Below are 109,469 nucleotides of genomic sequence, written 5' to 3' on the forward strand. Positions count from 1 at the left end.
AAAAATAAGGCACGCTGCGAGACAGTAAGTTTCGCCATCAATTTTAAATCTTTTAATCCATGTTATCATGTTGTTTTACTCCTCCTTGATTAACTCTCTCGCAAGCTAGAGAAACGCCCCCTAGAAAACAAACTCGGTGGGACCCTCCTCACTGGAAAAAACGCCAAAAAATGGTCCCGGTGATAAAAATACCCTGAAATTTCATCCCCATTGAAAAGCTACAGCTCTCTTGCCGCTGGGAAAAAACGTTGAACTGAGGCCATCCTCACTGGATTTTGAGCTGTAAACATTAGAAATTGAAATCCCAACTCATTTAAAAACAAGCTCCCATTGGCATAAATCATTTTTTTCACTGGCTAAATAACTTTAACATGGGCACTGAGACAGGGGGTGTCAGAAATGGATCTGAAAAAATATATATGTTATATGTCATTGAATATGCTATTTTCATGTTAAAAATTACAGTTCATGTTATGTTTCAAAATTAAATGATGTCAAAAAGATAAGACTTTTTCAGGAGTTCTGTCTTTTGGAGAGCACGACCGGTGCACGAGTTTAAAAAAAATCTAATACAGCTTTTTGTGCACAATGCAGGGCGGGTCGGGAAATCATTTAAAATTTTGAGATTTTAGTGACCCAGCCGCCCTCACGATTAATAACGAAACTTTTTTTTTTCTGAACCAGATAAATTTTCGATAATTTTTTTATCGGACAAAAAGTGAATATTTGTCTAACAACAAATACTTTAAATATTCGAAAAACTTGGAAAAGCGAGCGCGTAGCAGCCATTTTAGAAGCTCTACGCGCAAGATAACAGAATTATGTTAGCTTTTAGTTGCAAGTAGCGCATGATCCTGAAGTCGGATGAATTTTTCCGCAAATTATGAACAAAAGTTTTTGATGTTATTATTATCACATATCATATAGTATTTCACAATAATGGCGCAACTTTTTTTCTGATTCTAATCATAAGTTTTTTGTCTGACAAAAAAAATGAAAATCTAGGGTCTAATTTTCTGTCTTACTTGTAAAAACGAGACTAGCACAGTATTTCCATGGATTTGTAAGTTGAGTTAGTTCACAATAATAAGGACAGAAATCTTGTTTTTATCACAAAGAAAATATCGTTCTTGATGTTTCATTAAATATTTCCTTTCCAGAAGGAAATATTTGTTAAAACGGTAATTTTTCTTCTCCTTCTTCTTCTCCTCCAAGTCTAACGCTCGGTTTTGGTCAATTTCGTGAGTTTGTACATGAGTCTCTTTTTAAATCAAGCTCCGGCCGGGTAAAAACAGTAGGATGTTCTTTTTTCGAGGCGGAAGACGTCATTTTTCCAAGACACGTCGTAGGAAATATGCGTACGGTGGTCTATTCTCCTTGCCGATCGGAAAACGTCGCCCGGTCCAAAAGCGTATTGTTGATCGGACCATACTGCTTTTTAACAGTCATAACAAAGATGGAGGCAAAAAAGAGACAAAAATGTTTGCTCTTTCGCTATTTTCTTTGGTTTTTATGCTTTCATGAGTTGAATTGGATCATGTTTTTGTACCATTGTCTGGATTGATGTTTCGTTTTACATACTCTTGGTGTGAGAGATACAATCTCTATCTTGAATGGTCTTGGAAAAACAGGACATTTTGTCAACTTTCACAACAAGCTAACTTCAATTTTGCCTGTATATTACCCTCCTAAAGTGATTGTGGATAAATCTGACCATGTTATACCTGGAAAAAAAGTTTGAACTCACTTTTATGGTATGCACCACCCAATGCGCAATGGTCAGATGGCGATGGTTGGTGATGAACTATGATTTAGCTAGCTTTGAGCTAAAAATTTTAAACATGGAGCAAAATTGACTGGTTAATGATTGAATTTCCCTTGGTGTTTTTATCTAAAACAATGAATTAACTGGTTTGTGACAGTTAGTGAAAACTCTCTTAGTGGGAAAATTCTGTTGCGGTTCACAGAACTGTAATTTCAAACTTTTTAAGCTGATATATATACGATCGTATATATATAACCGGAACACCTTGGTCAATATGAAGAATGTTAACTCTTAAAATTTTGATTGTATTGAATATGGAATTAAACAATTGGAATCATTGTCTTGAACTTGGTACTTGGAGATTTTCTTCCCCATGCATTTATAATGTGGAAAACTTTGGTTCTTGGAGATTTTTTTCCACATGCGTTTTAAACGTGGAAACTTTTGTTGTGAATTTGGAGATTTTCTCCCCCGTGCATTTAAACGTGGAAAACTTTGGTTGTGAATTTGTAGATTGTTTTCCACATGCGTTTAAAGGCAAAAGGTTGAAAGTTTTGCTATAAATTTGGAGATTTCTTACATGTGCAATTAAACGATGGAAAACTTTTGTTATGAATTTACTGTATTTTCTTCAATGCCCGTTGAAAACATGGAAAACTTTATAAATTTGGAGATTTCTTACACGTGCATTTAAAAGATGGAAAACATTTGTTATGAATATATATTTTCTTCAATGTGCCCTAAAACTTGACATTTTCTTCCACATATGCATTTAAAAAATGAAGAAAACTTTAGTGTCAATTGACAATTTTTTCAAGTGATTTCCTGGCCTGGCATGACAACTTTTTTCCTTTTTGTCATTCTTTCATTTCAGATATTTCCCTCCCCTTTTTGGCTACCTTAAAGGAAGAAATTTTGGCGGGAAACTTAATTTTGTGGATTTGGCGGATTTGGTCGAAAATCCGCCAAAATTAAGTTCCCGCCAAATTTAATTTATTCCGTTCCGCCAAAATAAATCCCGCCAAATTTAAATTGTTCTATTTATTCCCCCAAATGTGTGTTATTTCAGGCTTTAAAACAGGTTTTTCCTTTTTTAATAGCGTTTTTCGGACAAAAATGTCCTTCATCCGCAAAATTAATTCCCGCCAAATAATTTTTCAAGTTAACCCCCAAATTTAAATTCCATCTGAAAAAAACTTTTCGGCCTATCCCAAGGCCTTTTGATGTGTTCAATAACACAACACTCTACTCAGCGGGTGCGATGCCGGGTGACGGCTTATAAATACTATACCAACTAAGTCCACCTACTCTCGGGTACCTAATAGCCGGGGGGATTGGAATAAGCGGGGGGGGTTGGAAAAAATATCAAAACATTTTGAAATAAAAATGTCCTGGGTGGCAAATTTTTTAAAAGGAGGCTAATACAGCAGAATTGGGACAAAAAAGGGAACTTTCAAAAACATTTTCCCAAAAATTAATAAGCGGGGGGGGGGGCGGCTATTAGGTAAATTGAAAATTAAAGGTTGTCTAGCCAATTTGGTTACTGTATTGTTATTCTCAGTCGAGTTCAGCTTGGATATACTCCGTAATCCGTAGGTTTGAACCTTCGTCATCTTAGGAAAATCCTGCAAATACTAGCAATTACATAAACGAATTTTGAAATTCTTGGGGACTTGTGTTGCTTAATGTTATCTGAGATAAAGCACTTTGAAATCTTTTGAGGACATCAATAATTATTTTATCATTTGTAAAGGAAATATTTATCCGCATCTTTGCGGCTCTTGTTTATTCTTCAATGCAGAAGAAACTTAACCAAAATTGTAAAAATTTGTGACAATTTTTTTACGTTCAAAATTCTTAGATACGTTTATAATACATTTATTTTTTTCGAATAATTTGGGTAAATTGCTCTGCTCCATTGATAATTGTAGCAAATTAGTTAGCTAAATTGTTTTGTGTATTGGCGGTTTAGTTTGATTAAATTACGAGCAATTAGAACACAAAAGATTTGAGAAAATTGATGTTTAAAAGTTTTATTTTAACAAGCCAAGTTGTCAGTTGTGTCAGTCACATGTCCGTCAGGCCATGAGCTATGTTAGGAAGAGTCTCTTCTTGGCTTAAATTTAACACACCCAATGTTATTTCCAAAATTTATCTATTAATATTTAGTTTCTTTCTAACTTTCAGGTAAAACCATAATATAACCGACGGACTACTGACACACAATTGAAGGATGATTAAAATCACGATATACCAAACAAAAGACGAAGACCGCATCTTATTTTTCAATTTTTTAATTTTTAATCTTTTATTATAATTTTCGTTGTAAATTTTTAACTTTACTCTGTTTACTCTACTAATAAAAATTCCATTTGCAACACAACGATTAGACTTGTTATCCTGTATCAAAACGCAGTTAATCTGAGTGAATATTAGCCAATAACCCATCGAATACAGCTCAACAATGTATACCCCTTACAAGCATTGATAAACCTTGGAAAATAATCAGAAAATGCCCCGATAAAATCCGTATAAGGACCCGAATACTGGTAGTGGTATTCTTACAAAGAAAAGAAAAATAATGCATTACAAATTCTCAATTCTTTTGAAAAATCTTTCCTATAAGAAATATTTCGGATATTGAAAAGGCATTTTAAATTTTGATTTTCAATTCATTTGAAATTTTGTCCGCTATTTAAAGTGCATTTTAATTTTGACGCCGTTCATTAGAAATGTATTTATAATTTTCCACAATTCTCTTTTTCATGTTAAAAATGTATTTGTAATTGTGAATAACAAATTAAAATTGTTCAAAAAGGAATGCATTTGCCTAAATCCTATGAAGTGTTATTTTTTTTTTCCAATGCAATTAAAGTGAATACTGTATGCTTATCCATGATGCATTTTATTTACAAAGTTTTTACTCTAGCAATGCGATTTAAATTCGTTTAACATTTTTGTCCAGGTCCAGGTTTCACTACATTTAAATTGCAATTAAACTCAAATTTCAATGAGAAATTCGATGCATTTAAAACGCGTGGAAGTTCCGTAAGGGTGATTAAAAAAGTTTTTTGTTATATATCTATCCTGGTTGATCCGAAATATGGGATCTATTAATAGAAGAATAGGTACTGTAAAGCTGTTTTTTTTCTCGAGTGCAGTCAGTTGCTGAAGTTCTGCTGTGCTGCTAGTGTTAGACAAAAATATTACAGCTGGCATGAATGAATAAAATCGCCCAGCTTTTTATATCACAAATGGAATGAAACTTTTCTCCGTTTGAAGAATTTCTATGGGCCCTATTCCTAGGGAATAAAACACTCAATTTGTGTGCCATAATAGGTTATTTTCTTTTCTGAAGTTAAGAAAAACTACCAGAGAGTTTGTTTTGCGATAGTTGTTTCAATTTGACTCGGTGAAGCGTGACGCTGCAGATCAAATCTGTGTTTTGACTGAACTCACCAACCTTTTAAAGGTACAGTCTGTTTATCGCAACAACTCGTGCTAAATTTAAAATCCAATGAGTGTGCTCCATCTTGCTTCATAATAAAATTGTTTCTTTAAACTTTTATGCTGTTCATTTAAAAAAATGAAAAATAGGGACGGTTCACTCTTCATCCTTGAAAGATAATCTGGAGATATTTTTATGAAGAGAAGGAGTATAAAACGATAAAAAGGTTTTCTCGTTTGTGGTTTAAAAGAGCCTGGTATCTCGGGGTCTTTTGTCTTTATCATAAAGTATGAAAATGACTGGGACTGAAAATTGCCCTCACTGATCTGACCCGTACGTCAGTTAAGTACAGTTGCAAGGAAAATCTAGTTGAGTTAGCAAGCTATCGCAAAGTTCCCTACTGACATAATCGTTCCGCCTTTCATTTCTCACAATTTTTCTGAAAAAGCAAATCAGACATGATCCGCAACCTCCTCTAAGCCAAACGAATCCAAAATGTGAAAAATATCTACTTTGCGAGCGTTTTTCTACAAGATCTTGTATTAAAAAAAAACTTTGTCTTCACAGCTCGAATTTATTCGCGCTGTGATACTCACGGTAAATGATGATTGGTTCCGGCGTCTTTTTCGGTTCTCGTTTCGGTAATCGGCGCTAGAAAGCGGTCACCTTTTCCAAATATGGTTCGAAACGTCAAGATATGGGTTGTTTTGTTGAAAATAAATTTTCTCGTATCATCCTTTCACCGCCTAGGCTGCTGGCATCCACTAACGGGCCTATACTCTACTACCTTCGGTTTTGTAGAGCAGAGGTCTGCGATTCCAACACATTATCACACATAATTCTACAGAATACGTAGATGGTGTAAATTTAAAATTTCTACAGATGTCTGTAGATTTACGGGTGGAATTATTATTCTACAAAATATGTAGATTTATATTTCTACAGACGTCTGTAGAATTACGGCAAATTAGTAGATTGCTACACAACAGAGTCTATATTGTATAGAAGGGTATATAGGGTAGAATTATTATTCTACAAAATATGTAGATTTCATATTTCTACAGACATCTGTAGAATTACGGCAAATTAGTAGATTGCTACACAACAGAGTCTATATTGTATACACCACAATGAGTAATTTAGCGCTGACAAGTAAGGGGGTGGACTCACTTAACGGTCGGGGTTGTGGATGGCCTAATACCGGATAAATAGCGAACTAGACAGTTAGCCTAACTCGTCAGTTAGACTGTTTACTCGTCACTACAAAAGTTCCTGGGTCAGGGGTTTGGAGCTCGAGTCTCGAGCGCGCACAAAGTGAAATCGTTCTTTAATATCTACAAAATCAGTTGAATTCTGCATTCTACATTATATGTCGATATTAAAGAGTGCCGTAATTCTACAGACGTCCGTAGAATTAAGAAAATTTATACATCTACTTATTTTGTAGATTTTTTTGTGAGACTGGCCTGGCGATTCAGACTATTCATTGCCCTCTATTATATTCCAAAGACCGTTCAAACTCGAACCCATTCCCTTAGCTCGATTTTAGATATGCGGCCGTGGAAGCTAGCCTTCAATCATCAAAACTTTCCGATAATGAAGATATTGCAGTGTCAAAACATTCGAAAAAGAATCAAGAAGGAAAAATCTACACTTTTGATGCTTCACAATTTTTTAACATTGTTCACTGCGAACAGAAAAATGTACATTTGTAAAAGAAAACTTTTGATGATTCTTGCATATCAATTACTTGTTTTGACATTTGTAAGTAATATTTTGTCCAGTTTTGTCACAAAGGGCAGAATAAAAGAGCCCACGAAAAAGGGAGAGTGATATTTCTAGAGTGTACTGGAATGTGTTTTCAAGCTCCCCTTTTTCCTTTTTTACTTTAAGATTATCCGACAGTTTCCAGAATGGAAGGAGGAGAAAGAAATTTTTGAAAATGTGAATGTGAAAACTTCTCTTCATTAAATAGAAAGTAATAAGATTTTCCAAAAGTTGTTTACTTTTACAGCCTTAGTTTACTTTCTCTCCTGACGACCCTTGTAGCTGCTTGCATGCATTTTGGGAAACCTGAAAGTCTTAGAAAGATAAAATTTTTGCGTAAAATATTACTTAGAAACAAAAACAGCGGGAAAAGTGACCGGAAATATTTCAGACCGTAACGGACCGTAGATTTGTGTACCTTTACTCCTCTAATCGGAACCTGTAGAAACTTTATACTATAGTATAGGGCTCACTCGACGGAGGAAGCGTAATTATAATATTTGGAATCCTTTAAGAAAAATCATAGGCTTCTGCTCATCCTCTAGCGAAAAAAGTTTCTTATAGAGGAGATATATCTATAGGGGTTTGCGAATCAAACTAGAAAAATCAGGGTACTTTTTGATTTTGAAATGAAAGACCATGTCGCCATTAAAATAGTATATTTAGGTCAATTAGTATATGTAATCACATGATAACGAGTGCAATTCGAATATAATTGCACGAGTGATTTGTTTGTTATTAATTTTCCGAGTCCGAAAGGACGAGGAAAATTCGAAACAAAAAAATCACGACTGCAATTTTCGTATTGTACGAGTTATTATGTGATTACGAGCTAATCGCACAATGGCTTTCACTACTTTTTCCCAGTTAGGAAAGTAAATTACAGAAATTACACTGAGAGTTTTATATTTTTCTCTTCTCTTTATGTCTTTCTTTTATTGTTGTTTATTGATTTTCTTTCTCACAAAATAAATTTCGAATGCAATTAAAACGTTCGATGCAAAAAAAAATGTAAGAATAAACATTAAAATCAATTTTGTTAACATTGGCGCGGCATTGGAGAGTGTGATTAACGATTAATTGCTCTCTACAGGATGCAATTAACGATTAATTGCTCTCTTTGAGGGCGTGCCAAATAAGAAAAAATAACCCATCGTGCGATTATGATAAAAAATGCACCAATTTTCAGAAATCACTTCTAATATGATAATTTTATGACATTTGATAATAAAATTGAAAAATGATTTGGGGGTTTAAACCGGAGAAAATTACGAAGAAAAAAGAATTTTATTCGGTTTTTAGCATTTTTGAGCTTATTTCCTGAATTAACTATCAAGAAAAACGATTCACTGGGTGAAATAAGAGATTTCCAATCCTGAAAATATCTTGAAAATATGATAATATTTCCATATACATTTGTAAATATGGAAATATGACTTTTCTATATTTCCAAAGTTGTGGAAATATTATATTTCATGATATTTCCAATTCTGAAATTCATTAAAACATCATATTTTCAAGATATTTCCAATTTTTGGAAATATCATACTTCCAAAAATTGGAAATATTTTGAAAATATGATATTTCAGATTTGGAAATATGTAATAGTTATCGGACGGTTGCGAGTACAATATGAGAAATATTTTACGAGTTCCGTGATTTTTCCGTACAATATTTTCCGAGCCTTTAGGCGAAGAAAATATACGGAAAATCCGGAACGAGTGAAATATTTCCATATTGTACGAGCTAATATCTGATAACTGGTTTATCGGTGATCCAAAAAATGCACTTTTTCCTTCACAACAACAGAACAGAGGTGTCAGTGGTACACAACTTATTTGTATCTTACATTTCACCATCTTGTTTTCAGGTCGTTGTTAATGGGGATTTGAGCGAGGACATCGCGCGCTTCCGTGATACGTTCACGTACGAACATTACGTCAACAATCGAGATGCAGAGGAGATGGCGCTGGTCTTCCTGCAACTTGATGAACAACAACTTGAAGATTTTGAAGAAGAAGAAAAATTAAAGCGTCAATTGGAAAATCTACCTATTGAAATGAGAAAGCAGATGAAGATGATTAGAGAGTAAGTTGTTTGATATTGCGTCTGGTATTTTTCCATATTTCAGCCCTCTGTCTTCTTTATTGATCGTTGGATAAGAAACAAACAAACAAAATGTGATCGACCAAATATTCTTCATCTAACTTAAAACAATGCGAGGGATGGCGTACGTTACCTTGTTATTGAGAGAAAGTCTGAATTCGTTTTAAACGACAGCATGGAATTTAAGTCTTTGTTCAAATATTTGTTTCAGGCAAATCATGAGGGAAGTGGTTGAGCTAATTCTTCCTGAGCATGTCGAGGAAGCAGATAAGGAAGATAGCCGAGACGAACAAATCCAAGAATTGTTTAATCTTGACCCAAGCACTCAGTATGAAGTTGCTTTGCAAAGTAATGTTTTACGTAATACGGCTGATGAGGAGCCTAAGAATCCAATTCGAATTGAACCTTATTGAACTGAAGAACAACGCCTATTTATCAGAGTTGGTTTTGGTTAGCACCTTACTACTGTGGTTGACCTTTCAGGAACAGGTTACTGGGAATCAAATAATTTTATCCGGTCTTCAAAGAATATTCAATAGCTTTTTTTCTCAGTTATTATAATTAAGTATTTTATTTTATCAGTGACAAGGAAGAGCTTTTACAATTTGTTGGGAATAATAATATTATACATTAAAGTGTCTCTTTTAAACAGTTTAGCATTTGTTACATGACTTTTTGCAATACAAATCTCCAAAATTAGCACACAAATCTTGCGTGCATGGGAAATTTGGTGTGTCTTGACAATTATTGTTTATGGCTGATTGTTTCTTCAAATGAACGTTGTCTCGAAGTTGTGTTCCCAAAGCGTTGACTGCTTTATCGTACCGACAAACGACGATTGATACATTATTGTCATCAGATGCCATACCGCATCCAACTTTGGTTGCGAGAGCCCAAACTTCCTGAAAAATAAATTTAAATTCCTATAATATCCTTTAATTTCATAACCCTCCACTAGAATAAGAATATTTTTGAAACTTCGTGAACAGAATTTTGTCTTTTTGAAGAAAGTTCTACCTTTTTTTGAGAAGAAAGTGGAAAGTTTTGGGAAAATTTTGGAATAAAGTCCTATTCAGTGTCAATTTTTTTGCAAATCTTTGTAAAATTTTCGAAAAATCGAGTGACATGTGAGGTCCATTTTTCGAACCTCAGCGGAGCACCCCGTCGGTCGGCAAGGGTAGCCCCCCCCCCAGTTGGCGAGCAAATTTTTACTGAACAAAACAAATATGACCTCTTTCCGTGAAAATTTCTACCAGGTTCTTACCACTATTCTTGTATACAAGTCTTTTTCATGAAAGAAAACCGTTATGGCGAAAGTTCTACTTGTTAAATTTCTTGTAATATAAGGTAACTTCTTTTGACTAAACCTGTCGTAATTTTCCAAATCACCTACTCCTCCATTTTTGTTTAAAACGCACAATCCCCCCTCTTGAGGCCCGGAATCATCGAGCTAGAAAACTTTGAGTTACGACTTTTTGAGCTAGCTAAATTATGGGGACAAGCTGGAGTTTTTAGAAGCTTTTTCTTTATTTGGTTGGTCGTTAGCCTGTAATAAAACACGTCATCTCTATTACTTTAAATGACCAATCAGTGAAGTATCTTATAAAAACTCCAGAACATCTCAAATTATGACGACATAAAAGTGCAAGTTATTACGTCACTCGAGTCTTAACTCGATTTTTTTATTTTCACAAAACTTTTTTTGAGTTAGTCAACTCGATTTTTTTTTCGTACACAAGTTTTCGAGTTAATTTACCCAAATTTCTTTTTGTGTACCTATATAAAAATCCAAGTTTGAAAAGTTGAAAATGCCTTTGCACTTCTTTTGAAAATATCAGTCTCCCAATTTGGAAAGATAATTTTTAGATAAATTTGCACTTACTTCCACGAGAAAAAGGCCGAAAAGATAATTTTCTCGATGATTCTGGCCCCCCCCCCTTCGAAATCATAGAAACTAGTTTATTTGCATTCAACTCTGCTGACTTTTCATTCGAAAGCATTTCAAAGTAAATACAGGGAAATAAGTGACTCCTTACCTGAATGAAATGTCCGACAGGCTTGTTTCTATTATTGAAATTGACCATCAAGTACCAAAGACTGTCGCTTCTGTCTGGGAGATCTTTTTCTTCATCATGCCTAAAATTGAGAAGAAGGGATATTTAATTAGTGGACTCTTGCTTATTCGAATTTATCATTTGAGCCAAATCTCAGTTTCCGCCAAGGGGAAATCCCTGTAAAATACTTTCTTTAATTCGAACAAGATAGATGTCCAGTTCGAATTCGAATTGGCGAGAATTAGCTGCAAATACAAATTCTCGTAGCAGTGAATAATTGATGTTTGGCAAATCAGAAATAAATTTACCAAAATAAAGCCTTAAATCAATTTTGCAGACCACAGCAACAATCAAAAATTTTCTATTTACCAAATTTCAGTGGCTCTTTGGAAGATTTCATTGTCGGCACTGACGGCGAAAAGTTTGTAGATGTTTTCTCCGAAATGTCCAGGGTTGCATGGATGAGTAAGAATATCAAGTGAAGGGTTGTCTAATAAGTATTGTGCACAATTTTGAGCATCTGCGGAGAGTCTGTAATCTGCTTTCAAGGGAGGTGTGTCCACGTATTGCTCTCTGATCTTGTTGTGTAAATCTCCGATTAAAGTGGGTGAAACTAAACATTGTCAGAAAGTTAATGATCATTACAAATCACGTAACTGTAGACAGAACTCCCAAATATAATGTTTTTTCAAAAGCAATCGATTTCTACCGTATGAAAACAGACATCATGGAATAGGTAGCTTCCCACGGCACGCATAAACACGGTAAATGGAAGAAAGAACCTATAAAGTAGGGACAAGTAGTGATAAGAAAGGTTTGGGCTTACCTATCCATTTACGACTTGACGCTCCAATGAAAAGTGCTAAAATAAAAGTAACAAATATTCTGTCAGTCGTGGATAATGAACAGAACAACATCCTGCCCCAAATTTCCCCTTGAATGAACTGAAACCCATGCTTTGATAAGATAACACAAGTTGTAAGGTACGTAAAGGGCTTATAAGTGCATATTATTACGTTTCAGAACTATTTCTCCGATTTTCGATGTTTACAATCGATCCATTCCATGAGATTAAGAACTTACCACAAAATGAGAACAATCTTAAGAACTCCATTTTATAAATGTATTTTCCTGAAAAAATGAAAGAGTACGTTAGAATAACAGTTTATAAAATCAAATTTAATTTAATAGCAAATGCATGGCTTGAAATTTAAGAATTTGAAAAATTGTGAAGTGTAATGAGTACCTGTTGCTATCGATGGTGATTCAGATTTGAAAATTTGATATTGTGTTAATTATTCCTCCATATCGTTATATATAGTGAACTGAAGATGCCAAAAATAACACTCTAGCTCAAAATAATTTTTCCGAAATAAGATTTTTGACGATAAAGCGTTAAAAAGGTGAACTCCTTTGCGTCGATTAGCAACATCTTACCGGGATCTTACCCAACGAAAAGGTGAAGAAATCATTTTTCGTAAAAAGTGAACAAAGAAAGAGAATTAGCCAATTATTGCTTCATTCTAAATTGGAAACATTACCCTTCACTGGTTTCTTTCACAAGGCCCAGACCTTTTGTCTCGATTTATGGTTAACAGATAATCGCCAAAAAATTGCTACAAACCGGATAACATCTATGTTCCTTTGAAGTAAATTAGTTCATTTATTTTACATAAAGAAATTATCAAATCGTATCTATAAATTGTTTAAAAATCAAACTCAAACGTACGAATAAGGACAAATAATTTTCTTTACAAAAACCAAAATAAAATAGATGCGTATTATTGGAATATGTACATGAAAGTAAATAACCCTAAAAAATGACAAAAAACAAAACAGTTAAAAAATAAACAAATAAACAAAACAACACTTATCTTCAAATATTTATAGAATTTTAATATTTTGACTAAAAATGTAAATTAAAAAAAACGCTAGAAAATATCATCTTTCTTCTTTAGAAGAAAGAGCTTTAAACATGAACAAAAGTTCTTGAAAGTTCGAAATGAAGCCATCCAACCAGACATGAGTTTAATACCCTGAAAGCGGAGAGTCATCGTCCTCCATGTAAGGGTCCTGGTAAAGAGGGTTTGCCATTGAAGTTGCTCCTCCTTTCGTATCCATGGTTACTTGGAAATTGTCGTCAGGGAACATATCTGTATCTACGTCTCCCATGGAAAATTCCGCCATATTGTCTTCGTCATAGACTGGGTTGGAGACTCCTTCTGACGATTTTTTCACGCTTAATTTCTCTTTTTTCTTCTTTTGCTTTCCTTTTGATGAAGATGCGCTTTCGTCCATTGAAGAGTCCTTCACAGTGCTGGACGGTTTCCTAAATTTGTCAGAAAAGACAAAGGTTAAACTCTTCTGAGAGTAAGATTGGCCTCTTGGTGTCGTACACATCTCTTTTTTGAAAAGGACAACCATATATCGGAATTTTAAAGTAAAAAAATATCCTGGCTGGATAAAAAAATAATTGTAATAAAATATTACAAAAGCATTAAGCACTTACGCATTATTAGGATTGGCGGGATCATAAAATACAGAGAAGAGTTGCAAATTTTTCTCATTTCTTCGTTTCCGGATAAGGTAGACGACCATGACCAGCACCAACAACAAAATACATCCACCCACCACACTGGCTGCTATGATGGTTAAATTCGTTGATTTGTTTGACGGGCCACCTCCAAATGGAGCCGGTGTTATGGATCCACAACCCAATTCGTCGGAGCCATCCTTGCAGTCTTTGGAACCATCACATTTGGAAGAGTTAGAGATACATTGGCCACTGGCGCGACATGTGAATTGGTTCTTTTGACATGGTATGGTGGTGGGGAAGACTCTGGAGGAGTTGGTCAAACAATCTGGACTGAGAACCACATCATCTATGGCGATGTCACTTCTGTATGTCACACCAACAACGCCTAAAAATATGGTTCGATGAAAAGAGGATGTTTTATTTCAGCTATCTCTCTAATGACCACACGCTTGAAGAATAAAATGAAAATATTATTTTTGTAAGTACCTAAAAAACGACCTGTGTCTAGAAATAAGTAGTACCTTCAAATATGATTCGGAATTTATCAGTATCGTTTGAGAGATCAATGAAAGCAGGTTTCCACATATCCCCATAATTCTTTGTTTCTTTAAACCTCCGATCTAAGATTCCGTCTTTCTGCTTCAAAACGTAAACGCGTAAACCTTCGTCGTAATCTCCGTTCATGTGGTAAAAGAAACGTAAGGTGCAGCGGCCGTTGGGACGTGCGGCAACGGGAAGTGAGATCAAACGTGCACGGTCACCCTGTTTACGTGGCGAAGATGCTTCAATGTACCAGTAATGACCTATAAAGAAAATTCATCATAATTTTTATTTCCAAATATAAATAAAAACCGTCCCCCAACAGATTTACCTTAACCTTTTGTAAATGGTGCTTTTTTACAGTTAATATTTTTGGAGTATATTTTTCTTAAATCCTAATTTTCATAGTGCCTCATTTTGGTACAATTGGAAAATTATTCTTATACTCGTTCTAAACACACTTGGTTTATGCGTCTGTTCATTCAAGTGGTCAAAAGTCAGAATGTGGGTAATTTTGAACCATTTCGAACGTATATACGTGTCTCTCGTGGTGCAAGGAAATAAATTACTTTGCATAAATTATTTTTTTTTAAAGTAAGTAAGTTTGCGACCGCAGACAGAGGAAAATATTACCTTTATCGTATTAAATTAGAAGACTATCAGAAATAGGTTAAAAAGTGCCCGCACTAATATTTAGTGGAAATATTGGTCCAAATTTGTCAAAACAATGTATCCGCATGAATTAGAGGACGCACTAAATTAGAAAAATGACTAGTCCGTCTCAATAGAATTAGAAAGATCAATTTTCTTTGGATAGAGCTATGTTTTGAGGGCGTCCTGTAAATTATTTTAAATATCGAGTATGAGTAATTTTAAGTACGATTACGACAGTTGATTATTCTCGTGAAATAAGGAAGAAAATCTAACCCATTCATTAAGAAAACTTTTTAACAAGCAATCGTGAAAATTTTCATCTTTATTCATTCCATTGCATCTATCAAACAATGCAAATTTTCTTTTGAAAAGATTTTATCAGATCTTCGACAACGAACTTAGCACCAAAGTGAAGATTTCGCATCATGCAGTCAACAAAGTATCACCAAAGGAATTTAAAGAAATCAAAGAGAGGTTTTGGCACCAGACTTCGAAAGTTTCCGGTTGCGAAAAAAGGGTTTTGATCATCTATGGCCTCGGTCCTATCATCAGATATCATTCGAAAATACATCTGATTAAAGTCTCCCGACTAAAGTTACTTCCATAACAATATAAAAACTAAAGCCGTCCTCTAAACTAACCCTTATTTTATCATGTTCTAAGTCAGAATTACAAAAATCAAGTGAGCAAATTTCACAAGGATTCTCTCAAAATCAAAATAGGCTAACCTTCACTTGTTCCAAGGGTATGATCTCTGGTAGGTCCTGTGTTATATGAAGGTGTGAAACTCGATCCTAAATACCAATCAAAATCATCTGATTCATCTTGCGTCATATTACAAGGATCACGATCGTAACTTTCGAAGTTGCATCCAAGGTAGCCTTTGCATTCACCAGCGATGTGTTCGTCAGATGAGTCTCCACAATCGTCCGTCAAATCGCACACTTTGTTCATGTCAACACAACGTGCATTGCCACAACTGGAAATATAAAGATAAAGTAAAAAGTCAATTTAGGAAAAATTTAACAGGCGTTTAGAGTTCAGGGCGATGTAATGGTGAAATTATGTGAATTAGTACTTGGGATGAGAACAAAACACTACAACCTCCATGGTGTATGGATTACTTTTAGAATTTTGAAATCCCCACTCGGCTCGAAACTAAATCTTTCAAATTAGAATATGTAGGCTGTAATACTAAGCCACGGCAGTCAATTTTTGAAATGATGATTTTTTTAACTTAAAGTGACATATTGTAGATACAGATCTCGTAAGTTAGGCTTGTATGGCAAAATCTTATAAGGACCGCGCCAAACTTACACAAATTTCCCTGTTAAATTTCCCGAGCAGACAGGCTGATGTCCACAGTTTTTGAAATTGACTTCATCGAAGGAAATATCCCCTTGATGTTTGTTTCCAAGACCTTGAGGGTTTCCTCCAACATGCGCAGTGAAGATCAAATAAAAAGGTTCTTTGCGTCGTCCAATGTACACTTGCGTTTTCTGCCATGCGTCCACACCAGTATCATCTGAAAACAATAACAATCATCATGCTCAAACAATTATTGCCTTTTCTGTTGAAATACAGAAACGATGGAAGTCCAAACACTTTGGACCAATAAAGTCAGGGGCAAGCAGGGGTACTATCAAAGAAGCAACAGGATACCTAAAGAAGGGGTCTCAATGCACATTGAGAAATATCTACCGTGACCTGATTTTCACTTTTACTCGTTAAATATTCTATTCTCAATATCAAAAGAGTGACAAACCTTTCCATTCGAACATTTTGGTTGGGTAGGTATCAAAACCACTTGCATTGTTGTATAGATCGATCTCGAACAGACCGATGTTTCGTCCATACATGTGATAAGAGAACTCCATAACACACTCAGAGAAAGCGGCTCCATAGACAGGTGTTTTAATGCTAGCTGCGTGGTCCTTAATTCGTTGGGAAGAGTCCAAGTACAGATAGTATCCTGAAATGAAAAAGTGTAGGCAATGTAGGCTTGTCTACGCTAACAAGAGGGGTGTAAAATTTGCGTAGGAGAGCAGATTTTTATGACACAGTAATTATCTTTTTATACCGTGAATATATAATTACTTTGTCACAAAAATCTCCTCTCCTACACAAATTTTGCATTCCTCCGGTCTACGCTACTGGTAGGATAGAGCTATGTTTTAAATATGTCGTTGAATTTTAGTCATGCCATTACTTTGTGGATTACTCTAGAAAGTGAATATACCTTTAGGATCGTTTCGTCCATCTACTTTAGGTGCACCGATATCACTGGGTTTGCTTCCATTACCAGCTTGGTTGCGTGCGAAATGATATGTTTGTGTGTAATCGTCCATCCATGGTTGGATGCTCTTCTCAAAGCCCTGAGGATAGCCACACGTTTCGAAGTCTTCGTCCGTCCCACCAGGACAGTCGACCACGAAATCACACTTGTGATTGGCTGGTATACATTGTCCACTCAATCGACATTGGAATTTGGGTAAACATGGGTCCACTGGTGGTGGTTTGGGCGCACCTAAGAAATGGTAAAGTGGTTTGGATTGGTTTTCAAGAGGTTTAAATGCACATAGATATTTTACGAAAATATGCTCTTTAATATAATTTTCCCTTTTTTGCCTCTATTGATTTCGGATAAGAGGCGTAAAACTAATTATGAAAATAAAAAGAACGTTACTAAATTGCAAAGTCTAAAAAAAAATTATTACCAGGCAATAGTTTTCCGTTGAAAACACAATCAGGGCTGAAAATAACGTCATCAATTGCTACGTCACCACGATTGGATATTCCGATTTCTGCATTTAAGATAATCTGGAAGTCTTTATCACTTGTAAGTTTCAGTTTGGCTTTGTTCCAACCAGCACCTTGATCATCCGTTTTAGCCCAAATCTTGTTCTCAAGGATGCCATATTTGGTTGCCATATAAACAGAGAGTGTGCCGATCCCTTTACCTCGCATGTTATACCAGAAAGTCACTTGGCAATCTTTAGTTGAGGAGAGTGGAGCGAGAGTTGGGGAGGCGAGAGATGCATTGTCGCCTTTTGTGTGAGAGGAAGCATCCACGTAGAAGTAACGACCTGGAAGATGGATTGTTTAAGAAAATGTGCTATTACAATGTTCTCTCTTTAAAACTTTATAACCTTTTTAGGAAGGGAGGGTTTTTAGCCTCCACTGTCATTTGCAAAGTGAAAGCTTTCTGCAACAATAACTGGTTTAGTCTAACGAACATACCATGTTCTTCTTGCGTAGTATGATCAACACGCGGTCCGAACATTCCCGAAGAATCGACCGTACGTCCGCTGTAAATGGTCCAATCAATACTGTCGTTTTGTAATTGTACCCAGCCGTTTAAGCCTTGCTCGAAATCGTACCTGAAGAAAGTGGAATGGAAGGTGAAAGTTGGGTAGATAATATTGACTGGAAAATTCATAATCATCTTGAAGATAGCATCGTGAACTCCTGGTAATGGTGAATTTTTAGGCGGCTTTATCGAATCACTTGGTTTAAGTTTTGCATATTTGGTGTAGCCTTTGCATAGTACTAATGCTTAATGAACTTAACCAAAGAGTGAGAATGACACACCTTTCAGATATTCAAAATTAAAAGCATACTTGGTGTATCCTTTGCAGAGTGTTTGGACATCTTCATCAGAACCATCACAACAATTAGGTTCATTATCACATAAATCGTTCTTCGAAACACATTGTTGAGTTTTGCTACACGTGAATTGATCACTGGCGCACGTGGTCGGTTTCTTCTCAGCACAGTCGAAAGAGAAATCGTCCAAAGCAGCATCCGTTTGGAAACCATCGAAGCCAGTACCTTCGATAACCAGCTATGAATGAAAAACTAACGATTATTTATGGTTACAGAAAGGTAACTTGTCTCATGTTTGTATTATAAACCCAAATAAAAATGCAGGCTAATTAAAAAAACCCTATTTTTTGGCCCAAATTTGCCCAAATAAATTTTTTCTCAAAAATCGGGCTCCGTCACATTTTGGGCATTGCCATTTTGCATCATTGTGCCAAAAATCAAAAAAAACTAATGAGCCAATCCTGAGAAAAGCTGGTAACAGACGAACGAACGAACGAACGAACGAACGAACGGACATGGGTTAATTTATAGGACCTCCACCGGGGTACCCGGAGGTAGGTCCAACAATAAAATGTGTATTTCCTCAAATCTTTAAATTCTAATATCACAGTTTAGGCTTGGTGGATTTTTATTCAGTTTTAGGGCGGTACTAAATAGAAAAACACTGCTCCTTTCAACTATGAACTTACACTGAAATCGTTTGGACAATGCGGTAATGTCACTTTCTGTTCTTTCCATTGTGAACCTGTCAGCTGTCTGGTTCTGGTCAATAAAGTGTCTTTGCCATACTTTCGATAGTAAACATTTAAGCGAACGTCACTATTCAATGCCATGTTTTGATTCCACATGTTGTACCAGAAAGTGAAAGTACAATCGTAAGCTCCGTGGTAAAACCATGGGCTGACGATTTGAGCTGTCGGATAAATCTTGTTTTTACCCTTGTCTGACTCCATTAAAAGGTAAGTGCCTTGAAGGAAAATAAAGTAAATGAAAATAGTAAATCAAACATCGTTAAGCGACAGTTGTCTCGGACAGCGAATACAAAACTGATCACTGGAATTCTTAAGGTCTAAAATTTGAATAAACTAATACCTTTGTCAGTTCCTTTAGTATGATCAGTGGTGGGTCCACTTCCACCCAAAGCGGCACCACGATGGAGTTTCCACCTCATATTGTTATGCTGGGAATAGGAATTATACCAAGAACACATGGTGTTGTCATCAAAATCACATTTGGAGTTGCAATACACTTCATCATATCCATCATCGCAATCTTTCACGAAATTACAAACTTTTGTGTAATCGATACATTTGCCGTCTCCACAGCTGTAGAAAAAACAGAGAAAGAATTTGCAGGGAAAACTTATCCAAGGGAATATAAGTCCCAAGCAGATATAGATTTAGCATATGTATACGACGGAAAGCTCCAATCTTGAGAGAATACGTTGATTTTCGTATTAGAAAACAAGAGCATCCAAATTCTTCATGCAATTAGAATAAATTGAACATAAATGTAAATGTAAATTACAACTATCACACGTTCTGTGGGTGCATTCTTGCGTAACGAGACTTATTCCCTTGAGAGTGGTTTCCACACACATGGTAGCAAAAAAGTGAACACTAAAAGCGAAAAGGCTTTCTCAACATACCTAAATTCTCCAGATTTGCATCCAGGGGGAGGAGTTGGTGTAAACGGTAGAGGATTCAATGTGGCCGTAAAATCCACTCTGCAACTCTTGGAGAATGAAATGTCATCAATGGAGATGAACCCATCATTCAATCCAAACAACCCAGGGTTGAACATAGTGGCTTCAATAGCGATTTGGAAAGTGGAGTGTGATTGAATGTAGGCGTAATCTTTATGCCAGAATTTGCCTTGGTCACCTGTTGTAGAAAAATCAATTTAATGTATTAAAACTCACAAGGAAAATTGATTTGAAAATGAGAAAAGAATAAGATAAGAAGCACGTTTTGGAGAAAATCGACTGTTGACTGTACCAAAGCTGATATTTCATTGCCGTGCTACGATAAAGATGATTCAATCTTGTATATAATCACTAACAAAGTTACGAGAACACAATTTACCTGTTTTGGTCCACAACGTTTGCATTGGAGCATTAGGATCAGCAGACGTTCTCAACTTGATGGAAAGGATATCTTTGTCATCACCGAACATATGGTAGTGAAAACGCATCTCACAGTACTGGTAATTGGTTGGCTTGAATACTGGGGAGAGCAATCGAGCAGTTTCATTGGATTTGAACACCAACCACGTGGCCATGTACATGAACCAACCTTTCGCGTTCCCTGACATGTCGAAAAGTAAAAATGTCTAATGATTAAATCTAAACTATTAACAATAACATTCGTTACTTTAGGCCATATCTTTGCAACATCTTCGTGAATAGTTTTAACCCCCAGGAAATCGGTCTCAAAACGATCAGATGTGTAACCAAAGAACTGGGTCTCAAATTTCTGCTTGCTATAGAATATGCAACCTAAAAGATAATTAACAAACCGTGAGTGTGATCGACACCAGGAGCAGTGTTATAGAAAGTAGTGTCTCCATTCCCTCTCATCCAATCAGATTCGTCGTTTTGATCTTGGTACCAATTACACGTGTCCATTTCGAAGTTGCATCGTTCAACATAATTGTTGGCACAGATCTCCGGTTTTTCATCACTGAAGTCACCGCAATCGTTCGCAAAATCACAAATCTATGAAAAACGTAATTTCGATGAAAAGTAATCATCAGACATACTTTCCTGTACGATTCTATAACCTTGAATGCATTGGTAAGAGTGTCTTTCTAGAGTTTACAATATGGTTTTGGAGAGCAGAAGTAAATTATGTTGAAAACTAAGATTATCCCGTATCGCAGTCATCGCATTATCCTATAAGATTTACATTACTATAAACAAGTCAGTCTTTTTTCTCACAGTACGTACCTGATCTCCATAAACACATGCCCCATTATCACATGTCACGTGACCCATACCGCAATAACTCTGTATTTGAGGGAAAGCACAATCCACAAGTTTGATGTCATCAATTGCCAGGTATTTATCGTTCGTTTCAAATTGTAATTTCCAACCTGTAGAGGAATAGTATTCTTTTGTCAGATTTCTGTCTCACCAAGAAACATTGAACAAAATTTAAAAATAGTCTCTCGACCAGTAGTAGGTCGAGTAAGACCTTAAATCTGATTCACAGACATTTACTTCATTTGGTATGTATTTGTGAAAAGCAATCATTGTCAAGAAGACTGAAATGGTAGAAGGTATACAACGTGCAATATACCTGGAGGTCTGGCACCTACTCCAACCGTCATTTGTTGCCATTTATCCACACTTTCTGTTGCACCAGCATATATCATGGAATTGACAACTGTTGTCGTGTTGTAGCCCCAGTCCTCTTCTGTTCTGACCATCATACCCAGGCCTTGTGACGTGTTCTGATAGTATGAGAACTGAACTTTGCATTCAGGTGCTGTGGGCAGAAGGTGGGTGCTTTCCAACGTAGCGACTGGTCCAAAATAACCGCTACCATCTACTGACATTGCGAAATATCCTATGAAAAAGAAAAGGTTGGATCAAACTTTTAGAAAAATGACTTTAAAAACATTTACTGCTTATCAAAGTTTTATAGCGTCATAAGAATGGACATCTAACGTTGTATGGACGTGAAAAAAAACGTAGTGTCAAAACTCGAGTTGACGTGTTATAAGATGTTTGTCCAACCAAATGAAGTGATCCTTAAAAAAATTACAATTTCAGCGAAAATCCTTACATGACCTACGATACCTATCTTAGCAGAATAAGTACTTTGAAAATGGATAAGCAAACGTTACCTTGAGTGCTATTCTTGGTCTTGTCTCTGCTCGGACCATTCTTTGTACCGTCATTGAGTGGTTTAGATCGTTTGAAAGAGTGGATACCATAACTATTGTCGGTGTACAAACACATGTCCTTCTCAAAGTCACAATTTCCTTTAATACAAAAATAAAAAGGTCAAACTTCACCCGTTTAGTCAACCATTTCTAGTACTATTTCTATTTCTACACTATTGATTACAATTTCAAGTTAAGAAACGTGTAAAAAGTAAGACTAGAGGTATCTACGACTTATGCCCAGTTTTCCGAAGCCAAGAGTTGTCAACAGGCCACTATTATTTCCGTCGAATTCATCCATTTTACAACTTGATTTCTGTATGAAACTCGTCTACCAAATAGAAATCCATTGGGAATTCTGCTAGAAACTTCACCGGTTGCGAATCAATTAAAACATACCACAATTAATCTCATCTTCGCCATCAGAACAATCATTTCTATGGTCACACTTCAACCGTCCATCAATGCATTTCGAATCAGCGGAACAGAAGATTTGATGATTGGGACACGGAGTGGTGGTCGTTGTCGTTGGAGGAGAAGTGGGAAGTGGACCGAAATATTGTGAACACCCTTCGAAGGATAAATCATCGAATGCAATGTCTCCAGCATATCCGTCGCCAAGCTCAACTTCGATGATCACCTAAATTAGGGTGGGGGAATATTTTGTGTGTTAGACTTGTGTTGATAGACTTTTTTTATAAAATTTGATCAGCCTTGCAGAGGTACAAACCCGATTCTAATCCTTCACCGCTTCCACTTTAAAGAAAGCACTTTGAAAAAAAATACATAAAGTAGAAACTGCGAAATTTATCGAAAATTTTGAATACGAAACAAATACCTCGAATGGTTTCAATGAGTACAAAGGAACCCTCATGCGAATCCAGTTATCAACAGAAGCAGTGTCCGTACTCCACCACACATGTTCCACACAACCCACGCAATCTCTGGTTTTGATCCTCAACGTTCCAATGTGGTAACCAATCATATGAAAGTAGAATCTGAACATGCAATCACTGAATATACCAGTGCTCATCAAAGTACCTGACACTAAACGTGCTGTATCTCCTTTCTTGCGTGGCCAAGACGCTTCAGCATAAATGTAATAACCTGTAATAGAATAAAGGGAAGTTTTACGAAAAAATCTTCTACCTGTTTAAGATCGAAGGATCAAATCAGTCAGCTGTTTTAAAAGATCCAAGCAAAAATCGGGCATAATTCTCTGACTTTGCTGAAATGATTGGAAACGGTTTATTTAAACTATCTCATATCTTTTTCTTTTCATTTACCTGAAGCTGTTAATGTAGTGTGGTCGTAAGTGGGTCCAGTACCGAAGGAATCAGTGTGTCCTTTTGTTCGCTTGAAGTCGAAATCGTCATCATTCATATTGTACCATTGACATAAACCCCATTCGAAATCACATCTATAATAAAAAAAGGACTGGTATAAAACTTTACGCTACCAAAGAGGCTAATTAACAAGTATGTTGATTGTATCACAAAGTAACATAACAAAATAAAAGAACGCAAATGGGTTCTAGAAATAAAAACATAAGCTTTCGAAGTTGAAACATCTTGACAAAGTTATCAATCTCAAAGAAGGTCTTTGGGTAAGCTTGTCTCGACCTGTTTTATGAATACTTGCAAAAGGTTACAAACTTTAGACACGATGGCAACAATCAAGCTTACCGATAAGGATAATGTCGGTAATTGCAATTCAATTCATCGGAGCCATCACCGCAGTCGTCGGTGTAATCGCAAAGGTCGTACAAACTAACACATGCACGTGTCTGCATGCAACGGAAGGAATATTGGGTGTTACAATACTTGGCAGGTGCCGGAAGGGCGCAATTGTTTAATGTGATATCATCGATAGCAATGTCCCCTTGGAACGTTCGACCGCGTTGTGCGATGAATTTCAGTGAGAAAGGTTTGGAGCGGCGATTCAAATACACCGTTGCTTGTTTCCATTTGTTACCTTAAAAGTAAATCGAATGGAATAAGTGGACAGGAACAATATCTTTGCATCTGACAGACAGATTTCCTAGCTCGTATTCTGCCAAAAATGTTTGTAACAGTCTATAGTCGTGAAGAAAAGTTTGCTGATTCTAAAATGAAACTTCTCTACATCCAAAGGTCGCTTCCAGCGTCTTAGAGGCTGTTCAACGTTCTCTTAGGACGTCAATCAATAAAATGAATAAAGCCTAATATACACGGAGACGAAGTTGTTCTTTATCTATTCAAGGGAAGAAATCGAACCTTGGTCTCCGAAGATATTCCATAGATTTGTCATTCGATATCCTTGTTGGACGTACACTGTCAATTCACCGATGCTTGAGCCATACATGTGGTACCAAAAAGTCATTGTGCAGGTTGATGCAACTTGCTTGATTGTTGGACTGTTTAACGTGGCTAGATCGTAATTGTTTCCGACAGACGCTTCAACGTACACGTAATAGCCATAGGAATTTCCTTTGGTATGATCACTACTTGGTCCTGTTAAGAAGGAGCCTGTTCGCCCGTTTTTACGACTCCATTTGAAAACTCCTTTACTTGTGTCTTGGTAGAAACAGGTTCCTGGAATTTTGAAAGTATTGTATGGATTAAACGTCTTTTTCCGGATCAAAGGGGTATGATCACAGGAGAAATAATTTGTACGAATTGTAAAGCCACTTAAAAGAGACCTCAGTAAGATTCTTTTTCAAAAATAGCGAATAATCATCCTAATATTAAACTGGAGAATCCAAGTACCCTTTCCGCACCAAAATTGAACTTATGCTGTTCAAATTTCTTTCAACTTCAATAAGCGTTTTACACCAATGGTTTTAAAAATCAGCAAGTTGTAAATCTTCGTTTATTATCTTTTGAAAAAGATCTTTACCAGTTTCAAGCTAAATTTCAGTCAGTGCCGTAGGAAGCTTTTCCATTTTCCGAGGGGGGGAATTTTGAAAATTTGAGCTCTAGATTGCTTGAAAATGCACCCAATTGTGACAATTATGACAAATTAAAAAAGAAAAACTTTACATTTTGCAAAATAACCATTTTTGAAAAAATTATTTGTCAGTGCTTGATTTTACTGTCTTTTTGAAGGACCAAAATGACCAACCTACGGTATTGGTCAAATGGCACGAAAAGGGTTAACAGTATTTCATACCATTCTCAAAATCGCACCCATCACATCCATGTTCGTCAGTGTCATCTGTAGGATCGCTACCTTGAGCACAATCCGGATAAAAATCGCACACTTTCTCACTCGAAATGCATCGACCATCTTTACACTTTCGTAAACATGGGTTTGGCGTGGGTGGCGGTTTGGGCATTGGACAAACGCCTTCAGTGACTACAATGTCGTCTAAAGCGATATCTGATGTGTGAGTAATGCCAGAGCCGATCTCACCTTGGAAAATAAGCTAGAAAGATGAAAGAAGATTTTGATGAAAACGGAATACCTTGAAAAATATGTTTCTCGTCCCTCTTCTAGCTCTAGTTCTAAGTGAAAAGAGCTCACTTGGAAGCTTGACCTTTCATCTAAGGAGAACGAATACCATATAGTGCACTGGTTAATCATTTGCAAAGACTCCGCTGTGAAACTAAATAAGTCGGATAATATGCAAATTAGCTACTTTCTTTCTTCACTTTTTTACTGATATCGTTAAAGACCAGAACTATCGCATTTTCACAGTCTAAATAGCTCAGCTTTTCTTGCGTTCGGAGGAAATCTTTTGATAGACTCTTTACTTCGTCATTAACAAGGCTGAACCACTCCCCCTGCCCTGATGGAATAGCCACTGGTACCTGACGGTAGCCTGCAACTAGGAGGACGAAGGTATTCAATTTAATGCCCCGAGGGAGCCAGAGAAGAATATTCAACCTTTCTCAAGCAAGAATACGTGAAGCCTTAGGATTAACGCCGCTTATAGAACGAAGGATTGATTCGAACCATTTCCTTGTTTTTAAGCGGGATATTTTTCGAAATATAGCGATGGATTTTATTTTTAATCCGGCGTTTGTGTGAAGGCTACGCGGGTCGCGGTTTTAGGTACAAAAATTCATTTCCCATCCAAGTTTCAAATATTTAGCCCCTTTGGACAAAGGGTTTTTCTTAAAAGATTTTCCCCGTAGAAAAGATCTACATTTTCATTTTTTCCCAACAACTTGTGTTAACAACAAGTCACATCGCAAACTAATTAACCCCTAGCCTAGTCCTAATTTGGACACCTAAATACAGGGATATTTCCCTAGAATAAAACCTTTGTTTTACATTTTTTATTATCGGCAGATTTATGTAGTTTTTTGTACAAGACTTTTTGTTTTTATTTTCTTTCCCCTCTAGAACCACTGTTTGTAAATATTTTTTGTTTCAAAATTTTTTTGTTTTGTTTTGCATGATAGAAATAAATAAAGAACACTAAACACAGGGGGTCACCTAAATTTTGAGCATACCAAATTTTGAATATCTCAGATGCTCCTATACAGAAAATTAATGTCGCTGTCAAGGTTCTTGATATAAAAGATACAAGGAGAATTTTTTAGTATGTTCTACCGGGTTTCAAATATATTTTTCAAATGGGCTGGAAAATGTCTTTATTTCATTCTTATTAAATCGCAGTAAAGATGCTGGCAAATTTCAGTCAGATTTAACAAGTTATTGTGGTCCTGTAATTCACTATTCCCATAGATTGCGGAATACTGTTTCACATTGTCAATACTTATGAGAAGGAGACCGAAAAAATGAATCATCTTTGATAATTAGAGCAATATTTGGCCGAACCATCATATTTTCTCATTTATCATTTTTTGATTTGCAAGATAAATTGTGTAAAAAAAAAATTTTCAATCATCAAGCCTTCTATTACACACTGGTGTAAACGTACCAGAGATTTGAAGGGTTAGCAGTCTGTTGAAAAATAAGCCCGGGGGGGGGCACTGGGTTTGCGGACTGACGGTATGTGCGGGCCAAAAATTGGCTTTTAAAATTGCACCCTTACAGTGCAGCAAAAATCAGTGAAAATCATACCCTTAGAGTGCATTTTCCCCCAAACTTTCGATCCCTTTCGTGCAAAAAATGGTCAAAATTCTAGCATTTTTGGTCAAAATATCTAGATTTTTAAAGAATTTTCTGAAATTTCTACCCTTACAGTGCATCTCTAGTTTTTCCGACCCTTACAGTGCATTTTGAACATATTGGAAAAGGTACCCTTAGGACCCGCACATACCCGTCGGTCCTTTTGCCCAGCTGCCCCCCCCCTGGAAAATAAGCTGTAATAACCAAAGCTGTTGCCCACTCTCTCCAGCTCAGAAATATCGAGGTATTAGAATTTTGCTTTTACATTACGAACATAGTCTATATTTCTTGAACACACGGGCAGATTTGATCCGTATTCCCATTTTTAAGGCTGGGGGGAGAGTAGACGATGCTATCGTCCGTATAATGTATTATTATGATACTAGCCGGTACCCGGCGTCGAAAGCCGGATAAGCTGTAGCTGAACGCACTAAAAGTCCTTTGGATGTTGAAGCTGGCTTAAAAAAGTGATCAAATAAAAAAAAGAAATCTCTACAAAGTTTAACTCTAACCTTCCCCGGGTGTCTTATCTTTTAACCATATTTGGATCGTGTACTGTCCCCCTGTGACATAATTTTTTGTTTAAGTCAAAAGTTATCAGAAAGAGCATCGTTTACTGTACCAGTGTCGTTGAAACGATTCTGCAGGTAGCCCGGGGTCCACTTAAAGCTTTTTAATAGACTGGATGGCGCGATTAAGTGGCCCGGTAGTATATGGTAATATGTTTTTGCCTAGGTGGACTGTAAAGCAATGTTTTTATTTGAGAATAAGGGATTCAAAATCTGTTATTGATGTTTGTTTCTCATTCTTAATTATATTTTTCAACTTCGAGTAACTTTTTTGTTATTTGGATTTTAAATATTTTTTTTCCAAAATGGCGACCTCGTCAAATACTCCTAGTCTACTTCACTGAACTCAGCGTCATTAAAAATTATCAAAAAGCTAAGTTCAGCCAGAAGTAGACTCTAGTCTACTCTGCAGGTAGTTATTTTTCTCGCTTCGCTCGCGTTGAATATGCCGTCCAGTTTAAATGACAATTTTTCAGGAAAAAGTGAGAAGGTCACAAAGAATAGTGCAACTCTTTGTTTTTATCAGATCGAGAAAAAAAGACAATTCTAAGTTGCTTTTTCAAACCCTTGTCATAACTTTTCGAATTTAAACATAAAAAATGACGTACAGACTTTTTAACGGTAACGACGACTTAAATATTTTTATAAGAAGAAAAAAGTGAACTATTTTTTTCTTATGCTTTATATCGCCCTTTGAATGCTGTTGTTGTCCACAAACTTTTTGATTTTAATGTTTGATTTACTTTTGAAATATTCTTTTATATGAAATGAAATTGTTTTGTGTTGAAAAGAATTCGAATGTCATTAATAAATACGATCGTTAAATACATTCGAAAATATTTTAAAAACAAAAGAGAGAAAAAGCAAGTCTGGGCAAAAATTAAAATTACTAAATGTAGATGGGCCTTAAATTTCAAAACAAAGGCTGAATAAAGTCTAAACCAAGCTCTATCCGATCTTTTGCAAATGGCGCGAATCCAATAGAACAAATTTGTGGAGCAAGAGAGTAAAAGTCATAATTTTAAAACACAAACAAAGCGAAAACGAAAGTGGTGACACACAGACACACAAAGCACCGCTATTAATATATAGATAACATAGTTTGTATATTATCTAAAACGTAATATGTTTCGCGGCGGATAGAGTCTGTGTTTACGACAACAGCTACCCCCGAAAAAAATTCCCGTCTTCACGTTTGTTCCTCTTAGATGAAACTCGTCTTAGACTATAGCATAGTCTAGGGGGAGAGCATACGAAGTTTCCAGCTTGTGACATTATTTTGGCCAGAACACAGAAACATTAGGGAACACTACAGTACAAGTACGACAAATAATAAACAACAACACGTAATAAACAACTGACACAAAATTCAATAAGAGTAATTCATCAAAATTCTTTACAATTCAAAATCATTAAAAAATATTCCACCGAAATTTTCTTCATATTTAAAAAAAATATACCTAAAATTTATTGAATTCATATTATATTATGTAAGCATTATATTCATGTTCTTTATTCATTTCTATCGTGTAAAACAAAGCAAAACTAACAAAACAAAAAAATTTTGAAACAAAAATATTTACAAACAGTGGTTCCACAGGGTAAGAAAATAAAAACAAAAGTCTTGTACAAAAAACTACATCTGACAATAATAAAAAATGTAAAACAAAGGTTTTATTCTAGGGAAATATACAGACATGGCTTACATCTTTCAAACACAAACAAACACAAAATATCACAAACACGAAAACAAAACATAATAACGAAAAATACCTAGAAGTTCGTGCTAAATGGTAGAGACCATAGTTTTTTGTCAAATATAAATTGTAAAAAAAGAAAATTATATTTAAAAATGAATGGTATTCTAGTTAACTTCTAATGTTAAAAATTCGACAGCGGAGAGTCGTCGTCTTCCATGTAAGGGTCCTGGTAAAGAGGGTTTGCCATTGAAGTTGCTCCTCCTTTCGTATCCATGGTTACTTGGAAATTGTCGTCAGGGAACATATCTGTATCTACGTCTCCCATGGAGAATTCCGCCATATTGTCTTCGTCATAGACTGGATTGGAGACTCCTTCTGTCGATTTTTTCACGCTTAATTTTTCTTTACCACTTGATGATGGTCTGGAAGGGGAAAGAATACTTATTCGTTAAATAGGGTGGATAGCATACAGTACTACTAAGGAATTCTGAATGCATCGAAAGAGACCTGTCGACGTGCCTTTAAACTCCTTCTATCAATGAGTGTAGCAAATGAAAAGAAGGCAAACAATCTTCTTACTTTTCTTTAGCTTCTTGTTCTCCTTGTTTGGTGGGATCATAGAAAACTGAGAAGAGGTGAAGTTTCTTCTCCTTTCTTCGTTTGACGATGATGTAGAGCACGATGACGATGACCAGCAAGACGACGATACCACCAACAACACTGGCAGCCATCACGCTTGTCTGGTGTCCGTTCAGACCACCTGTTGATCTACCGGACGTTCCCCCACAGCTTTCTTCGTCCGAACCATCCTTACAGTCTCTGGTACCATCACATTTCTTGGTACTATTGATACATTGATGCAGCGTGCGACATGTGAATTCTTTGTCACCACAAGCGATGGGTGTGGGATAGACACGTGTAGAGTTGGTCAGACAATCAGGACTAAGAATGATGTCGTCAATAGCAATGTCGCTCAGGAATGATTGACCAACGATGCCTGTAAAAGAAGTGTACGTGTGTAAGTGTATCTGGTTTCGACATTTGTCAGTACGGATGTTCACAGTAAAACATTTCAAATAACCAATCCAAATAATCGAAGGGATTAACGTTCCGAAACGAAGCCAAAAAGATTGTGGAAAAGAATAGAATGGCGAGCTTGAACTAAAAGAAAGGAAAACATAAAAGGAGATACTCACCTTCGAAGACCAGTTGGAACTTCTCATTTTTGGTTGACAAATCGACTTTAGCGAATTTCCATTCATAGCCGAAGTTGCCAGACACACTGAAGACACTATCCAAGTTGCCAGCAGTTAAAGTGTACACGTTGAGGTCCTTGACGTGTTTTCCAAACATGTGATAGTAGAATCGAAGGTTACATTTGCCACCTTTCTTGGCTTCGATAGGTAATGAGAGCATACGTGCTTTGGATCCTGCTTTCTTTCCGCTTGATTCAATGTAATAGTAGTGACCTAAAATAGATAAAACAACAAAGTAAGATATGACAACATTTTGCATTTAAAAAAGTTGGCGAATTAAGGGCGTGTGCTGCCAGTATCTATGATTGGGTATTTAAAAAATTATAGCGATGAGCGATGAACTTTCATTGATTTAAAACGGTAAGTATGGGAAGACTAACCTCTCCACGTTCCCAGGGTGTGATCAGTGGTTGGTCCAGTGTTGTATGAAGGTGAGTAATGGTAATTGTAAGTCCAATCAAAATCATCAGATGATGTATCTTGCGTCATGTTACAGGGGTCATAATCATGCGTCTCAAAAGTACATCCGATGTAATCGAGACAAATTCCGTTAACACTTTCGTCCGTAGAATCGCCACAATCGTCCGTCAAATCACAGATCTTATCTTCGCTTACACAGCGCGCGTTCCCACAACTAGAGAAATTAAAACAAAATTGTTAATTTCATTTGTCTACCTTATTTTGTTGATTTGTAAAAAATGTCAAAGTTTAATGCTATGAACGTTTCAAACATATTGATAAACTTACACATAATCTCCAGTGTCATTTCCTGTGGTTCCACAGACAGGTGGAGGTCCACAGTTCTTGAAGTTGATCTCGTCAATAGCAATGTCACCACGAGCACCGCCTCCTGCAAGGGCGGTGAAGTTCAAATAGAAGGGCGTCTTTCTTCGTCCAACATACATTGAAGTTTTGATCCAATCTTTGCCTTGTTCACCTTTCAGTTCGAATAATCGCCCGTAGTCAGCTGAAATGAATGAATAGAAAATCGGAATGAAAATTGTTGTTCTGTCTAAAATATTCGATTTGAAAACAAACAAAGCGCAAAAATATTTTGAAGATTTTCCAACATAAACCGCCTAGTGCAAAATGATCATGAAAATGAAACATTAATCAACCTTTACCTTGTGAGTCACCAGCAGGTTGCAGTTGAACGTAAAGAAGACCAACATGAGATCCAAACATGTGATAGTAGAATTCAACGGTACAATCAGAGTATGATGCAGCAATGGTGGGTGTCATCAACGTTCCTCCTTGATCCTTCTGACGGTTCGATGTTTCCAAGTATGCGTATCCACCTGTTGGTCAAGAATGAGAATCGAATCAGAAGAAGTCAAATTGCCTTGAAAACATGTGTGCAAATGAAACTTTTATAATTTTACTACTAAAATACTCCCAATTCATTAAAATGAAAGGGTTTCAGTCAACGATAAAATTCTAAAGTTCAAGTGTTATGAAGTTTACATTAGCTTATCAATAAACACACTTTATACCTTTAGCATCGCCTCTAGCGTCTGTTCTAGGTCCAGTACCACCCGACTGCGTGTTTCCTTTCCATAATTGCCATTCATAAGAATCATCTTTCGAATGTTTCCATGGTTCGATGCTCTTCTCGAATCCTTGAGGGTATCCACATACAGCTTGTTCTTCGTCTGTACCTCCTGGACAATCTTTCACAAAGTCACAAACTTGACTTCTTGAGATACACTGTCCACTCAATCGACATTGGAATTTCGGTAAACATGGGTCCACTGGTGGTGGTTTGGGTGCACCTGGTGGAAAGCAATTTAAAGGATATTCATGAAAAATGCTTTACTATACAATGCACATGGGACTTTTAAATTTATAGAATTGTCCTGAATCGGCTATCTCTTATTGAGAAGATTTTGACAGAAATAATACACATAGGTTTCAACTCACCTGGCAACTGGTTTCCGTTGAAAACACATTCAGGACTGAAGATGACGTCATCGATCGCAATATCTCCTCGGAAAGAGACACCCATCTTGGCTTGAATAATGATTTGGAAGTCCTTATCGCTGGTCAGTGAAACCGCTCCTTTGACCCATGCAGTACCTTGATCTCCGGTCTTGGCCCAAACCAAGTTGTCCATACTACCGTAATTGTTAGCTTGGTAGACGTTGAGAGAACCGATATGGGAGCCTCGCATGTGATACCAGAAAGACATCATGCATGGTTTCGAAGCATATCCCAAAGTAGACGTTGGTCCGATGGTCGCTGAAGCCAATGCTGCACTATCGTTCTTGCTCTTGCCGGATGATTCAGCATATAGATAGCGTCCTTAAATATAGAAAATGTATGATTAGAGAAGCTAAATTCACTAACCTTTAAGATTGTATTAGCTAATATTTCCTTTTTTTGTTTATCAGATAATCGGTGAGGAGCATCCATAATGGATGTGACCAGTATTGGCTCAAACTATTTACTCTATTAGCATGGGTGATGGTAACAATAACAACACTAAAATACCAAAATGCCAAGACTGGACGGCAATAAAAAATATAGAAACCATACCATGTTCTTCTTGGTAAGTGTGATCAGCCTTTGGTCCAGTGAAGTAAGAAGCCGTTCGTCCACTGTATGTCGTGAAATCGAAAGTGTCGTTCTTTTGTAGCTGTGTCCATCCGCCAAGACCGTACTGCCAATCGAATCTAAAGAAGAAAAATAAATGACTTTAGAGGGTAATTCTTTAAAAAAATTCTTTAGGGAAATGGCTACAAAAATTCTGCTCAGAAATCAGGAGCCTATACTGGAATTGTGGAAAGCAATAAGTGGAGTTGGAATAAGGGATGAGAGGTACTGCATTTAATCTACACGATGTGAGTCTTTCCGTTATGATGGTTTAATTGTTCATTTGTTGTGGTTATTAAACTAAACCAAGAGTGAGAATTATACACTTTTCAGATATTCAAAATTAAAAGCATACTTGGTGTATCCTTTGCAGAGTGTTTGGACATCTTCATCAGAACCATCACAACAATTCGGTTCATTATCACACAAATCGTTCTTCGAAACACATTGTTGAGTTTTGCTACACGTGAATTGATCACTGGCGCACGCGGTCGGTTTCTTCTCAGCGCAGTCGAAAGACCAATCATCAATAGCGGCATCAGTCTTCGAGTAAAAGTAGTGGAAGCCTTCGAAAACCATCTAGAAAATAGATTGAGGAATTAATAAATTACCATTTCTTCGCCAGCACCACAACGGGACAAAAGCCATAGGGACGCGGAAAGATAGGGAATATGAAAAAGGGTTTATTCGACTTTCTGCACTTTTAAGTGACTCGTATTGAAACTTACATGTTTCAGAAAACTCTAAAGTGAATCAACTCTTCTCTACTAACGAAAGCTTGCTTACTCTGAAGTCAGTTGGGCAGGGTGGTAATTTCACCGTCGCTTTCTTCCACTTGTCGCCTGTGGTCGTTGAGCGAGACCAGAGCAGCGAATCACGGCCATCTCGTCGGTACATTACATTCAACTTGACATCGGAAGTCTTACGATCGAAATGATACATGTTGTACCAGAAATTGAACGTGCATTCGTATGCACCTTTGTAGTACATGGGACTAACGAAATGAGCATTCGGATATTGACCTTGCTTTCGTTGGCCGGCTTCCATGTATAAGTAGTGACCTGAAAGAAAAAAACACGTGGTCTTGTTAATTATGATGTTGAGACGTGGAATGACTTTACTATGCTTGAATAGCTAGTCATATCACCGCTTGATTTCCGAAAGTTTAAAGCGGACTATTTAATAAAGACAAAAAAGTATTTCTTTACCGTCAGCTGTGCCTTTAGTATGATCATATGGAGGTCCCGTATTATTGGAAGGAGTCTTTCCTTGGTGAACCACCCAATCCATTTGATCGTACCACCAGGAATTATACCATTTGCATCCTTTACCGTCTTCAAAGTCACACGAGGAAGGACATCTTGCTTCGTCAGCTTTGTTGGCGCAATCTGCTACAAAGTTACAATACTTGTCGTATGGAATACACTGTCCATCACCACAGCTCCATTCGCCAGATTTGCAACCAGGGGCGGGCGAGGGTGTTATTGGGCGTGGATCTAAAGTGGCGGTGAGAGATGGTTTACATTCTTTGGAGAATGAGATGTCATCGATGGCGACTTTGTTATGTCTGTTGTATGTTCGTTTGACTTCAATGACCATTTGATAGTTCTTGGTGGATGGGATGTGAACCACAGCTTTCGTCCACATATCTCCCTGGTCACCTGTTTGTGTCCACAGAGTCTTCATGGGTGAGATAGCGGCTAACGATGTCTTCATTTTGATGTTGAGGGTGGCAGGTGGTGAGTCTTTAGAACCTAACATGTGATACCAGAAGCGCATGGTGCATCCAGTGCTTGGTAAGAAGACAGCCGATAACAAGCGAGCTGTGTCGTTTGGTCTGTTGGCATTGGTGAAGATGGTGAGGAAGTAGCCAGATGTTAAACCTGAAAGATCAGCAATAATAATGATTTTCAAAGACTATTATAAAATACTTAACAGAGGACCATTCCAGGTATTCTGCCTTAAGAGTAGGATATGTAAAGTCTACATAAAAGGAAATTTCTAGAGTATAAACAAAATGATTTCTTTCAGTTCCGAATATTAGATATAACACCCTAGTTAAAAGCACACTGTTAAAGGTGTAGAATGAAATTTGTACCTGAAGTGTGATCGAATTGAGGGCCAAGACCGGTTGGATGGCTGACAGATCTTGTTCGTTGGAAGTTGAAGTCATCATCATTGTCATCGTACCAATTACATTTATCCGTTTCAAAGTCGCATCTCTCTTTGTAGTTAGCGCAGATAGCCTCCTTCTCATCCGTTCCGTCACCACAATCCTGCGAGAAATCACATTCTTGATCTGGTGAGAAACATCCACCGCTCGTGCATCCAATTTGTGCGTAGTTACAGGCCGCTGTACGGATGGGGAAAGCGCAGTCTACCAATTCGATATTATCGATTGCGACATTCTCATCGTCACCGATAAATTGTAGCTGCCATCCTTTGAGAGAAAAACATTAATTCGAATTAGAATAAGCTTTACGAATATTATACACACCTTCTATTGTAATTAGACATTCAATTTTTTTCAAATCTTGAAAATTAGACATCGAAAATCGATGAAAATAAGAATATCTGCTAGACAAAATGAGAACATTATGAAATACCTTGAGGTTTGGAACCAATACCAATCACTGCTTCTTGCCATGTTGATTTTTTTCCAAAGTTCTTCCAAAACAATTGATTATAAGTGCTCTTGCCTTTCACGTCTTGGTAAAAACCAGCGCGCGCGGCCGACATTGAACCATTGTAGTAATAAGAGAACAACAATTTACATTGGGGCGCCGTGGCGGAGAGTTTGGCGCTCAACATGGTGGCTTTACCATAATTGTTGCCGGTTCCTTGTTGAGCGATCATGAAGTAACCTGTTTTGCTCTGCAGAGTGGCGTCAGCCTTGGGGACGTCTGGTGCAGCTGTCATGTCGGCTGGTCGTAAGCGTTGGAACTCAATTTTGCCAGTACTAACATCGTTGTAGTTGCAAGTATCCCTCTCGAACGTACATGAGCCTAAGATGAATAAGTAATTACACAAGCCTTTATATTAATCTAAATTTCATATATGATAAACAAGCTGTTCTCGTATAATCAACTCAAACCAGCAACAACTGGTCGACAAATTGAAGCAGTCAACATCAAAGTACTTCATTACGGTTGTGAATGGGTAGAAAGGTGTGTTGATAAAGAAAACTTACCACAACCCCATTCATCTTCACCATCAGAACAATCTCCTCTATGATCACATCTCAATGCTGCTGATATACACTTCCCGTCCTTCGAACAATACATTTCACCTTGAGCGCAGGGCGTGGTGGTGGTAGTGCCAGGGGTGGTTGGGAGGGCGGTAGGGAGTGTACCACGTGCTTGGGTACATCCTTCAAAAGAAATGTCATCAAGAGAGATGTCACCAGCAAATCCGTCGCCTATCTCTGCTTCAATTATCACCTAAAATGTATAAAATGTATATAATAAATATGAGAGGCTAATCATTACGCTCTTTTGTAATAATCTGCTGTATAGTAGGGGACCAATCCTTAGGATCCGTGACATCTTTTATGCGACGCAACCGCATGTGGCTAGTTCGAAAGTAGGAAGGTTTTTAAGACTTTTTTGAGAGGGGGCCCGTGAATTAGGCCCGGCAAAAGTTTTTATGACTAAAAGACTGACCTTTACAGACAAAACTGTAAGAACAAAAAATGGGTAAAAAATTGACGTTTTGTAAAAGTCGAAATCCGAAAGAAATGAATGAGTATATCGGAAAGAGCATGAAATTCTGAGCAAAAAAAAGTATACTACAACAAGTCTCTTACTCGAACACATAAAGAAATACGGCCATCCAAAGTTTGAAATTCTGTCAGATAGAGTACGAATAGCGTCAAATTTTGTCTAAACCGTACGGAGTCTGACAGAATTTTGAATTTTAAGTGGCCGTATTTCTTTATGTGTTCGAGTAAGAGACTTGTTGTAGTATACTTTTTTGCTCAGAATTTCATGCTCTTTCTGATGGTCCCATTCATTTCTTTCGGATTTGGCTTTTGAAAAACGTCGATTTTTTAATCATTATTTCCCCTTATAGTTTTGCCTGTAAACATCAGTTTTTTAGTCATAAAAACTTTTGCCGGGCCTAATTCGTGGGCCCCCTCTCAAAAAAGTCTTAAAAACCTTCCTACTTTCGAACAAGCCACATGCGGTGGGAAAGTAAAATCTAAATTCTGGATGAATTTTGATAAGTAGAAAGCTTATGGAAGAAGCTGGCAAAGGTGAACTTTCACATCAAATTTATATTCACTGACCTGGAAGGCGACATCACTTCGAACGATCAACGTTCTTCGCACCCAGTTATCGATGGTAGCCAAACTGTTTTGCCAGACGATCTTCTCTTCGCACCTTTGACACTTTCTGGTCTTGACACGCAACACGCCGACATGTTGACCCAACATATGATAATAAATTCGCAAGTAACATTGTTGGTAATTGGTTGGGTTCATGGTAGTGGACACCAAACGTGCTTTGTCTCCTTTCCTTCGTGGCCATGATGCTTCAGCGTACAAGTAGTAACCTGACACGAGAATGTCAATGAAAAATATAATTAGAAAATGATTTCTCGTTAAATTGTTGTAGAAAATGACCGTACCATGGATGAGAAAAAGAACAAAAAAAAACACCATTTAAGAGACAAATGTCACTCATCTGGTAAAGAATATTAATAATTTAGAAAGAAAATTCAAACGAGCAAGAAGAATACTGGATACCATTCAGGAAATACGGTTAGACAATAAACGGTACAGAGAGAGTATTTACCTGATGAAGTACCACGAGTGTGATCATACTTGGGCCCAGTTCCCGAGGAATCGGTGAATCCCTTGTGACGTATGAAATCGAACTGGTCGTCCTTCAAATTGCGCCATGTGCACAAACCGTACTCAAAGTTACATCTAAAACGCAAAAGATCAATATTTAAATAAACTGACCATGGAAATCACGAAGCTCAAATCACAGAGCTAGTAATTCGCTTTCTTTAGATAGACCCAACAACTTTCAATTTTCGACCAACAAAATATGATCCACTAAAAATCGGCAACAATTTTACTTTTCAATTTTTAGAGGGTATTATGGGCATTAATTGGACTTACTAAAAAGCATAACCGAGGCCAACAGATAAAAAACAACACCATACCTGAACGGATATCTTCGGTAATTACAATTCAATTCATCTGACCCGTCACCGCAATCATCAGTGAAATCACAGACTAAATGAGGACTGATGCAAGCTCTGGTCTGTTGACAACGGAAGAAGTACCTAGTGTTACAGTACTTCGATGGTGAAGGGAGCGAACATCCTTGGAAGGAGATGTCATCAAGTGCTATGTCTCCTTGGAAGGAGTTCGATCGAGAGGCTGTGAACTGGATGCTGTATGGTCCAGCACGACGGTTAATGTATGCCACACCCTGTTTCCATTCGTTACCTATAAGAAATAAACATTTGGATTATTCATAGAATCAAATAGATATCTTTTGTAAATGAGGTATATAAACAATATATTGCCAGCGAAGATTTGTAGGAATTAGCCAACTACTAGAACAACGGACATCTTTATTTATTGATTGATTGCCATTGAGAAAACTATCAGCAGTAATTCCACAGGCTACCGGATAACGATGCAGATTCAACTGAAAGAACATACCTTGGTCGCCTCTCAAATTCCACACATTGGTCAACCTGTATCCTTGCACCACATAGATGGCTAATTCTCCAATGCTAGTACCGTACATGTGGTACCAAAAGGTCATTCTACAGGTCGATGAAGCTTGCTTGATGGTCGGGCTGTTGAAAGTGGCTAGATCGTAGTTCTTTCCAACGGAGGCTTCAACGTATACATAATAACCACTGGAAGTTCCTTTGGTGTGATCAGTACTTGGTCCAGTGAGATAGGAGCTAGTTCGACCGTTCTTGCGGAACCATTTGAAGGAACCTTTACTGCTGTCCTTATAATAACACGTATCTAAGATTAAAAGAACATTATTTATAATTAATTTATCCGGAAAAACTATACCCAGCATTGTTTCGTAATTTAGATTACTAAAGTGAAATCACTGTTATCTGACTTTGAAGAATGTTAGAAGCCAAGGGCGAGATCCTACAAAAACAAGGTGTAACAGTAACATTGAGTAACAGTCTGAAGTACTCACTGCTTTCAAAATCGCACCCATCACATCCATGTTCGTCAGAGTCATCTGTAGGATCGCTTCCTTGAGCACAATCCGGATAAAAATCGCACACTTTCTCACTAGAAATGCATCGACCATCTTTACACTTTCGTAAACATGGGTTGGGCGTGGGTGGTGGTTTGGGCATGGCGCATACGCCTTCAGTGACAACAATATCATCGAGGGCAATATCTGATTGGTGAGATTTTCCAGTACCAACTTCTCCTTGGAACACAAGCTAGTGAAAAATAAGGTGAAAATTAGAGACTATTTCGTTCGAGATGCTCGAGCACCAAGAAACAATAATACATAAGAGAAAAACCTAAATATACACAATGCAGAGAAGAACGCAACAACGAAAAACGAAGCGCACAGTCTACATCGAAGAGTAGAAGATACAACTTAAAACCTTCAATCCACGAGAAACATCAGTAAAAAACATAGAGTAACAAAACAATAACAAAACGATACAAAAACAACAACACACAATACAATACAATACAGTAGTAAAGGTTTGAGACAGCATACTTACATGAGCAGCAGACGTTCTCACACCAAAAACCATCATCATAAAAAACACGTCATTCTTTCATCTTTGGTACATGCATGTAATGTAATGAATTTCCAGAATAAAAACGATATGTCTATGCATTCTTGTCTTGAGTTGTAAGATGTCATGCAGCAAAAAAACTGTCATGCTAAAGTTACTCATCTTGTACTTGCTTGTTAATTATAACTTTTGTTATTTTTCAGAACTTTAAAGTTTATAGGGACATGCAATAAAAGTTTAAAACCGAAGCTTTATGATATACGAACATCTATATCATGATAGTTGCACTACACTTTAATAACCTTATAAGCTTCTAAGACATTCTGACTTTTCTTTGAAGCTGACTGACGTACTGTAAAGTGTGTCAAGCATTTACGTCCATTACTAGGCGAGAAGGTACAATTACTAGGAGAGAACGTGCATTACTAGATGATAGCGTGCATTAACAAATTAGTGTACGTGTGTGTCATTGTGATTTTTGAAAAGTTGTATAGGATTAGTGTAGAAACGTGCATGTGCAAAGTATCGTACAAAAATGTGTCAAAAGTGTGACCTACGTGCATCAAAATGTCAACAATAGAGTGAGTGCGTGGTTTAAATACCTGGAAGTCATAACTGCTAGTGATGTTGACTTGGGCGTGTCTCCACTCATTTCCTTGGTTACCTTCCATAGTCCATTTGGTGGAAGTGATCAAACGACTGTTAGACCACGCGGACCGATATCTGGTCTGCATTCTCAAAGCACCGGCCCCATCACCAAACATGTGGTACCAGAAGTCCACACACCATTTGAAGTTGGGGTTGACTTTGAATTTCTCACTGACAAAGTTGCCAGTGTCTCCACGTCGTGCTGGGCTCGATGCTTCCATGTACAAGTACATACCTAAAAACATTTGCAGTGAAATAATTGAAAGTAAAACACTTGACACCTTAGATTTAAGGTCTGGGTGACAACATCAATTTATCCCAGCAATATTTGGGCACCTCACCCTAAAATCGAGGCCCCTAATGTTAGATTTTCAAGTCTGTTCGAATATATTGAGAATTGACGTATATATTTACCAGTAGTTGTTCCTGTGGTGTGATCGACGGTAGGTCCTGTGTTATAACTTGGTGTGCTACCACTGTAAACCAGCCAATCGACCTTGTTGGTCTTATCATTCTCATAACCACAAGCATTCTTGTCTTCAAAGTCACAATCACCTTTGGGTGTGCATGCTCCATCAGTGAACATCAACTCATCGATGGCAATGTCCGAGTTGAAGTTACCACCACGAATACCTTCGATGATTAACTGGCGAGAGAGAGAAGAAAAGAAAAGATGGTTAAATGGAGTGGTTTTGACATCCTTGGAACACAGAGCGAGTGCCGAAGGATTGTATGTTCATAATAGTTTCGTTGGCGCGAAATTGTCCAAGCAAAACTGGGTGATTTACTGAAAATCGATTGCAAAATTCCTGGTTTAATTATAATTCTCTTGGGAAAAAGATAGAGCTTAGTTACCTTCCAGTTGGTAGAGTCTTCTTCAACGGTCACCAGACCTCTCAACCATTCACGTCCTTGTTCACCAGTTAGCGACCAAAGAGGTTTGGGATCCACTGTCTTTCCACGTCGAATGTAAATGTTCATTGTTCCGATACCATTTCCGTACATGTTGTAATAAAATTGGAAACATTTGCCTTTGGTTGGAGCGTGTTCGAATGATTCGATGCGCGCAATGTCTCCTGGTTGTCTTGGATACGAACCCTCGATGTACAAATAATGACCTGTTAAAACAATTCAAAACAATATGCCATAATGGAAATAACTAAATAAAAATATCTCGGGCCGTTAGCGAAGTTACATAAATCAAAGCAAAGCACTTTTTCTTGACAACTACATTAGAAACGCTAATGTCTCGTTTTAGTTTAGCAATGTTCGGTCGGAGTTAAAACGTTTTACTTACCAAATCCAGTTTCATAAGTTTTGTCCCACTTAGGACCAGTCTGGACACTGGTGGTGTTGCCAGTTCCTTTGGACCAATCAAATTGATCGGAAGCATCTTGTGTCCATCCACACATACCACTGTTCTCAAAACCACAAGTCACTTCATAAAGAAAGAGGTAAATAGTTTACGAAAGCGTAGATCTTTCATTTTCTAAACTGAGTGGACAATAATTAAGTCAGGCCACCTATTTCTAATCGACAATTACCCTAAATATTTTTCTGACTTTATCTACAACGAAAAACTCTTTTCTATAACAAAACACATACTTGTTGGTGGGCATGGTCCATTCACAAAGCTAACGTCATCGATAGCGACATCACCTTGGTAACCAGGTCCTCTGACTGCTTGGAAAACCATCTGCAAAGCGAGAGAAAAAAAATCAAAATCAAAACCTCTTTGAATAAAATGAAAATTAGAGGTCTCAAAAGTTCTTTGAATGATAATCGAGATAAGATTCAAAGAAAGCGAAATTAGGTGAGCTGAGATCCAATTCCATGAAATGTGACCAGAGACAAAGGAAGCAGGTAAAATTTATGAATAAGAAGTCTGAAAACTCAAATGTCTGCCGCTTAACTTACGTAGAATGCTGGAGATCTGGGTACAGTCACGTGACCATAGACCCAATCATCTACAAGAGCTCCTTTGCGTTGCCAGATCATTTTGCCAAGTTTTGTGGAAGATTGTGTTTGGTAGATGTTGAATGCGCCAACGTGTTGACCAAACATGTGATACCAGAAGCGCACGCAAACGGAATCACCTCCGGACGTGAAAGCGATCCTTGGTGAGCGTAGGTTAGCCGTTGCGTTTTGTTTGGAGAATGAGGTTTCCACATAAGCATAGTATCCTTGTTCGTTGCCTTGAGTGTGGTCGACTTTAGGTCCTGTACCCCAACTGCCTGTTTCACCTTTGTGGCGTTGCCAGTTCAAATTATCACCAGCCATGTTGGTGAAAGAGCAGAAGTTCTTTTCAAAGTTACAATCGTAGATGGAAGGTTTAGGTGTGGTGGGTGGAGCCATGGTGGTTGGGAAATCAGTTGGTTTGCTGAGTGGGTTGTAACACTTCGGTCCATTGGCAGAAGCGTCATAACAACACCCTCGTTTACCGCAATAGTAGCTTGAGATCCCGACATACCCACATTGTGTTCTTGCGACAACCGGCACCGCAGCACAAGTTCCTGGATGTTGGAAACAGCTCGGTAATCCTTGGTCTTTCATCGTGTCGTCATAGCAACAACCATAATTGATGACGCATGTGCTTGCTGTAACGGTGCTTGGTCCACATGATACGCGAGCAGTGGCAGGGACAGAAGAACACAATCCGACACAGTTTCCTTCTTTTACATTGATGTCGTCAAGTGAGATGTCACCTGTTGAAAAAAGAGGGATGTGTGTGAGATAATAATAGATTAAACTGGTGAAATTATATTTTTGAAACAGTAAAGGTAGGTAGGTTGACGATGTTCAACACAAAATAGAGTTCGTATTCTCTCGAAGATTATTTACGATTCTCTAAAAGGAATATTGCATCCACGTACCTCTGTAAGAAGTACCATGTTCAGCTTCAATAATGACATTGAAATCGTTCTTGGAATGCAATCCAACTTCTCCTGCATTCCACGTGCTTCCTTGGTTACCAGAGATTGTTTTCACCAATTGGCGGCCATTTTGATCTTGGATGTAGAAATTGAGGTTACCAATACCGGTTCCTAACATGTGATACCAGAAGGAGAGACAACGTCCCTTGGTGGCTGTCATCTTTTCACTAATCAATTGGGCTTTCTTGCCAGGTTTGATGGTCGACACTTCAATGTAAGCGTATGTTCCTGAAAATCACAAAAAAGAGAAACCGATCCAATCAATACGAATGTCTTATATCTTTAACTAATAAATCTATTTCGAATGAAAATTCAAATACTTAGCTTCAACCAAAAGAAACATAATTTTAAACTCTATTTAGTTGAGCATAAGATAACTTTTAAAATTTTACTTAGCTTCTAGCGATTTATTTCGACACCGCAACGACAAATTGCTCATTTCCCATTGAGTGGTTCTGAATTTTATCACTTACCAAGAGGCGTTCCTTTGGTGTGATCAACTTTCGGACCAGTACCGATGGATGGTGTGCTTCCACTTTGTAGTTCCCAATCGAAGTCATCGTAACCTGTCCTGTTGCTGTTCAAGTTGGGAACTTGTGACCAAGTACAGAATGATTGTGATTCGAAGTCACAAGCACCAGCAGCTGGGCATGGATATTCATCCACCCAAACGTCATCGATGGCGATGTCTCCTTGGTAATTCACGCCACGGATACCTTCGATGTAAAGCTATGTAGAAACAAAAAACGAAAAAAGTTTACATAAAAACTATATGACAACAAAAGTTGAACAGCTCAACTCGACCCCTCCCCCTCCAAAAAATTTATATCTGAGACACTTCACATGGTCCCTGTTTCCCCGATTGTAAGCGTTGAGTTCTTGGCCATTTCCGGACTCAACACTAATAGTGGGGTGCGGGGACGGATCTTTATCTCTGAAAAATATTTAGAACTCTTCTGCCTCAAGATATTTTTTGGGGGATTGTAGATATGCAAGATGTGGTTCTATTGTTAAAAAGAGACACCGATGAAGTAGCAAGGTTGGGTTACTAAAGAAGCATACCCTGTAATTGTATTTCATTCCTTCACCAATGGTGACGCGACCATGGATCCACTTGTTGCCTTGGTCACCAGATTTCGTCCAAATTGGTTTCGTTCTCCTACTGTATTGGAAGATGTTCATAGTTCCAATACCGGATCCTTGCATGTGATACCAGAAGTTGAAACAGCGCGCTCCCTTCTTGGCAGAAAAGTAGACGTTCGAGTAAAGGATGGCGTTGTCTCCCTTTCGTCGTGGATAAGACGTCTCAATGAAGAAGTACGTTCCTTGAAGAAGAAAGCAAGATAAACGTTAGTGTGAACAATGGGCCATATGTTTCATGTGTCGCAAAACAGAGCAAGCCAATTTTCAATATAATTATGAAATTTATAAAATCCCAGTAATTGGCATTGCTGTTCAAATGGTTGGAAAAGAAGAAAACAATTTCAGATGAGAGAAGAGGTATCCGATCGTTCACATCACCATCTAGGTTTGTAAAAAAAGCTTTAATGTTAATCTTATCATACCGAGACTGGTTCCAGTGGTATGATCAGTTCGTGGTCCAGTGCCAAGACTTGGAGTGCCTGCATTCGAACGTTTCCAATCAAACTTGTCACCGGATCGGGTGTTACTGAAGAAACATTGGTCTCGTTCGAAATCACAATGTGCTGGTTTTCTGCACCATCCATCAGATACGATGAAGTCATCTATGGAGATATCACCAGCGTAACTGACACCTCGGACACCTTCTACTTCGATGTAGAAGATTTGACGGACACCTCGAATATTAACTTGTCCTGTTCGCCAGGCGTTTCCTTGAGTTCCAACACGTGTGAAAATCCTAAGGTGAAAACGAAATTTAATCATCAACCAAGGCATGGTTTTTTTCCAACTATCCCGGTCATGTGAAGCATGCATTTCACGAGATCAGAAGATTTTAATCTTGCTATTTAATAATATGAATAAATGTCTGGCCGGCTATAATATCATCTCTAAAAAGAAGTTATCGTACTTGACACGGGATTTCCCGATGACACGGTAGACATTCAATGTTCCAACGTGTGGTCCATGCATGTGATAGTTGAATCTGAAACAAACACCGCCTGTGATGGGTCGAATCTTTGGACTCCTCAACACTGCAGTATCGTTCTCTTTTCGTGGATAACTGGCCTCGATGTAAGCGTATTGTCCTGCAAGGTGAATAGTTGAAAAGAAATTCAGTTTTAAATAGAAGGTTTTGCAAATTTATCTTGAGTTGATAGCGTATATTTAGCTTAAAATAATTCTGGTTAGCTTCCGGTACCGCTTGAAGAACAGCGGTTAACTCACATGTAAGCCCAGTAAAGGATAAATACAAAGGCGTCATTTATTAACGAACCAATCATAAAGCTTTTATCTAATATGAAGCAGCACAGTGAAAATCTTAAATTATGGAGCCTTACCATTTCCAGAGGTGTGATCACCGAGCGGTCCAGTACCAGTCGATCCTGTCTTTCCCTTTTTCAATGTCCAATCAAATTTATCGTCAGTTCTTTGTGTCCATTTACACAAGCCTTGATCGAAAGTACAGTTGGCGTCAGCGGGCGTGATGGTGGTAGGAATAACAGTGGGTGGTTTAGAATCCGATGGAATGTATGAGCATGGGTAGAAGTTATTGGAGAAGTTGATGTCATCAAGAGCAATGTCACCTTGGTAGGAAGTTCCACGGACTGCTTCGAATACAAGCTGAGATGAGATGAGAAAGTAAAAGTAAAATACCGATATTGATATCGAGTCCTCAGGATTGTTAAAAGGATATGTAAGATGAAAGCGATAAAAATCAAAGGACATTGCACAAGAGAGGTACTTACTCTGAAAGGCTGGTCACTGAAGACTGGTACTTGAGATTGAATCCATGAGTTGCCTTGGTTACCAGAGTCTGTCCAAATCTTCGTGTCTTGGTTGTCTCCGATACGCCGGTAAACATTCAAAGTTCCGATATGCGGACCATACATGTGACGGTAAAACTGCAAGCAACGTCCGTTCGTTCGACTGGTCGGTTGGAATTGTTCTGAGATCAACACGGCACGATCTCCAGTTTTTCGTGGAGCAGATGTTTCGATGAATATGTAATGACCGGTAGCATCACCCTTCGTGTTGTCTTTGGATGGTCCAGTTCTCCAGGAAGACGTACCTCCGTGTGCTCTGATCCAATCAAATTCGTCCACCTTTCCTTGCATGTACGTACACATACCGAAATTTTCAAAGTCACAATCACCTAAATTCAAAAGAAAAATGCTATGAAGTACTATGTAGTGATCGAGGAAAATGAATCGAAAATAAAAATCGTACGTGAACATTAGATTAGAACAATTTAGATCACTCCAAGGGAACAAAATCGATAGAAATAAACAGCTGACCTGGTCTAGGGCATTCACCATCCAGAATAATGATATCATCGATCGCAATATCGCCATCGTAGCTACGTCCTACCGTACCACGGAACATCAGCTGTCAAAAAGAAAAAAGAAGGTTGAATTAGTTAGGTGGTAGTACCATTAGTAGCGCAATAAACATAGTATCGTTTAAAGTTATAGAAGTTATAACTTTGATTTATAAACATAGAAGAATTGTTTTTGATTACAACCAAGCAGCCATATCTTACCTGGAACTGTGCGTTTCCTTTGATGGTAGCCATAGCTGGTCGCCAGGCATTTCCTTGGTTCGATGAACGTTGCCAGATTGGTGTGTCTGCACCATTAGCTCTTTGGAAGAGGGTGAGGTTACCAACAGTTCGTCCGTACATATGGTACCAGAAAGTGAAGCATTGTCCTTTGGTCGGTTGGACCTGCTTGGAAATGATATCGGCCTTTTGACCGTATCTTCGTGGCCATGATGCTTCAATGTACAAGTAGTGACCTGGGGAAAACATGTGAATAGTTGTAAGAATATTTTAGTAAAAATTACACCAGTGATAATGAAATGTAAAAGAAATATATAGGTTTGTTATGTGCGCAGATACAAATTTAATCTGATCTTTCACGATAAGAACTTTTTATAAGAGCAAATGTGACGAAAAAGATATGATGAAGATTTGATTAAAAAAAAAACGTTCATACCAGCAGAGGTGTTCAACGTGTGATCAGCACGTGGTCCTGTCTTCACTGAAGGCGTGTTGGCTGAACCGATGGTCCAATCGAAATCATCCGCGTTGCTTTGAGTCCATCCACACATGTTGTTTGATCCGCTAGCATCATTCCAGCTGTCCGATTCGAATGTACACTCACCTGAACAATTGAAAAAGAATATATTTAAAGAGTCAAACGAGCTATGATGTTGTTGTCGGATATTTTTGACATCAGCGTTCCTTTGCACTTCCATGATTAAGGATTTTATTAAACGACACAAGTCCGATAAATCAATACTGTTAACCGGTTTGTTTTGACACGGTCTATGCAAGGTTTTACGCAAGCTCAGACATTACTTCACCTCAGACAGTATTTCTCAGTACAGCCCTTACTAACCGGTCATTATTGTATTAATAGAGATCGTTTTTAAATCCTTCGATATCAATGTTGATACATATCTATGTATAGAATTAATTTGCATAATCAAACACATAGCAGTCAATGAAAATGAAAATAAACCCTTACGTGGTATTGGGCAAGAGTTCTTTGCGAAAGCCACGTCATCGAGCGCGATATCACCAGCAAAAGAAGCACCACGAACACCTTCGAAGATGACGGTCAACGGTTGGTTTCTTGTACTTCTCTTGACGAAGATTTGACCATGTCGCCATCTGTCACCTTGTGTTCCCGAACGTTGCCAGACCAATGACCTGTTGCCAGCATACTATGAAAAGAAATTAATCCTTTTTGAATGTTATATTGAACTTCTTTGGTGTTACGAGAAATAATAAGAATAACACACACAACATTGCTTAACGTTCATATTTAACGTTTATGTCGTCCATTTAACGTTAGATGAGCATTATGTGCCAGCTTGATGTCTGCTGGTATCCTCTAACCAAATTGTGATTTAGACTGATCCAGGAAATAGAAATGGCTAAAGGTGAACAAACATACCGACAAGTAGACTTTCAACGAGCCAACATGTGGTCCATACATGTGATACCAGAAACTCATGCAATGATCCATAGAATCGTCCACTTTATCATTGTATAGCCAAGCTGTATCGTTGATTCGTGCTGGGCTTGATGTCTCAATGTACACATAGTAACCTTTGTCTGTGCCTTTAGTGTGGTCTTGCTTAGGGCCAGTACCAGCAGACGCAGTGGAGCCTTGATGACGTTTCCATAAGAAGTTTCCGCGAGAGGAGTTGGTTTTCCATACAGGACAGATATTGACGTCAAAATTACAATCGTTTCCAGTGTTACCTAAGGCGAATAAATATTGCCCGTTAAAATATTTTGCCGATATCTTAAATTTTAGACTTTAGGAAGAGTCCAACCCGAATTCACCTATGTATGAAATAAACATTTTGGGATCATAGGCGTAGGGTGAATATTGAAAATAGACATTAATGAAGTGGTACTGCTATATTTGATACAATTCAATAATAATGATATACCAGTGGTTGGGCCGACAGTGGTGGTGGTGGTTGGAGGGATTGGTGTCGACTTGCCAGGTGGCCATGCGGTCATTGGCATGAAGTTGCAATAACTGTTGGTGAATTCAATGTCATCCACAGCAATGTCACCAGTGAAACTCGATCCTCGCACTGCTTCGATCACAATCTGAAAAAGAGAGCGGGTTTTACTTCGGTTGTAATGGAATACGAGAAAGCCTTCACGCAAGAAGCATCAATTGAACCAGCGTGAAGCATTTTACCGATAAAAATTTTACGACATTGATTCAATCCTACTCAAATATTATTAAGACCATTAGCTAAAACCTCGAGTCGAGGAGCAAACAAATCTCATCAGAGTAATGTCTACAACACTATAATGAACAGTATTAAGAGCATAAAGAGTAGATTCAACACACTTCAGCGAAGAATTATTTTACCAACCTGGTATTCAACGTTCATTCGGATGCCCATACGTCCTTGCATCCATTGGTTGCCTTGGTTACCACTCAATTTCCACATCAAATCAGTTTTCAAAGTGTTGACACCATTAAATGTTCTTAAGTAAACACGCAAGTCACCGATAGTGTTTCCGTACATGTGGTACCAGAATGTCATACATTTTCCGGTAGCCGAAGTAGCATCGAACTTGATACTCTTTATGATGGCTTTGTCGCCTGGTTGGCGTGGTGCTGAAGTTTCCACAAACGCATAATAACCTGGGAAAAACAAGTAAAAGGTTGGAAAAAATATCAAAAAGGACTGCAGTGCAGATTTTAAGACGCCATAAAGAAGACTCTGTGTAAATGCAATCTGTAAACAACCGACAAATATCCAGAGAATCCTTCTCTGAATGGAATTAGAATTCCTTACCTCCTGAGCTTTGAGTGGTGTGGTCAATCTTTGGTCCAGTGAACCAACTTCCCGTTTTGCCGGAACCGATAATCCAATCAAATTTATCGTTTTTGGTTTCTTGTTGCCAATCACAGAGATCTGCATGTTCAAAGTCACAGTCACCTTCTGCTGGGCATGCGCCATCACGGATACGGAAATCGTCAACGGCAATATCACCTTTGTAACCATTCCCTTTGGTTGCTCGCACCAACATCTACAAAATAACAAGTGACAATATTAAAAATAGAAAACTTTCTGTTGGCCAGTAGTACCAGAATGAAATCTTCGAAAAGAGAAATGGTTGTATTTAAAGTTTTTTTATTCAAATTGCTATTCCCAAATTCTAGGAAATATTTAGGTTGCTGATGAAAAAACTAAAAGTCATACCCTGAACCATCCTTTACGATTGATGGTGACTCGTCCCATATTCCATGTATCGTTTTGATTACCAGACTTTCTGAACTTGATGTATCTCAAAGAACTTCCACTGTAAGACACCAACACTGTCAATGTTCCGATATTATCACCATACATGTGGTAGAAGAACTGAGCGCAATGTTGACCACTCGAATAGTACCACGAACTCCACATTTCAGCTTTGGAATTGACAGCTCCAGTTGAAGTTTCGATGTACATGTAATGCCCTAAGAGTGAAAACTTGAGATACAAAATACACAAATATACTGATTCCAGACAGAATATACTGATACCAGACAGAATCCAGGATCTACCAAATCAGATTTTCTCAATAAATTAAATGCTTTAAATGAAAAGATAACTATACGTACCACGTGGGGTTCCATAAGTGTGATCATTCTTTGGTCCAGTGGCCGTTGAAAGTGTGGATCCGCTAGCACGTGTCCATTTCAATGGCAACCTTGGGTTCACCCACCATCCACAAATATTTGCTCCTTCGAAAGTACAAACACCCGAAGAAACACAGTCACCATAGTAGAAGTCCAAATCATCAATAGCAATGTCTCCTTTGTAAGATACACCACGTTTGGCTTCAATGACCACTTGTGTGTTTTGTAAGACCGTGATCTGCGCTTCACCGTGTCGCCAGTTGGGTCCTTGTGAGCCTTTACGTTGCCAGATAGAGGGTTTGTTCTGTCCTTGGGATGAGGTGTACACGCGCAGGGTGTCGACGTGTGGTCCATACATGTGATAAGCGAACCAGAGACAGTAGTTGACCTTGGTTCCGTTCCCGATGAAAGTTGATGAGACAAGAGCAGCAGTATCGTTCTCTTTGCGAGGATAAGATGCCTCAATATACATGTAGTAACCCTTGGCTGGAAAAAGTCGAAGAAGAGGATTGTTTAGTTCAGAGCAGTAAGTTGTTATCTATTTGCTACCACTTGTTACTTTGACAATAGATCAGAAAAAGGAAATTCACAGAGTTTTATTGGGGCATTTTCTCTCTCTTTTCACTGAAAAAAATCAAAAAGACTAACTTGTGTTGGTGGTGTGGTCGATACTAGGTCCAGTCCCTGTTGAGGTGGTGTGACCTTTACTCCTGGTCCATTGGAATTGATCGGTGGTCGATTGTCTCCATCGATCCAATCCACGTTCAAAGTTGGTGCTTCTTGGCAGAGCAGAGGATGGTCGAACACCACACCCAGCACCGTACGGAACCACAGTGATGTCATCAATCGCAATGTCTCCTTTGTAACCTGAACCACGGATACCCATGAAACGGATCTAAATGGAATAACGAATCATGTTACAAAAATGTACATTTAGGGAGATTTTATCCGATGAGAAACGGTTCTGACATCATATCTTTCATTTTATTACTTTTATCACGCATTCTTCTACAACGTGAAGAATAAATGACAACACATTGTTCAAAGATTACCTGGATGTTTTGTCCTCTACTGAGCATTGGTGCTTGTCCTTGGTACCATCTATCTCCTTGGTTACCGTTTAGTTCCCAAACAACCGTTTCGGAGATAGCAAAACCGACTCTCATGAGCACTCTCAAGACACCGATGTCTGTTCCATACATGTGGTACCAAAACTGTACACATTTGCCGTCCCCTTTGACAGGGATGGTCTCAGAGAGCACGATGGCTTTCTCGTTACTCAGTCGTGGGTAAGATGATTCGACGAATAGATAACGGCCTATAAAGAGAGAAGATAAAAACGACTTGGTTATGAGCTATGGACTGTCTGAAAATTTCAACTAAATGGATATTTTCTCATTTAGTTAGTTTTACATTGTCTGCTACTTGTCATCGCCAATAATTAAGTAGTGAGAGTTTAATTCCCAACCCGAGGGACGATATTTGCAGATTGTAGACATGTTGGGGGGAAGCAAGGAAAACAATGATCTTACCATTAGCATTTCCAAGAGTGTGATCAGTCTTTGGTCCAGTGTACACCGAAGATGTTTTACCACTTCCCAACATCCAATCGAAGTTATCGATGTTTTGTCTGTTTGTGTACCCACACAAGTCGCGTTCGAAATCACAATTTCCAGGGTCTGGGCACGGGCCATCACTGATCATGACGTCATCGATTGCAATGTCACCACGGTACGAGACACCTGTTCGTCCTTCAAAGATGACCTGAAGGTTAGAGAGGGTCGAATTAGAATAAGAACTTATCATAGAAGGCTCCATAAAATTAATACTCAGCGAGTTCTTTGGTACATAAACAAATTATCTATTATAAAATCTCCTAGAAACCTTTGTCTCACACTTTTTCAGTGGCTATGAAAGAACTTTCTCCGCGGAAATAAAAGTCAAAGAAATTCTCAAATTTGAACTCACGCTATGGGGAACGGCGCTTCTGATGGTAACACGTGCAGGTCTCCAGTAGCCTCCTTGGTTGCCAGACAACGTCCAGATGGGAGCAGATCGTGAACCATTGGTGTAGATGAGGACGTTCAAGTCACCGATGTGTACGCCGTACATGTGATACCAGAAGGAGAGACAACGTCCCAATGATGGAGTATATTCTTTGGATTTCAACCAAGCTTTGTGGCCTTTTGATCGTGGGTTTGATGATTCGATGTACATGTAGTAACCTGCAAATTGTTGTGGAGTTTATGAGTTAAGTATAAGAAGATTACTTTTGACGTGGAACACCGGGTAGTCAATAACATTTTGACTTGCCGTTACAAAATTATACCTAGAAAAGTTATGGGTTTTATAAAAGCAAGTAAATCAAGCTTTTAAAATTTCATAGGAAGAAAATAGCTCCTTTTCTCTAGTGCAATGACCTACTTAAATGAATTGTAAGGGACTAACCTGCAGCAGTTCCGTAGGTGTGATCGTTTCTCGGTCCAGTGTAAGAAGAAGAAGTTCCTGCATTATCTCTAGTCCAATCAAAGTTGTCTCCTACCATGTTGGTCCATCCACAAAGGTTGGGGTCTTCGAAAGTACATTCGGCTAAGACAGAAAACAGAGAATGATAATCAAATAAATTCTGCTTGCTCTGAAGAAGCATCTTCTAACTGAAACCAAGCTGTTCTTTTTTAACGTCGATTTCTACTCAGACAAACTTGAATCTCAACCGCTTCATAAAATTAGAATTCATATTTTTCCAAACTAAATTTTACACACCTTGTGGTGGGCATGCTCCAGGATCTAACGTGATGTCATCTAAAGCAATATCACCCTTGTACCCAGATCCTTTCACTCCTTCAAGTACCAATTGGAACTTGGAGGCTGAGGAAACATCAACTGTTGCATGACGCCATCTTGGGCCCTGGGTACCAGCTTTCTGCCACAATATTGTCATTTGATTGGACGCTTTGCGATAAACAGTGAGGTTGGCGATGTGATCTCCGTACATGTGGTACCAGAACTGCAAACACATTTGATTGGTGGATGGAATCATATCAGAGATGAGACGAGCTGTGTCGTTGATCTTACGTGGGTATGACGTCTCAATGAAAACATACCATCCGTCTAAAGTTGATTTAAGAAATTATAAATTTTGTTTTGGCTTCGACTAAGCAGACGCAGTGACGGTTTTTTAGTAAGACTACTTTCTTCCAATCTTCCAACCTTAAAAAATCTTTGAAAAAATACATCGAAAGCCTTGTTCCACGTAATCAAAAAAAGGAATCGTAGTAGAAAATAGCAATCTAGCAACATACTTGCACCAGAAGTGTGATCGACTTGAGGTCCTGTACCAACAGAAGTTGTTTTTCCTTGAGCACGTGTCCAATTGAAGTGAGCTGTGGTGTCATCCTTCCAGTTACATTTGTCGTAAGTGAAGTTACATGTGTAGTGGTTTGGTGCTATAAGAATTCCATTCAAAATAGATTAGTTTTTAGCACACCCCTTATACGGCCTTTAATGCTGGGCCGGGAATTTCTTATCAGGAAGAGTGAAGACAGCTTGTTGAAATTATGTGCCGAACATTTCCCCCTGATTTGCTTTGCTTTATTGCATTCATAGTACTTCTTATAGATTTAAAAACCTTCAATTCGTATTAAAGACTAAATACTATAAAAGAGCTTATTGATGTGTACTTGACAAAAATAATGTGTGTACGTACGTAATGTAGGAGCAAGGGTGGTGGTGGTCGTGGTAGGTTTGGGTGTGGTGGCGACAGAACCTTGTGGGTGGTTCACACATCGGAAGTTGGTGAACACGATGTCGTCAACAGCAATATCTCCAGTGTAGGAGTTTCCACGGGTTCCTTCGATCACAATCTAGTGAGAAAAAAATTACAGAAAAATGTTAGTAATATCTTCCAAGATTTTCCTTCTAACCAGGTGAAAAGCCAAACTTACTTTAATATTCAACTATTACTTTCCTCGAAATGATTAAAAATAAAGTTTTTTTGTTCAAAAGTCAGTTAACAAATGCATTTAGTTTCACTGAGTATAGAATAGAGATTCATACCTGGTAATCAGAAGCGGATGCAACGGGAGCTTGACAACTGAACCAATCACCACTTCCTTGTTGACCTGACATGGTCCAAATCTTGGTCATGGAGTTTGCAGTAGCGTTCTGTCCTCTGACGTACACACTCAATTCTCCGATACCTGCTCCCTTCATGTGAGCCCAGAATTGGATGCATCGTCCGTATGTTGGGTAGAAGTCTTCCGAGATCAATTGTGCTTTCTCGTTCTGGTTTTGATTGGAGGCTTCAATGTAAACGTATTTACCTGGGAAAAAGAAAGCATAAGAAAGTTTTTCACCTGGAAACCATAGAAAAGTCTTGAAACTTAGCAAATAATTACTCCCTTCTACTGTCCTTCTACTCCCCATACAATAAGCATAATGTAAATCGTCTCCTCAATCAAAATTATAAATCAAAATTATTGATGTCACGATAAAAGTTTTTCTCGTACTATCCAAAATTCACTTAAAGGAAAAGTGGGAAAGGGTAGAGACTGCACAGTGCACTTTGACCTTACCGCTTCCAGTGGTGTGATCCTTAGTGGGTCCGGTGAAAATGGACGCAGTGCTTCCGCTGTTCAAGATCCAATCAAAATCGTCGTCGTTCGTTTTCACATTTCTCCATGAACACAATCCACCATCGAATGAACAATCACCTTGAAAGCAAGCATGAAACAATTCAATAAGATGTAATCCGAAACAATGAAAAGGGAGAACTTGGAGCTAGTGATTCAGCCTTCGTTTTTTGAAGATTGAATGAATGCATTGGCAAGACTGGAAATACCCAAATCACAAACAGTGTCCAAGATCACTGTTAAGTTAATTGATCAAATGACACTCAGGCCCTTTAAGTGGTTCTGAAACGAAAATTTTCTTTTCCCTCTTTTTTAAGACCTCTCTGGTACAGTCTAAAAAAACACCGACAGAGTTATATGTTCAATTAAAAGGTCTCACGCATCAATCAACACTTTTAAAAGATTATTTAATAAACGAAATATTATTCTTGTAAACATTCTTTTAAGAAATAAATAAGAGAGAGAGTTAATTGGTTTATGCTCAAAAGAACGAAAGAATTTACTGGCTTATTGCGTAAGAATCTACTTGTCAATCAACCATTTTTAACAAACAGGTTTACCCATTGGCCTGTACCATCCATTTCTTGAGTATTTTCTTGGAGAAAATATATTTTTCCTACATTCCGCGCGATACAAAATTGAAAATTCGTGATTTTCTTTTTCCAATGCAGTAGGGAGGAGAGCCAGCATATTGAAAGTACCTCTGTAGTGGAGGGTTTCATTGTGCAATATAGTTAAAATACGGCTTGAACTTTGAACTCAAGTGAAAATACTGAAGTTTTGGTAATTCTTTCGTGCATAGAGAAAAGACTACAAATATATCTTTCACTATTGAGGTAGTTTTGAACAGCCACCTGCTTGAACTACTCGTGTACAAAAATTGAGATGATAAGCTCAACGCTGTACACGCTTTTTTTTTTATAAGAATACACTTTATAAGAATGTCCATGATGAAAATGGCCAAAAAATTAAGAATATGCTAAGAATATCACCATCATGGAATTTAACAACTAAACTTAAGAATGCCATTTTTAATGCATTTTAACCTGTAGATTGCCAATTTCGATCTTAAACTAAGAATACTGTAAGAATATTTTTGGATGATTTTCGCCAAAAAGTTAAGAATATCCATGATGAAATGAAAAAACACCATTCTTATAAAAAAAAAAGCGTGTATCCCGCGGAGGCGCCATTTTATGTATTTTTTAGCGATTTTCTCCACATTAATGAAATTCTATGTAAATTTTTCACCGACTTGATGGGTATCATTGTAACCATATTAAAATTCTATCTTTTTCCGTCATGAAGTCGAAAAAATTCCTAAAAAATGAATTTTTTTGAAAGAGTAATGATGTTTCAAAAATGGTTAGTAGAATCAACTTTTTTCCGAAAAGAAATCCACTTAAAGGGCCTGAGCAAGTAATACTTTAATGGACCTACCTATTTATAAAACGAATAATTAGAATTTAATGGAAGTAATGTATAATTTTAAATTTCGATTTATATATCTATTGGAACGGAGAAAGCAATTAAGAAACGCATCGATGTTTAACGGTGAAAGAAAAATAATATCGACACTTTAATCAATCATTCAGAGAAAATTAAAACTGAGAAAATCTCAAAAAACCGCTTTTTTCGGGACATTTCCGGTTCTAGCGGCCGAAAAAATTTCTTTTTCGAAAATTGGGCTCTGTCACATTTTGGGCATTGCCATTTTACATCATTGTGCAAAAAATCATGAAAATCTGTCGAGTATAAGTTGAAAAAATGAAGGAAAACCGTTTTACGCCGGTTTTCGGCTGTTCCGGCGATTTTTAAGGAGTTCCGGATTCAAAGGATGATTTTTTTGGAAATCAAACGATGCTAAGTTTTGGGCATCATCATAAAGAACATTTTTCTGTAAAGAAACAATTAAATAAGTTGAAAAAATGTGACGGAAATGTGAAAAAACGACGATTTCCGGCACATTTCCGGTTCTACAGACCGGAAAAAAATTTTTTTCGCCAAACGGTTTTCAACACCTTTTCGGCAGTACTAATGTGCATCTATGTGCAAAAAATCGCAAAAAACTAATGATAAAATCTCGAGAAAATCTCAAAAAACCGCTTTTTTCGGGACATTTCCGGTTCTACCGGCCGGAAAAATTTTTTTTTCGAAAATCGGGCTCCGTCACATTCGAGGGTTTATAGTAATGCACCTTTGTGCAAAAAATCAGAAAAATTGAATGAGCCAATCTCGAGAAAAGTTGGTAACTAACTAACTAACTAACTAACTAACTAACTAACGAACACGGGTTAATTTATAGGACCTCCACCCCACCGGGGTAGGTCCAAAAAGAATAACAAGCGACATTCACCTGGAGGAGGACAATATCCTGGCATCAGTTTCAAATCATCCAAAGCTATGTCACCGAGGAAAGATCTTCCACGAACGCCTTCGATGATGATTTGACGACCTTGTCGTGGACGAATATTGACGCGCGCAATCTTCCATAAATCTCCATGGTTACCCTTACGTTGCCAGACCAAGCTTTGACCACCACCAGCAGTCTGAAATAATAATTTTTTTTACTTTAGGTATTAAAACAGATTAACCAATCGAACGTCTATATATATAAAGATGCTGAATTTTTTAATTGAATTCTTGGATGGATCTTTTCTCAGCTAGTGTAGTATAGTAATAAATAGACATGTTATTTTACTGTTAAATAACCTAGTTAAAATATAATTCTATTGGTGGATATGATGGTAAAGAATTACCTTGACGTAAATGTTCAAATTTCCAATATGGTAGCCACGCATGTGGAACCAGAACTGGAAACAGAAAGCTTGGTTGTCTGTTAAAGCCGGTCCGATCAAACGAGCCTTGTCTCCGAAACGACGTCGACCAGACGCTTCTGTGTAGATGTAATAACCTTGCTTGGTTTGAAGAGTGTGATCAACAGAGGGGCCGGTTCCGAAAGACGTTGTAGCGCCACGGTTTCTAGTCCAATCAAAATCTCCTTTAGGATCTTTGGTGTACTTGCACATGTCGTGTTCAAAATCACAGAATGCTGAAAAATCGAAAAAGTTAAATTGCATGTTTCCAAATAATGAAGAAATTTGCAGATTTGTAGACTGGGTAATTTTTGGCTAATAAATATACGCCAAATATAACATCAGGGAAAGAAATATCTTGTACGTTTTATTAAAGAAAAGTATTCTATTTACTTGGTTGAGGGCAGAGTCCATCTTTGATGTCGATATCATCAATGGAAATATCTCCTTGGTAACTGGTACCACGTAGACCTTCAATCACAACCTATCATTAAGAAAGATAATGACCAAAATCAATTCTACAGACAAAAAGTTAAAGCTAGATTGGTTTTTGTAAAATGACAATATTATTTTTAACCTAAACTTTCCAATATAGAGAGACTTAATGGATAGTTCGTTTGGAATCACGTGAGGTTTCAGCTATAGAGGTATGGCAGTTATGGAAAAACATTCCAATTGGAAGAAGCAATCCGGTATGTTGTTTTAGTGGGTCATAAAAAGAGAGTATTCTTTGCAGACATACTTGGTATTGGTAATTGGAAGAGAGATCAACTTGTGCGTATCTCCAAACGTCTCCATTATCACCAACTCTGGTCCACAGTTTGACGTAATTACCACCCGTCAGTTTCCACACATTGAGGGCGTTGACGTGAGGGCCGTACATGTGGAACCAGAAAGTGAAGCAGTGTGATTTGCCACTCGTTTTGTCTGATGGCATCATAGGCGACACCAGGCGCGCATTGTCACCGTCATTTCGTGGATAGGAAGCTTCAATGTAGAGGTAGGTACCCGTTTCTATGATGGGAAAGAAGTGTGAGGAAATCAGGATGTGTTTTGAGAGATGTTCCCGTAAAAAGAAAAGTGCTAATCAGTCATTCAACCAGGTGTCTAAAAGGTTAGAATAAAGAATAAAATGGGCTTTCTGCAAATTCATAAAAGAGACGAAATTTACTGATGCTGGCTTAAAGAGATACGTACTGTTTCCAGTGGTGTGATCAGTGCTTGGTCCAGAGTCAGTGGTGGAAGTGGATCCTTTGTGTAATGTCCAATTGAACTTATCGTTGACAGATTGTGTCCATCTACAGATGGTGTTACCCTCGAACGTGCAACCCAACAGGTCTTTTGGTGCTGGAAAAGGGATGGTTTGATTAAGAGAGGATTCATACCGAATAAATTTCAAATGAAATACTCTCAATTTTTTTTCAAGAGAGCTAACAAAAAACTTGGAATATCTGCTATATTACAAATCAATTGAAAATTACATGTACATGACTTACAAACAGTGGTAGTGGGCGTTGTGGGTGGAAGGGTGGTGACATAGTTAGGGTCTGCCTCCACTGGTTGAATGGGACATCGACCAATAGAATAGACGATATCATCAAGTGCAATGTCTCCACGGACGTTGCTACCGATCACCGCTTCGAACACCAACTACAAAAAAGTGAGGAAAACTAATGTGAAATGAAGTAATAAAAGCAAACGGATTTCTATTCGAGAAAGATTGTTGATATATCACAACGTGTCTCGCTATAAGTAGTTGAATTTCATCTTCATTTTGAATGTTTAAACTAATCCTTTATTGAGTGATAGAAGATCACAAATCTGGAACTTACGATTAACTTAAGAGTTAATACAATGTACAATATTGAACAGACAATAAATCAAAGCATACGTAGAAGTCTTGCATGCTGTAGATGGGAGCTGTTCCTTCTCTCCATTGATTTTGTTGGTTGCCAGACAAGGACCAAACTAATTTCTCATTGGTGGATCCTGCACCAGTCTTGATGTAGAGGTTTAATGTTCCAATACCACTTCCTAACATGTGATACCAGAAACGCAGACAATAGGGTACGCGTCTGTTCAACATCTTGTTCAGTGATTCAGAATTCAATCTGGCTTTCTCTCCAACTTTGCGTGGTTTAGATGCCTCAATATACATGTATTTACCTGAAGACATTGAATTGATTGATATAGACTTGGCCAGCAACATTTCAGGGTTTGTTAACAGACTGAGTAGTCCGGGTAATTGGGGAACGTTAACAATATCAGTCAATATCTTATCGCAATATGTTTGAATTAGAGGGGTTGTGGATTGAACTATATTCAAAAATTTAAATTTGCAAGTTAGAGAGAAGTTTGAGTTCCCCACTAGGAGTCAGGAAAAAGGATTCAATTTTTTACCATTTCCATTGAGAAGGGTGTGGTCTGTCTTGGGTCCAGTCCAACCCGAAGGTGTAATACCACTTCCAACGATCCAATCGAAATCGTCGCCCATTGGCATATTTCTCCATGTGCATTTCTCAGCGTTCTCAAAATCACATGTTGCTAAAGGAATAATTGATATTCACATTAGAAAAAACTTAACGGCAAACAGGTTATATACGTGACTGTGAAAACTGGGACATTTTAACAACATTTATTAGTCGAATTTGATGTAGTGAAGTTAATAAGCTAAGAAGAATAGTCCCAAAATTAAATAGACTCAGTAGGTGAAACTTACCAAGTTTATTACAAGGTCCATCCAACATTTTCAAATCATCTATAGCAATATCGCCGGTGTAACTGGAGCCACGAATACCTTCGAATAAAAGCTATAAAAGAAAAGGAGTTCTTAGCTGTAAATATTAGCGTACTCAGTACAAAAGCCACAAGGGAATAGAATAATGGCAGCCTATCTCAACTGAAAATTTCTTGGCCATGTTCTGAATTCACTTTACCTGATATGAAGGTTGACTATAGATGGTGAGTTGCCCGATTTGCCATCGGTTTCCTTGTTCACCCGTTTTCGACCAAGCTGCGTTGCCTTTCTGACCACCTGCTTTCAACACAAAAAGATTCATAGTTCCGATGGAAGAGCCAGTCATATGATACCAAAACTGGAAACATTGTCCGTTTGTTTGTCCATTACCAGGGTAACTAGGGGACTGAACCAATGCATTATCTCCTTTACGAAGGTTTCCTGATGTCTCAATGTACAAATATTTTCCTTTGTCATCGTTGTATGTGTGATCGGATGAAGGTCCCGTTTTCCCGGAAGATGTAGCTCCTTGACCGATAGACCAATCAAATTTGTCGCCTTGTTTCAAGTTGACCCATCCACAGAGAGCTGGGTTGGTTTCTTCGAATGAACATTCCACTGTAAAAGAAATGTGAGATCATCCACTTTTGAATTCTTTACCCCGATACCCTTGAGAAGAATTAAATCAACAAAAAACGTACAAAGATATTCCATTTTCATCGGAAGTATAGCAAAAACATATTAGCTTCTCTCTCAACGTCTATTATAAAATGAAAAGAGAAAAAAACATACGTGGAGCAGGGCATTGATCAGTAACCGTGATATCATCAATAGCAATATCTCCTGAAAAACCATTGCCACGAACAGCTTCGATTACGTACACATACGAACCACGGTAGTTCAAATAAACGTGAGCCGGCTTCCATGTGTCACCGTGCGATCCGTATTTGGACCAGATTGGTGTTCCGAGGATTTGTGTGTTAGGATTACGGATGTAGACGTTGAGGCGGTTGATGTGGTTTCCGTACATGTGGTACCAGAAGTTTAAACATTTCGGATTGGACGTGGCAGGACTGACAAGACGTGCTGTGTCATTCGGTTTACGCGGTGAAGAGGCTTCGATGTATGCATAATGTCCCATTGCTATTAAGCAGACAAGAACATATTAAGTAACTTTCTTAATAAATCATGATTGTTTGAACAAGCTTTTGCTCGCTATTGTTGAATGGAAGTGTGATAACGAGACTAAAAATGCAATATACACCGATTAAGCGTAAAAAAGAGTGACTAGATCACCAGAGATATTCGGATCCCGAGAAATGACCTTTCTAACAGCGGATTCTATATTCAAAAGTGATAACGCCACATGAGATAGCAAGGCAAAAAAGTACAGAAGAACTTACTGGGTGAGAAAGTGAAGAGTTTGTTGGGATTGGTGCAATCATTGTATAGAACAAAGAGCTGTCCATCATTAGTTCGTCCATATTTAGGTCCCATACACAATCCAGAGGAGTGCTGCAATGCACCATTATTGAGCATAGTCCATTTATCCGTACACGAGTCTTTGATCACAACCTTTTAGAAGAGAAATAGGGTAAATGAAAGGTAACATGGCAATATCTTAATAATTTTGTTCCAAGCACGATTGAAGATAAACTTTGGTCAATGATGCGCTCAAAACGGGCAATTCAAATGCTTAATACATGGGAAAGATCTATTAGCTTACTTCTGTTCCTGGTGCAGTAGCTCCACCCCTGGGTCCAGCACACATGCCGTACATTGTCAATTTCAAGTTTCCATTGGTCAGCTGGAATTCCAAACGATCTTGACCACATCCAGTATAGATGACCAACTTGGTGCTATCTTTCGGTTTGACCCAGGCTCCTTGATTAACGTGAACACATAATCCACTGGAGTGCTTGAGAGATCCAGGACCGGCTGGACCGACCGCACCTTGAGAAGGGAGAATAAAAATGGAGGTTCACAATCACTAGCACTTTTACTTCAGCAGCAATTTTAAACTTATATGTTTAAAACCAAGGTAATAATACACAATGTGACATTGTTGTGGTAAATAAATGACCTACCTTTTCCGTAAGTGTGATCAGTAGAAGGTCCAGATCCTTTAGTGTTGGTGAAACCTTGAGATCGTGTCCAGTTGAACGAGTCTGTCTTCGATTGGGTCAGTCCACAGAAATCCGTCTCGAAGTTACAACCCAAGACACCAGGTGCTAAACAGACGAAGAGAAGAATTAAAGGCATTTTAGTTGTTGCTCTGACAACGCCTCTCCATGGATTGTCCAAAGAGATAAAGAGATCAGAGAATTTCATTATTTAGACTGATGATATCAATAGATTTAAACTAGGTCGGCAAAAAGGACATAATATTCATCATTGCTCAATTTTTCACAAATTCGTCAGAGGTGAGCTTACCAACAGTGGTTGGGCGAGTGACCGGTAGTTTGGTGGTGGGTTGATTGGTTGGTTTAGGGTTGGGATCTGCTGTTGATGGTGTCAAGGTGCATGCTAATGAGGTGATCTGAATGTCATCAATGGCAATATCACCACGATATCCACCACCAATCTTTCCACGGAACTCAATCTGAAAGAGAATATTAAGATGGTGCTATCACAATTATTTGAGTTTCACAGGATGTTATTTTTTTTATGACGCAATGTTTGTGGATAGTTAAATGGTTAAAATTACAAAGAAAACAACTTGTTTACCGAATGGTCGGAGTTCATGTCGATGGGAACTCTGGCGTTCTTCCATGGATCGTTTTCTGTATTGTGTTGTTGTCCGCTCAACCTCCACAACACTTTTTCTGGTTGTGAACCGGAATACACTCTGTACACGACTTCCAATGTGCCGATGTCTGATCCATACATGTGGTACCAAAAGTTCAAGCATCGCTTTTGACCAGCAACAGCGTTGAACTGTTGGCTGATCAACACCGCTGTGTCGTTTGCTTTGCGTGGATTCGATGATTCCAAGAAAACGTAAGATCCTATAAAAAAAATGAGAAAATTTGAATTTGAATATTTCGGGGCCTTAAAACAGATGACAGAAGAAGAAAAGTCAACGGGATAATTTTTTCTCAATTTAAACGACTTTTGCTCTAAAACTTGAAGCTATATGTATATCCAATATGGCACTTTATGTTAAATGATTCCGAATTCTAGAATATGAGTGTGAAGAATAGACATACCATTTTTGGAGCCGGTAGTGTGATCAAATTTAGGTCCAGTAAAGTAGGATGCAGTGCCAGCCGAGCCAACGATCCAATCAAAATCATCTTTCTTTGAATTGATGTAAGTGCAAAGACCATTCTCAAAGTCACAATAACCTGAAACCGAAAAATTGTATTCGTCAAAGTCAAGATTTGACTAGACTGGAGTCGTTTATAATGCATGTAATACTAATAATACCAATACTAATAATAATAATACGGGATTTAGTTTGTATAAACGACTGGAAGAATCCGGTGTTCCAGCCTTATAGATACAGGGGCTAGCTACGCAGAAACTTGCGTAGCGAGAAAACAATTTATCAAGCAACAACAAACTCTCAAAACGAAATCAACTCAAATGAAAAACTTTCAAAACACAAATCCAGACATATTTTTTTTCTCAAGAATTATTTTGAGCAGGAAAAAAATTATAATTGCAATATTGACACTTTTCTTTTTTTTGGAGTTAGTGCACAAAGGTTTCTAGACGACTAAAATTGTTCCACTCATTACTTTTTGCTTTATTTCTACTATGTATAAATTAGTCGCCTAGCTTGCTAGACTAAGATTTGACAGTCAACATTATCAGAGGAAAACAGGCTTTTTCTGTGACACATAACAAAACAAGACTTCGTATAATTGCAAATCTTAGAGCAACAAATGACTTAAAAGTTCGATAAACGAAATTTTAGAAATAGAGCTCATAACAAGATGATCATTAACGTGAAAAAAGGAACGAACCTGGAGAAGGACAGGCACCACTGGTGTATTTGACGTCATCGATGGCAATGTCACTCTGGTAGTTTCGTCCAATCACTCCTTCGAATGCGATCTAGTAAACAAAAATGGATTTTATCGTTGGATTAAGTGAATAGAAATATGTAAAGTGGTACATACAACGAAGCTGAGAAGATTTTTCGTACTTTTTTAGATTTTCATAAAGACACTTGTCGGTAAAAAAATCCCTTGCGGACAAAATATTATTTTCAAATTTCAAAGTTATTGCGGATAGAGGTACTCTAATTTCTTAAGAAACGAAAGAAAACTTTTTGGTTTATATGTTCTGTAAAAAAAATTAGGTATTTTTTTTAATTCTTTCTATACTTAGATAAAAAAGAACATATCACCTCTTTAACGGATTAGAAACAGACACTTGAGACTGCGTAAAGACAAAATCTTTTAACACCCCATCGAGGCTAACAATCTAACGAAGTGTGAGAAGACCTACCTGGAAGTCAGAGCGCGAAGATATAGTGACTGAAGCAACTCTCCATTGATCACCTTGGTTACCAGATTCCCTCCATAATGGAGTCCTTGATAACCCACGGCTGTCTTTTTTGAGGACAGAAAGAGTACCCATACCGGTACCGTACATATGATACCAAAATTGAAGACAAGACGCGGTAGTTGGTTTTTCGATGGGACTTAAGATGCGTGCAGTGTCTCTGAATTTCCGACCAGATGCTTCAGTGTAGAGGTAAAATCCTGATGCTGATTGTAAGGTGTGATCCGTCTTTGGTCCAGTACCTGTGCAGAATTGAAATTATTGAAATATTTTTCAGTCTATGACAATGTTAGATCATGTTAGTGCTAATAAAGACGGTTGCACGGAGCCACTTAAGTATTGAAAATAAGGCATTGAAAACAAACAGGTTTTAGAATGCTGATGTTAGAGAGTACTTTTTAGGTATTGAGCCAGTTAAACAAGGAACGAACAATAACTTACCAAAAGAGTTGGTATTCTTTGAGTTTCTGGCCCAGTTGAAGTTAGCTTTATCGTTGGTATACCCACAGGCATCATTTTCGAAGGTACAAGTAGTGGACGGTTGAACGCATTTTCCATCACTGACGCTGATGTCGTCAATGGCAATGTCACCTTGGTAACTAGTACCAACTGTCGCCTCAAACACAGTCTAAACAAGTAAGAAGAATATGCATCATTGTGGGGATCATTTATACTTTAGCTCTTTAGTTTATTCATTTTTCTTTGGTAGAGAATGGTTTAATTACATAAGATATATAAACAGTGAGAAATAGATCGGAGTAAGAATTTCATGATTACAATGTGAAAGTTCTTGAAGCACGAGGCTATAGCAAAAAATGACAAAATAAATAACAAATCTTACGTTGAAAGGTTGTCCAGCGTGTAAAGTGACCAGTCCTTGTATCCATCTGTTTCCTTGAGTACCAGAGCGTGACCAGAAAGGTTTAAGGCCGGTCAATTTGCTTCCAACGGCAACATAAATGTTCAAGGTACCGATATGTGGTCCGTACATGTGGTACCAGAAGGACAAACATTTACCTGCGTTCGCATTAGTGGCCGCCATCTTTTGACTGACCAAACGTGCTGCAGCATCTTTTTTGTTTCCAGAAACTTCCAAAAAGGCGTATTTACCATATGCTGTTCAAAGGGAAAAAAGAAATTGAGAAAGAATCCCTGAAAAGGTCTTTCATGTTGTTAAAATTTAATTCAAAGAGAATTCTATATAAAAGTATGCAACCTTTTCCAAGTATTCGTAAAACAGGTCTGAGGAGCTTACCGTTTTTGAGAGTGTGATCGGTTTTGGGTCCAGTGCCGAAAGATGACGTTTGACCTTGTCCCAAGGACCAATTCAATTGGTCAGTTGTATCTTGGTACCAATTGCTGCAAATACCAGTCTCAAAGTTGCAATTGAATCCAGCTAGAAAAAGAATGATTAATGCTCTGTTTACACCAAGACATCGGTAGAGAATAAAAACAACAACAAATAGGAATTCCAGTCAGTCCAGTCACTTTTAATCATTGTTGAGTAAAACCATGATCTTACTTGCTGGTGGGAGGGTGGTGGGTGCCATGGTAGTAGTTGTGGTAGTGGTGGTAGTTTGTCCTGGTAGGGCGTTACTCGGTACGATGGAACAGGATCCTTTCTTGAAAGTGAAATCATCGATGGCAATGTCACCAGTGTAACTTGTTCCTCGCACTCCCTCAATGATGATCTAATTTAAAGGTTGACGCTATTAGGTTGACGTTATTGGGTGACCGAAAGTTGACAAACCAAAGTCCATAAAGCCCCGAGACCCCACTAGAAGTCACTTTCAGGGCAATTTCAATGAAAAATAATAAAGTGACAATCAATGAAAATAATAAATTACCTTGTAAGACCCCTGAACACGTCCAACATTGACTTGACCGTTGAGCCATTTGTTTCCTTTGTTACCACTCAAAGTCCAGACGAGATTTTCAGTACCGCTGGCATTGACGTAAATGTTGAGTGAACCGATAGAGGTTCCCAGCATGTGGTAATAGAAGATGAAACATTGTCCATTGGATGAGGTCTGGTTGAACACTTCGCTCACCAAGCGTGTCTTGTCGCCGGTACGTCGTGGTGATGAACTCTCCAAAAATACATATTTACCTGCGGGTGAAAGAAGGTTGGAGATTAATTTCAAAGAACATGGGATTGAGCCTTACTCTCTACGCTAATTCAGAAGAAAGATAAGTATTCTCTGTGTGATTATAAGTTAGGGACTTCGGGAAACCGTAACATGTCATGTAGAAGTTTTACTTACCAGTTTTTGATCCGAATCGATCAGCACTGGGTCCGGTGTAAGAAGATGATGTGCCGCCAGACCCGATGATCCAATCAAAATTATCTCCTTGCGAGTTTGGTATATTATACCACGTACACCAGCCATTCTGGAATGAGCACTGACCTATTAAACAAGAAAAGTAGTGACTCTATTAATCACCCACTGAGAAATATTTAGTTGAGACAATACTGAAGATACCTAGAGTTGTGACATATCGTATAAAACATTGTTTGCATACCTCAACGAACGTGTGGGTTGAGATTTTCTGGAACATAAAGATAGTCTAGAGAAATTCTACTGTAAAGACAGGTTAGCTTACCAGGAATAGGACAAGGTCCATCCAAAACTTGGATATCATCTAAAGCCATATCGCCTGCATATCCCCAACTTGTTATGCCTTCAAAAATTACCTAAAGTCAAATAAATGATTATTCATAAGTTAGTCTCGTATGAGATATACTGGTAAGTTACGCCTATGAAAGAATCAGATGTTTCTTCTCCCACGAATATTAAGATAATTCACAACACCAACCTGTAACTGAAGGGAAATTGGAAGCTTTCATTTACCTTGGCAGAAGTTGACGTAATGGTTGCTTCTCCTTTAACCCACAGATTGCCTTGTTGTCCAGTGACGGAAAAGATGGGTGAGGTGCTGGTTGCATTGGTGTACACTTTCAGTGTTCCTTGGTGAATACCGAACATGTGATACCAGAAGGTCAAACAACTTCCACCTTTTTTCAACCCAGTGTAATCCTTCATGATTCGTCCACGTTGGTTGACGCCGGTGTTTGACGTTTCCACGTAAACGTAATAACCTAAAAAATGTTTTTTGAAAGTCTTTATATAGATTATAAATTGGGGTTTGAATTAAATCAGTTACCGAGAGGAAGCTGGATTAGTAAGGGCTGTTCAAAAATTCTGATTACTTTTCACCCAAGGCCAAGTAAAGGTTCCATTGATTTTGATTAGTCTCAACACCTTCAAGGTTAAAAAAGAAGAGAGACAAGAACAAACCTGAAGTGGTTCCAGTAGTGTGGTCAGCCTTAGGTCCTGTATTAGAGCTTGAAGTTTGCCCTCTATGTCTCCTCCAATCAAAGTTATCAGATTTGTCTTGAGTGAAGCCACACATATCCTTTTGGAAGGTACACAGCCCTTTGGAGCTTCCACCACCACCAGCGTTGGCGTTACAATCACCATCAGTCATCACAATGTCATCAATCGAAATATCGCCTTTGTAATCTACACCACGAATAGCTTCGATCACAATCTATGAATAAAGCAGTGTTTGGTTGGTTTGTCAGCTTTTGAATCTAACCACACAAACGTATGGAGAATGTGATCTATCGATTGGGTTAATTACAAGCTGTTTGAGCTTTACACTTATCCTGTATTAAAAAGGTAAAGGGGGCGGGCGCTGAAAATTGATTTTATAGCCAAGATCCTTGCTGGGTGAAAAAATAACTCGAGGTAATTCTTTTTATGTGGGATGTGTTGGAGTAAAGTTGACTTACTTGGTAACTGGTCATTGATTTGTTAGCATTGATGGTGACGTTGGAGTTCAACCATTGGTTTCCTTTGGTTCCCTTCATCTGCCACAATGCAGCTCCTCTCTTGCCACTAGAGACTGTGGAGATGACGAGCCGATCGACATGTGGTCCAAACATGTGGTACCAGAAGGAAAGACATTTGGTGCCTGTTTGTTGTTTAGAAAGGAGGACGGCATTGTCACCTTTTCGTCGTGGACTGCTCGCCTCGATGAACATGTAAAACCCTGGAAGTGGAAATGGAGTTATTAATGCACATTTGTGAAAAAGAGCATTCGAATGAAATAAGTCACAGTAAATTTTTGTATAGGATTCACAAATCAACTTTCGAAAAATAAATGGATTTGATGCGTCAGCAAGTCTATTCACGATAAGTGTGCACTCTTTTTTCATTTACCTATAACTTTTGAAGGAATTCCTCAATCTTTATAAATTTGGTATCGTTGGAAAGATATTAGTGAGTGGAACAATTTGAAATAAAAAAATCTATAAAAAGATTCTAAAAATGAAGATGAAAATGAAGAAAAAAAAAATGAAGATCTTGTAGAAAGGTGCTATAACTATCATTTTTACTGAAGTGACTCCTTCATTATCGAACGTCATCACTGTGAAAAAATTCAAACAAAGTTATAAGCTGATTGACGTCTAAAAACGCTGTTTTCTGCTGTTTTTGGGGGTCAATCACTTATTAACTTTGTACCATAACTTTATATTGAATAAATATTTTAGTGAAATTTCTTCACAGTGATGACCTCCTAAAATCAAAGAATCTCTCCAGTGAAAATGAAAGTTATAGCATTTCTCTACAAGATCTTCATTTTTTTCTTCTTCGTTTTCATCTTCGTTTTTAGAATTTTTTAAAAGACTTTTTTACTTCAAATTGTTCCACTCACAAATATCTCTCCAACGATACCAAATTTATGAAGGACGAAGTATTCTTTCAAAAGTTATAGCGAAAAGAAAAAAGAGTGCACACTTATCGTGAACAGACTTTAATAACAATGCTGGAAGAGATTTCTGTGATAATTTCATGGTGAAAGCCGAAAACAAATGATGTGTGCACTTACCAACAGGGTTACAGTATCCCCATTTATTGTCTTTGTCATAATTGCTAGTGGTAGCGCACCACGTATTCAAGCCAGAAGCAATGCATTTGTTGTATCTTTTCTTCAAGTAAGTGAAAGGGAAGACACACGTTTGCCCGTTCGTCGTCGTTACTAAGCGAAAGGAGATAGAATGGGTGCTATCCAATCAGACTATTGATTGATAAGGTTTTAACACAAGGAAACGCATGGGCTGACCATTGAATTGACGATTAACAATGATTTCGACTAGAAACTGTCTTCACGTTGGAGGACATTTAGCCCGGGCTATTATTAAGATATTCAAAATAGATAGGTAAGTGAGATAAATAGAACTTTACACAGTCCATAGCGGACGAACTTTTTGCAAAGAAGCAAATTTACTCACCATTTAATTTTTTCACTAACGAAGTATGATCACTACTTGCTCCAGTCCCTCCGGAACCAGTTTTCCCAGACTGCCGCGTCCAATCAAATTTGTCGTTTTTAGCTTGTGTCCATCCACAAGTATCTTTTTCAAAGTCACAGCTTTGTGCAATAATTGTTCCTGGAATTATTGGAAAATATGTTGGGGAGGATTTATTTAAAAAGGCATTTCTACTAAAAAAGTTCCAAAATTATAGGATTAATTATAAAATTAATTAAATTAATTAATTTAAAAAAATGGATTATTTGTATAATTATATTATATTAATTCTTAGGAGGGGGAGTTGCAGAGAAAATTTCTCGACTTGATTTGTCTGGTGTAATAAAAGTATTCAGTTTAAGTAGGAGTAAAATGATGTCAAGTGTATTTTCCTGTAGTTGATGAAAAAAAAAACACTTTCGCTTTCAAGATCCTTCTTTTACGTAAGAAAGAGGTTAAACGAGACGATCTTTGTTTGAACGTCATTTTCGTGTGAACAGAACTTTCTTTTGAGAAAATTACTAAAGCTCGATTTCAATTTGCAAGTCAATAAGAAATATGGAAAGTCGCTAACAAAAGTCAGATCTCATCACCTTTTGAAAAAATATTTAGACATCAGTGATCGGAAGGCAAAAAAGGTCCGAAAAAGGAATTTTCAAGACGTCTGAAAATCAACATTCTTCTGGAATTTTCAAATTTCGAAACTTTGCTTTGAAATAGAATTTGCTTAGAAACTTCGAATCACTAAAAACAAAAGTACCCTCTCAGTACCCTTGCAACAGCTTGACCATAGCCTCACCAGAGAACAAATGGTGTTTTTAAACAGAAACACACTATCCTTTCAAAGATCTCATTAAAAAAAAACATGTATCGTGCCAGACAAACTCAGACACTTAAAGCCCAGAGATGAATTGATATTTCGTCTATGGAGGTGATTTTTTATGCATCTGGAGGATAAGCATGATATTTCGAGAAGAGATCCCTTTTGCAAATGGTCCTTGGAAGAATGGGTCCTCAAGTCAAATATTAAAGGGAGCCTTGCATGATTGGGTCATATGATATTTAAACTTTATTTGCTAGAAAACGAACAAGCAAAGGAGTTGCAAAAGTGATAAACATGCAGACTCGGAAGGTAATTGTGAACAAAAAAATTAAGCTTTTACCTAAAGTGATGGATAAAATGAGTATCCTGGCGATCATTCTTCGATGAGGCGCCATCTCCTTCAAAACACTCTCCCTTCAACAGGGCAGAGGTTTTGGTTTACCTCGTTTCTTGTTTGTTGATCAGGATGTTGTCACCATGCCCAAATGTTCCAATATAGAGAAGTAAGTCAATCCTCTTCTTCTGTGTTAATGTAGCGCTGAAAACGGTTAAAAGTAAGAAATAGATTAGTTGAATTCCAAGCAAGAGATAAATGTTACACTGTGAATATTTAAATTATATGTTCAACTTAATAGAACTAATGACGCCTTGAAGTCATCATCGTTTGCAATCTACCCCAAAATGATCACAAACAAAACTTCATTTTTTCGACGGCTTATACATAATACGAAACAGTTTATTAGATGAGAAAGCAAATGAAAATATGGTGAAGACGTGAAATTCAGGTGAGGTAAAGACAGACGAACCACTTGATCTCTCGGTTTATCTGCCAAAGCATCGAAAATGATTTCATAAATAGGTATACAGGCATATAACACGCATCAAGTACAATTAACGTTAATCGGAATTCCACTTTACATATACATACACATGGATTGCCAAATACATGAACAAGCGTGATTTTAAATCAGCCAAATTAAAAAGAGGGAGAAAATGAAAGAGGCCAGACATTCAAGAATTACATGAGACTATTTACGCAATTTGGAAAGGGGGATTGGAGAAAGAAAAATGGGCCTTTCACCATTCTTATTCTACCCAGTAAAAAATGGAGCTTGTTTTTTTCTGTGGTAAAGAGGTACTTAAGTATGGGGACATACAAGCTTCGACGAGTATTAGATTACCGTTGCACAAATTGTTATTAGATGTTGTTGTTTTCATTCATTTGTTTTGATTAAGAAGGGTAAAGATGATTTTGCAATTCTTTTTGCACTTCAAGTACCCCACTGTAGAATGTCTACATCCAAACGGAAGGATTAAAAATTTGCTTCTTTGAAAAGCTTTAACTAAAAAATGCTGATGCAGAACTTTACTCGTAAAGCAAAACTGACATACTCTTGAGGATAAAAAGGCAATTCGCTTGAAAACTTTCATAAAGGAAAAAGGATTTATTTCCCTTTAATATATTTTCATTGACTGGCATTTTGTATTAGTTGATAACTAGGAGAAGCTGACATAAAGTGCAGTGCCAGTGAAAGTCTTTTCTTTCTGTTTCATCTATACTCTTAATCTATTGGCTTTGTGATGTAACCTTTGCAAGATTAGAATGGCAGGTATGCAGGCAGCATGGTAAAAAATTAAGCATATCCCCTTACATTAGAAATGAAGGATAAAATATTATACTGTGAAGTGATTTGTCATTTGGATGACACTGGGGTCACCACTTAGGCTATATGAGATGCATGTTTTCATTTGTATTATAAAAAAAAGAAAAAAATCAGGGGATAGAATTTCGCAACGTTCAATCTGAGAAGAGGGGAACGGTGACTTTGCAAAAAAATTGGTACAAAAGTATCAGCAAAATGAGGGGGACTTTGTATGAATAGATTGGACAGACAAAGAGACAAAAGAAAGTGATGCGTAAATAAAACTCAATCTGTCATTGATGGGATGGGAATAGAGGGTAAGGGAATTTAATAAGTTACCTGCAACATTTGCTTACTCCGGTTACACAAAGTTGCGCGTCTATTGATGAAGTCACGTGTCTGTTTACTCTAGCTGACAATACGCTTTAAACTAACATACACATAGATAGAAAATACCAAAGTGTTTGAATGCTACGAGATACCGAAAGCGCATCTTTCACTCAATTTTTATGAATGACATATGTTTACTGTAGAGTACAAATTTTGGGCTTTCTCACAATCCGAAAGCAAATATTCTTTTTCCTATGGCAAATACAATGCGACTCCCCAAAGAGGCAATTAAGGAGGCCACCAAGCAAACGACTGAAAAACTTTGACATGGAAATTCCAAACTTTCCAGATAGTGAAATCTCCATAACATTCAATTTCTTATAAAGTGTTACTACCATGTACTGCAAAGCATCAAGTAAAAAATAAAACGGGAAAGAACACTATATCAAGCGGAAAACGTATTTTTCTTCAAAAATTAAATTCATTAGATGATGCTCCACTCCTTATGCTCCACTTTAATGGGCCCTTCTCCTGGGACCTTTATTCCCTATTTTTAAGCTACCTAATGATGTGCTGGACGGCTCAAAATTAGCCACCTTGCGTTGTTAAGAACAAGGGTATGCGTGCATATGAAAGATCATATGTACAACCAGTGGGCGTTCCATTTCCTGAATAACTGTTTTACTTGTAATTCTGCTCTGGTAAAAAAAATGGAGGATAAAAAAAATGAAAAAGTTATTTACCTGTACAATGTTGTTGTATTCCTTTGCTGCCGAAAGACTGCTTCTTCTTGGCGATAAAACAACGATATTTCAAAAAGATTCGCTTTCTGGATAAAATTAGCCTATCACGAGGAGAATACCTCTGAGTGCTAATGCAAGAAGCTATCTTGTGATAAGCATTGAACTTTTGTCACATGTGGTCCACAAAAACACCAAACTTGTCACCAGATCCAACACACTAAATATGGGCCAATCAAATCACAGCATTGTGCTGATTGTCCAATCAGAGAACAGTATGCCAGAGATCTGGTGCAGACCATCTTCTCAAATGTCCCTCCTAAAATAAAAAAAGGACTACTCGATGATATCTGATCCTTGCATCAATATTTATTTTAGTTGGTCCCCTCTTACAAAAGCTTGTATAAACAAGGAGTTGAGCAAAAGAATAGTGGAGTGCGTTTTAATAAATCCATGTCTTTTCCATAATTCGCGACTTCCCTTAAAAATTTAATTGATACCCCTAAGCAAAAACTTAATCGATGTTGGTTTTATTGAATGACATCTAAAGCCCATCAAAATTACACAACTGAACAAAATCTCATCTAACAATTAATTAATTAATTCACGGCGTTAAAAATTGACACCAGTTTTCTTGGTTAATTAAAAAAAGACATTTCTGGAATTTTTAGTTACCGGATGGAATCGGAGATCTTTTATTTCGAAACTTACGCTTGACCTCTATTGACAAAGAACAGCGTAGAAAAAAGTCTTGAAAATTTTGAAATGTCCCGACATTAAGAAATATGGCAGGACTAGCTAGCATAAAGCAAGTTGACGTCGAGAGTACCAATGAAATGCAAGTAATATTGAACAGAGAGCCAAAGCAGGGTTTTTCGTAAAGATTTGAAATAATTCAGGGATACGTCAGTCTTTTTCGCTAATTAAGGGGCATAACCGAATGGTATCTAGTGTACCAGCAAATTCCCAATTCACGTATTAAATACTGCAATTGTAAATTTTGATTGAATCTTTCAAAAAAATTATTCTTCTATCGTTCGTATCCTTTGATTGATATCCAACCTTCGATTTTATATTCATTGATTTTTGATATCTCGGTCTGTAGGAATTTACGTAACTTACTGTAAAGTTTGTGTAGTAAAAGAATGCTTGAAATTGCTTTTTGGGGGAATTATTCTTTCCAGCGTTCAAAAGTTTGTAAGTTACGTAATTGAAACCATGAATCAGCAAATCTTTATGAGGTACTTTGTCAAGTCACGGGGCAATCAAGTGACTCCTGAAAATGTGGTACTGTAGGTTGGTTAAATTTTCCTATCGCCACTTTACAACGTAATAAAATGACTATGGATAGATAAAAAAGCAATCTCAACTTGTTAGGTCGTCACAGCCAGTATTGTCTCCGTATTTCTGAGCGGCAGAAAAGTTTTTTTAGCCCATGCCCGGGGAAAGCAGCAATAACATCCCAGAAATGTGGCAGGAATGCTGAGCCGGAATGCTAAAGTTTAGCCATCCTACCGAACGTTGATATAAAACATTTTCACCATTTGAATTATCATTGTACTCCACTGGTGGATATAATCATACTCGGTAGTTATATATAAGTTATATTCAACAATGCATATACAGTAAGACAAGCAAATCTAAGGGTTATCACAGAAGTGGGCGGGTGCGGCGTGGGTGGGAAAATCAACATTTTTTCGAAACTTTGGAAAATCCACTTAAGAAAAATACAGGCCAGTGCATGTGATGGGAATATAAAAAGAGAGCGGTTCTAATATCATCAATCTGTCAACAAAGTTCCAGCGTTTCCATCGTTCACCCAGGGTGCATTAGAAAAGATGATAGATTCAAAACCTTCCATGTTGGTGTAAAAGATTACCTCAAGAAGACCAACCGACTAGGGACTGGAAACGAAAAGCATTCGCTTGCATAACTTAAGGTTGTTTTAAATGTCGTTGCCCAAGAACTATGAATAGAGAAGATGTACGTGATTGAATTTTGAATTGTTATCCTAAGTTGTATAACAAAAATCCAAGGGTAAATCTTTCCAAACTACAGAAAACGAAAACCAGTGGCACTGACCTTAACAGAAGAACAAAATGTCGGGTTTGGTAAATTGCCATGTGCCTGGTTTCCCTGTAATAAGGACAACTAATTTGGGGCATGGATTGACGAAGGGACATAATCAGGCGTCATGAGCCCTCATTTTTGGCTGGAAACAGTGACGAGAAATGACACCTTCTGAATAATCAAAAATGGGGGGAGGGGTAACAAGCTAAGGACCACTTTAAAAGAGCGTTCGTTGACATTGATGTTTCTTCACCCGGTCAGGACTGCGTACTTTTGTGCTTTCGTACTCCAGCGAAAACCTTCCCTCTAATTCATTCATTCACACTTTCACGAAAGTTTAAAGGGGATGTTTATTATAACAGAAACGTACTTTCTTTGGTTGGGTGTCTGCAGAAAATAAGTTCGTAAGTTCGGTGATGTGTGACAACCGTGCGCGGTAATAAAGAAGATGCTCCCCCCCTTATTGAGGAGCGTACGGTATTCCGGTATTGCGGAAATCGACCCTTTTTTCTTCGGAATTTCGGAAATCGGGCAAAATTCCGAATTTCGGAATTCTGAAATTGTTTCAGTATCGGAAATCCATGAATTTTTGCTTCGAAATTTCGGTATTATAAAGTTTTTATCCCCCTTTTTCGGAATTCATACATGAAAAATCAAATTTGATGAAAGATTAGTTAAATCGAGGGAAAATACCCCAAAAATTCGGTATCGGAATTGCAAGTATTTTTTTACGGAATTTCGGAAATTTTGGCAAAATTATTCGGTATTTCGGAACTTGCAAACCACGTACGCCCCCCCCCACTTATTGTTGAAGGATCAAATGTTAGCAGTCCAAAAAGAGATGGCTGGTTAAAACAAACGACGAGATAAAATCTCACAATATCAACATGTGATGACAGAATAACAGATGATCCCATTGCTTGGCGGTAGTTGGATTCAGCAGGTATGAAACCATGCATAAGTATTTTCGATGCAATTTCTTGTATTTCTGAGCGGTAACTTGCACCGTAAGAAAGTATTTTCAATGCAATATTTACAGGTATTCGATTCTCCAAAATAAAAGGGAAGAAGATGTTGGAGGATGGAGGTCACGAAGGGAGGTCATCTGAGAAAGGGAGGTCCTTATAGGATGATTAAAAACGGTCAAATAAAATAATGCACAGAAAACAAGAATTTTCAGATGTGACAGAAATTTGCGCTAAACAAACGGGATATATACAGGCTGTCTGATACCCATGACTTTGCGTTTAGCTGTGAATGACTTTTGTTATTTTGACAAGCCGTTTCGTTCAATAAAAACGCTTTGATTTCATTGTCTATAAGAAAGTCAACATTCTTTCAGGCTTTCCAAATACTCAAAATATTAAAAAGCATCAAATTTCGCAACAGCCTTTTGAATAAGAATCTTTTTTCATGACGTTGAGTTGACCAAATATGGTGTAAGACCCTTATTAAAATAAGTTTTCAGGTCTTGTGAATAAAACAAAACTTTGGTCGCAAAATTTTCCGGGAAGGTTGTGACATTAATAATTAAGTAAACTCTACGAAAGCATATCTTTTCTGAATTCTGAGCAGAACACTTCTTCTACTCCCCATTTCTTTTCGCTCGTTCGAAGCATATGTATTGACAAAATCATTGATAGACAACACTCCAAAAGGTAAAGATAAGGGGTGTGTAGAACACGCTGTCAGAGAAAATGTTGAGAATTTCTTTTACGAAAACAGACAGCTTTCTTAATCTGATCTCGACGTCAGTAACGTTCAAGTTTATTATGAGAAGAAATAGAGTTGTAAATTGTGCCCAGACATGTTTTTTAACAGACTCTTGAAAAGATGCTTGAGACAAAAACCCAACGAACAAAAATGTCGCAAGGGCCAGTTTAAACATTATATCCAAAAGGGCTAATGCAATCTACCATGTAGATACGAGGGATACTTCCAGGACTTTTTCATTAATAATTCGAATACCGTTGCATAACTTATCCATGAAATAAATGTGTTTAACATTTTATCGACGTATAGTATTTCTATATTCCACCCAAACAAAACCTGGAAAAAATGGAAGGACGGGTCAGGAAGAGTTTTAAGCATGAATTGGGAATCCAGTGTACAAAAAGCATGAGTTATGATGTGTTCAATAATTTTCTTAGTGTGAAACACTAGACTGAAAGGGTTAATAAAACAACACTGTCATTAATCAATCAAGGTTTTTGCTTGAACTCTATGTGTAAGGGAAAACCACAGAGGACGTCAAATAACAGTCCTCCTCCAATGAAAATCTATTCTTAGGCGAAAGACCACTTATTCAAGTTACGCCCCCGCATCAATACGAGACAGCTAAAAAAGTGTTTTGAAGGTACATTACAATACCGTTTTCGAACCTAAATACAAGACAAAGGGCATTAGTATGGAGAGAGATGGTAGCGCTTTGGTGAAAGTATCAGCCTGAACATTTCCGAAGCGAGAAAACAAACTGAATTGAAAACTGCAGGATATGCAGAGAAGATTATTTGGTTTAGACGAAAAGAAAAAAATCTGACAGTGGCTCAGATAGTATAATAATTGTCTGGTTTTTCCAAGAAACAGGCTGTGTTTGACTTTCCATAAGAACATGAATAGCAAGATTACAGTGAATACGGTGGACAAAAAGTTACTGGATTAAAGGATTATCAAAGGTGGAAAAAAGACGAAAAAGATGGTGACTCAAGAACTAGAAAAATTGAAAAAAGACACGGAAACATTTGAAGTAAAAACATGAAAAAGGATGGTAAAAGAATAAACAAAAGCAAGGAAACTCACCGATTCCTTTCTCATTGGAGGAAATCGGCGGGAAGGAACTGTCATTTAGTCTAAAGAACTACTTTCATAATGAAGAAGGAAAAATTGAGAAAAGTCAAATGTGTCGGTGACAAAAGAAAATGGTTCTCAAAATACACGTTTTTTTTTTATTAGAACCTAGTTTATAAGAACATATAGGCTGAAATTCGTCGAAAAATTAAGAACATCTTAAGAACATGCCCAGCCTCAGTTTGGAAAAAAATGACAAGAAACTACAATTTTTTCCTCATTTTAAGCAGTTTTAACCGAATTTAGGGGTGGATCTTCAAAAGTCGAGAGTCAAATATTGTCCAAATTTTGCCAAATTAAGTCCTCTTTATTTTGTATCATATTGTCGATTTAGAGTAGTCTCAAAGATTAAGAACGCATTTAAGAACATTTTAGGCTGAAAATTGCTAAAAAAATAAGCACAGCTCAGCCAAATTTTAGGTGTTCTAATAAAAAAAAAAACGTGTAAAGAACAGAATGTAAGAAAATTTTAAAAGGAAGAAAGGAGAACCTGGCCCTGTTAATTACACAACGGTAAAACTTTTTTTCCGACAGACCAAATAGTTGAAGTGAGATTTTCTCTGTGGATCGAATTTCTGGCGAAAGATATCACATGCTTTATTAGCCATCCAAAAGAACATTCATTTTAATCAATCCTCTTTGGATATGAATAAGGGGCTGTCGGACAACTTGCTAATACTAGGGTTTCATACTGAGTACATACATTGTGAAAGCTATCAGAGATCGATTAAGGGCTTTAAGACTAGTAAAGTTACATTCAAATTCGAATATCCTCAACTGTGAGAAATCCTGTCTGTTTATAAAATCAAATAGATTTGTTTTTAAAGGGATTAATGGTGAAATGAAGGTGATTAGCCAACGGAATATCAATTAGAAAAGTCAATAATAGGATCATTTAGGATTTTCTCAAAGACAGATTTGACACAACGCAATAATAGGGCCATTGTGTGGAGTGATATCCTGGTGGTAGGTTCTTGTATAACGATTGAGAAGGGATCATTATAAACCTGCTCTTGCTTTAAAATAGGAGCATTTAATATCGCACCCTTTGACACCGTTCTTATTTTTCATTGCGTGACAGTAATCTCAGCTATTTAATGCATTCATTCATTTTCCATACACATACAGTGCAGAGTACAGAGTGTTGAACGATAAAGGTGGGGCAGACTCAACAGTAAGCAACAAACAAAATGTCCTCTAAAGTGAAATTTTTGGCTTTGCTGGTTGCTCTTGTAGGTAAGTCATTCCAAGATTAGTTGAGAAAGTTTTGTTTCAAGTTGTTTCAATTTACAAAACTATAATCGTTGACTATTTTTAATTTTCAGATCTTTGTCATGGAAGCATCATAACGCACATCAGTAAGTGATTTCCTTCAGAAAGTTTTCCTAGATTTAAAGATATAGCTGTAATCTATAAGAATATATTCTAGGTCTTAAATTTCTACAACGTCAAAAAACAAATGAATGGTTTAAGATTTTATATATTTGAGCATTGGAAAGTTACTGTTACGGTTTATATTCTTTCAGTTTCGAGCAAAGAAGTAGTGAGAACGCACAATAAGCTTCGAACGAGAGTTGGAACACCTGATCTCTCTGGTGATTTTTTCCTGGCAATCAAAGCGAAGGATTGCGCTTTCAAAATGCTCCGTGATGACGACAACATTCTGGAACATCCTTGTGATCCTTCCAAAGACAAACAAGGAGAGAACATCTATTCTGTCAAAAGTGATGGAAGGACATCAGAGCAAGCACTTACAGTTTATGAGCGCGCCTTCAGAGTATGGTTAGTACAAAATACTTTTCCTTGACTTATGATCCGAACACCTCTTAAAAAGCTTTTATCAATCCCATTCTCCTTTCGAAGATGATTTTTGCCAAAATCCTACAAAAAGCCCAAACTTAAAATAAATCGAAATAAAAGTTCACTAAATAATTCAGTTTTGAAAAAATCTCGGCACGGAATGGACCTTTTTTACAATTTATTTAATAGATAACAGTAAGCGGCTGAGACTTTTCTACCTCTTAACTTTACAGGGAATCAGAGGAAAAAGACATTAACTTTGCTGACCCTGATTGGGCTTTCAAAATGGATTCAACAAGCACATCGAAACCTGTCTTTCATTACACCCAGGTAAATTGAATCGTCGGGTTTTCGTTACCGGTTAATTTTTCACTGGTCATATTATAGGATTTGGACAATTGAAACGAAATCCCTACATCAACTTTTAGGTACAGTTTTCTTTCTGAACTTCACGCTAAACTGTAACTCATTGAGATCGTGATGATTTCGGATACAGATTTTTGAAGGGGAACAGAAAAGGTTTGATAATCAACCATAATATCACGTTTCAGCTTGTTTGGAGATCAACGACGAAAGTAGGATGCGGTTTGGCAAGCAATGGAGGTGAATCTATTGTTGTCTGTAGATATTCCCCCAAAGGAAACACGGCGACGGTTTCCTCGCTTCAATACAATGTACCAGTACCACCACAAACAGCACCTGGTAAGTTTCTGATAGTTATATAAAGTACAGAGAAGACGGGAAATTTTTCGGCTGATTTTTCAAAACAATGCAACCTGCTAAAAGATTTTCGATAATAAGATGCTCTTGGCTTGGAGGAGTGATAAAATTATTTTTTTAACTAAAACGTACACAATCACACAATGAACGAAAGAGGAATTTTTAGTTTTTTGGAAACCATCAATCATGCAAGCCTCTCTTCATTTGTAGTTTGTTTTTCGTCAACTTTTTGAGACAGTGTCAGATTTCTCAGTATTTCAAAATGCGATGATATCTTACTAGATGTTTGAAAAACAAACATATTTTTGATACTACAAAAAGTACGAGCAAGCCATCCTGCTACTTGTTGGAATAGAATCAAGAATGAATGAATAAGTCAGTCCAAGGTTTAAGACCCAAACATCAATTACATTAATTGGCGCATGTAGTAGAGACCCTTAATCTATGGAGGCGTTTTCCAATTTAGATACCATTATACACTAGATTAACGATGCAATGTCCGAGTGGTCAGCGCCTAAAACCAGTGCTTCGTGGTTCACACCCCCGCTCTCTCTATTCAGTTCTTAGCTGGGCCGGCTAGCCGTGGACCCTGTGAAAACAATCGATAAAACTGCTTAAAAGTCCTAGATTACTGGTCTATCCACGTAAAATTTATCTAACTAAGACTGCAATAAGTACCGGGTTGGAGATATATACCTCTATCCAGAAAAGACAGACTATAGGAGAACTTTAAATACTGGAGAAATAAGTGAGGGAAAGTGAAACAGGTCGTTTTTTGAATCTTTAAAATTAATAATTTGAGAAGCAATGCAACAAAAAGATAACAGCACGTGAAGGGAAATTTGATGCGCGACTTTATGAAGAGGTATTACTTAATGACGAACAACACAAACTGACGTTTCCATAGTAACAAACAAATACTTCCAGAAAGAATGTTCATCAGTAAAAAATTAAGCTTACATTAAAACTTTTTCATTCCCGGGGAATTTTCTAATCGCAAAATTAAAATGACAAAAAAATTTATGGATTTAAAAAAGGTTTGTTAGCTTCTCCTTATCTGGAACCCATTCTTGGAACCTTTGTTCGCACTTTCTCGCTGGTCACGATAAAAACCAGCGGAAACATAACCCAAAATATACTGGGAAAGCTTCCCCAGAAAATGAGAAAAATACACTGGACTTAATTTTTATACAGACGCATCAAACTTTAACTTATGAAGCTCAAAACTATGCAAGGGGTTTATCTCCATCCATCCATTCTACCAGCACCAAAAATAGGCTGTCGTGGTGAATGTGTTGATTCAAACGTTCCCAGTCTAAAACGTTAAGTTTAAAACCCGCCGACGGGCTAGAAGTGAATCTTTAACCTTTCCCATGCAAAAAATTGAAGCCTTTTAAAGTTCTGGCCCTTTCTTTGTTTTCGCACGCCATTTTTCAAAATCCGGAGACTATACTTTCAATCCGGCGTTTGTGCGAAAACCACGATAGTCACGTGTTTTTGATGGACGATAAGTGGCTTCATTTTCCATCTACGCGTTCAATCTTTAGCCTCTTCAGTCTCTTCGAATTCGATGGTCTAAAGCATTTCCTTCCTGTCGAATCTAATATTGTAATTTTTCTCCACCCTTCCAGTAACATGCGAAGATAACAAGGATTTTGCTGCAACACTGTGCAAAGATTTATCAGTTTGCGCAAGTTTCGGTAGCATGTGCAAGAAATCGTGTGGACTATGCTGAGATACCATCACTGCTTTTGGACATGTTTTCTTACTTGAAAATTTATTTTCGTCTCAATAAAGCTTCATCAAATGCAATCTTGTAATTATTTTCATAATCAAACTATTTAATGTATCTTATTTAACAATTGCTTGTGACTTACTGAATTTCCCAAAGAATGAATATTGGTGAATGAATTAAAACACGAAAGCTTACAAATTGCTTACCTTCAATTTTTGGTGGCAATTCAATTATTGTAGACGTTTGCTCTCCCAACCAATCCAATATTTCGCATTTCTTTCAAACACTTTTTAACACCACATGCTGGTAAGGTCTAGACGAAAAATAAGCAACCTCGTAATATTTTGCTCCGAAATGTTTAAAGAAAAGAGGGGTTTTGATTCTTAGCTCTAGTTTAGACGGCCAACTTTTCGTCTGCCTATTCTAATTGTGCATAAAATAGGCTGTCTAAAGTCAATGCATTGCCCTCTTTTGACGCCAATGGAATGTCTTCTTTCAACCTTTTTGAAGCAAAGAATTTAACTGCCCACTTTGTGCCCGCTTTGTGCCTACTCTTAAAATTAGAATAGGTAGGGTGAAAGGTGAGCCGTCTAAACTAGAGCTTAGTTAGATTCATCTTGGTACCGGGGTGTTGTCTGTTTCCAATATAGTCAGGTAGAATTAGCCTGAGACCTGGACAAAATTGCCATCAAGCTGAAAATTGGCACAGATGTTCTTTAGGGTATACTGAGTTACCAAAAAAAAAGCCCCATCAATCCGGACAGGGAAAACCACTTTTTCGGACAGTTTAAAACCGGACATGTCCGGAATATATGTCCGAAAAAAAATGTTCAAATATACAAGTATTATATATCAAAAGAAAGATAATTTCAAGACGAACAAAAAATTTGCTTACAAGAAGTCATGAAAATAAACACAGAAAGAGTTATGAGTATCAGACAAGACCCTACTGTCCAACTATTTTTGAATTATGTAGTAGTATTCCCTATTCTCAATGGCAGCGAATCTCCTTGTGGTTTCCCCTGTCCGGATTGATGGGGCTTTTTTTTTTGGTAACTCAGTATACCCTAAAGAACATCTGTGCCAATTTTCAGCTTGATGGCAATTTTGTCCGGGTTGTGGTGAAATTTCAACTAATCCTACCTGACTAATACTAGCGAGTTTATGTATGTGTGTTTTTCAGCGACGGAGACGGTAAGGTTCTAATTTGAGTAGATCCTGACCAGCTGAGGACGACGGTAAATCAGCACTTTTACCGTCCTCGATTTTGCGGGGCGGAATTGCGGGTTTTTCCAAATCGCTTCAGTCACTCTACCGTCCTCAAAAGTGCAAATACATAAACTCGGTACTATGTCCCGTTCTGTGTTTTTATGAAGAAATATCACAGAATCCATGTAGAAAGCCTATAATAAATGATTTTTGAAAGGTAATTTTTCTTTATGTATACATCTTTATTTTGACGGATAATTTCTACATCACGGTTACTCTCTGAATACCGGTTATCAAATCTTCCATATTTTAGAAAGACAGAAAGTGATGTGACGTCACCTTCTACCTTAAAGACTGATTTTCGACTTGAACTAATTTGCCAAAATGAGTTGACCGTAAAATTAAAAAATTGCTGCCTCACAAAAAAAAGTTCTCACCAAAATTAGCTTTTTCATGATCCCTGATTTTTGTCTAAAGTGTTCATTTGTGGGAGAAATTTTCCAATTCACTCATTCATCCTCCAAAATTAGTTCCCGCAAAATTTAGAAAAAATCGTCGCTCGTTAAAATAAGTTTCGCAAAAATTAGTTCCTTTAGTTCTTTCCTTACATATTACACTTGAATAACTAATCAAATATTTAACGCGGAAAAATGAGTGGGACAATGGCGAGCATTTTCAAGATCAACAGTAAAGAGTGGATGAAATTATGGGAGGTTTCTTTTGAACATGAACAATAATTAAAGTAGGATAAATGTACGCAAGTATCTAATAAACACAGTTTTAATTAACACGACGTAATCTATTCGCGTTAATAACTTGAGTAGTTATACAAATGTAATAAGGTAGATCAAATCGTTAAAGTCGGTTGCACCTGTAACACTTTGAGAGGAGCCTTTAGTTTCCATTTCTTACATCAGGTCAAGATAACGGATCTCAGGGAAATTGGGTCCTTTTAACAGCCGAAGCTTTATACTTGTAAATATTTTGAAAACTTTCAATACAGTGATTTAGTACGAAAAGGTGACGTTATCGGGGAAAATGGCCTAAAAAAGGTCGCCTTTTTCATAGTGCTTCTTGAAATCATGATGTACCTGTGCCAAAATTACAGCCACGTGACTTTTTTAAGGTACAATTACGTGAAGCAGGAAGCGTGTAGATAGAAGCGGGTTCAATTCAACTTTTGAAAAGTCGTCATTTTTTTGCCTATTTTGAGGGTTAGGAGTTTTGCCTTACAACGTCAGTTTTTTGGCCATATAAACTTTTGCCAGGTCTAATTCGCGGGTTCCCTGTCAAAAAAGTTTCATAATCCTACCTACTTTCGAACTAATCACATGCAGTTGAGTCACACGAAAGGTGCTACGGATAATAAGAATTTGGCTCTTTTGGAAAATCTATCATAACGACTGGAGCGATATCGAATTTCTCGTCTTTCACGGAGTTAATTATTTTCGAAAATTAAGATTTGCAGCAGTTCAGTGTTCAAAATAAGATCATAATATTGCAATAATAAATCATAAGAAAAAAAATAAGAAAAACACCAATCAATTAACATAATAAATCAATAAACCCTTAAAAATAAAAACAATATTGAGAAGCACGCTGCGTCATTTATTTTGTTGACTTGGTGAAAGCTGTGGCACAATTGCTGTCTCCAGATCCCGAGTTATGTTGACAAGCAAGCTTCTTTGCGCCTGAATTTTGATTGGTGACAATGACCTGCAAAACATCAGTGTCTGGGTAGTTCCATTTACCGAACGCATAAATCTCACGGTTGGTTCCTTGCGATAAAAAATAAACGCGAAAGGTTGGTTGCATATAGAACCGTTAAGGTCAGAACGGTTTAATGTGATTGAAGAGTCAGAGAAGTTGATGGGTTTTCTTAAGAAACAATTTCATGATTCTTAAGGACTTAAGTATTGAGAGGACTTCGAAAATCCAGCGAGAAAAAACAAAGTCTTGTGGTAACAATCGGAAAACCTTTTAACGAACCTGTTAGGATACTGGTGACATCTTGGAAAGTGGAATCACCATTGTTCCATGACAGTTTATACTTGCCCAACATTTGGAAGATACCTTTCCACTTGTACACAATGTCCACTTTCTTACGGAGGAGGTTGATCATCACCTTCAAAGAACACAATAGTAAAAAGATTTGATGTTGTCGCAGTATTTTTATTTGAGTTGCACCTCCTACAAATGAGATTACTAGTGAGATTGATTTCGAATTTTATAAGAAAATAACTGTACCCCTTCATTAGCTGGCACATCAACCGTGACGTGTGTTTGATCTGCCATTGATTGTACATGTGTTTTACTGCGCTCCACATTGAAAGTGGAAGAAGCTGAAATTTGAGTCGAGAACTCCGTTGACGCTTTCACGCCGAAGGCACTTGCTTCAAGACCAACTTTGGTGCCGATGGTGACCCCCATTGAGAAGCCGGATCCAATCTTGAGAGTGGAAGAGGTAGTGATAGTGCTGGTGACTCGCTTGTTGCACGTGTATGCTTTGTTGGACGCAGTGCAAATGACTGGCTTGAAGTTCTTTACTTGTTGTGGTGCAGCAACTGTAGGTTGTGTCTAAAGGAAGTGTTATTGAGTTATTGTACCACAATTGAAACCTACTCCTGTTAGCATGTGATTCATATGATGATGATTGTAAGAAGGGAAAGTGCCACAAAAAGGCGTTAAATATCAAATGAAGCCTACCTTATCTTCGACTTTGAATTCTCGAGCTTCCAAATACATTCCATTGGTTGTGTCAGTGATCGATTTACATTTGTAAGAGCTTGTGGATGCACTGCGGTCAATTGCGTCCATACTACACTCCTTCAGTTTGCCATCGGTGCCTCGAATACGGACTGATATTTTTGGATTCTCAGCGAAAGATTTTCCATTGTTCGGGCCCATACTACAGCATCTGAATTCTTCAATACAATAGAGATTGTTGCAGCTGTTTCGGAACATACCAGACATGTAGTAACCATTGTTACACTTTGACCATCCTGTGAAGATCAAGAAAAATGTGAGAGTATTTTTCATGGAAAACAAGACAAATCATAATGTAAATGGCTAGAAACTAAATATTCAAATAGAGATAAAAACAAAGCATGTATAAAAGGGCAGACGTCAGATTATGATACCTTTATGGTCGAAGGATTTCCATACATTTTTGTTGTAACAATGTTTCCATTGCGACACTTGTGACTTTGGTTTGCAACACATGAACTCTTCAATGTTGTGCAGATGGTTCCCACTCGTCCTGTAAATACCGTGCATGTAATATCCTAGAGAAAATTGTCACTTCATTATTTTATATTGTACAGTATATTGTGGTCCACAAGCAGAGTATTAGGGGAGGGACTGAGAAAGATTTTTGATATTAAATAGTGGACCAAAAGCTCCTGATTATCATAAAAAAACAGGTAAGAAAGATTTAATAGAAAAAATTTTTTGATGGGGAACCCTGTAAATTGAGGGTGCCCCGTGGCCCATTTTTGCGGGCCTCAAAATGCAGAGCCGACCTTAGAATAGCCTTGCGTCAATTTTTGCACATAAGCATGTGACATACCAAATTGTCCGAAAATTTCATGTGGATTCCAAAAAGCACCATAACTAGGGGTCAAAAGTTACAAAAGATAGCAATAACAGAGATTGAGGAGATATGGACAAATTAGTGTGAGCCACCTTGGTTTACCCTTACAAGAAGTATATAGGTTTGTATTTTCCTTCCTCATTCTATTATACCAAAGCCTACCCTTTGCGATACAATTTAAGGGACAGCAAAGATTACAGGAAATACGGTATAATCGTTACAAGCATTAGCTTACCGTTTTTGCAGACAGCCCAGTTCTTTCTATTCCAAATATCCCAGATGTTTAACTTGTAACAATCGCGATCATTAGCTCCTCCTGAATACAGGTGCGAAGCTGCACTCTTGCATTCTGCTTCTTCGAGCAAAAAGATTTGATCCTTGTCGCCTTTACGGTTATTATTACGGTACAGACCGGTCATGTAGAGTCCATTGGGACAGCTTGACCATCCTTTGTGATCGAAAGACTTCCACCAATTAGCATTTTCGGTGGCTACTGATGGTTTCCTGACGTTTCCGATCATGTGTCTTCGATAGTCTCCACTGGTTTGCCATATGTTGGCAATTCGACGAACCACTTGCTTTGCAACGTCAATATTTCCGACCACGGAAACAGTAAACGTACCAACACCTAAGACAAATCACAATCAATTACCAATTGGACTCTTCACAAGAATGCTTGTCAAAGTTGATATGTTCAATTAAAGAACTTGTAAAGTCCAACTAGTAAGTCAAAGTTAAGAGCTTGAGCAGCCACCTGCAGAACATCAGATGAGCCTTCAAAGCGTCAAATGCTGTTAAAAGCATTGGTTCAAAAGAAATGTTCTGGTTCGTTTTCAAAACGTTTGAATTTCTCCTCCTGAAAAACTTATCTTGCATTAGTATCGCTACGAAAGCATTTAAAGTGACTCAGTTTAGCATGAGTAAATTTATTCTCGTTATTCTTGTTAGCTAAAAGGTGAATTTGAAGTGTATCCATAAATATACGTTACCTCCACAACATTCTTGTGCAGTGGTACAAGCAGTGTAAGTTCTACATCTCGTTCGACATTTGTCATCGGCCACCTGTTTTCCTCGTGGGTAGATATTGCGACACCAACAAATTCCACCTGAGGAATAGAACGTTGAAAAGGAAAATTAAGGGAACTAATTCATTCTTTCATTTTTATAGGAGTTTTCAAGAATTTATACTAAAAATGGCATATTCGTGTATAGTCCAGGAGCCAAATCCTATTATATCTATAAATAAGCATTTTTGCTTAACCCAAGATTCTACAGGATAAAGTATATATTTTTGGAATCCTCAACTATCCTAGTTTAAGAAATGGTCGGTCCCCTACTCTAATTCCTGGTCAATTTTTCATACTGGGCCCGAGTTTAGGGGGTACTTTTTACCCTTTGTAAGGATTTGTTAAGGAAATTATCTTTCATTTATGATATAATTTGCTATATCTCATGAATAAATTGACCAATTGCTTTGAAACTTTGCCAAGGGTTTCAAAATAGATTGGTGATCATCATTGGCAAAAAATTTTAGCGAAAAATTATTTTTGGCGGTTTACCTGGGGGGAAATAGGGGAAATTTGGGTATTTTTACTGAATTTTGACACTTTATAAGACTGGGACCTACCAAAACAACTTTTAATTAGACACAAACTTTGTGTTATGATAAAATGTGATGCGATACACCAGAAAAATTTCTTGTCAACTGTATCTAGTATCATTTTCGACGCTTCAGGGGGTAAAAATGCCCATTTTATTGAATTCTTACATAATTTGAGCAATTTTCACTGCTTATCTCGCCTAAAATTTCTTTGAAAATATTTTTAACTTGATCTGTGTGTAATATACACTAGAAAATTACAATGCTGACTTGAAACTTTCACATACAGGGTGCAGTTGGAGAAACCAGGGGGTAAAATCGCCAATTTTATACGATTTTTATAGAAATTTATTGATTTTTGGGCCCATTTAACCCTTAGAACAGTATACAAAGTGTACAACGGTGTACAAAGTTTGATTTCTAACTACTGGAAACATGGATATTTTTGGTAGGCAATAGAGGAAAGCAATTTGTGGTTTCCATTGTCCGTCATCAGGGATACAGGTGGCAAAATCAGGAGGTAAATAGGCAATTTCTAGTTCGCAGTCGCCTGAGTTTGGATGTTTTTCTTGAGAAGTTGCCTCAAAAACCTAGATTTTTAGAATGGAAACCAGCTCTAACAAACTTTAAATTACCATTCCATCATTTCTTTGTCCTTTTGATGACAACCACGCAACATTTCGATGCTTTTAACTGAAGTTATGGCTACATACAGTGACTCAGTGTAACTTTGTTAGCTTTTGCTCTGAAATTTCTTTTATTGCTTCTCAGGACAGAATTGCATTCTGTTGTATTAAGCTTACTAATGGCAAAAAAGATTCTAATGTGTGGTAATTATACCATTGACTATTACAATACCTCGTGTAGCAGCTAACATATAGCCTTTGTCTCTACAGAAATCTTGACAGCGAATATTTGAAGCATGTTCACCCATATTGGTATGAACGCCTGAACCTGGAAGTGAATTGAAACAGCCTTCAACGGTGACTGAAAGTGCTGACCGTTTGACCACGTCTTTGGCTAATCCAACATCGAGGGTGGATGATAGCAGGAGTAGGATACATGATAGTTGCAAAAACAGCATGACTTCAAATGTTGATACTAAAACAAGAGAGAATGTCGACAGAGAGCTACACTCGATTTGACGCAGACTTTTGAAACCTACTTTGAGGTGAAGCAGGTGTAATAAATTCAAAAATAGCTACGATATATTTTGACCACGATATATATCCATACATTCATGACAGCTAGATCAAAACAGACTTTTTTAGTTTTCGGCTTTTGGGAAAAAACGTTTTTATGTCAAGATATTTGAACGATATAGAGAATTCACACATTATTTCATAAGAATCACAGTACACGCCATTCAGGCTTAGCTGTTCTACTTATTTTGAAACTTTGAGCTTCATACTGTTATTATCCTTTTAATATTTGTAGGGTATTTTTTCAGGCTTTATACCCGATACACAACACTTAATTTGCTTAAAATTCAAACAATTCAAAGTTCAGCATTATTTTTAAATTAAACCTCTTTGTCTAATAAGATTATTCCTATATAAAAAAGAGTGTAGGTGAATTTTCTGGTCGAAATGAAAATAGCTAGAAAATGATAATAGCTTACATTCGGAATTCCTCTGTTCTTCTTTTTTTTCTTCTCGCCTTGGCTGAACTCAATTATAATATCTTCATAAACTTGTCTCGCCTTTTATCTTGTACAAGATGGCGTACGAATGAACAAAACCAAGAAGTGCATTTTTGAAATCGGAGCATTGTTCTTCCAACAAAGACAATCAAAGTCACAATTTGAACAAAAGATAAATCTTGAATTGCCCAATCCTTTTGTAGTTTGTTTGGAGGTAAGTTTTCAGAGAAACATTTGCTCAAGTAAAGTGGTCAACAAAACTTGTTTGTAGACGATGATATGGTTGCCTTGGCAGCAAACTTGAAGGAAGAATATTTTCTTTGATAGAAAATTTCGTCCGGATGATGCCAAGACAAAACTGAGTTTTAAATGTCCCGGTTTCATTCAATAAGAAGTCACACAATAATTTAATTTGCAGATTACTTTTCAAGACTTTTTGCTTATTTACTTTGTCTCTTTGTAATATGGATCAAACTTTACCTCTAATTAGCGGACACTAACCTGTCTTCCCGATGGTTTCCGCTAATTAGAGGTTCCTCTGTATTTCTTCTAACGGAATAAATTAGAAGAACGAGGGGGACGATTTGTTTGTTCGTTCTTTTCGGTTGAGCAGTATTCTTAGTTGGGTTTTATAGAAAAAACTTTTTTCAAAAAGGCCATTCAACTAACTTACGGAATTAGCATCGCAAAATTCTCCTTCTATCTTTTCTGCAGCGAAACCGTCTTATTTATTTATTGAAGGTGAAGAAATGTTGACTTTCCAAGCAAACATCAGCAATTTTATCATAATATTCATAATATTAAACGAAATAATATTGAAGTTGGTCTAACAAATGCAAGCACGAATGCCATGATGGCCAGCACGAGAGAAATGCTGAAAGGTTGAGAGACTCAACATTGCCACTATAGAATGAATGAGTGATTAAAAACCTGACAACTCTTCTTTTCCCAAATTTCTTTAAAGGCTTTACTCGCCAAAGCCGATCTCGCTAAGATCTTCTCCACGTGGGTGTAGTTAAGTGAAGTGGGTGTGCTACCATTTCTACGATTGAACAATAATTGAAGGCGTTGTAGAACACCGGTATGAATAAAAAAGATTAAATCGATTGAAAAATGATAAGCCAGGGGATAGTACAGTAACTAACCCCCAAGTTTTATCAAGGAGGTATATGGGGATGTTTTTGGAAATCCATATAAATGGTCAGAGGAAATTTGTGTATCGAATAGGTCTTATATGTGATTTTCGTCTATGCATTTTTAAAACATGACAAGAAACATGTACACATGTTCTACAACACGTTCTAACCAAACCTTAGAGGGATAAAGCATCATCATCAAATAACATAGAATAAACAACTCTGGAATGGGGTGGACAAAATTCTGTAGTTTTTCCCACTTTTCTCTTAGTTCTCTGGGGGCGTGTCGGAGGTGTGTGTGTCACAGTTGTAGAAGTGGAGGGACTCAAATTTTTGTTTCAAAAATGGAAAGGATGGAGCCTATACTAGCCTAGAACTTAAATCTTTCTAAAATTAACGTCACGATAAGGAATAGAAAGAACATGGAAATAACCGATGAGCTAACTTGACAAATATGCCTGTATATCGGAAGGATGAACTGCGCGAAACGGATCAGCGCTCGAATCAAATGAACAACTAGACTTTACATCAACGTACAAACTGAGTAATTAATAAGATATCCGATACAAGTTGGTTAAATATTCATAATCATATCTTCAAGTACAGAATTCCAACAAAGGATACTGTTTTATAGCAGACATTATTTTATGAGAACATTTTGGAGGTTGATTTTAATAAATTGGTCATTTTTCATTTTGGGACATTAATAAAAGAATTTGACGAATAAGTCTGAGCACCTCTAGAAGTTATCCGGTAGGAAACAAAAATACAAGGTAGTTAAACTAAAACAGTAGGCTTAGCGCTTTAGTACTTTCTCCACGTTTCTCTGCACTTGAAACAGACTTCGAGTTTGGTTTTTGTCAATTTTGATATTTTCTTATAAAACATTTGGTTTTGAATATTCCTATGAAAAATTAACCACTATCCAAAATTTCGTCGTTTTGTCATAAATGCTTTAGCAGTAACTGTGCACCGCCAACCCTGTATGTCTGTATGGATCTTTATCTGTTACTAATAGCAACTAGATGAATAGACTATTCTGCAGCGATTTTATGAATTGGGAATCTTCTATTTTTTTGAAATGAGCATTGAATGCGTTGATTGAAAAGGTATTTGAATGCAGCTATGCTATCTTCTTTGCGCTTGCTCCTATTCAAGAGGTATCAAATAGAAATACTATTAATCAAATGGAGAAAGAAGGTATTTCTTGCACTAATTCGACTTTATATGGCAGATGAGAGGAAAGTTGTGTAAGCATATTTTAAAATAAGAAGAATATTATTTGAAATTGTAAACATTGAAATGTACAATAATATCGCAACCAAATGAACAATTTTCAATATTTGAAATGAGTTTGTTTGGTTCAGTTGTTTTTCATGACCAGCATGTATCGTGTTTACGTATTGTTTCATTTGTTCCTGTTTGTTTGGTTGTTTACTTCATATGTGACGCATGCGCAAGATGAAGGGAAGAAAATTGTTTTAGAAGTACACGTGGGTAAATTGTTTATCCAACAAACGAAACATTTTTGCAAGGTGAACTATTCTTCTGATTGGTTGAAATTAATTTTCATCGTGATTTATAAAGCGAATTATGTACAAGTCTAACTAAAAGTTGTACTGTTTTGCTGTTTGTGTAAACTTTTTCGCAATAGATTAATTAGCCACTGACCTGGTTTCTACATTGATCGCAAACAAGTGATACTTTTATGGACCTACCTGGTTATGCATTAAACACATATATAATTGATATATACGTGAGCATGACCGTTAGTCAATCATTCAGAACACAAATAGTGACGGTCTATTAAAATTAGTTGTTTGTTTCTTACAAAAAAACGTTTAGAAACCAAAATTTCATGCTCTTGAAATATTCTTTCATATTTAAGACTTCGTGAGCAAAAAAAACATCTATCTCATCAAAAAATTGAGTAATTTGGCTAAGAACATTGATGCATGCTTATTAATAGTGATTCTTATAGATAAAGATGCCTTTTTTGAGCTGAAAAATTCTTTTTTTACAGATATCTGCTTGAGCCATCTTTTATCTACTTTCATACAAAAAAGCAGAAAAATGAATGATCCAATATTTCACAAAGTCCAAAAAACTCAAATTTGCCCAAAAACATTTTTTTTCGAAAATCAGGCACCGTCACCTTCGAGGGTTTATAGTTCTGCATCTTTGTGCAAAAAACCATAAAGAATGAAAGAGCCAATCTCGAGAAAAGCTAATACTTAAATAATTGATAATGTGCTTATAAAAAAATATCGAATTTGGCCAGTTTTTCTGTAAAAACACGCCAAGCAACCAAAATTTCATCTCTAAACACACATATTTTTCAAAAGTAAGCCGTCATGAGCAAAAAAAACATCAATCTCATAAAAAAGTGAGTAATTTGCCTAAGAACATTGATGCCTGCTTATTAATAGTGATTCTTATAGATACACATGCGTTTTTTGACCCAACACAATTTTTTTGCAAAAATCTGCCATATTTTACCTATGATGGTACCCTACTTTCATGCAAAAAATCAGAAAAAATTAATGATCCAATTTTTCACAAAATCGAAAAAACCTGTTTTTTGGCCCAAATTTGCCCAAAAAATTTTTTTTCGAAAATCGGGCTCCGTCACATTCTGCCCACCATCATTTTTCACTTTTGTACCAAAAAATCAAAAGATTCCTATGATTCAATCCTGAGAAAAGCTGGTGGTAACAGACGAACGAACGAACACGGTTAATTTATAGGACCTCTATCCCACCGGGGTAGGTCCAAAAAGTGCTCACTTATCCTGACTAGACTTTCATCACGAAGCCACAAACGACATTTCTTATTAATGATTGCAAGATCACACAATTTCAAAAGTGTTTTTCATCCATTTCAGGGTCATTCACCAAACATAAAATTGGCAACAGAACATATCCACCATTATTCTGAAGATGACGGACTACTTGCTTTCGTACCAACACACAATCAAGCTAATTTCCCGCTCTGTGGCAACGTTCATATTGAGGTTCAACAGACGATTAACGAGCACCAGTTACCAATATTGATCATATACTTAACTAGTGATCTAAAACAACTCCCAATGAAAGACATTATGAATATTTACAATGCTGCTAGAAAGATTTTCGATCAGAATTTTACCCTGACAACAAAAATGTCCGAAACAACTCGATGCATCAAAAGAGAAACCGACGGGAAAGAGAGACCTGCATATCTCGTCTTATCGCACTCGGATTATCAACCAATGGAAAAAGTGATAAGTCTTTTAAACACAGTAGCATTGTACACGGACATTATCGGATACTCGACATGCCAACACTATTTGAAATACTACAAGCGAAGGTTCACTCGTTCTCTCGACTTCTTCAACTTGGGTAGTTCTTCGAATTACAACAAACGTAGCTTGCCATGCAGTAGTAGTAATAACAAACCGATCGCAAAGACATCTTCCTACAACGTCATAGTTGACATCAACAAGTTCGTCTACATCAAACTCGATCCCAACATGTTCGTGGACGCTGAAGACGACCATCGCACCTTGAAGCTTCACATGGAATGGTCGAACGGTCGCACCATAACGTATTCTGATTGGCTGCAATATAATGGTGTATTGCAACTGATGTATACATGGGCCACTTATGAGACTTTCATGAAACAACCGAAAGATGGGTACAGTTTCGTGGTCACTGCGATGGATTCGTGTGGAGCGACTGGTTCCATCAACTACATAGTCAAGATAAACAGCAATGTGCAACCACCTTGCTACGCGTTTGAGTTACTGGTGGAATCAAACTTGATTGCAGATACACCAAGAACACATTTATTGGGAGACATGGTTAACATTTTGGCCATTCAATTTAACGATGCAAAACTTTCCAAACATTTTGTTCAATCGTTGATACAGCACAGCGCCATCAATTCAAGACTATTCTCCTTGCTTTTCAGCGATAGCACAATTAGTTGCAGTCCCTGTAATGTAAATAAGATTCGTCAGATCGAAACGACATCGCAAAATAATCCAGCATTTCATTCAGCTTTTCCGCCGAATTTCAAATATTTGGGATTCACGGTGAAATGGGATTCGTGTTCAGGCCACTCGCCACCGATTACGTTGAGGAGCCTACCACAACTCACCATCAACAACTACGGTTCATTGCAGTATGAAATTCCTGCAGACACTTTTTACGACGCCGAGGAAGGGTTCACAAACAACCTCAAACTATCCATTGTTTCTAGTAAAAACATTATTGCTACCTTACAATACATGAAGTTGTCGGTTTATCAAATCGAAAACAATCCTATTTCCACGAAATCAACCTTCACCATAAAAGCTTCCGATAATAAAAACCAGCAAACAGAGCTGCAAATTCACATCAATCTTAAAGGAGCGTCACCTCAGCCTCCTGGTTACTTCAGTTTTCGTTTTACCGCCTATTACTCGTTGTCGAGCTCAGATGCAGAAATTCTTAACCTGGTCATGACAACGTTTTCAAAGTATTTGAATACTAACAGTATGAAGAATTTCAATGATTACGTCATTGTGGGATTCGCGCGAACAGGTTCTTTCCCACAATACATCACTTTCTCATTCGCTTTCAAAACATTTTATCATCACACACAAGGTTACAACCAATTCCTGTTCACACAAACCAAACTCTTTTCTCAAGGCTCAGTGTCCAATATGTTCATTGCAGACACCATACAATACCTTCGAGATATCACTGGTCAAACACACGATAACTACAACGGTTATATTTTCGTAAAACCGACTATGGTGCAACCAACCATGATGCAAACTAAGATCAACCCTCACCCAAGTACGACTATAGACAACATCTCTCCTAGTACTGTTTCAACCCAACCATCAAGCAAAGTACCTCATATCGAAGGCCCGATCGCTCTTTACCAGATAGGTCCGTTCAAAGTCACCTTCTGCGACTTCATGGTCTTCCCCATTCCCGATAACCTTTTCAAAGACGATGTTGACGGTTCAACGCGTCGACTGACTGAAACTATCTTTAACAGACGCTGGACATCAACCTGTCAGTACATCTTCCTGGATTTTCGCTGACTCGGACATACAAGTCATCTACGGGTATTTAAAAGTTGAAGATTATATTGAGTTACGAGGTGGAGGTGCAAACAAAAACACATTCTTCCACCTGGTGGCCACAAACTCCAGAGGAGGATCCACGTCTTTACGATTTAGTGTGGAACTGCCAGAAAAGATCCCAGACATCTTATACACAGTCAGCATGAAGGTGACGCCCTTCTATCAACCCTCCATCCCTGAGATCAATGAACAGCTCATGCTACTGACCAAAATCTCTGCTTACTTTGGACTACCTTCTAAGTTCTCTTGGATCAATGTAATTTCCTTCAAACGTCAACCAAACGAGAACCAAATCACCATTGCGTGGACCAATTGTACCTTGACTGGCAAACAATGTCATAACAAAGACGTCTCAACCATCGCGTCCAAAGTCGTTCTCGACAACGGTCAACCAAATTCTGTCTTCGCTCGCTTTTTATCTCCACAATACATCATTAACGAGATCCGAGCGACGACTTCTTCACAATGCCAACAAACGACGACGTCGACACTACAACCGACGTCGTCAGTCATTGGATCATCATACCCAATCATTGTCAATAACATGCCGACGCTTGAAGTCACTACTCTCAACTATTTCACTTATAAGGTAGGTCCATCTACCATATCATCACCATCATCAAAAGTTGTTTTGTTTCTATTTAGCCCTTTTTGCTAAAAATCATAACTTGGAGGTCTCAAGAAACATTTTCTGATTTAAAAAACCTAATTTTAACGAACAGTTATAGCTGAAACTTATCACCTCTTTTTTATAGATCCCATTCAACACGTTTTACGACTCAACAGACGGGTATACACCCTATCTCACATTGAGTATGTCGTCCAACGCTGGGAAACCCATCCCAAGATCCTCCTGGATACAATTCAATGCAGCTGCACAGGAAATCAATGCTTTCTTATACGTTGACATCTTGAATGGTCGAGAAGTGGAGAATTTCCAATTTGTGTTAACAGCGACCAACTCTTTTGCAAGGTCCAAAAACATGGTGATTAACATTCAATGTCGTCGAAAGGTGTTTCCAATGGGTGGCTTCTATGTGGAGTTCAGTGGACGTGAATATTTCAATCAAATCATGAATAATATACAAGTTCTTACTATTCTTCTTCAACGTTACTTCCAGTACACTGGCAATCGATACAAGACAGAGATCGTCTGTTTCCAAAGGAACACTGGACTGAATTTTCGAATGAATTTCGTGTACCACCGCGTCATCGATTCCTCCAACGGTTGCAATGTCACCGAACTGTACAATTTGCAAAAGATATTGCTTACGAACCAAGGGCAAATCAATTCTGACTTTATGTTTGCATTTTTACCAGAAGCGGTGGCAAGTCATGTCACCATCACTACCTTCGGCTCATGCTTGAACCTGCCTACCACCACACCGTCCACCCCTCAACCTGTCATATTGAACCAGATTCAACCTTTAGTCATCAGCAATGCTGGCTTCTTCCAATACTCCATCCCCGAAAAGACTTTCTATGACGCAAAAGATGGCTTTACACCAATGATGCAACTCAAACTTTTGGACCAATACAAAACGGGGGTTCGTAAGGACTCTTGGATCACTTTATCCAACAACCAAGTGATATTAGCTTCACCCTCTGGCATGCAATTTCCAAACACCAGGACAAACCAGTTCTATCTGCGAGTGATCAACAGTCAATTGAAGTTCACAGATTTGGCTTTAGAAGTGACAGTTATTAACCAATCACCTGTCGGCGCTTTACGAATCACACTAACAGGCGTGCACAAGTTCCAGTCCAGTTCCAGTACAGTAGACATAATCATTTACATCATGGAAAAACTTAACTCTTATTTGTACGACCAAACGAACCGTAAAGAGACAGTGTTGATCAGTTTTTATCACAGCTCTTCCACCTTCACAATGCACCTGGACGACGCTTCACTGATTGGCGACATCTGCTCATCCAACACCTTTCGAACCTTAGAAAAGAAGATTTACATCACACCTGGTAACATCCATCCACAGATGGTGATGGAGTTGTTCCCTCAAGTCTCTTTGACACAAGTACAATTTTCCAAGCAATGCAACAGACCGATCACAACCTCTAAACCAACCACAACAGAAAAACAGAATACCCCACCATACGTCAACCAACCTATACAACCAATACATATCTCCTTTGGTCGGTTGTTGTTCAAATACATCAGTCCTCAAACATTCCTAGATAGGGAGGACGGTGATGCCAGACACTTACAATTAACACTCCTCCACAACGATGGTGGTACAGTCCAACGCGATAACTGGGTTCAAATGAACCAGAACACTCTGCTCATTTACGGTTCGTACACTTTACAAGATTACAACATGTTACCGTTGGACAAATACCGTTACATGCTACGAGCAACTGACTCCAAAGGCTCTTTCACAGCAACTCCAATCATCTTCGAGCGTCCAAGCACATCACTAGAGTACAGTTTCAAGATTCGTACCACAATTACCATGTTTTATGACTCCACCACCAGCTTGGTGAACGAGCAAATACTTTTCATCACCAAGATCAATAGCTACATCACAACCTACCTTAGATATGGTATTCAAATCATCACTTTCGCCAGAAGCATCTTGACCAAGCAACTCATTATTGAATGGGCATTGGACAATCTCAGCGATGACATCTGTCCTTGGCAGACATTACAACTAATCACCGACAAATTCGTCTCCAACAGCCAACCATCAAGTGGATATCGATCAATCATGAGGCCAGAATACTCAGTCAGTTCAGTAGAAATCCAACGAATGCCTTCATGTCAACAAATCACCATTTCACCATCCCCATCATCCACCACCACACATCTCCAAACCTCCACATCCATTCCTACAACTCCAATACCCGAACCTCCGACCATTAACACAAACATCTTTCCAATAAGATTATCAACCAAGCAAAGTGCCATCTTCATCTACTACATACCGAGCAATGCATTTAACAACCCAATGAATTCACACTTAAAGTTAGACCTCTTAACAGAAGAGGGTAGACAACTGGAAAATAGATCTTGGGTTTCATTCAACAAGCAGCATAATTACATTTATGGAATGTTGATTGAGGATATGATTACCAGTGGTTCTTCTGATGTGTACCGTCTACAAGCAACTAATGGTGGAGGATCGGTATATTCTCAAGTCACTATCACAATACCGGCCTTAGAGAAGAAACTCCATTCGATCACTATTGTGTTTCGTACAAGAGACACCTTCTTTAAATACGCAGACCTTACTGCACTCGTCATTGGCCAATTGAGTCTATACCTCAGACAAAGTGGTGTCATTAATCTCTTATCGATCATCAAAATGCAAGGGAATTTCTGGTCCGTACAATTCGCAGCATCCACTCAAATCGTCGACTATTGTAACATGCAACAATACTTTACGTTTCGACGGAAGTTTGTAGTAGACACACTAGTTAGTACTTTGTTCAAGAACTTTGTTTATCCAGAGATGGAAGTACTACAAGCGTACGCTAGCAATGAACAATGTCAAAACGTAACCACGACAACCACTACCACACCCACACCAAACGTAAACCTCCCTCCCACCGTCTTAAAATTATTTGCGAAAGTTACCGCAACGACATGTGAGGTGTTCGAGTTTCAGATTCCCAACAACTCGTTCTTCGACGTGGAGGACGGGTTAACATCGAACCTGGCGATCACCATACAAGAACCGGATGGAGGGGAATTACCAAAAGATGTTTGGCTGGTTTTCAATGAAACGACGCGCACGTTGAGAGGATTGTTGACGCTGACGGAAGCAGTGAACAGCAACCAGTTTGTGTATCGAGTGGTGGCTACTGATAAAGCAGGTTGGTCAAGTTCCATTTTTCATTTCAATCTTCCATTTGTTGTCGAAATTAAATCTTAGAAAGAAGTTAAGCAACATCAAATTACCATTCCTTTTTCTAGGGTACCAGACTTCTATAACCAATATTCAACATATTTTTAATAAGTCCCTTTCCTGTTTCAATAAATTTTATCAGTTTTTCTTACTTTACAGTGCATAACGAGAAAGCATTCAGTGGTAAATTTTTATCTCAAAAATGCCCTTGCCCTTCTCATTTAATTATCATTCTTTTGCAGGTTTATCAGTGTTCCAAATGTTGACCATTCACGTTTCAAAACCTCAAAACGAGGTTGACGGTCACATGGTCGAAACTTATGGCACCATACTACAACAGATAGAAACGAACGCACTCAAGTTGCTCATTCATCAGAAATTCCTCTCGTACATTCAACAAAAGTTCACGCAAGGCTCAGTCAACGGCCTCCAAATACATTCCATGATCATCTATCCAACCAATCCAAAAAGCATGAACTTGAAATGGTCTATCTGTCAACGTCAATGCAACCAGAACGTGGATATCGAATTGAAACGCATTCTCATGGTGCAGAACATACAACCTAATTATGACGTCATGGTGCTGCTACACCCAACTGCTCACGTGACTAGTGTTTCTATCACTGGTGATACCAAATGTAGGACGACAACGACCACCACTACCACTCCCACCAAAGTAACACCCTCTCCAAACACACCTCCTACGATCAACAGAGTTATACCAATATTAACTGTAGAAGGTTGTAAATTGCTGGACTACCAAATACCTCATGATACATGCTTTGACAAAGAAGATGGATACACAGCCAAACTTCATATCAAACTTCTTCATGAAAACAAGACTGAAGTTGGAGATTCGTCGTGGATTCACTTGAACCACGCAACACAAAAGATCTATGGTATTCTGAAAATCAGTGATTTGGAAGGCTCACCAAACAATGTCTTCATATTCTACTTGGTTTGTCAAGACTCTGGTGGATTGAGTGTGGAGCATCGGTTCTACATTTTACCAAGTGGTACACCAATGATGCCAAAGTATCATTTCACTATGAAAAGTTACATCTACGTCAACGAGATGATGAGTGATTCAGAAATCCAACTGCTCTGGATCAAGAGAATGAAACGATACCTCGGAGAAACAGAATACAATCTCCAATTAATTGACATGAAGCGAACCACAATCTTATATCCTCAAATCACCATCAAATGGTATAATTGCTCCATACAAGATCCCTGTTCGCAAGATGCTTTACATTTGAAATCCTTATTATTGAATGATAAAAATCATCACAGTTTGAATGAGCAATTCTCTAGATCGATGGTTCCAGAGTTTGTCTTAATCTCAGGAGCTATGGAGCAACAACAACCTTGCCAAGTTATCACCACGACCACTGGAACACCAGCCCTAACAACAACTCCACCAGTCAACCAAATACCCATCACTGTTATGAAAGTTTTGAAAGTGGAGATTGATGTTTGTGAACAAGTTCTGTATCAAATTCCTGCAAACGCTTTCTTTGACGTTGAAGACGGGTACACGCGGAACTTGAAACTCTCTTTGACCAACAAAGATGACAGCAAAGTAGACGAACTGTGTATCAATTTCGACAAGGGAGCACAGACTATCTATTTCCGATACGTCAAGGATTTGTTTCAAAACAACCTTGAGCTGAAACTGACAGCTATGGATTCAGGAGGAGGAAGCGCAACGAGTGATTTAGTAATCACCACAAAAGCCAACGTTGCGGAATTAAGCCACTGGTTTTCTATGCGAAGTTACGTATATAACATTGTTCCACAAAAGTTGAACATTCTGAACAGCTTCACAGCAAAGTTACAGCATTTCTTCAGTGATAAGAGCGGCGGTCAGATCATGTTCAAAAAGTTATCATATACAGATAATTACATGGAAGTTGAATGGTCGAATTGCTCGTTGTACACAACCTGCAAGAATTCATCCTTGTTGCAAATGAAATCCAAAATGTTGATGTTTGACTCGTCAAGCATAGTGAACCCACAATTCATTTCCTTCATGGCTCCATCTTTCGTCATTACTTTCTTACAAATGCAATATGGAGATATCTGCTACCCACACCCATCCACAACTGTGGTACCAACGCCCAGTACACAAGTCACGCCCCAGCCATCAGTCACACCGACACATGGTTTAAACACGCCTCCACGTGTCATGAAAGAAATACCTGTGTACAATGTACCGTTATGTGCTTTATTCAGCTTTCGCATTCCACAAGATACCTTCTATGATCGAGAAGACGGTGGTACTAGAAATTTGAGACTTGAGTTACGTCAGTTCAATGACCAAGAACTGGCGAGCACGTCTTGGATACAGTTTGTGGAATCAACACAAGTGGTTTACGGTCAGTTCCGTCAAGAGGGTAATAACATGGACAGTAAATACATCAGTTACATTTTGCGAGCATATGACAGATCCAGCCTCAACACTTTCACCGTCATTACAATGAAAACACCCCCGATGGACACCGTTCCCTACTTCATTGAGGCCGAATTCACCCGATTTTACGATGAAAACACACCGGAACTTATCTCACAACTCTTTCTAACCAGCAAGATCTCTACATATTTAGGTGAGCAAAATGTTGGCAACGTTCTTGCTATTTCCTACAAGCGTACTCCAAACACTATCGAGTTATCTTGGACAAATTGTCGACTGATTGATAGATCATGTCAAAACAATGAGGTGCAAGATAATATTAGCAAATTTGCGACGAACGGTGTAGATCAGATCAACGATGGCTTCAGACGAGCTATGGATCCATACTACATCGTCAAGAAAGTATTGGTCAACACCTCCAATTGTGACAAGTTGCCGAGAACCACCATTATTCCATCGCCTTCCAGCTCCATGTATCCATCAATGTCTTCCATCTTTACAAACCGGCCACCAAGGGTGAACGGGATCATCGAACCCATACCTCTCAAGAAATGTGGGTCATTCTCTTACACCATTCCCAATAATCTTTTCATCGATGAAGATGGCAATACCAGGAATCTGAGGATACAATTCTTCGATATCTATGGCAACGAAGTCAACAATCGCACATCTTGGGTTCAATACAATCCAAAACTATTCCTTATCTATGGTTTGATCAAATGCAGCGACATCGAGAAACAACCTGACGCTGGATACCAATACATTCTGGAAGCTTCTGATTCGCAAGGGCTTTCCGTATTCACAATCCTACCATTTCAAAAGTTGGATCAGATCACTCGAATAGGGTTCGAGATTGAAATGGAGATTGAATGTTCCTTTGATGCAGTGACGCCGTATCTGAACGATATTTTTCAAATCATCAACAAGATTGTCTTCTTCTTTGGCGATCACAACATGGACAATATCAAGGTAGTGAAATTCTTCGAAAAACCAGGATCTATAGGCACAATCATATTCAAATGGACCAACTGCACGTTCGATTTTACCACATGTCCAACAGACCAAATCGAGTTGTTGGTACAAAAGATTACATCCTCAAACGGAGCATTTGCCAAAAGCTTTGAGCCAAACTACAGAGTGAAGAGTATTGAATACGTTTACAACACGCCCTGTCAGAAACCCACCACGACACTTGCCCCTACAACTACACCCTTACCAAGCCCTCCGAAAGTAGTCAACTATATTTCGACCATCATAACAAAGCGCTGCGCAAATCTACACTTTCCCATCCCTGAAAAGACGTTTTATGACGATGAAGACGGTTGGACGAGAAATCTAACATTGCTGTTGATGACAGTGACAGATGAGAAGTTGTCATCAGGAAGCTGGATTCAGTTCGATCAACAGTCTCAAACTATCATAGGAAGACCTGCAAAATTGACAAACATCCCAGACCCTTACCAATCCTTTATTTACAATTTAGTTGCCATGGATAAGGAAGGAAACCAATCCCCACTTGTTATTCGAATCGACGTTCTATCCGACCCTAAACCAAACACAATCAACCAGAATTTCACTCTGATCCTTAAGAAAAACTTTCCAATAAACATCCCTGATGTAAAAGCTTACAAAGAACGATTGAAAACTAAGATCGCGTCGTATTATGGAGATACTGGGTCATATTTCATCAACGAAATCGATTTTGCATCAAACTCAAAACTCCTTACAGCTTTCTTGGTCGAATTGTACAGTGAACGGACCCTCATGCAACAACACGTTAGCTCGTTTGATCAAAGACAAAATCATGGATCTATCTGGAAAATGTCGAACACAGTTTGCATTCATATTTCTACCGGAATTCACTGTAAAAGAGCTGACAATGCAAATCAACTCTGACTGTGGTATCATCACAAGTACCATAACGCCCACGACTGCCGCCCTCGTTACACCTTCGAGCAGTATATCACCGATGCCAGACACCACCATCAAGGTGCTGGTGGATGAAATTAACATTCCTGTCGATTACTGCAAACAAGTGGAGTACATGATTCCTGAGAACATATTTCACGACGAAGCGACGGGTAATTCACGTTCGTTCACTTACAGTTTGTTGTATGAGGATAAGTTAACAGTTACTTGTAGTTCATGGTTGCAGCTCAATGTAACGTCGGGTAATGAGCTGTATGGCAACATGCTACAGACGCAACCAGTTAACCCTGTCAAGTACAAACTGCGAGCATTGAACGAAGTTGGAGCATCTGCCACATCTGACATCCTGATCGATACAACACAGCTAGAAAAGTTGAATATCTCATATCGTGCTGCATTTAGTTTCCAAACAACTTTGGACGAAAAAATATGTGATGCTGAGCTCTTGTTCATACTGAAAGAGAAACTAAAGACATATTTTGGTGATGATACCACTTCCTACACCAGCTTTTTTTCTTTCTTCTCACGAGGTACCAAACAGCAACCAAGTTATGTCATGTGGACAAATTGCACCATTCGCACCGATATATGTGATTTCAGACACATTAACGAAATCACTGACAAACTATTCGTCGACGATCAAAGTCTAGTTGTCAAGCCTGCTCTCATCGAAGCACTCAAACCTGAATTCACAGATCTGTCAGTCCTTGAAGAGAAATTGGGTCCTTGTGACGCAAATGAGGTTTTGTCAGTCGGTTTGAGTCCAGATCCAATCTGTGTGGACACGTGTGGGGAATTTATTTACAAATTGAATGATAGCATGTTTATAGATCCTGAGGACGGCAATACGAGCAAACTAATCATCGAAATGACCAATAAAGATTCCACACCTTTGGCGCCCAATTCGTGGATTCAGTTTGATCAGGTGAACAAAGAAATTTTTGGTTTCCCATCGGAGAGTGTTATAGTGAACGAACCAAGTGAAGGTTATGTATATTTGATCAACGCGTACGACTCACAGGGTGCGGCCGCTTCCGTACCCGTCACCTTCAAGATGTGTAGAGGTCTACCTTCTTATGATGGTAGTGTTACTGTCAAACTGAAATGCAACAAGACTATCACCAAAGCCATTCATATTGTAGAAGACACACTGCATAGGATATCAGAAGCGTATTACGATGGGACATTAGCCGATTTCTTTCTCGTCAACTATCAATTGAAGATGAATGATATGAACTTTACGTGGACGAACTGTACAGGAAGTGTTGACTTTGATTTGGAGCAATTACAGAATTCGCTGAATGATTCCGACTGTCAACCCATCAACGTAACTATCACTGATCATAAAGATTACCCACCCATAGTTGTTCGTGATAATTTGAGGTTCGACATCTCCTTTTGTCACCCGAAGAATTACACCATTCCTTTTGACAGCATCGTTGACGGTGAGGATGGGGACTTAAGAAACATGACCGTGTATCTGGCCTTTCAAAACATGCAACCTCTACCATCAGATTATTTTGTAGCTTTGTATAAAGATTCACTTGAGGTCATTTTTATGGCTACCAATCAAACGAAAAGTAAAATCATATACGAATACTATTTAGTAGCAGTTGACAAAAGAAATCAAACAGCTCGAATGATGCTTTATTTCGAAGTGATGGATGATTTCCCGCCCGTCAATTACCTGATTGGTACGAAACTTCGAGCTCCAAGCAACATCGCAACTGTTCAAAGCATCAACGATTATTTCGATGCAATCAACCAATACATGAATTACAACAGCACATGGTTAGTAAATGACTACCAAGGCTTTTCTAACGGAACAATCATCATACGTTATACACAATGTACCCATTCCTACCCTAAATGTGACCACAAAAACATTGAGACATTCAGATCAACCTTTATGTCGGAGGATGGTCAAATCAACCCAGATGTCATTGCAGCAATGTTCCCAAGGTTTAGAATACAATCTATAGATACTGAAAGATACAAAGATTGCTTGTTAGAGCCCAACACGCCACCAGAAAAACATCACAATCTCAATGTGACCATCAAAAGATGTGGCATAACAAAATATCGAATTCCCGAAGACACTTTCTTTGACAAAGAGGACGGGAACACTGGCAATCTGACTTTGAAATTGTACAGAGATGAAGATACTCAATGTTGGTTGAAATTCAATGCAACCGACCAACAAATGACCCTTCTCTATGACTCTGGCAAAGCTGGCCAGACATTCAACTTCACTATCCAAGCAACAGACGTGAGAGGAGAAAGCGTCAACGCAACTCTCACCGTGTTTTTCGAAGAACGAGGAAGAATAAGCTACCAACTTGTCTTCTTATTCGACATTGTTGAAACCTTACCATGTTTCGAAGAGAAGTATTTTGTATCAGAAACGATGTTGACATACTTCAATAACACCGAAGAAATAGGAGTTGCCAGTATTTCCAAAGGGCCTGACAACCTTTTAATGGAGGTGGTAGTGGAGCATTGCGATATGGACTTTTCACCATGCAACTACATCGTAATGGATCGCTTAACCAAAGCATTACAAGATGGAAATTCATTGAAGAGGGAATTTATTGATTCCTTTTCCACAGATAAATATATACCGAGGTACTTGTCGCAACGCAAAGGGGAGCCGTGTCTTGACCGAAGTAATACAGCACCTCTCTCCCAAGGAGAGATCGGATTGGTGAACGTGACCGCTTGCACCAATCAGACCGACCTTTTTTTACCACGTGATCTAGTGATGGATAACGAGGATGGTGATTGGTCCAACATGAAGAAGGTATTGTACAAGGTCTTGGAAAGTGGCGGGAAAACACTTGTTACGTCGAAAGACTGGATTCAAATGAATGGCGTTTCTATTATGATTATTTACGTTCGATCCCTGGCAAATGCACAACCAGAAGAAGGCTACCACTTCCTAATCGACGTCACTGACAGTCGCGGTAGTCAAATCGAAGTACCGCTCACTGTGACCTTTGAACGAGACAGACCAAACATTACATTTGCAATAAACATGTCTTTAGCATTACGCCAGACCGGTA

The 109,469-nt window shown here is 37.8% G+C and overlaps 7 protein-coding genes across 8 annotated transcripts; 4 read left to right on the forward strand and 3 right to left on the reverse strand.

Annotated features, from left to right (window-relative positions):
* The first annotated feature begins 6,881 nt into the window (after window positions 1–6,881).
* On the forward strand, window positions 6,882–9,633 carry LOC136813220 (uncharacterized). The gene is made up of 3 exons (XM_067069735.1): window positions 6,882–6,977; window positions 8,851–9,068; window positions 9,298–9,633. The coding sequence occupies exons 1-3, from the start codon at window positions 6,915–6,917 to the stop codon at window positions 9,497–9,499; spliced, it is 483 nt and encodes a 160-aa protein (XP_066925836.1). The 5' UTR covers window positions 6,882–6,914; the 3' UTR covers window positions 9,500–9,633.
* Window positions 9,634–9,739: 106 nt separating this feature from the next.
* On the reverse strand, window positions 9,740–12,429 carry LOC136813221 (cysteine-rich venom protein-like). The gene is made up of 6 exons (XM_067069736.1): window positions 12,387–12,429; window positions 12,224–12,271; window positions 11,967–12,002; window positions 11,510–11,753; window positions 11,123–11,222; window positions 9,740–9,988 (listed from the first exon to the last, which is right to left on the reverse strand). Exons 2-6 carry the CDS (start codon window positions 12,252–12,254, stop codon window positions 9,740–9,742), a joined length of 660 nt encoding a protein of 219 aa, XP_066925837.1. The 5' UTR covers window positions 12,255–12,271; window positions 12,387–12,429.
* A 635-nt stretch (window positions 12,430–13,064) lies between these two features.
* LOC136813222 (MAM and LDL-receptor class A domain-containing protein 1-like) lies at window positions 13,065–75,040 on the reverse strand. 2 transcript variants are annotated; one of them, XM_067069738.1, is made up of 90 exons: window positions 74,736–75,040; window positions 72,360–72,557; window positions 71,179–71,337; window positions 70,776–70,925; window positions 69,676–69,935; window positions 69,179–69,431; window positions 68,732–68,979; window positions 68,484–68,574; window positions 68,144–68,287; window positions 67,727–67,989; window positions 67,402–67,570; window positions 67,135–67,275; window positions 66,721–66,995; window positions 66,321–66,507; window positions 65,823–66,121; window positions 65,336–65,426; window positions 64,574–64,711; window positions 64,092–64,372; window positions 63,798–63,966; window positions 63,452–63,595; window positions 63,091–63,317; window positions 62,768–62,939; window positions 62,157–62,507; window positions 61,564–61,982; window positions 61,347–61,437; window positions 61,028–61,171; window positions 60,519–60,793; window positions 60,124–60,277; window positions 59,825–59,974; window positions 59,370–59,641; window positions 59,021–59,111; window positions 58,571–58,863; window positions 58,168–58,360; window positions 55,755–55,892; window positions 55,237–55,502; window positions 54,887–55,043; window positions 54,483–54,626; window positions 53,944–54,291; window positions 53,629–53,769; window positions 53,149–53,405; window positions 52,713–52,944; window positions 52,233–52,498; window positions 51,829–52,075; window positions 51,163–51,666; window positions 50,762–51,018; window positions 50,354–50,588; window positions 49,925–50,199; window positions 49,484–49,649; window positions 48,979–49,289; window positions 48,547–48,745; window positions 48,013–48,180; window positions 47,559–47,812; window positions 47,314–47,404; window positions 46,765–47,171; window positions 46,357–46,639; window positions 45,927–46,104; window positions 45,442–45,755; window positions 44,939–45,201; window positions 44,350–44,605; window positions 43,817–44,104; window positions 42,861–43,648; window positions 42,549–42,639; window positions 42,241–42,381; window positions 41,799–42,061; window positions 41,358–41,589; window positions 40,898–41,178; window positions 25,515–25,770; window positions 24,620–24,937; window positions 24,050–24,338; window positions 23,651–23,784; window positions 23,203–23,471; window positions 22,764–23,004; window positions 22,326–22,463; window positions 21,776–22,045; window positions 21,424–21,569; window positions 20,994–21,192; window positions 20,561–20,782; window positions 20,125–20,359; window positions 19,569–19,801; window positions 19,166–19,443; window positions 18,491–18,714; window positions 18,111–18,250; window positions 17,588–17,956; window positions 17,110–17,397; window positions 16,636–16,842; window positions 16,188–16,395; window positions 15,599–15,849; window positions 14,198–14,479; window positions 13,650–14,061; window positions 13,065–13,469 (listed from the first exon to the last, which is right to left on the reverse strand). In XM_067069738.1, the coding sequence occupies exons 2-90, from the start codon at window positions 72,412–72,414 to the stop codon at window positions 13,169–13,171; spliced, it is 20,700 nt and encodes a 6,899-aa protein (XP_066925839.1). In that variant the 5' UTR covers window positions 72,415–72,557; window positions 74,736–75,040; the 3' UTR covers window positions 13,065–13,168. The 2 variants fall into 2 exon arrangements, with proteins under 2 accessions (XP_066925839.1, XP_066925840.1); XM_067069739.1 differs by lacking the exons at window positions 13,065–13,469; window positions 13,650–14,061; window positions 14,198–14,479; ... (19 more) ...; window positions 24,620–24,937; window positions 25,515–25,770 and adding exons at window positions 29,342–30,116; window positions 30,274–30,691; window positions 30,891–31,163; ... (15 more) ...; window positions 39,223–39,540; window positions 39,728–39,983 and having other exon boundaries at window positions 74,736–74,905.
* Window positions 75,041–80,332: 5,292 nt separating this feature from the next.
* On the forward strand, window positions 80,333–84,023 carry LOC136813223 (Golgi-associated plant pathogenesis-related protein 1-like). The gene is made up of 6 exons (XM_067069740.1): window positions 80,333–80,885; window positions 80,975–81,007; window positions 81,176–81,431; window positions 81,683–81,779; window positions 82,001–82,151; window positions 83,801–84,023. The coding sequence occupies exons 1-6, from the start codon at window positions 80,840–80,842 to the stop codon at window positions 83,902–83,904; spliced, it is 687 nt and encodes a 228-aa protein (XP_066925841.1). The 5' UTR covers window positions 80,333–80,839; the 3' UTR covers window positions 83,905–84,023.
* A 2,504-nt stretch (window positions 84,024–86,527) lies between these two features.
* Window positions 86,528–92,037, reverse strand: LOC136813224 (uncharacterized). The gene is made up of 9 exons (XM_067069741.1): window positions 91,927–92,037; window positions 91,164–91,406; window positions 89,695–89,811; window positions 88,941–89,333; window positions 88,254–88,397; window positions 87,820–88,115; window positions 87,361–87,690; window positions 87,103–87,238; window positions 86,528–86,891 (listed from the first exon to the last, which is right to left on the reverse strand). Exons 2-9 carry the CDS (start codon window positions 91,387–91,389, stop codon window positions 86,722–86,724), a joined length of 1,812 nt encoding a protein of 603 aa, XP_066925842.1. The 5' UTR covers window positions 91,390–91,406; window positions 91,927–92,037; the 3' UTR covers window positions 86,528–86,721.
* A 2,281-nt stretch (window positions 92,038–94,318) lies between these two features.
* LOC136813219 (uncharacterized) lies at window positions 94,319–98,095 on the forward strand. Its single transcript, XM_067069734.1, has 3 exons — window positions 94,319–94,618; window positions 95,968–97,962; window positions 98,066–98,095. Exons 1-3 carry the CDS (start codon window positions 94,460–94,462, stop codon window positions 98,093–98,095), a joined length of 2,184 nt encoding a protein of 727 aa, XP_066925835.1. The 5' UTR covers window positions 94,319–94,459.
* A 12-nt stretch (window positions 98,096–98,107) lies between these two features.
* On the forward strand, window positions 98,108–109,396 carry LOC136813217 (uncharacterized; the record flags this gene model as incomplete). The annotated part of the gene is made up of 4 exons (XM_067069733.1): window positions 98,108–98,791; window positions 98,958–102,033; window positions 102,308–106,228; window positions 106,260–109,396. Coding segments are annotated over exons 1-4 (10,581 nt in total), but the record flags the coding sequence as incomplete, so codon positions are not given.
* Between the last annotated feature and the right edge of the window lie 73 nt (window positions 109,397–109,469).

Source organism: Clytia hemisphaerica, unplaced genomic scaffold (genome assembly GCF_902728285.1).
Source record: "Clytia hemisphaerica strain Z4C2 unplaced genomic scaffold, Clytia hemisphaerica genome assembly, whole genome shotgun sequence".
Taxonomy (NCBI): domain Eukaryota; kingdom Metazoa; phylum Cnidaria; class Hydrozoa; order Leptothecata; family Clytiidae; genus Clytia; species Clytia hemisphaerica.

Excerpts from the sequence above, each read along its gene's own strand:
- LOC136813220 (XM_067069735.1), top strand. The coding sequence starts at position 6,915 with ATGTACATTTGTAAAAGAAAACTTTTGATGATTCTTGCATATCAATTA. Across the intron at positions 6,978-8,850 it reads AATTACTTGTTTTGACATTT|GTCGTTGTTAATGGGGATTT; the intron begins GTAAGTAATATT and ends TCTTGTTTTCAG. Across the intron at positions 9,069-9,297 it reads CAGATGAAGATGATTAGAGA|GCAAATCATGAGGGAAGTGG; the intron begins GTAAGTTGTTTG and ends TATTTGTTTCAG.
- LOC136813221 (XM_067069736.1), bottom strand. The coding sequence starts at position 12,254 with ATGGAGTTCTTAAGATTGTTCTCATTTTGTG. Across the intron at positions 12,003-12,223 it reads AAGATTGTTCTCATTTTGTG|CACTTTTCATTGGAGCGTCA; the intron begins GTAAGTTCTTAA and ends CTTTTATTTTAG. Across the intron at positions 9,989-11,122 it reads CTGTCGGACATTTCATTCAG|GAAGTTTGGGCTCTCGCAAC; the intron begins GTAAGGAGTCAC and ends TTTATTTTTCAG.
- LOC136813219 (XM_067069734.1), top strand. The coding sequence starts at position 94,460 with ATGACCAGCATGTATCGTGTTTACGTATTGTTTCATTTGTTCCTGTTT. Across the intron at positions 94,619-95,967 it reads AAACGAAACATTTTTGCAAG|GGTCATTCACCAAACATAAA; the intron begins GTGAACTATTCT and ends CATCCATTTCAG. Across the intron at positions 97,963-98,065 it reads CAACCCAACCATCAAGCAAA|ACGATGTTGACGGTTCAACG; the intron begins GTACCTCATATC and ends ACCTTTTCAAAG.
- LOC136813223 (XM_067069740.1), top strand. The coding sequence starts at position 80,840 with ATGTCCTCTAAAGTGAAATTTTTGGCTTTGCTGGTTGCTCTTGTAG. Across the intron at positions 80,886-80,974 it reads TTTGCTGGTTGCTCTTGTAG|ATCTTTGTCATGGAAGCATC; the intron begins GTAAGTCATTCC and ends TTTAATTTTCAG. Across the intron at positions 81,008-81,175 it reads AAGCATCATAACGCACATCA|TTTCGAGCAAAGAAGTAGTG; the intron begins GTAAGTGATTTC and ends ATATTCTTTCAG.
- LOC136813222 (XM_067069738.1), bottom strand. The coding sequence starts at position 72,414 with ATGGCGCCTCATCGAAGAATGATCGCCAGGATACTCATTTTATCCATC. Across the intron at positions 67,571-67,726 it reads GTGTTCAGGGGTCTTACAAG|ATCATCATTGAGGGAGTGCG; the intron begins GTAATTTATTAT and ends CCTTTAAATTAG. Across the intron at positions 63,318-63,451 it reads TGATCACACTTACGGAAAAG|GTGCGGTCGGTCCAGCCGGT; the intron begins GTAGGTCATTTA and ends TCCCTTCTCAAG.
- LOC136813224 (XM_067069741.1), bottom strand. The coding sequence starts at position 91,389 with ATGCTGTTTTTGCAACTATCATGTATCCTACTCCTGCTATCATCCACC. Across the intron at positions 88,398-88,940 it reads CTGGGCTGTCTGCAAAAACG|GATATTACATGCACGGTATT; the intron begins GTAAGCTAATGC and ends AATTTTCTCTAG. Across the intron at positions 87,239-87,360 it reads ATGTGCCAGCTAATGAAGGG|GTGATGATCAACCTCCTCCG; the intron begins GTACAGTTATTT and ends TGTTCTTTGAAG.